Here is a 139,362-nt window from a genome sequence, read left to right as displayed (position 1 = left end):
AAACACACACACACACTCTTCCACACTCACTCACACACACATACACACACACACACACACACACACACACACACCATCCTTCCTGTCCCCCATGACACTGGCCATCTTCTCCAGCTCGGTGACAATGATGAATGCAGAACATGAAACACATTAATGCAGCGGTTTCTGGTCAATGTCAGGCCTTTCTTCACTGTGTCAAGTTAAACAAACAAGATCAAGCAAAAGCGAATGGTAATTGACCCTCAGGAGATAAGGCCTGTGCGGCTGAAGGAGGAGGTCATCGGAATCTCAAACCATTCTTAAACCTGAAACGGACATAGGCAGTGATCACGCCTTCATAGAACACAACGAGGATTTCTCTTCTCTTCTCTTCTCTCTGCCTTATAGCGCTGAATTATTATGAGCAGCCTGCTGTGTGATATACCTTTTCTTACAACCCTTCATCAGAAATAAGCTGTCTTTGTAATAAGTGGATTCTACGTGTACGAGACGTGGAAAGCCATGGTGGAATGTGTGAAGGCTTCTGACATTTTGATGACACATTCTGTTGAAATCTAACTAATTAAGAGACTCTTTGATTTTGAACTTCTACTTTCAATGATAAACCTTGTATATGTACTGTATGTCCTTTGATTCAGTCTAACAAAGTATCATGCTGATGCTGTATAATTGGGAGAATGTACCACAGGACTGCAGGAGGTTCTACTATGTTCTGACAGCAGAGGATTTAAGGCCAAATATCAGGAGAACACTTATTAAGCTTTGTTTCCTAAGCTAGCTGTGGACCCTGTAGAAATGTGGAGCTTCAATAGATTCATTCTTATTATTGTTATCCTCGTTATAAAAGCAATATATGTGCACATGGCTGCAGAGACAGACGGTGTAGATAAATAGACAGGTAGTTGCATGGATGGTTGTTTGCGTGGGAATATAATTGTGTAGATAGATGGACAAATGTGGAGGTAGATAGTGTCCTCGCTGGTTCTGAAGATTGTATTGCCCATTGAACTGTTCACCAGGCTGTCCTCCGTCCTATTTCCTCTGTCCTCTGTCCTCATAGCAGGCAGGACACCAGCCTACATGCACACTGAAATCCTGTTCCATAGTATGAATGCCAAGCTAGATAGATAGATAGATGGATGGATAGATAGATAGATAGATAGACAGATAGATAGATAGATAGATAGATGAGTAGAACAATAGTTGCGTAGAAAGACAGATACAGTGTAAGTGTAAATACTTTAGTAACATTGCCAGGTGGATAGAAATGCAGTTGAGTAAATCAATACACAGATTATATTTCTTAAAATATTGCTTTGTTTTTATTCCATTTGATGGAATTCAGTGTAAGACAAGTTATTGATTCTTGCTGTTTACTGTGTGTTACAGTGGTGCTTTCTTCTTCTTCTCAGCGAATGTGACGGATGTGAGACACAAATGGAAGTTAATGGTAGGAACATTACAGCATAAGAACCATGATGTTCTGTCACGTTTGACGACGACTGTGGTATTACCGGCACTTAACACAAACGTCTAGATGTTATTTTTACTGTGTATAGTGACTTCTGTGCACAAGGAGTAATGATAAAATTGTTGCCTTCCTCACTCACTCACTCACTCACTCCCGCATTCACTCTTACACACATACACACACACAAATACACACATACACATACACGTACACACACACATACACATACACACACGCATTCACTCACTCATCTCAATATGACTCCAACCCCCAGATATTTATTAGATTAATTTAGTCAAAGTCAAATGAGATACAAATCAACATTAAATGTGTTTAAATATCCTGCAGTAGGTGCGATGTGATTGGCTCAGAGAGACCTTATTGTCTTGCATTTTATTAAGCTGAATGACGTGTTGTATTTGATGCTGGCTTTTAATTTCTGTATCTGTCTCTGCACTTGGTGTTTTTATTACTATTAATTTATTACTTGGGTTTTGTCTGCTTGGCCACTTGCATTTATAGAGTAATAAGGGAGTGTATTTAATGCGCCTTGCTTTCGCTCGCAGTGTGAATTGTAAGCATGAATCAAGGAGGGTTGATTAAACTACACTGTACAAGGATTTTAAGTGTGCTTAATTTTACACTATCTATAAATAAAGCAATTATTCCCCTATGCTCTCATAGTGAGGATTTCATATGTTTGGCTTGGCTGACAGTTGTATATGAAGGCTGTCTCTAAGACTTATTGTACCTCCCCAGTGCTCCTCTGGTTAATCCATTTCTAATGTTGACTATGGGCGCTTTCATCAGGAAACGTTTGTCGTGGTTTTGTTTTTACAAAGCTCAAAGTATGAGGGAATTGTATTCCAAACGCACTTGTGAAACTGTTAGTCGTAAAGCCAGGGAGTTCCGATGCAGATTTTTGTTGGGCTTAATCTACAGATTGTTGTGGCGAGCCGTGTGGGGATTCTTCAGCGCAAACTCCTAAAGAACACAAACAGTGAAATTCTGGAGGCTGAGTATGTGGGAGGGCTTATCCGAGCGTCTGCTGCCAGCTGTAGCACTCGAGGACGCTTCGTGTTGAATAGAGAGAGAGAGACGCTTTTATTTCTAAGCTTCATTGTCTCTCCGCTGCAGTCGGGTAGAGTCTTGTCTTGATCCTGACCGATGCGATGCAAAATAAAGTCAGCTGCTGCCATCGTGTCTCAGCGCTGAAACAAGTCTTTGGGACTCGGCACATACCTCCACCATGGCCGAGCAAGCCTACACCAAAATTGGCTAATATTTACTGATCGCACACCTTCTTTCGAGATATTCCTCCACTGGTTTTGACTCTTTGTAGCTATGAGGAGCAGTGTGCAGCCATAGTGAAACCAAGGGACTACAGCCTATGGGCAAAGGCAGGACCATTAACTCAACACACACATTTTTGGTGATGGGGGTCGGTTAGCACTGGGCTTCAAACCCATGCTGCCCTTAAGAGAAAGAAGCAAATATACTAATTCTAATGATAATAGAATGTAATTGTTATATGTTATCATTTAGATTTATGCATCGCTAATTAAGAAATTAACAGAAATATCAAAAAGGCATTTTCTAGCAAGGAATCATTTTATAAGTTCCCTGTATTCAGATTGGTACCCACATTTAATGGGGTCATCCTTGGTCCACTGAGCTTCATCAAATTCGATTGAAGACTTGGTGCAGGTGATAAAGGATAATGAGCAGTAGTTTTATGAACTTTCTTCATAGTTTTGCAATTTAATTTTCCTTCGATTTTCTTTTGTGTTTGGCGGATAGTTAAGTAAAAGATGTTAAGATGCTATTCCCACAATGTCATTCTCCTTCATAACTCCTTCTACAACACCTTTATTGTGTACACATTCAAATGGCGTGGTGTATAATCATGCATGCCTATTGGAGGACCTAAATGCATTGTAATTAGAAAATAATGGGCCGGTGTTCATGGATGGGAGGTTTCTACTTAACATTTTCCCTGGAAGCAAATGGGCTAAAGTCAAAATCAACCTGGATCGGGGCCCGTCAGACCCCAATATAAGCGTTGATCTAGCCTGTTAAAGAGCGGGCCTGAGCACACAGAGGTGTAATGGCCATGCTGTCTCTATTAAGGCTAACAGCTCCCGTCTCCTTCAAGGTGGTCATTTAGTAGTGCTGCTCATTCAGCCTAATCAATGGTTGAAGCAGCAGCGAACCATTAAATAAAAAAAAAAGCTGGAGATGAGGTGCTTCTGATTGGGGTTAATTGGATGTAATTGGAATTTATACTGTACAGTGGACGACTCATTAAGAACACATTGAAAAATAATGTCGCTTGAGCTCAGGTCACTGAACCATTTTTACATTAAGAAAGTGCAGGGCAGGACATGGAAATATAGAATTTGGCATAACTGGTGCGTAATTCTCTCACTGTGACTGCTTACAGACTGCACATACAGCTAAATGTGAAAAGTCATTTATTGGTTGGTCGAATAGTTCACCTCACTGGCTTTGTTTTCAATTGCAAAAACGTTAACTTTTAGTTTAGCGTATTTGTGTGAGAGAATCTAGTTTAAATCGCTAATGTATAAATAAAAATTGGAGAATAAGTTTTGTCCGGCCTGTGTCATGAGACGATCTCAGACGGGTCGGATTTCTGCACTAATCCATTTGATGTAAGTGAATTTCGGGGTTTTAATTCATGGGCTTGTGCGCCGTGTAACAAGCCAGAATGGGCAACACACACTCCATAAATTCAAGAGGGGAGAGAGAGTGACAGAAGAGAGGGAGAGAGGGATGAAGGGGAAGGGGGTAGAAGAATATGGTGTTTAACTGGAAGGCAGTGTGTTTTATCAGTCACTGGCACCGTTTAGCTGACAAAAATGAGCAGGCCCAGCTCTGGGAATAGGGCCTAGGCACCGGGTGTTCACAAAATCCTCACAAGAAGAATATCAGCACTTCTCACATGCTGCTGCCTGATATCCACTGCTGTAGCTGAAAACTATCTCCATTGTCCAGTTTGATTGCCTGAATCAAACTGATTTACTGCAAATCCATCTGAGCTTTGATAAATCTATTACAGTTTCATTTCGCTGATTTCATTAACGTGAATAAAACCAGCCATGCTTTCTGCATAACTGCCTTTTAATGGCTTGGCCCTGTCACCTGCCTCAGTATTAATCCCTCTGACTTATTGCTCCACAGAGGGAATGAGTAATGGGTATTTGAATGTGATCAGCACAGTACAATGCAATTAAGGAACCAGTACTGTTCTGTGCCTTTAATCCTGAACTAATTTGAATTGCAGTTTGATAGCACTGTGAATCCTGCATAATTATGTAGGGTGCATATTAAACTCTGTGACAAACCGAAGAGGCCTTTAACTAGCCCTGCCATGAGGAGAGCAGCCAGGAGAGCCACAGCAAGGTAGCCAGCCACCGCACGCTGGAAGTCTCAATTAACACTGCCTGGGCTGACAGGTTGTAACTGGGGGGGCGGGGGGGGGGGGGGGGGCTTCATCTTAAAGTGGTTGACACGGACATCTCTCTCTTTTTTTACACTGCCAATCTCAACAATCATGTACAAGTGTCAGTTTAGCCTCAAAGAACAGATACATCCAGTGTGAATCAAAGAGGGTTTGACTTTTTGTGAAGGTGCACTTTTAACATCTGTGCACCGCTGCTACACAAAGGACTATTTTACCTCATTGTTTGTCATTTTTGCAATATATATACAGTCTGGAAGCTTACTTTTGCCAAATATCTTGCATATATTGTCAAACTTGTCATGTCTGAGTGGCTGCATGTTTTGCAATGTGATCTGTATCCAAATATGTTATACAGATAAAGAACAGAGAGATAAAATTCAGTCACAAATTGAAAATGTCAGCCGCCTCGTCTTCCCAGTCATTGTGATTAATAAAGTTATTTTGATTCTCAAATTATAACTTGCCACAAACATGTTCCTGCACCTGAACAGCAACAATCCAAACAAAAGAAAAGTAACTTATGTTGAAATGGAGGTATTCATGTAGTAAATAGAAAACAGGAGCCGGATCACAAATACAGGAAGTGTCAGGCAGGCTGTGTGTGTGTGTGCGTCACCACGTCATGTCATTAATCAGATAACATATCCGGGTACAGAGGTTTGCTTTTTTTTTTGCATTTTGTAAAAGAGGCCAAAAAAATTGTTCTTTTGTTTCCTCAGCTGATACTGACTGAGTACAATGAGTACAATTTCAAACAGGCAGTGAATGCTACTTATCAGCTGTCTCCCTCTGTCATGTACCACCAGGAGTTTTACTTGGACACATTTCACACATATTGTGCTTCACACAAGATTGAGCCGGAGAAGGAAGAATAGAGTGATAGAGTGAGGAGAGAGGAGAGAGGAGAGAGGGAGAGAGCAGGAGAGGAAGAGAGGGATGCTGTGGGGAGGAGAGGAAGAGGAGAGAGAGAGAGAGAGAGACAGAGAGGGGGCTGCTGGCTAAATTAAGCCATTGTGACTCAAAATCCTCCTTTAATAAGGTTCATGCTGTCTACAACTTCATCATTTTCTCCTGAATGATAATTACTTTATTCAATCATGTTCAAGGTTTTAGTGAAAGCTAGCATTGATTGATTAACTTCAATTACCATGCTTGCATTTGCATAGATAAAAACTGCTTTTCAATTTGTGAGTGGCACACGGGTGGAAACCCTGCCTTGATATTTGCATTTCAATGTGAACGGTGAAGGATAAAGGTGGGAGTGGGGTCTGATCACTGCTAAGCCCTTTCTGGTCGGCTGCGCCAGCATCTATTTTTCCATAAACACCCTTTGTTATGATGTTGGTTTGCTCCCGCCACGCAGCGAGAGCCAGCAGAGAGCTCTGTGAGCTCTGTTTGCAGGCTGGCTTGACGGCTCTGTTGGGGGATTAGGTTGCGTTGCACTCCAACTCAGTCAAGAGCTTAGGTGAGCTCGGGCTGAGGCGGCTCTGACAACAGCACCCAGCAGATGAATAGGAGGACTGTTGGGAAAATTTCACACTCCAAGGAATTACATATGGGCTCTGCATATCTATAGGCTGAGTGAGCTAATGAAGATGCACATGTGTACAGACCAAGAGGCAGCGGGGACATAATTACGATTATCACATGTCCATATCAATCATCATTAACCAGACTGAAAAACATATAAGAACCCTCCCAATTCCTCCCTCACTTCACTATCAATTAATCTGACTCCCCTCAGCCTTATCAGTCACCTACTACACCTTCTATAGTATTTCATATCATATAGCAGAATTCTCTCTTGACAAGCAGAAACAATAAAAATTTTTATCTCAGTGATAATGGGAAAGCCAGCAGATAGTAATCGTGTTACTATAATTGGAGGCCCGGGCACCTAGAATAAGTGTGAATGCAGTTTTTTTTCTTATTAAAGCCCGTAGCCAGTTAATCACAGTGAGGTAAAAGTGGTTGGAGAGGAGAGCTTCTTTATAACGTATAGAAGCTCCACTCTGCTGCAGCAGCAGCAGCAGCAGCAGCAGCAGCAGCAGCCCGTGCCGGTACTGTATACGTTTACACTGAGCCAAAAAAAATCACAGCTGTGCCATTTATGCAGTATTGGGATTAGTGTCACCTTTGTCTGCATATTTTCTTTGATTAATGTCACCCAAATGCTGTGTCTTCCAATTGAGAACCTGGTTCATTTGCATGATTTTTTATACACGGTGCAAATTTGGGGATAAATTAGTCCGTCTCCTATCTTTGTTGGCATGGCACTGAGTGATTTTTTTTTTTTTTACTTACCAAGTCTCAGAGCAATACTCAGAGAGAATTACACCTGTGAGATATGTTAATCATAAACACAACCATAATGACCTTATTTACCTTCATATAAAAGACAGAAATTAGCATTAGGTGCCCTAAATGAACGGGGAGTTAATAATCAAGGTGCTCACTTTCAACCCCCCTGTTTGTTGGCTGCAAAGGCTAAACAAGGACTTCAATATGTTTCCTTCCGGGCGACCATCAGCGGATGTCTTTAAAACATATTATAGCGCCATCTCCTATTGCTGCCTTGGAGGGGAATTCCCCAGATGGTGGGCTATGATTAGGTAGTTCACTTAGCTGTTTAGAAATGAGCATCTGGAAACACAGGTTGAATTAACATCAATGTGTCCCTCATTTTCCCTCAATGAGTGTCATTCAATTAATCTAATTATTAGGCGTGCAAAAACTGAAGGACTAATAGATTCCTATTATCCCGTCATTATCGTCTCTTAGTGATTACATTTCTGAGAGAGAGAGCGTGTTTGCCACCAAATGGAACAATCTCCTGCCTTTCTGTTATGAGTTCAGCTCGTTATTAACACAGCGAGGAGGTGGCGTATAGAGTCGGCCTGATGGTGGCGCTGTAACTGCCAGTTTTGAAATGTAAGTAAAGAAAACATTTGTATTTCCTTCTGTAATTTCCTGTCAAACGTCACAAACTTTACCTGAGGAATGTCTGAACCAAGCTGAACAAAAGATGTCACGGTCCAATCAGTGTGCTGCTCAATGACATCAGTGAGAGACAGAGTCATCATGGCAGGATTACTCTGCTTTGGTGGAGGTATGTGCTCTCTGAGTACCTTTCAGTGTTTTCAGTCCTGTAGTTTGAGTCCTTAGAACTTCTGAATTGAACTGATTTCTAAGTAAGACGTTTGGATTGTGTTCACCCTGATGAACAATCTGCCCCAGAGTTTGTTTGGTACCAGACTGAGACTCACCGAACAGTCGGTGTGTGTGTGTTTGTTCAGGTCCAAAGTGTGACAGCTGTGTTTAGACCTGCTCAATGACACTGTAGCAAAGGAGAGAAACAAACTGTCATCTGACTGATCCACACAAAGCGATGTAGGTGTGAAAACGCATCTTAGACAAGTTTTGAAACAGACAAATGACTCACGGTTAAATACATCCTATTTGCATGATGTCGTCTACTGTGCAGTGAGTTTCATTGTGATTGTTATTTGTCGTCCTCGGGATGCAAAGACCCGCTGGTTTCCATTTTTAGCCATGTAATCAAGGCCTGATTTAGACATAGGACACCGGCTGAATGAAATTAAATATCATGGTAGGACTGAAACCAAGCAGCAGAGCCTGAACTCATTTACGCCGTTGTTATCAGTGACAAATAGAATATACTTTAAATGCATCATTCGCAATACACACATATATAGAGAGAGAGACTAACTGAAATCCAAAGAAGCAACTCTGGAAGTGTTTAGAAGTGAGAAACCTGCCAATCAAATTAGATGAGACCTATTTCAGAACATCTCGCCCTCTCTGGGACTCCTGTGGCTGTTTCTGCTACATTGGTCGCAAACAAAAAGAGCTTCAACCACCAGATTTTGAAGACGTCTTCACGCTGTCACTTCACGCCATCAGACATAATGGACAGGCTGGATGGATGATCGGTGTCAGCTCCTCGCCGTTACACGCAAATCATGTGACACAAGGCTAAAGTGGACCGTGTCGTGTCTCTCTTGCCATGCCCCCCCCCCCTCTCACACACACACACGCGCACACACACCCCACACCCCTCCAGAGCCCCCGCTGGCCGGAAGGATCCTCTCCCCAAGCTGGAGTGGCTCCTGCTGAGACTGTAGAGCCGGCGGCGAGGGAAGGGAGGCGGGGGCGTTGGGGAGGGGGACGAGGGGGGGTCATACAGACCTGGAGAACATTGTCAACAGCCCCCATAACCATCCCACCACCCCCCCAGGTCCCCTCCAACCCCTCTCTCCTCTCCCCTGTCCATATGAACCCTCCCCCACATTGACAGTCAGTCTCCTGCTGTATGTGTGTGCGCACTCGTCATTTGTCTCCATATGAGGATCTATGGTGCCAGAGAGAAAGGCTGTGCATGTGTGTGTGTGTATGCATGAGTGTGTGTGCATGTGCAGTATAAGTGTGTATACATGTGCGTTATGCTTGTATGAATGTGAAAGTGAAGGATTGAGTGAGAGTAAAGAGTAAATACGTCTCAAGAGGAGCATCATTGTGACTGCTGAAGTAAACAATGTGGTCAAATATAATCATTTAAATTTCCACAGTCAAATGCAATAATTAACTTGTTAAAATAGACGTTATTTACATTTTAGCCTGTAATATAGGATGTGAAACTTCTTTATTTATTCCTGGTTTATTCTGCTCAGCTTGAGTGCGTTCTTTGCTCTTTTTTATTCTTCATCTTAAACCCATCGCAGCCTCTGAGCAGACCCGTCTATCTGCCACTCTCAAGTCTAGGTGAGTCTGTAATGCAAACACGCCGGGGCTACCTCATTGACAAAGAAGAGATACCAATTTCTCCTCGGCAAGAGATATATCAGGCACGTTAAACAAAGCAAACAGCGGCATGGAATTCTGATGGCGCAAACCCCTAAGCCTTCAATTTGAACCCCCCACCCCCCTTTTCTTCAGAAGAAAGCACAACTTAGCTTCAAATATATTCCTGCTCGAAAAAGAGAGCGTATTGTGTTATCATGAGAGTCTGTTTACCTAGGGAATCTACATATGGCTATCTAATATCTTTGTGCCATTGAGCAGGGTGGAGGCAGGAGTCCCAGGGGTTTGGAGGCTGGGATTATGCATGGCGGGGGTTGAACTATTGCCCCTGTGTGATTGAAAGACCTCCACCAGCTTAGGCCCTGTTTATTGTACATTTGCATTGCTCAGTTCCAGCAGACTGCGGGTAACTATCAGCGGCCCTGCAGCTCATATCTGGCCCGCCCGTAATTCGGTTTTCCCCCGGATTCCCCCTCGCGCCTTCTTGCCTGCAGGAGATGCTGAGGGCTTATGGGTAATCATTTAGTCTGATTGACCAGGATATGCCCTGATCAATATCTCTGTATCATGCTCCTCACGGCGAGCGTCGGCGTGTTTCATCTGGTATTTACACTGGATTTCCAGAGTCACCACCACACATCGGTCTTTAATTTGGATTCACGGAGGACAGTTTAGATGTGAGTGGAGTGTGTGAGTTTGCTCCGTCCTGATCCTTGTTGCATTCTGTATCATCATCCACCACTGAAGAAGAGATCTATTAACTAAGATAATTGCATTTGGATCCATGCCCTGAAGTGGTCAACTATGCAATTTCACTAATTCATCCTAGTGAAAGGTTGACCTTAAGAAATGTAATTACACACACCTGAGTTACACAAGAGCCCAAGAGGCCCGCAAAACGTTTACTGGTGAATAAGGTATAATTAGCAGAAAACAATTAGCCCATTGTCGTGGCAGTTGGCAAGAGACTTCTTCCCTGTAGCTGCTGGCTTTAAACAAACAAGCGATTATGATAACACTGTTTCTAAATCAGGGGCTGTCAATACTTAATAAAGCTGATCAGATTTCTTAATTTGCTTTTTAATGCGACTTAGAAGTCATTAAAATAAAATTGGGGCGAGTTGAGCCCAAACCCAGCAGCAACTCCTGTTTGGTTACACTGGGCTGAGCAGCATTAGTTCTACATGACCACATGGAATTAAGTGGTTTAGAGTAACCTGGTATAAAAACACAAATCATTTATGAATTTTAATATGCCCGCCCATGCCTCATAACTATGCATGACTTCATACTTTCATAATTGACAGGAAATATGAACTAGGCCAAGGGTCGCCTATTAGAATGACTTTTCATTTAATTTTTTGACAGCCCAATACACAAAGCTAGTCTAGATTTCTGGAGCATATTCATGTAGTACACAGGAACCTTTCTGGTGAAATCTAGCAGTAATCCCCTGAGGCCTGGACCACCTCTCTTATAATTACACAACACTACACTGTGCAGCACAGGAGATCTCCCACAATTTCGAAGAACGTCGGAGCTTTTCAAATGGGAATTTACTGTTCCCATTAAAGTAAAACACTGAAACACGGATTTAAAGGGGAAGGGGATGATCAGAGAGCAGGAAATCAACACGGCTCACATGTTCACAGGTCCACACTGTCGTCCACTCTCTGGGTTGGTATTTGTAGAAATATAGCTCAAATCTTTTTTTTTTCAGGTTGCTTTTGTAACCTGGGCAAAATTGTGAAGCACAGAAAAGAATCACACAAAAGTTTGCTGTGCATGGTGGCTTATAATCAGCGATGGGGGAAACGAGAGGATGCCAAACTGAGATAAATCAGTGAAATCTCTGCATATGTGAGACTCCTTTAATTTCCCTCCTTTGGGCTGCAGACATGCTTATTGTTTGGACCGGTGGATACTGGGTTTTTGTGCTTGCCTGCCCATGTGAAAATAGTTTAAAAAGGAAGAACAGTACAAAATTCAAATGTGTCTACTAAATATTATGAAACCCTGTTGTTAAGTTTTTTTCGATTTTAGTTTGACAGAATCAGAAATTCAATAACCTTTAGCTGCAACAGGAGCCAGTCTGCACATCTGTAATGCAAACGTATATGATTTCTACTGGTCGACGTCGATCATGCAGACAAATGAGGAGTGTTGCCTTTTTCTTTTTGCCTTTAGCTCAAGTTCAGCTGTAGGTCAGGATGATGACCCCCCCTCCCAAGTCCAGACACCTACCCTGACCAGGACTGTTCCGTGGCAGAGAGGTGTTGATATACAATAGAACAATAAGCCGTGGGAGGTGGAGGAATGTGGGCCCTGTCACCCCCCTTTTATCACAAGCTAAAACTCATTGTATCCCTAAGATGTAAATCTACACCTCTGGGCAATAAAAGTGCTACAAAGAAGCTTCTTGACTGAGTAAATTAACATTCATCCCACTCGCAATTAAGCGGACAGACCGACATTGTAGCTCCTACATGGAGGCAACACTGGGGGCTTTGTTGACATGGCGTCTGGACAGAGGAAAAACCAGAGGAAAATATTTTCAACTGAGTCATCGACTGGACGTTGGTATCTGGAGACTGGAGTCCAAGTACAAAACAAGATGCTTTAAAGCCTGGCTAACATTTCAGCTCATCCCTCCCCCATAGGAGACTGTTAGGCCGTTATTAAGATCAGAGAGCAGAAAGCGCCGACCGCAGTGTGTTAGTTTACTGTAGGCTGTGGAACAGTCACGGGTTTGTTTTTTAAGAATGCAATATTGACAGGAAAAGACAGATTTATATCCATGATATCCAGTAGCAGGCACACATGCGTCCACCTAGCAGCTGGTGCTGTCATTTATAGCTGGAGTTCACACCAGGCCGAGACACAATAGCTACACATCAAACCTATAAAACCCTACCAGGGCTCCACATATGAGAATTAAGACACAAGATAAAAATAAAAATGTTCCAGAGCAAATCCCATTAAAAACAACGCATAACTGGCACGTATTAAACTCACACATTGCTGAAAACACTTTAGTGAAAGCTGGAATACATTACCATCTGCAGCTTTTAATCCCAGACAGTTACAGTAGTGGCGTGTTTTGGTAAAAGGATATCATTAATCATGGGTATAATCAGATGACATCAGGTCATGGCCCACTAAGTGTGTTTTCCTCATTATGGTAATATGGAGAAGAGGGGTGTGTTTCCGCTCTTTCTTACTTTGACACTTCTGTTCATGACAACCCACTGCTGATGGAGGAGGGAGAGAAACGACCGAGAGAGGAAACGCGACAACGGCGTCTCAAATCTTAACTTTGTTCCGATATTTAAGAGGAAGTATCGGATTTTTAAATGCAACCTAGAAAAGAGGCGAATATTTGAATTTCTTTGGAGTTTGCGTGAAATGAAGTCAAAATGTGTCCCCCCCCCTCCTCCATGAATGTGTATGTGCCACCGGATCTTAATGCAAATCACCTAGACTTCAGTTTCTCAATATACCAAAAGCGTTTTTTGTGGTGGTAGAAAATAAACCCCGGGGCTATTTACTGTCTCCTTGATATATGAAGTTTGTGGTTTTGATTGTGTGTGATTATGTTCTGGGGGAATGACCTTTAGTGGCAAACGTATTGTAATATAATGAGGACATGTCAGTCGGCAGGAGTACAGTGATGAGACGAGGCCGGGCAAGCGGCGCATCAGAGCATCGATCCGCCCGCCCGCCCGACCGACCGCCGGTACAGAGGAGAATGTGAAATGTTTCAACAGCTTCTCCCAATATGCAGTTGGATAGGAGTTATCATCGAGCTGCTCGGAGGCACGCAGGCAGGCTGAGTCTTCTGGTGGAATGAGAAACACGACAGGAGCGCGGTGAGCCTCTTGTGCGTGATTAACACTGCATCAGCCTGTTTTTGCATCGTGTTAATTGCAATGACATCATGAACTCCCTCCGACAATTATTCATCTCTTCCCTTCAGCGTTGGGTCCGCGTGTGCCGATCTGTCCGTCTAACCGGGAATATGACAATGTTGTAACAGTCCTAACGATGATCGATGTGGAGAAGATAAAAAGAGTGAGAGCGGAGGTGAAAGGAGAGGTGGTGCAGATTGATATGGTGATGGATTCTCTTACCTCCACCTTCTCATTAACTCTGGCCTGGGTAATATGACCTGGGAGAGATTTTCCCCACCCACTTCAGCCCTAACACCCAGTCTCTAAGCTCCGCTCGCTAAGCCCCCCGTCTCATAAAGCACAATTAAGTGGGCCAATCAGACGGCCTTAAAGTCACTCCTCTAGTGCCTTAACGCCATAATTAACCAAAATACATCATCAGCAATGAATCAGCCACATGGATTTCAATCAGAATCATAATGTGTTTTCTTGGAGGAGTACACACTGTGAATTAGGCGTGGAGTGGAGGGGGGAAAAAGAACCCCAACAATTTTCAGCCTAGTTTGGTTTTGGCGAAATGAGTTACGACTACACAAATAAGGAACCGGATCCGGAGTCGAACGAGAAAGTGTGTGTTGGTTGAACGTGATTTGAGTGTGTAGTGAATAGTTTATCTCTGGGGTCTGAGCCCTAACTACGGAAGCAGAGCACCAGTGAAACATTAATCACCAAAGTATTATGGCTCATATCCTTGGACAGCACATTAATTCAGGTGGCTATTAGACTGCCGCTCGCAGCCAACCTTCGAAAAAAGCTCCACATTGAAATTCAGTTGACAGTGTGCAGAAAGCTAACTACGGTGCTACTGCGTCCCAACAATACGCAAAAACAAATCGCCATTATGAAGATAACAACAAACATGTAAACGTTTTAGTGCCAAAGGCAATGCAGGAATGAGTACAGTGAACTTCAGCGGACAGTAGGAATAATCATTCTGGACCGGCACGACCGTCCTCCCTGTCTCCCTTGTCAATAGAGACAGACGGTCTACCTGTAGATGGAAAATAAAAAATAAAAAAGCTGGAGAAACACCAATTAGAAAGGCTCTCCCTGCTGCACTCCCTCAGAACAGCCAGGCTCCGCTAAAGGTCAGCCTGAAATTTGAATGACAGGGCCAAAGTCTTTTACTCATAATTTTAGTGTTTGCAATAGATTTCTGAGCAATTCACAGCCTTAAAGGCCTTAAGTGGAACAGCAATTAATTGTAATGAATAATCTGACAAATCTGGTTGACATATGGCCGCTAATACTCCTCCTTTCTAGAGGGAGCAGTGGAGGGATTAGATTACCTCAAATGAAATCTGGGAGCGCTGTGCCATCTGCATGTACGGGGAGAGGCAGCGCACATAAAACAGGACGTGGGTGGAACCAGATCCTGCTCCCTGCCGCCCCAGTTCCCTCAACCTCGCAAAGCTACTGATTTGGGAATAGAGACGCATTTGTTTTTTTGTTTTTTTCCCCCTCCCCTCTCGTCTTATTGAACCAGCTGCCTCTCAAGAAGTAAAAAGCAATATAGCTGCGGCATTGGCAAAATCGAAGACACCAAGTAAAGTAAACAAACATGACAGAGGTGATAAGTGTTGTTCAAACATATAAACAACAGCGCCGTGTCCCGCCATCTGAGGACAGCAAAGCTACAGCTTTATTAAAAGCGTTTAAGAGTATTATGAATTATCACGCCGTCTACTGAGCTCCGTGTGTTCATCAATACACTTGTAAAGCTACAGAAGGATGTCTTGCATTAATGTGCAGGAAAACAAACACAAAATGATGAAAAGTGCTTTAGAATCAGAAACCGTACAAAAAATAAAGCCACCAAGGTTGAAATGTATTATTTCAGCTAATGTTACTGCATACAGTCTGTTAGTCTGTAAGTCTGAGTTTGTAGGTCAATAATATGCCTAAATGTCTTAAAATAGGCCTAATAAAGTAAGAATAGCCCGGTGCTCTGTGCTGTGGAACAATGCAGCTGTGGGAGTGTGCTGCAGTATCAACACAGCCAATGTGTGTAACGGCGTCATAATGTAAACCCCTGCTAAAAGCCTGATAAAGAGCAATGTTACGCACGTCTATTAACAGCCAGCTGACATAAGCAAACTGGATCAGCACATTCATTTAAAGAGGGGAAATCCTGCCCCCCCTACAATAAGAGCCAATGTTCTCTGTTCCTCCCCCTTGTGTGCTGTGTGGAGGCCACTCAGTTACTCATAATGCCTCTGATTAATGCTGCTGGACTGTAACTCTCTACCCACTGAGATGCAAATGAATGAATGACAGAAGAACAGCTGTCAAATGTGATGTTTTGATGAAGATGGTGGAGACACAAATCGGTCCAAAGCAGCCAGAGGTGTTCAACAGGGCAGAGATCTGGGTCCTCTTATAAAAACATCACGTTGAAACTGAGTAATAATGTAATAATTTATCAAACTTGCACACAATTCCCCCCTTTATAAAATCCCCACCAACATGAAAAGGTGCACACGCCAAAAACCGTCACATCCTGCCCACTACACTCCCACAATTTACTATAAATGATCAGTGCAACAGAATTCTTGCATAGTGAAATGAGCCAATGTGGCACTGGGACTCAGAATGCCGCCGTCTGAATCCAGGACCAAAAGCAACACTTTGCAGAGGCAGAAATGTACGTACACGCTTGTGCGAGGTGGAGATGAGAACAAATGTTTTGTCTTTGTGGGCCGTCGGCAGTGAAAGGTTGAGGGAAATTAGAAATGAGCTGAGTGGGAGAATGTTGCCGCCGCTGTTACTGAGTATTATCAAATAATAAACTCTATTGTTCTGTTGCCTCTTTAAGCAGAACTCCTCCCTGGATTTGTGTGTCATGTGGACGATGCTGCAGATCTCTTTAGGCTTTTGGAATGACTGTGTTAGAGGAAATCTGTCTTCATTCACTGTCTACCCATAGGTGTCGCCAGATCCTCTCCAAAAATCTGTAAACACAGAACCAGAGTTGCCGTAGAGACTGGTGTGCGCAACTTTCAAGCCCCCGTTTTGTGCACATGCTACGGTTATAAATGAGGCCCCTGGTGACTGCAAAGGTCATAGCGAAGAGATTTACATCATTTTCACCCTCATCGACCATCCGGTGACCCCATGCAACTTGTGGATCATCGGAATAGAAATGTTGCATGTTAAGATAAAGCTGATCTGAAGTGACGCATTCTGTTATGCTTCTTCACCTGCACTCTCGTGGGGGTTCTGGTTTATCCTTTCATAAACATCTGTATTTCCACTGGGGGGCAGCATCAAATTTAGTAAACCACAATGTGCAGAAATCTGGAAATGTAAGCAGAGCAGATTTTTGCGTATGCAAATCAGATGCGAAAGGAATTGGAACATATTTTTTCCCGGAATTCATCAGCTCAATCTTGTATTTCTTTGTTTTCCTATGTGTTGTCTGTGTTCTTTGCCTCACAACACGGCATCAGGCAATTCTACCAAACAGTTTGTTGAGATTTGGGTGCATCTGATTGGCTGCATATTCCCATAACACTCTGCACTGCATCAGTCTGCAGAAATATACAGTATCTGTGCAGGAGTATAAATCCAGCGTTAAGGGACAAACATGCCAGCAAAGACTCCAATACCTCAGTGAGACGCTCCTCGGTGGTTCTTCCTTTAATTTGTAACCCGTCTGTATCTCCTTTGAGATCACAGAGGACAACTTTTCCAAAGGTTTTACCTCTAGTCTGAGAAAAGAGCCAAATTAAAAGCACATCTAAATACATCCGGCACAGACGTGTTAGTGGCGGCGAGCAGAGGTGGAGATCTAAAACATGCATCTGCTCAGCTCCGCCCGAGCAGCATTAACGTGACAAACCCTCACCTAGAAAGCAGCGACTAATCAGCCCCACCAAAGACAGCAGGTGTCAGCTTAGATATCAGTCAGCGCTGACTGCTTTATGATCATCGCTTTAACCGCATTATAACTCCTGATACACAACACCGGATTGCCTCCATTTACTCCACCTGACAGAGGGGAAAATGAGCAAAAAAAAAAAAAACCCCAAGAGCAACACATAATCACCCGTTCCCTCTTATAAAATGCATTCTGAACGGGAAGTTCATGAGCCAGGTCTCATTTTTAATTGCAGGAATTGAATAAAGAACGTTCTCCGTGAGGTGCTGGTGTGTGGCTAGCATAATTGCCAGGGAACAGGTCTTAATTTAAACCGGGGGGTAATTATCATGCAGAGCATACCCACCCAGAATGTTTGCATAACTATCACAAGCGTTTTCATAAATGATGCTTTAATTAGTCTTAATTAGAATTTGTTTAAGTCAGCAGGGAATGCAGGGCCCGTGAAATGATGTATGTAATAAGCATCAGGGCCCGCTCTGTTTTTTTCCTTACTTGGGGAATAGAGCTGACAAAATCACATCACATTAAATTGATTCAGTCAGAATTAAAATTCTTATGGTATTAATTAAATGGGGGAAGATCTCATTAGCAGGCTGTGTGGTGAGGGAGAGACCCTCTCTGCCAGCAGATGTGACGGTGTCAGAGCTGCTGTACATGCTCGCCATTAGGGCCCCCAGACAAGGAGGGAGCGAGGGAGGGAGGGAGGAGGAGAGGAGAGGAGGAAGGAGACGAAGGACAGACGAGCTGAGAATGACGGAGGAGAGAGGACGGCGGGAAAAGAGGGAGAGACGGATGGAGGGAAGGAGAAGAGAGCAGTAAAAGTGAGAATGAGAGAGAAAAGGAGAGTGTGAGAGTATCCTGAATCTGTGCAGAGGAGGAGGAGGAGGAGGAGGAGAGCGAGGTGGCGGCATATTAATGGGCTGTAGGCTCCTCGCCATCTATAGCTTTATTTAGCTTCATTTGGTCTATTTGGCTGGAGGAATTCAATAAGAAGAGAGCTAATGACTTGACCAGATACCCTGTTATCAGCACTGATGAGACACCCTCACTGCTTGACTCTTTATACAGCTACAGTAGACTAATAGGCCTGTGGGAGATTGCTGCCCAGCGTACAGTGCAGACCTTCCCTCTGGAAATACAGAACACGGCGGCGCCTCAAGGAGCTTCGCCGCACGCTCTCACCGCTCACCTGATCCGCTTGTTAGGGGTCTAATGGCTATTGACACACTTCTAAAGAAGGAAAGTGCAGAGGAACAATCTGATTCAAAAGAACACATTTCCTCTTTTAGCCTTTTGTCCGTTTCTTTGCCCGGTGTCGTCCCTCAGGTAGCATGTGGCCTGTGCGGGTCAAAACAGAGTCGCAAACAAACAAACCCCGCGGCCGCTGTCACTCTGAGTGAGCCGCAACCTTGGGTGGACAGAAGAAGAACACCTAGAGATCCAACTGGCGGCGCATCAGTGTTCCTCCGTCGGGGGCGTCGTTGGGTTTCCTGCGTCAGTGTCAGTAAATATGGGTCAGCGTGAAGCTGGTCACACCTCATGTGTCCTTCAGCTCATATTGAATGATACAACTATCGGAGCTGTTTATTGACAATAAAGCCAAAATTTCCTAAAGAAATCTCTCAGAATCCAAACCGGCTGTGTGAAGCACCTAAGGCCTACAGTATATGAGGCAGGCATAGTAAACACTGCTCTGTATGGAATCCAATGAAAATGATAATGGCAGAAACAATGGCCTCAGGCAGCAGCCCAGCACGGCGCTGTTACAAGGCATCACTTTCCCTTTACTAGAAGTAAGCATGACTGTTAGCCGGCCCTGCATAAATATTTAGGGTAAATACACAGTATATCATTTTTCTTCACACTTGAATTGCATTATGATTCCCATGCAGACTCAGGTGAACTGGGGTCAGGGGACTAAATTAAGTGGGTCTTGGAAGCAGCTGCAATGCTTTCTCTCTTTAACCATGCTTGGCTGGTTAAGCTATCAAAAGCCGCTTGTACATGCATCATAAAAAACATTGGGTGTGTGTTTAAAATGATATTAAAATGCTGTTGACCCTTAAAATTAGAAAGGGAAACGCGCGTGGCAATTATTTCATGTCCGTCTACAGCACGGAAGTAGAGGGATGGATGACCGAGGCCCCTTGAAAATTTATTGACAGGCAAGCAGAAAAGTGAGTTGGTTCATTTATGACAATGGGGCGTGATGACATCACTCCATAAAACCCCACCGCGGGGTCAGATGGTATGAGCCGCCGCACGAGTCGGAGGCTTTGTGTTTGTTATGCATGAATATATACGAGCTAAGGTGGGTCAATGGTTGACATTGCTTTCCTGTGATGTATTGTGACATCTACTGCTGTCCTGTTCTCTCCACACGGAGGCTGAGGCCTGATTTACACCTCGCAGTAAAACCCGATCTGTATCAAAATATGCCACGGAGAAATTAAAAATGCAGATTAATTTGAGGTTTAAATGCACAAAAACACTTTTTCCGCACATTTTCTCCCCGTTTCTCTCCTGCACTTGCCTCTCTTGTCACTGCTGGGCCTCCACTGTCTGCAGAGGGGCGGTATAGACGGCCACGTGCTGCCCCCCCGTAAAGCCCCCCGTGACACCACCCGCCTCTGTTCACGTACGGCAGTCTGGCTTCCCCGGAAGGTCACAACGTGTGGGAGGATCACGCCGACTCCCAGATCCTCCCGGCTCCCATGCAGATGCCTCAGTCCAGCAGCAGGACTCGCTGGTGCAGACTAGATAAGAGCTAGATCAAGCTGGAGCCGCCCCACGTGTCGACCCCACATGGAATCAGATCTCCATAGTCTCTGTCCCAGAAACGGGCTACTCTCTGTACTTGCACCTGGAATGTCTCTTTCCAAAAAAGTATTAATTATGTTAAAAATGGATGAAGATCTTCGGCATAGCAACGAGGAAGCTTAAAGTTTAGCAGCGTGACGGCTGGACTGAGATCCAATCACGACGGCGAGAGAACCAGATAAATCCAGATCAACGGTTTTACTGCCACATGTAAATGCAAGTGCTGACATCAGATTCCATTATCCAGATAATACATCCAGATGTGAGAAAGATTTCATTTTAACACAACATGGAAAAGGGGGCCAATGTGCACAACCGATGAGCCACGCTGGAGATCCTGATCCAGTGTGTGAAGGAGAATAGCGTACGTCCTAACAACAACAACAAGTTGATTTTTATTACATAAGGGCTTAGGAGATAAAACGTTTCTTCAAGTTGGCCTTCAAAGCTTTTTTTTAAAAGCATCTCCTGTTGAAGTGCTCTTATGAAACCACGCTATTACAAATGGACGCCCATCTCAAACACACACACACACACACACAGTCGGATGATGTTAGGGGAGAAGCATCAATGTGTTTATTGTGGTGGAGCTTTATAAACATAATAGCATATTCATTGATCTCTTATCCGACATCACTTAGTCAGTAATACGTGTGTGTGTTTGTGTGTGTGTGTGTGTGTGTGTTCCTATTCTGTCTATGTCCAAACTCGGTGCTGAAACAGTAAGCACATGCTATTATGATAATTTAGCTTATTTATAATAATTAGCTGTTGTATATTCATTAGCCTTTTAATTGGTTAACTCTGGGGACTGCCAGCAATCCCAGTCAGTCAAATACACTAATGATACAAGAACAAACATACACACCATGCAGACAGGAACACACACACACACATACATTTATAGGAAATTGTTCCCCACACAGAAAGCTAAAAGTACAACCTCCCCCTGAACTTTTCTCTCTTGCCGTCACTCCGGCATTCAATACAGCTGTCGGTTCCTGACAGACCAGGAAGCTTTAAGTTTGAATTTACAGCTTTGTCCTTAGTGAGAGGAAGTACCTGTGACATCTGCACTGACATGCTGGAGATAATCCTCCATGTGATTGTCAGACAAATTGGGGGTCAGCGGCTCTGCAGACAGGGGACCGTGGCGAGGGACACGGAGGAAATGTTCAATCACGGGCCAGCCCATTCGGGAGCCTCCCTTTCCAGCCTCTCCAGCCTATGGCTCATCTCTCTTTCACTCCCTCTGCCTCTCTTTCTCTGCCCACAGCTGCCGGGCCTCCACTGGGAGGGAGCTGTATTATGGCTGGGTTAATTTACTGATTAATATCCAGCCACTAGATCCAGCTTTCCCCAGATGGCCAATTAAAAACTACAACTGGCAGCGAGCATAGGCCTGGCAGCAGGTTGCCGTCGGGCCCAGGGCTGGAGGCTGTGACAGAAGGTGTGGGTCCTGTTTGGGCCTGAATAAGAGCCGTCGACTATCTTAGTCTTTGACTCTACAAACTAGAAGGACAAAGTAGACTAAAGCCATAATACTGAGCAGAACAGAGGAGAAAGTGGGGCTGCTGAGAGGACACTTTAGGACACAGGAACTGCTGCTCTGTGCAAACTTCAGCTCTCATGGAAACAAAGTTACATGTGTCTCCAGTCATTTGCATTATTTGGATTGTTACTTATTGTTTAATATCGTTTGTGTAAGTTTCATTAAAGGAAATGGCAAAGTAATAGGTGAACTTATTAATGCACAGATTTCAGGTAGTTATTGAAATATCTATTAAGGACATCCTTAGAAAATATAGATTATACACAAATAATGTAATTCCTTGTTTCATTACTATGATTTTCAGTTTTATGTTTTATGCTTAGAAATAAATACTAGGCCACTATCGTACCTTTTCTAATATTATTCTAATATTCACATTTGATGTATTTTGTACAAACAATCACTGCAAAGTTCCAATTCAACATTTGATATTTACTCAGTCGGCCGATATGCTGCTGTACATAAGTATGACTTAGTTCTGCAAATAATAATAATAAAACAACAAAGAAATAAGTTTATACTTTCCAGCACATTTAACTTAACAAATACTATTGTGTAGCAATAAATTAACTTAATTTTCACATTTTAAATGTTAAAAACTGCAAAAAAAAATGCTGTGCTACGGTAAAATATCTTTTGTCTTGATTAATACGCATATTTCTTATATAAAGACAGTCTAACAGTCTCACAGTCTGTTTTGTCAGTAACAGATTGGAGACTGGATGTGAGCAGCGTGTGATATCATCCTGCCCCGGCTGCAGCCCTGTTAATTTCACTATAATAACCTTCACATTATGAGACGTTGCTATATTTAGATGGAGGCTATTTGAATACAGGTCTTGTCTTAATGCTGACACAAACCTTATAAATGGGCTAGGGTCACCATGGTAACACTGTAAATACAATGGCCACTGCTGCTGTGAGAGCAAGGGTAATTAATAACTGAATTACAGAGTGGAGATAGAAAGCCAGACAGAGCCATGCAGCCTGTAAGGGTCCCTTGATAAAGGAGAGTTTAATACAAACAGTTGTACTTCTACTGGGTCAGCTAAACCAGGGATATCTGGGCCATCTCTGTTCAAAGAGAAAAAGGCCACGAACAGAATTGATGGCCCATTTCATTATGTAATTGCCTCTTTAACTTCCTTGTTCTGAGCAATCGCTCTTTAAACTCAAGCTCAAGGTAATATATGCAGAGATATGAGGGTAGTCTCACAGACAGATAATTCAGTAAATAGCTGTAATCTTTGCATCACCTTTAACCACCCTGAAGCTGGCTAATATGTCATCTTAAAACCGCGGACTGGTAGAAATGAAGTGTGGTACATAAAAAGAGGATCCTGCTGCAGAGAAGAGTTCTACATCAACACGGGAGCTGAGCTGAATCCTGCAGGAGGAAGACGAGCGGAGCTTCAGGCGCGCCGCTGCGGATATCAAAAGTGTAGTCCAGTGGTGGAACAAGGCTCCAGACAGCCTTTAAGCTGCCACCCTCAGTGTCGGGGTACAAGGAGCACAAAGCTGGATATGATTACCTACAAGAGAGTGATGCTTCCTGCCCTTCAACCCTTGAACTTCTGGCGTACCCTACATAGAATCAAAGCAAACACCAGACCCCTGTTCAGACCCTCTGAAGTGAGTAGATGTGAGAACACAACGAAAGCGACCCTCTTCCTTTTCATTTTCCTCTTCATAAAGATCCCACAAATGAAAAAATGTGACGCAACACACAAAGCAGTGGCGGGATGGCTGCGCTCTTATTAAAGGGTCAGTAGTAGGATCACTGGGAGAAGGTCACCAAAGAGCCCAAATTCACACCCCATAATTGAGTAACAGGGGTCGCTGATTACACAGCGAGCCGCACAGGAGAGCACAGGACAGCGTGGGAGCTCGGAGCGCCACCGGCACCACGGAAAAACAAGGACAAGACAAAGAGTTGAAGAGTGCTTTGGAAAGACAGAATATTGGATGGTGTTCCCAGGTCCACCACTGTGATAAAGAATGAAGACTTAATTAACTGAACAGCCGAATCTAACAGGAGCCAATATATCATGGGGGGAGAGAGAGAGTGTGTGAGAGAGAGAGTGAGAGAGGGGGAGAGAGAGAGAATTCCCTTTATGTAATTAGATCAATTGGGCATGAAGTGAAGTGGCTTCATCCAGGAACCCTGTGTGGATCTGAGTGCGACTGAGATTTGATTACCTTTTGATTGTTAATGCGAAATTGGATTGGACCACGCGCTTTATTTTCTAATTAACGATTTGGGGGCCGAGTGTTTGTATTTATTTCCGACAGACGGCGAGCGCGTGTGAAATCTCAATTTTAAGAAAAATCTTGACCTTAATGTGCGTCATAAATAGTTTTTATAGCAAATGTGCTCGTCGTGTTGAAATCATTAGAGGTAATTAATGGCCTCTCTGATAATTCACCTGAGTGCTTTATGTCCACTTACTGTGCCCATCAATTACCTTTAGCGGGGATTCGCTCCCTCGTCATTTCCAAACAGGGCGTTTTTCAGCGGAGCCTCTAATGAGGTGCGTTCCCACAAATCCACAATTCACACCACATCACTTGGAAAAGTATTTGCAATTGGAAAAACAAGCAAAGTGAATCATAGTGGAAGTATTAACAAAGTGAGACTGGGAGGAGAGGATGCTTGTGCTTGAGAGGGGGTGAGGGGGCGGAGGGGGGGACTTCCTCTCTTCCATAAGGTTCCCAGAGTCAGAGGTTGGTCCCAACATGAGGGTCCCTGGGGAGGGGATAGTTGTGTGGCCCAGTGGAGCAGTAGAGTGCCTCTGTCTGTGTCTGTCTCCACACCTCCAGCCGCAGACAGAGGACGCGTGTGAGGGATGGGCCCCATCGTCCGGGGGAAACGGCTTGTGTCGGCCGCCCACACTGCGCCTCCTCTGTGTGAAATTGGCTGAGAGGATGTAGACATATTCCACGCACTGATCCATGGCTGAGTATAAACAAGAGAGGATCTCGCTTTCACTCCTAGAAGGTCAGGAAGCTTCCCCGTGAAACAGTAAGTGACACTGCCTCTTCCACACTCGCTAACAGTGTGACCGCTGGAACTTGACCCGCCCCCTCCCTACTCCCTATCCCCCTCCCACCCCGGCTGTGCCCGTCCTGTGTACAGCCCCCGATCCCTCCGCTCTCGGTGGGGTGCACTGATATTTAGTGGCTGGCTATGCCATCTTCATCAACAATACCAGGGGAAGATACTCAAATTCACATCGAAGGACCGAGCGGCAGACAAAAGCGTGCAGACCGTGACCGGCTTGAAAACACCTGTAATGTCTGGCGGCTAAACACATAAATCACCAGTTTGGATGGACAGAACAGTCTCCAAAAAAGCACGCCGGATGCTCGTCTCACCTCTAATAGCAGCCAAATGGTTAAGAAAGAGGCAGGAGATGTGTGCATGCAACCTGATTGCGGCTGCAGTAAAATGGACTGGGGAAGGCATGAATGTAATTAAAGCGGCTGACACTTTTATACTAGGTAATGGGAGTCCAGGGCCCAGCTATTCCCTGACGAGCTCCCCTCACAGTATGGAGTACATTTTAATACCAGCCCGCACAATGACTTAAATGCAACTCTCAAGGCCTTCATGGAGACGTAATATTGATGTGTAAATAGGATAAATGCCAACATCCTGGGGTTTAAGAGACATAGTAAATAAACATTGCCTAATACACAAAAGATATAAAACCACTCAAGCATCTGGCAATAGCAGAGTAGGATGAGAGTGAAGGGAAAAGGAAAGGCATTAGATGTATGATTATGATTTCAACAATAAATGTCTACCTACCTACACTAAAGCCTCACAGAGGAAGCACATGAACGCCGTGGGTTATTGTATTGAAAACTCACGATTGAAGAAATCCCCCTGAAGACATATTCTGAAACTTGTTTCTGCACAGTCGTTAGCTAATAAGCTGGAAAAACGAGGTGGAAAACACAGGAAGTGAACTTCTTTTCATTTCAAATTAGGCTTGATGAAACGCGCAGTCTGCCCTAAATAGTGGAAACGGATGAGCTGCGGTGCGCGCCGACACTAATGTTAGGAAACAAATGCAGAAAATGGAAAAACAGTTAGGTGTTGCCCAATCAGTAATGTATTTGTTAACACAGGTAGGAAGGAGGCTGCGTTTAGATCACAGTGGGGCAGATAATGAAGAAGTTAATAAGAGGAATGGTACTTTGAAATGTTCCTCAACCGCCCAGGTCCCACAATTTAATCTGTAATAAATAATCTGGCATCATTGCAAGATGGCATCTCATAATGGCAAATGAAATATGCTGGTATGATAGGTACAATAAATCTGGATTTTCCTATGGTTCCCTCAGGCTAGGACAATATGCAACTATAGTGCTCTCTGTCAGGAAGAGCAGATCTCAGAGCCGTCATAAAATCTAAATGGGCACTAATTAGGCAAGCCTTCCCTCTCACACTTACTATTTCTATTGACATTTGCGGCGCGCCCTCCCCCCCTCCCCCCACGCTACCATAAGTCACTGAGAGAAGAACTCCCAGGATTGCAGAGCACAGGGCTGTTAAAGGGAAGTTCAACTTAGTGGTAATGAATAAATTTGCCCTCCCGTGCAGCTCTGTGTCTTTTGTCTCAGACCAAAGCAGATTCATACAACTAAATGGTCATTTGCCTTATAAGAGCCAGCGCCGCAATGGTGGAGACCAAATTTGGCATTTTATTATGTATAAAATGGTTCTAAAGGTTTGAAGAAAAAAAAGTTTAATTAATTTGGATTTCTCTGACTCAATAATTAGCAAAACAAAAATTAGATCTACAATTCTGCAAACTACTCCTGTCATTATGTTTGTGTTGTTTTTAACCATAAACTAAGAACAATAATCACATATTTCCCTCCTGCCAAAACCAATCAAGTCCATTCTCCATAACTTGTCCACTGGGGTTTGTGTGGTGGCGTGGAAGGTTGGAGCAGGTAAATATAGACGTACGCATTCCTGGCAGCTTCAAATTAATAAAAACCTAATGCATGCTTGGCACAGGATTGCTTGTTGAACATATGCTGCAAGCATGGCTAAGCCATCTGGCTCAGAGTCAAGTATTCCCACCAACTGTAGTCTTATGCTACCTGACAGTAGAAAAGCTTTATTCCCCTGGCATCGGGGGCACAAATGGAGAAATATTATTGAAATGATTATCTGCATCAAGACTCAGATTTGGGCTGACATTTCACTGGCTCTGTGTAATCCGAGGGGTTGTCTAGGAGAGGGTGGAGAGGGGGTTTGCCAGTAAGCCTTGGCGGGATGATTAATGAAGCCAGGATACTGGGTGGACCCAGCCCACCTCCACTCAGACCCAGGGGCCGAGCCCCGCATATGAAATTGGCCTATACTGCTCATCTCCCTGGGAGAGAGCCACGGCTGATCCTCCCCATACCGCGCTGCCTCCAGTCACCAAACAGCTCTCCAAAGCCCAGCCAGATCCCAGCTTATGTGTGGCTGATGTGTGGCTGGTCGATGAGGAGCAGCTTCCATACGCCCGCCTGTCCGTCCAGCATTTCAATCACAAAGTAAAGTCCTTGTTGTCTTTTCACATTTGTGCATTTCATTTACAGGAGTTTTATGTTTTAAGTTTTGTTGTTTCAAATCTGAGAACTTGCTTTATATTTTGTCTTGGAGGGAGAAGTATGTTCAGTTCAAATCTTATTAGTTTGGCAGAAATTGACAAACATCTCTCCTTTCTGGAGTTATGAGCGAGGGCGTCAGATAGCGCCACAGTGCATCGCGTGTTTTTCTATATTAAAGGCAAACAAGCCGGCTGTTTAATAAGCATGTAAGGGTCCTTCGGTGCTTTACATCACTGTAGCTGGCTTGTCGAGGCTCTCCCTCAACCCCTTAGCCTTGATGGATGGGGCCCGTGAAAGCCTCTCAGGACGCTGGTAATCGGATAACAACAAGCCGACTTCTTGACCGAGAGGAAAAAAGCCGCAGCGTGTAGCTCATGAATGAACACAGACGAGGGGGAAGCAAGTAATTCAAAAAAGCAAGGAGCGTCTTTAATCATTCTGTGTCGATGATTAGTCATAGACAATGTCGCTTTGTTAAAAGTGTTCTGTAATTAATAACGGGAGCGGGACAGAACAATTGAGAGAGCGAGTGTCATGTGTTGTACAATACTAGAGAGGTGATTTCTAAATAGTGTAAATTAGGTGTTTACCTATTGTGATCCAGCTAGTGACACTGCAGCCGCCTTTTCCTTGAGAACAAGACCAAAGAGAATGATTAATTGCAAGCTCACGGGTTTTACAGCTTCAAGAGTAAATCAACTTCTAAGAAGTGCTAACTTGCTAAAATATAAACTAATTTTAGGCCCCAGATATTAAAATATAATCCATCTTCTTCCTCCACAGGGAAAGCTAATTAGAAAATGTGACTGGCATAAGAGAGGAGAGGTGGAGGAATGGTGGGATTAGGCTCAGGAGCTGAAAATCACACCCTCCTGCTAAATCTTGGGATTTCTATACACTTCAAATCATCTGCTCCCTGCTGCGCCGCACTGTTTGTCACATTGTCAGAGAAAAGGTTCAAATATTTAAGGACATTATTCAACAATTAAATAGCAAATAGCACAGGGTAGTTTGAAATATGTTGCAATTAAAGACTTAAGGAAGCTCCAGGAAAGATAAGCATGTTTGTATTTGTGCTCCTGTCTGAGGTTCTTCATACGGTGTGGCAGTAAAACATCTGCAGCCCAATTGTTGAAATCAATTTGTGCACTTAAGAGACAAAGAGGTTCTAAACTAGATGCCATTAAACAGCCTTTTTAGAAAAGAGGGCAAAACCAGAAATGTCATAATAAATAGAGCTGCGTAAAAGCTTAATGAACTAATTCTAACACTGACACGTCTCTCAGAGATATTTGGAATATCAGAGAAGCCGTTTTGTGTGCAAATCAGTGTGAATAAGCACGACTGTATGTGAGCACAGCGCGTAAAACATGACACAGTAGCACAGTGCAACAGAGCTGAGTAGTGCCGGCCAGCCGAGCGCTCTCCAGTCCCCCAAGACAATCCCACGAGAGACGCTGCGCTCTGAGTGGTGACAGCTTAAAGGCAATAAGCCAATAATAAAGAGCAGCAAAGTAGCCGTGGGAGAGGGGTTCTATTCCTGCTTCTTTCAAAACAACAGAACAAACAAGTGTCCCTCAAGAGTCTGCCACCAGGTGTGCAAAGTTAAAGCCACGCCATTTCCCTGCACTCTCCTCAACTGCCGCTTTCAAATAATTCATGAAAACCTTCAGTTTACGCGCCTTTTTTTCCCCTAAATCATCCTCAGCGAGCAACTAAGGATGTAATTTGGCCCACAGTGGAAAATTGACAATTAATTTCCAGCAGACTGGTTCTGTTAGCCCTTTCATGAAAACTCCATAATCCATTTGGAAAGGTGCATTTACAAGTATTTCAGTCTCAAAATAGCTGCCCGAGTGCCGGCCTGCTGTGTCTGGCTGCACCGAATGCTTCCCACCGTCTGTAAGTACTCAGCCAGAACCACAGACTAACTTACAATAAGACTTGTGTGAAACATAGTAACACAAGGTGATGGCTAATTTCTTGTAAATGCTGAGGCAAATAACAGAAGTGTCACTGTTGCTCCTGCGGGACAGAACATTTCTTATTAAATATTCCTTTCTGATACAATACGGAAGGTGGAAACAGTTTGTAATTCTAATCAAATCTGCACTGAGCGACAAAGCACTAATTGGACACTAAACATCTTTATGACAGAACAAAGCATTGATGCGTCGTGGCCCAGTTCCCTCAGCCTATCACACACAGCCGCGTCTTCTCATTCGTCCTCTATGTATGTAATCAACTTTTTTTACGGTTGAAACTTTGGTGCTTGACTCTTAACGTTATTCTTACACTTCTTGCACAGTGAGGATGACAGATTCCCCGGGCTTGGGGTTTTTTTGGGGGGGGGGGGAGGAGATGTGTGCTGTTGCTGCGGGAGACGGCAGTGGCCGGGGCTGCAGCGGAGGGTCAAGCAGCAGAGAGAAACTCATTTGGAATTCAGCATTGCAACATTGCCATCTTTTGGCCAGAGAGTATATACTCTAAATACTCCCAACCCAGCTCCTGAGGCTGCTCTCCACAGGGACACACAGGTACCACACACATTTGTTCGAAATTATATTCTGCCTGATAATACAATAATTATTTTATCATCAATAATACCTCATAATTGCTCCTTATATGTGTTTTATAGACATTTCCTATATGTTCCCTACGTAACTTCTAATTTAATACTGCACATTCTGTCACAACTACAATAATGCTGATCAAGGTTATGATCAATCATGGTGATTCATTTAAAGATGCACATTTATTCCCTTATTTCCAAACAACACACACTGCGCTGTGTAACATCTAGTATGTACATAGTATTCAGTATGTAAAAGAACAATTGGTCATATAATTTTTCTATATATATATAGAGAGATACATATATAAATATCTAGTAAATAACTTCCTTCCCCATGATGTTCAGTTGTGTTTTCTGCCACATTTGATTGCCCGTAAAGACAAACAGGGAGCTCCTTTACTCTCCACGCTTCATCTACTCTTCTTCTAAGAACACATTCAAACATGGAGTGAACACAGAGATTGGAGTGGGTATACTTGTCCTCTATCTGAATAAATATTTGTCCGATCTGCCGGCGCCGTCCCCGTTTTCCCACGGTGGTGTATGGGACATCACGGATAAGCCAGAGGATGGGCTGTGACAGAGAGTGACAATTCATCCCTTCATCCCTCTAACTGACATGTCACATTCTCTGATGACTTTATTGTGCTCCCTGTCACCACACTTAATCTGTGTGTCAGTCAAGCCGGAGCAGCCCACCCCAGCACCTCCAGACAGCCCGGCTAATACACACCCTTTTAATGACATTAGATTTGGAGTAATGCCATTCACTATAGCACTGATATTATCTTCTATTTGCATCATTCAGCCGGCGACGCAGCCCGAGCTCGGGCCGATAGAGAGCTGGTCATTTCCCCATCCATTTCCACCACGATGACAGATGTCAAGATGGAAACTGGCTATTATTTACTGTAGCCATGTTTTTATCGCAGACAGACATGATGTCTCACTCTGCAGGCGGTGGGACACTGCATCACAACCTGTCTCTCTCTGCACACACTTGCAATAGGTTTATTATCTATTGTGTTATTGTATTTTTTGGGAGTCTGTTTCCATGCCAGGATGCAAATTCACGGCTACAACATCAGAAATAAGACTGAATAATTATCCTGGAGGACACACAGCTTTGCTCTCTGTGTCCTTATAGAGTCTAATACATGCAGGGAACTTTCTGAGCTGCAACCGTCTGTATTATCCAGGCAAGAAAGAAGCTAAAACTAACAAATCGTCATCATCATCACCCACTTATTACACCTCAAACACAACACACCGACTCCTTTACTCAGCTTTATCTTCTGGCACAAAGTCTCAACGTGGAGCAATTTATAATATCATAGTAGGACCAACTAATGTGTAGGAAATGAGAGAGAGAACCTGAACCGCCGTCCTCTCCGGGTGCCATGTTGACACCGTAATGAACACGCCACAAACACTCAGAGTGATTCAGATTCCCTCTGCAATGTGTTTGGTCCTCCTGTCATTAGTTGTGTTTTTACTGACAGTGCATTTTCTCTCCTATCACAGCTCCAGTGCCTAATTAAATGTATTTAGCATCATAAATATTCCAGGGGGACAAGTTGACACAGTGAATTAATGTCTCGCCTCAATACTACAGCCTCTCTATTGGCTGTGGAGAGAAGGTTGCCCATTTGCCAGATAGTAGCAACTGCTTCCATTCTGGGTTAGGGATCAGTTGTGCATTTGGTTTTTTCAAATGCTGTGGAAGTGAGAACACAAAGACACTGACTGGTAGGTGACTAGAACAGGCAAAAACTCCATGCCAGTAGGTGCAGAGTTAGGAAAGAGGCCAATCACTGACTGATAGAGGATTTGGCAGCAGCTGTTTAGGGATAAAAGTGATGCAAAGATGGAGAAAATGTATGTTTATCCTCTAATCATAGCAGGAAGGGGAAGGAGAAGGACACTCCTCTGTCCTGGTGGGCTGCTGCGTCCATGTGCACCAAGTCTAAGCTGATCCCCGACTTGGAGCTGGTGTGTGTGTCTGTGGTACAGCCCCATCCACCTCAGCAGCATTCCCCAGCATCCTCCGCTCAACAATGCATTCCACCCACAAGCCCCTGAGGGAGACGGCTGAGAATGTTGGACGCTTTCCTGCAGGGGTTGGAAGCCCTTCCCGAGTCTTCACCCTTGAAGACGGAGAAGTTTCACAGCTTATTTGCTGCGCATTTCTCCTCGCATGAGAAGCAAAAGAAAAGCTTTGTAGTCTGTTACTCCGCCACCATAACAAATCAGTACAGCTGCCAAACGGGGCTGAGGGGGCTGGAGAGGATAGAATTATATGTTATTACCTTCATTTTAAATCTAGATATTTTTCCTAATTTTCGCACATTTTCGCTTGCCGGTAAAAACGCTCAGCCATCACTTTCCTTTCCTCAACACATGTAATTGCAATTTGCGAGAGCTAAACTAATTTTACGACACAAGAACACCTGTATTCATCTCCATATTAATAGAAAACAGGAAGTATAAATCCCAATTTTCCAGCAGCCGGTGTCACTGGAGATGTTCCTTGAGGGAGAAGGCTGTCTCCTCACCGTTAAAATATTGGTGCTCTCCCCTCTCTCTCTCTCTCTCTCGGATGCCCCTTCTGAGCTGAAATCAGATATCACAATTATGAATGGCACCCGAGCTACATCACAGAGCTTGACACATCTAATATCCAGACATGCCCGCGCACATTTAAGTTTCCTCGGTAAAGGGGGTTGAATTATAGCATTATGTGGCACAACTCTAGACCACAGAGCCCTGGGAGTCTCATTTAAGCGAGAGGAAAAGGGGGATTTGATTGATGGGCTCATTTGGATTAAGCACAAAGCGAAACTGCCCTCAAATATCCCTTAGAAAAGAAAAGGAGAAACTTTAATGCAACTCTCCAAGCCACTTTAAATCAGTTCTTCACCACAGCCGACCTCGGGTATTAACACACACCAGGTCTGCATGGTAAATCAACGACATCATACCATCATGACATCATCCCGTACAGGTGTTGTCCTCTTTCACATCACCATTGACCATGAACAACTCATTTTTAAATATTAACCATTAACAAGCAGGAGTTGCAGTCTGTGTGAGTGTGTGTGTGTGTGTGTGTGTGTGTGTGTGTGTGTCAATACTCTGCACAGGAGCCGTTGTCAGGTCAGGCTCCACAAAGCTGCTGCTGTTGTAGGTGCTCTACGTGGCCTCATTAGTAACAACGCGAGCGGTGGTCTAATGAACTTAAGACAATGCTAATTAATGGAGGCGAACAAAGGCTGAACATTTTTTTTTTCTTTTTTTAAAGCCTGAATCACACAGTCTGCTTGTACGACAGCGTTTAAACCTCCTTAATCCCGCTCGCTGTGCGGTGCGTGGCGCCTGGACCTGCACAGAGCCGGGGCGGAGGGGGGGAGGGGACGGGGGGGGGTTGGCAGGTCAGCGGGAGCAGCTCCATACCTCCGCTGATATAGTCACCTGTGACAATCCTTTATGGGCTGATAAAGTAAAGGAAGTCTCTCAAGGAGCAGTGCACAGACTTGGCGGAGGGTTTCCCTGGGGAGCAGGTGTCAGGGTTGTCTATCAGAAGCCTGAAAGGAGAAAAGGGACGTGTTACTGGGCTCTATTGTGTCCCGGTTGTCATTGACTGATCGGGTCCATTTAGCTGGCTTTCACAGTGAATGAAACCACCTGAATAGATGAAAGCGAGACAGCCTTCCCGACAAACAAGGAGCCCTGGAATATTCATGGAGGATCTGTGAGGAAAAGATTAATGTATTAGAAATTAAAATGGGGCCCGGACGTATGATCTTGCTCTAACACTTGGCCAGACCTGTGTCACCCACCGCTAGCGCCTGAAGTCGGCACATGCCGCTGCCAAGGCGGAGAGGAATCATTAAGCACCCTGCCATTGTGTGAGCGGAATAATCAAACTTCACCCCCCTTTTCTTTCCCACACCACTGACAATGAATAATTCTGAAGCCATTTGCAATGTTAACGGAACCTATCTGGGCCATCCATGCCTTTATGATAAGAGCTCCAAATATGCATTTCAACAGTCTGAACAGAAGCTGCTTCAGCGGCATTTCAAAGGACACCTGTCAGTCATCTGAAAGAGCTGTCAGTCTCTGTCACGCTACGGTGCCGCTGAAATGGCCCAAAAGATAATCTTTACTCTCTCTCTTTCTCTCTCTCCACCTCTCTCTTTCAGATCGGAACAGTTACATTTGCAATAGAGTGACAAGTGATTTACACTGGAAAATAGATTGTGTTTAAACTGAAAAAAAAGGGGGTTTATTCTTTTAGGCTGGGTTATTCTTTGCCGGCTTACAACTGTATCAAATATGCTATCATAAATGTGATCTGGGCCACACTGAATGTCATTATGTGTGATACCATGAGCACTAGACAGGCTACTGAGCTCAAAGGTGACTTTGATAATTCCTTTTTCCTCTAAGCCCTGTGTGTGTGTTTTTGTGTGTGTGTGGGAGCTAAGAGGCGTAATACTGCGTGAGCTGAGATGAGATCAAACCACGCTGGGCTTCCAAAAAGTTTAACCGCCTATTGTTTTTCGTAGTAATATGTCATCAAATAGAGATCTGGACGGCTCATTTCCACTACCGTGCCATGCGACCTCTCTATGACTTTTGCTTTTTTATCACACAGGAAATATCCCGTACACTCCAGAGATGTGTATCCTACATCTGCCCATCAAATTTTTTGCTAAACTCCATAAAGCAGATGGTTTTTTGAATGTATTTGTAAGGCCACGTGGTTTGCAAGTTAGGCAAGCGAAGCCCCACTGCTCCTCCACGTGTAAGCCAGTAATTTGTTAAGCACGACTAACTCGCGCGCCACAAGCTGTTGGTGATATTCACAGTCGAGTGCAGAGGATGTGTTTGGACCGAGGTCTGCAGTGGCCCGAGCCCACTTCCCTTATGGCCACTCTACAGGCTTGGATGGCCCGAACTCACAGCACAGCCCACATTAACATGGAATAACACAGAGGTGCACAGGCTGCTACAGAGTGGGTCATGCACAAAAACTACATCCTACCAACCCTTGGACAGTTTGCTGGCTCAGCAGGCTGAGGCTCGTGGCTCTTGTGCTCCTGACACTGTGAGTTTGATTCTGGTGCGTGACCTTTATGACACGTCGTCCCCTCCAATGTCTCCTTTGCCATTACCTGATATGTGCTATCCAATAAAGCAGAGAAGACGTTAAGTAGATGGCACCGTTCCCTCAATCATGAGCAGATCGCACTTATGGAACATGCACAGCCAGACATCAGTAACGTATGTCAAGCACTGAACTCCAGCCTTGACTGCCTGAAACAGTTTCTCAATGTGCTCCTGGGAAGTCTGCCAAAAGCCAGTGTCACTTTAGTTCATCCAGCACAGCTCAGTGGAAAGCCTTATGCTTACCCATCCAAAATTCTTTGTTGTTTTCCAGCGATTCAGCCCATTTTCGAGCAGAACAAACAGCAATTTGATGATCAATTTGAATTTTGGGCACTCCTCTTTGTCACATAGTTTCCACAGCATGTCTGTTCCACTAACAATCTCCTCATTGTGGCGCAGGGAGGACATGGATCAAGAAGTGACTCAGTCTATGAATGTTCACTTTCATTTCAGAGCCCAGTAGGCCGGCATAATCCCTAACACTGAACCCTGACTCACCGGGACTTCTTTTCTTTTTTTTTTAATAGAGTGAAATGTCTCCCGTCCATGGAAAAGGACTTGCACTCGCACTTTTGACACGACACTGAAGAAAGCGCAGATTCCTACATGCGTCAGAATGACAACAAGTCTGTTGTGAGCAAAAACATTATGAAGAAACACGACAAAGACAAATGAGCACATGTTGAAAAGGATTCCTGAGCGGTTGAACTGTTATGGGTTAATCAAATGCAGTGAAGACAGAAACAAAAGCCAGTCGTTATCTTGTCTGCAGGGTTTTTTTCTTTTTTCTCCCATTTTGAAATCCACACACAAATGAATGTCAATAGATGTGCTTGTACAACAGCTTTCTTACAAATTATTCAGTGACTACAATTTTGCAGTTGAAAAAGTCACCAGAAAGCCATTTACCTGAGTCACAAATGAGTATGTAATTGAGTCCTTAGGGAAAATAACTCAGCTTAACTACTGGAAATAATGTGTAAATTCAATACATTTCCTAATGAGCTCATTTGAGTTTGCCGCAATTATATTTGCCAGTCTAGGTGCGGATAGAATTCTGCAGCTGAGTTGAGGTGAATAAAACCACAGCTCCCTTGTATTCATTAAAATTAGCATATGGACCTGTCAACACTTCTCAGAGGCACGTTGTAACAATGCCATTTAGCCCTGCATCAAGTCATGCCGATGAATGAATGCATGCGGCGGGTAAACGGCTCCCCGCCCCTGTAGCGACGGGCGGGCGGAACAGGTTCCCTGGCCAAAGCTGGCTCTGACGCACAGAAGACGCTGCGCTTTAACAGCCCGGGCTCTGGCCTCTGACTGGGGGCCGTCCACATCAACACTGCTTAGACTCCAGCGTACCTCGCAGCTACGGGCCCCGGCCGAGCGGCTCCGTACACACAGCCGAACAGACAGGGGAGGAGAGCGAGGCCAGAGAGATGAGGAGTGTGAATCTGTGTGTGTGTGGAGCAACATAGGAAGGATAAATACAAATCAGTCCCTGCGAGTGAATCTATATCTTCCTTTTAACTGTTTATTATTGATTCAATTGCCAAACTTTATTCAAATATAACACCAAAGCCTTCAGAATGAACACACTATCAAAATATTCTTATCAAAAGGTGGCAGGAATGTGGAGCCAGTGACAGAGAGCTCCTTCATTGTTGTTTGTCATCGTTACGTTGATGCTGCCAGTGAGAGAAGGCATTGTTGCTCAGTGGAGCACAGAAGGCCCGAGTTGCATTGTTGTGCCAGGATTTTAAAACAGGCGCGAGTTATCAATAGACCGCAGACTATTCGACTCACTCAGCTGTGCCTCTCGATACACTTCAGGACCTCACGCGCTGAACAGCCAGCCATGATCTCACACAATTGGGCGGTTTTTACTGACAAATATTTGCTTTCCAGATGGATTTCAGGTTTCCTCCTCCGTCGATGTGTAATGGATGAACTACGCCGTCGTTCCAACGCGCCACAAAAGCTGCAGCAGTTCATGAAATCTCAATAGAACTTGTAGTTTTTCGGTTATGATTGTTTAGACTGTCTTAGGGTTTTTATTAACCTTGTGATAGACTTGAGACAGCAGAGTTCCAGCCATGTGAGGGAGGACAAGGGAATAAAAGACAAGAGAGGACAAGGCCTCAGCCGGGCTCTGCACTGATCTGCACACTGCGATTACCTGGAGCGCCAAACCAACGTAAAGGCCTTGGGCTGGCTTTGATATTTCCATCCTTCGTTTGTCTGCGGTAACCTGGACTACATCTAACAGACCTAGACTGGAGGTCAGTAGGAATCAAGGCAAAGGAGGGGAGGAGGAGGAGGAGCAGGAGGAGGAGAGGAGAGGAGAGGAGAAGAGAGGAGAGGAGGATACCACAAAGACACACACACACAAATTCTTTCCTCCCACACACACACAAGCGCATTTGTACACTGCTCCCCTCATTATAGCCACCTTTGTCCAGAGTTTGTGTGTGTGTGTGTGCCATTACCACTCCCCCCCCCCCCCCCCCCCCCCCCCCCCCCATCACTAAAAGACTGGGGCCACCTTCATTCTGTCACTGCACTTATTAAAATATTACATATTCACACTTCTGTGGAACAGACTCTTAATGAGGACGAGCAGAGACTAATAGAGTTCTTCATTAATCCTCTTATATGACAAACTATAGGTGATGTCTATGGTACAATGATACGCTATAGTCTCAGTAAAACTATAACAGGGGAATAAAGGAATGAATGGTCAAGAAGAAACTTAGCCTCTTTGTTTACGTCTATTGATTTTACTGTATGTTTTTCAAGTTTGACTGTTTATTATTGTGTAAACTCCGTGTTCTGGTAACAAATGTTCAAACTTTTGTCCATTTAAAAGCAGCAACTGTAAATGTGTGAATATTTGCAATTTTGTCATTTTTTTAAATATTTGAAAAGAGTAGTTGAGAATCATTTAGTTGTTTGTAGAAGACTCTACTCATAATTGATTATTATCCATTAGCCGTTTTCAGCACAAAATGGTCACCATGGCGCTGAAACAGGGACACACCGATTGTGCCAAATGCCAAATACTTTGTTCCTGTTCATTATTCCAGTTAAAGTTATTTCTGTCTCTTTAGTCTTGTGTATTATTAGAAAATGACAAACTGTGCTGTACCAGGCTGCAGCTCATTAACAATCATCTTTTACCTTCATTTTAAAGTTTGCTAAAGAGGAGTTTGGTGACTTGCTGTTGGTTTCGCTACATTTGTCACTCAAGTTGATATCCTATAGTCTGGATTTCTATATTTCTAATTCAAATGCCACTGATGTCATCATGCTTACTTACTGCACACTCCCACAGGTAAGACATGATATTTATCTTTCACTTTTTACTGTGATTTATTTAGTTAGTTGAGAAAAATATTGTTTTTCTGGTAGTTCTCTTCTGACAGGAGTGTATTCTGCTGTTTGTGTGTAGGTGGATCATCTCCTCATCTTGGTCGGTGAGAGCTTGCAGGATAGAAGGTTTGAATCCCTTTTCTGACTAGTGGTGAGTTTTTAAAATCCAAATTAATGAGTTTTTTGTATCCAAATCTCTCCCAACTGAAGCATTATTGTATTGTATTGTATTATTGATTCATATTACATCTATTTTAACCTATTTTGAAAAAGCTAAATGTGTGTTTCAAATCTGTCTGTAGTGTGAATTTAAATGCGTGTCCAGTCCTCTATAGCTTCTCCTGACAGCCCACAACCGTTTCCCCAAACATGTTTCCTTCTGTGTGTAGAGTAATACAGCAGCAGAGCTTAAATCTCTCTCGTCCCTTCAAGCACAAAATACAAAAGGCCCAGGCTGCCACTACCTGATTCAATCAAGTGTGTTACATTGTATACCCATGGGCAACAAGGCGACTTGTATTTTAATTAATAATGTAATACCCCAGTCTCAAAGGCCTGCCCCTTGGCATTCTGCTGTTTTTTTGTAAATACTCTCAAGAACCCAGCAAAGATGCTGGGAGCATTTCTCTACACACTCTTACTCATGCAACTGAATTTGATCCATAATGCTTAGAACTCATTTTGAAATGCTTGGTGAGTAAATGGAACCATGTTTTAGCAATTTATGATAACTTATGAAGCAAAAAATACACTACACTGCTACATGTCATCATTTACTGTAGTTAAAGATGATTAAGGGGCAGAAACAGGTTTATGAGGAGGAATAGAGGAGACGAAGAAGCAAACACGGCACAAAAGAGGGCGATCCTATATGTAAATGTAATGTGTGGTGTAAATCTAAGTTCATGTTAGGCGTCACACAGACGGAGACATGACCGTGGGTGTGATGTTGTGAGGAATAACAAGCACAGTGAAGGGTGAAAGCACGCTTCTATGGAGATCCCAGGCCGGAAGCAACCCTGAGGGAGCTCAGGGGCTTATGGGATACAGGCTGTGTTCAACCTTTCTCTGCCGCCACACACACCAGCACAGCAGCTAATCATGGCACTTTTTAGCGTGCGCCGTGAGAAGCACTGACTCATTTGTTTCTCCTCTGAACATATGGAACATGCGATTGATGTGTGGGCCGCTTCTGTAATGCACACACAGCCTATAGAGAAATGTCTGCTAAACACACAGCATGAGGGGAAACTAACTACTGGCTGCACAACATGAGGGGGTGACTGATCACTTTAAAGCTGATATCTAAACATCAAACCTGAATGTTGAATAATCTTCTTAAACCACACATTTCAACTTTTAGAGAAACAACCTCTTTAATTAGCTAACATGAGCACAGCCACAAGTAAATCTAAAGTGATTATTCCTGCCCTCAGAGAAAGGCTGTCTCCCTGCGCTCTGTCAAAAGGTCAATTATGGCCCCAAACCAGCATGCAGTGACAGTGACCTGGAAGCGCTACTGATGACCCCACATCCAGGGGCCCAAAAGAGTTGATCATCTAACATGCAGGCCGCCTGCAGCCATGGAAATTTGACATTTGTCCTTATTCAAATGAACACAAACAATATGCATCTCATGCCTCTCGCTGACCTGTGCCAAATATAAGGCACAGGGACCAGCAGTCTTTACGCATTGTCCTCCGGTCCAAGTCCCCTGCCTGAAAAGGGGGGACACACACACACACACACACACAGCAGTGAGGTGAGGTGAGGTGCCAGCATGCCACTCTGTACACATCTGAGCCCATATAAAGACACTACAAAGGTAACTGCTAATGTGCGTGATCAGTTTAGCAAAAGTGTATTTATTCTTTAAATGTCTTGTTTAGGCTGTCTGAGCATCAATCTTAACATATCTAAATAATTCATATGCAACAAAAGCCTAAATGTATTTCAAATCAGGTAAGTGAGGTAAAATAATGCACCGATCTCTCATGCTGAGCTGGACGTGGGCGCATTTACTGCACAGGAGTAAAAAACCTTTGCAAAAACACCTCTATAAGAAGGTTATTGCCGTAACACCGGCGTACACACAGTAAATTCCCCCTGAATAGCACTTGCCTGAAGCAACACCTACCACAGTAAATGTTTATCCATGTAGACTTCCCATCTCATGCTGTTTGCCGTGTGTGTGCAGAAAGGTAGAGGCCTGGCCTGGAACTGTGTGACACAGAGCAAAGGCTTTCATGTCTCGGGGGTGTTCCACAGAGCATGATCATGAAACGCAGAAACATGAGGAAAACTGCAAAAGGTTGGGCCGTGGAAACGTCTTTCTTCTGCACGTCAGTTAATTTCCTCTTTCCTCCCCTTTGGTTCCACATCACTTTTCTATTATGTTTTCAACACAGTGAAAACATAATACAAATCATGCTGCTGGAAAAAAAAAATCTAATCATTACACCCTCAAATGAAAAAGCGGATAACAGTGAAAAATGTGAGGGAATTGTTATTTTTCACATTCTAATTCACATCACAAGGAAGCGAAAAGGAACACATGCTGTATATCAGATTGGTTTGGTGCCTTTTGCCCGGAGCCATGCAGCACACACTGATATTAGTTTTAAATACAGATTGCTGGCAATAATAGAACAGAGGAGTCCATGCCTGCCACATAGGCCCGAGCCCGGAGTGCCTGGCGTTGGTCGGCTCGCCAAGACAGCTTCAATCAAAAAGCTCAAATAAATGTAGTTCTTTGGGCTCTGTCAACTGTAAACTGTTATTGATCCCGGCAAATGAAATTTGTTCACGTTGATCGATCAAACACATTATCTGTGTTTTCCAGTCTATTACCAGCAAGTGGAAACTCAGGAGGCATCAATAAATAGAGTTGGGTCACCCCGGGTAGATTCCCTCCAAGCTAGAGGGGCTGTAAAAACAGGCGAGCAAACATAAGCACTTGTGCTTAAAGGTAATGGACCTGCATCATGACTAAACGCTTAGTGCCTGGGGTGTCTACATGGGGAAAGCACTTCTGTAGCACCTTGTGTATGTATACTTGCCTTCCTCTCCTCTGCCCCTGCTGACACCCGTCCACCCCCCTCTCACACACACATGAAAGCCTTCCAGCTGGCAACCAACCCCTGTGTTTGGCAGGTCTGGGGAACGTGAGAATTAAACCTATATGGCCCCAGCTACCATGTCTCAAATATCAGCGGAGTCCAGCACTTCACCAGGGACCTGTGAGGGGAAAGCATGTCAATGGTACAAACAGCTCCTCCTTGGCTCTGCTCCATCCAACTGTGCTGCTAACAGCTGCAGCAGGAGGGAAGTTGTTTTTGGAGGAAAGGATGAAGAAGGGAGCCGACTGAACGCAGCGATGTAGTGGAGCTTTACAGTCTGATTTGTTGTTTCGGGGTCAACAGAGTATACAAAGCAGAGTAGAGAGACGGTGATGGTTGATGGAAAGAGGAGGCGTCTGTGTCTCGCCTGTACAACAATATAATTCTCAGATTAAACATTACTTTATTCATATGTTGTAGCCAAGGTTGGTTCCCTTCTATACCTGATTGTTGTATAGGATGTTAACATTGTGTTTGATATTAAAGGTCCTTCACATTCACACACTTACTACAGTTATTTTGGCTGATGAGACCTCTGCTCATCTGAAAGTGTGTGCAGGTGTGTAATCAACCAATCAGAAGAGTTGATCAATCATGCGTTCAGGAACTACACATGCACACATAACAGAGGTGGAATCATCACAATAAGAGACAACACTTTGGCCACGACATCACAAATCCATACATCTACCAACCGCACCATCTCTCGCCCTCAAATCCAGTTCAATGCTTCCTCGATGCTTCTCCCATAAGAAGAAGGAAGACACTCTTAACACTCTTACCCTATAGGAGAACCTGGAAAGGCAACATTTTCGCATCATCCCTGAGATAGAGGAACCACAGGCCTCACCTTACACACTGTATCTTTAGGTGGGTGTAGTGCTGAAGTGTAAAGGCTTTTGTAAGAGTTTGTATTCTTCCTCTCTGTGCAATCAGGAGTACACGTCAGGGGCTCACACTAGGACCATGAAGGCTTTTGATAAACACAGTGTTTAGCCCTGATTTGTATTGGATAAGTGCGGTGCTATACGACTGCAACTCTCACACGCTCACACACATAATAAGCAAAGAAAGAAAAGCGATTACAGCATAATTCTGCATTGTGAGTCAGATTTCAGGTAGAATTCTCTTGGTGCTGCTCTTGGTTTCTCCCCTGTGTGAGGCTCAGCATCCTCAGCTGAACCTCACTCCAACTCTCATCCTGTGTCCTTTAGCATTTCTTCACACCAACAGGAGACTGACAGCTTGTCCACAAACTAAAGGCAGGCTTACTGGAAATAGGATATCCGCCCCTCTACAGTGATAGAGCAGCTCTGATAGCTCCTTTATTATGGAAAATTATTTTAAACAGCGTAAAACGGCACAGGCTCATTTTTTCCATGTTTCTGCCACTATCACTCCGGCTATTGATAAGATGTCTAAATTTATTGCAGAATAATTCTGCAGGAAAAGAGATAAAAGGTTGCTGAATAAAATATGAGGCGAAGGCTGTAAATTGTAGCAATGCATATCATTTCATTCAAATGTAGGACGCAATTACCATCTGCTACACTCATCAGTCCCCTCCTTTATGACTTAATTATATGTTTAATGCTATCAGATCAAGGAAAGGGCAAAACAGATGAATGAGAGAGAAAGAGAAAAGATTCCGCAACAAGACAAAAGGCAGATGAAAAGTAACATAAAAGGATGGAATTGATTTCATTCTCCAGGAAATAGAAAATGTTAATTTAGATACAATGTTCCCTCATCTCCTGTGCCTGTGTAAGATAATAAACGCAGCGTGTTGCCAAAGGGTTTCGCAGCAGAACAACAATAGGAGTCAAGTTCCTCCCGACTGCAAGTCTTCCTGCATTCATCCTGAGATGATGGCAAATAGTTTGAATAGTTCAAAGAGCCGTATGATCGCAGCCGTGAGTTTAGTTTGTTTCAATCTGTCTGTCATCAATAGCGTCATCGGCATGTTTGCACAGTTTGCACCTAGACTGCATTATAGAAGTGTGTGTGAAACTGACTGATGGACCAGAACTTCTCAGTGCCACGTCACCATGGAGCCCACCACTCAACAATCACAACACATTTACAGATCGTCCAACATGCAACCGCCTCTGACCTCTGCAAAAGCACAGAATGGACGTACACCAAGGACGATAATGATTACCCGTTACCACAGTTTGAGAACCACTGCTTTAATCTAAACCCCATAATAAACCCTGCAGTCATGTGGCTGATAATGTTGTATTTCTGTCAGCTCAGCTCGAGACATCGTTGTATTCATCTACTTTACATTGAAAATCTATTATATCTGATCACTCCTCCACTCCCGTGTACATGTATGATGCAAAGAAAACACAAATTATACAGTAATCTAATGACCATCACCAAATACATCCTCAAAACTGGCTATGGAGTTGATTCAACATCTCTCTGAGGTGATAATCAGCTTTACAAAGGATTTATTGCAGCACTACTGGATTGGATTGCATCAGTTTGTGCGGGTGTACCTAATAAACTGGTAACTCAATGTGGGGTTTTTTTTATATCCCAGTTTAACTTATTCTAGTCCATCAGTCTCTATTCCCAAGGTTAAAAAAGATGAAACTTCACAATACTGAAACTTTTTGTTTGGATGCAAATGGTGTAAGGCAGTGTTCACAAACAAATGTGGGGTTGTCCAAATGGCTGTGGGGTAAAAGGCTCGCCAGTGGGCATCCCAGGTGCCAGCGGGCACTGTCCTAACTGTGTACCTTTGGCCAGAACTCATTATAGGGTGACATTTAGGACTGCTGCTGTCCATGCCAAGTCAGCCCTCTGGATTGAGACAAATTATGTAGTTATTTTTTATGTCAGACATTAAGTCATGTCCACTGGGAGCCAAATCTGTATCACCTTCATGTCACCTGGAGAGAAAAAAATGACAAAGGCTTCTTGAACAGGGGCGATATATATCCAACTTGTTTGGGAAGACGCGCTGTTTTTTTCTGATTTTCTCAAAGTGACATGGAATTAATTAAAGACCAAGATCCACAGGGCAACATGTTCAATTATTAACAAAAAAGTTTGATTATAAAATGTGTCTCGTCAACTAGATTAGTTTGAAATGAATTATTATCCCGATTTATATAAATTATATATTTACTAATTGTAACCCCAAACATGAAGTCACTGCAGCAAAATATCTTTATGTCCTTTCTTGTTTTTCTTTTGTTTATTATCTCTAGCTTTTTTCTGTAGAAGGTCTGAAATTGTCTTTTTGTATTCGCTGATCGGGTGAATTGAATAAAGGAAAAAGAAAAAATTATGAGAATCTGCTGTAAAACCAATATCAAATGAATTCTTAAGGTGTATTGGAGAAAATATTAAATTATGAGGCTGTGATATAAAATACTTCCCCATATGTCATATCATTAATCAATGACTGTGGCAGTTACTCATCACTACAGACAGCAAAGAAAATCCCCTTTTCTATTTATTTATAAATCTATTTTGCTTCAAACTAATATTACTTGACCATTTTAATTGTAAAGATGTGTTACTCTTATAATGCAGAGGGATGCGTCGTGTCTGACTGCATGATTCCTTACTTCAAAAATGTTCCTTAGAACCAAAACACCACAAAAATTGCACAATATTGGCAGAACTAAAGCGCCATCTTGTGGATTAAAAAGAGTACAACCGCACAGCGTGACAATAGCTTCCATTCTGAAGAGCTCAATGCAGACAAACAAGCCTGTGGGAGAATCAGAGAACAGGCCAGCAAACACTAACCAGAGAATTAATGAATCATGTGAACACAAAGAGTTTCATCTGTGTTTGAGCGAAAACTTAAAGCTGAAGTAAATCAAATTAATCATTTTGTTATTCATGTTTGTTGGGCGGATCTGAGACACTCGTGGTGTAATCAAGGAGAGCACGTAAGAAGCTAAACACAACAATTAACACACACACCAGGTATCTCACAAAGCATGACATGAATCATGGTTATTTATTTATTTTGTACTATTGGTCAAATTATAGATAAGGGCTCATTTGATGCATTCAGAGGAAAGCTTGCATCAGACGCATATGCCACTGCTATTTTCCCCACACACACACACACATTTACACACACATATACACACACACACCAAGATGGAACAAACAGGAAAAATAGAATGTAATTGATTATAAGTTAATTGTGCAAAGGTCTCCCTGATGGGTACCATCTGTCAAAACAAGCTGTACATTCACTAATTCTAATCATAATTAATTAAATGGCTAACAAATTACATACATCATAGTTAGTACAGGGGGGAAACTACCGCAGGAAGTGTTATGAAACAAATTAGCTTTAACAATGAAAGAAAATTACATCACATAACTAAATATTATACTCATTTCCGCAAGCCATATTTCTTAATGAATTCTCTAATTAATTTAATTCACACAATGTGCATAATTTGGAGCTGGAAATGTCAGTGGGTCAGACTTAACCATATTGTTGCTGGCTGTCTCTTTCAACGAGTGCCACATTAACACAACATGACCTCTATGCAAATGACACACACCAACTGTTGTAATTTTAATTCCAGGGTCTAATTAACATGTTCTAAAGATATCATACCAGTGCATTTAGTTGGTTTTACACATGCCGGTGTCAATGTGAGCTTTCCGTGTCACTCTGTTGCCTGTAATCCGTTTGACTGGAGACGTCACGTTGCCTATATGGTGTGTGTGTGTGTGTCGTTATCATCAGGCTTAGTTCTCTATGCAGTTTGTTAAGTCGTGGAACTTTTAATGTCATGCAGCCAAAAGTCAAGAGCTGTAAGCACGGCCAAGGCACAGCAGGCACTTACATGAAATCACACGGTGCTCCTAAGGGTGGGGGGGCGGGGTCACCTTTAGGGGCCCCTTAGGTTTTCTTACAATCCGTCCTATTGCTCACTTTACTATATGGAAGTTAATCATGGGCATTAAGTGCAATCATAGTAAGCATGTGTGGTTCATTACGAAACCATTGAGAGTCAAAGGACAATTAGAGACCAGAAAGGGCCTCTCATTAGAGCTCATACCACCTCCAAGGCTGAGCAAGCATAGATAGATTCAGTCTTGTTCTAACAATATACTGATTGAAAAAGACAACAAAAATGTTAAGGAATCGTTTTTTCATTTTTAATTCCTGTATCGAGACCAACTCGTTCATCTAAATTGGTTATTTTATTCCCCTTTTTAGTTTACCTAAATTGTCCAATAACTGCTTTAATAATCTTCCTAATAAAGACACACATAAAACTGATCAGTGTGATATGGCAACCGTTAATTATTCGTCTAGCAGTTAAGAACTGTGTAGATTATTTGTCCTATAAAGCACAGGGAAAACTGTGAAAGACCATATGCTGCAGTTACCGCAGAGCACTTGTCAAATTAAATCAAATTTAACACACTATAAACAATTGATTGCATTTAAAATTTACAAGTGGGAACCGAACTACAGTACATAGTGTATGGGAGACCAGTATAGGCACCTGTGTGTGTGTGTGTGTGTGTGTACGTCTATGTGTGTACACGTGTGTGTGTGTGTGTGTGTGTACATGTCACTTTGTCACAATGAATGACGTCTTCACTGGTGATTGACTTGGACCATCTCCTCTGGCTCACCACTGTTTTCACTCAGCTTGTGCTCGTTTCAGCTTCGAGAAAATACATCCAAATTTACCAAATGATGCCACACCAGCGTGAATACAAAAAACGGTTGAATAAATGAATAAATTGCCCAGTGGATGGAACATATAAGTGAACACATGCATTGCAGGGCTCGGGGGCTATCCTGAGGCCAATCATTTAGCTAACACATTAATGAAAGCCTGTGTAGTGTGGCTAAGGGCAGACACCATGGGAGGTACAACTCTCCTCCCTCCTCATGTTGGGGACTGTTAATAGGCTGGACGGAGCCAATGGCATTCCCAGGAGACGCCTGCTGATGAAGAGGAAAACCTGTCGGTGCCTTCAATAATCACTGCCTAATGGCTGCAGTAACATGGGTTGTTACGAATGGGGCTGTGTGTGTGTGAGTGTGAGTGTGGATATATATGTGGAAGTGTGTTTATGTTTATGTGTGTGCATGTGGATACAGTTAATCCCTCAAAACTGCACTGAATCCTGTCGGAACTGCACCTATAAGATCACCGTACGAGTTACATTGTCATTTGAACCTCAAGGGTCACATCATCATGTCATGTCATAACTAGGCTACTTTGTTTCCATTTTCACCTCATTCACATCTGTATCACATATCTGTGTCCTCATTATTAGGTTTTTCTGTTTTGTTTTCTTTGTCTTTTTTCTTCCCCTCTCTGTATAAGACACTCTACAAAACGTCTCATAACCACATGTTCATTACTGTGTCAGATGCTTTCTTCAATTAAAAGATTCAGTCAATAAAGCATGTATGTATTCAAATGTTGTATTTCTATAATGTAATACATTTTTGTTCCAGGATCCACAAATCATTCAGCCTATAGCAGCTTTACATACTGGGCCAACTATTCATGTATATCACATTTTTGCTTCTTTGGACAGCAAATTATTGGGACTTTGGCCAGACGCTGGTGCAACACACCAAACTAGCAACAGCAACTTTATTACTTCATAAGATAATTACTGTGCTGCTGATAACAACATCTGAACTTTGAAGCTTTCAGTACAGGTCTTTAGATTAAAAAAAAGACAAAGTCCTCCAACAACACGATCCTTTACTTATCTAAAAATCACACGACTGTCAGAATTAGTTGAATTCTAGAGAATGAATTGGGAATTTTATATTTAGTTACAAAATGTGTATATTGTATATATATACTATGTATTTATAATATAAATTATTTTATATTATTTTTAGGCTGAACCTTCATATATTTTGAGTAGTCAATGATGACGTAGACTTAAACTGGTTCTTACCTTGGTATTTGAAATATGCGAAGCAGGTTACACTTGAAGGTGAATTTTTTACGGTAAATCGTGGTTTAGTGCGTATTAACGGAATAAAAGAAGTCGCTTCTATTAGCAGTGGCATATTTATTACCTAAACAAATCAAACAATAAAAAGTGTATAAAAACACATTGTACTTTCAACGTAGTTTGGTACCCACATGTTGTCATCAAGTGTCAAAAATAATTCGTAAAGCACTTCCGGTGAAATGAAGTGGCGGGGCAAATCCTTCAATGAAGAAACAAACGACACATGAATGCTACTTCGGCGGGACGGTGGCTTTACTTTGAAGCTAAAACACTAAACTTCCGGAGGTGTTGTAACTATCTCTGGCTAGCTTGACGTCACCTGCCTCTGCGCCCAATCACAGCGCGCGGCGGAAGGGAAGTCGTGTCGCTTACGTGCTCTTACGAAAAAGTTTGTGTCCAAAAACTTGTGGCGTGGACGTCCAGGAACATCGCTTTGTCCCCGCGGAGGACACTCGATTGAACTCCTCAAACTTCCCAACACGGGTCTCGGCAGCTGGAGGACATGAGGGTGGCGGCAGTGGACGGTATGGAAAGATAATGTTAGTGTACGCCGGTGCTGGGCCATGGCTGTCAGATCCTGCTGCGTGTCTGACTGACTGCTGCTCCTGCTCTGTGGAATGCGTCTTGAATGCCACGCAGGCGGTTACACATCACCAAAGATAACATCATGATACTTTAATACTCTCCGTGTTTATGTGTTAGGTTCACTTCGTAGGAATCATGATGAAAATCAGGAGGTACTTAAGGGGCAGCGGGAGGGTGCTGGCGTTTGTTTTCATCGCTTCTGTCATCTGGCTTCTGTTTGACATGGCCGCACTTCGCATATCCCTAAACGACGTGAACAGTCAGCTGATAAAGGAGCGGGTGAGGAAGGACAAGGAGGTGATCAGACAGCAGGCGACCCGGGGGGCACTGCATGTGTCGAGGGGGTTTAAACACCCGGTGCAGAGGCTGGACTTGGCTGGCACCCCGGCGGGTAAAGAGCCACTCAATGCGGGGAGCAAACTGGCTCAAGTGTACAGAAACGGAGGAAAGAGACATGAACGAGTGGTTGAGGAGAGAAAACCGCAAGGAGGCTCGATTATCAAGCTTGAGCCTATTGGATCTGTTGAGAAGAATAAAGCAGCAGCTCCCACATCTAAGAGTTCTGCCAAATATGCAGTCAAGTTTGAACCAAATGAGACTAAATCAGCCTCTGTGAAAGCTGAGAAGGTAACTGCTCCTGTCAAAGTGCCCTCACCTGTACTGGTGTCTAATCAATCCAAAGTGTCCCCTATTGTTGGGGAAACAAAACTGGCTTCTTTACCTACCTCAAACAGGAGTGCTGATAAACATGAAGATATGGTGCAAGGAGCTGGAGATCATATAGATTCAGAGGTAAAAGAAAAGGTTAAGAATGAGCTGGAGGCAAAGGAAACAAAGGAGAGCCAGTCCACAGCCGAGGTGGCACACCCTGTGGAGACGACTCCTAAAGCTGTGGACCAGGATGTGAAAGGGAAGGAGGTAAACATCATAAAGCAGGTGGAAACGCTCGCTCAGGCTGATCTGAAACCAGTGGGCGAGCCGGTGAAACCTACAATCAAGCCAAAGCTTCAAACGGGAGAGAACTCTAAGGATAAGCCCGTTGTTCCCAAAGACGCAGGTGTGCATAAAGTGCTTTCCCTGGATGTGACTCTCGCTCCTAGGAATTCCAAATCAATGGGCCAGTTTGGTCAAGCAGGCATCATTTCAAGTGACAAAGAGCAGGAGGTGAAGAAGAGATGGGACGAAGGACATTTCAACGTCTTTCTGAGCGACCAGATCCCATTGGACCGTGCCATCCCGGACAGCAGGCCTCAGATGTGAGTTTGATGCTGAATGTCTCTCTGCTCTGCGCCCTTTAACTCTCCAATGTCTGCGCCTGTCACTAAAAGTTCTTCCTCTGGTTCTTTTCCAGCTGTGCACAGTGTGAAGTCCACAACGACTTGCCCTCCACCAGTGTGATCTTCTGCTTCGTGGACGAGGTCTGGTCCACGCTCCTGCGATCGGTGCACAGCGTCCTCAACAGATCTCCACCGCATCTCCTCGAGGAGATCCTCCTGGTGGATGATTGCAGCACCAAAGGTATTAGTTTCCCTTATGTTAACAGGTAGAGGCCATGAAGGCTCCACGAAACCTTCCAATTATGGCCAAAGAGAGCAAGCAGCAGCAGCAGCAGCGGTTATGAGCTGATTATTATGCACACTTTTATTCATATTCAAAATGAGGTTGTAATTTTAATGTTACTTTAATGTGCAGTCAGTATTGAAAATCTGATGAATAAGTCGTTTTAGGTGTCGTTGGGTTTTTTAACGACTCTCTTCTGCTTCACACACACACAGACTATCTGGGGGAGCAGCTGGATGTCTACATGTCCAAGTTACCCAAAGTGCGGATCATTCGCCTGAAGGAGCGCCAGGGCCTGATCAGGGCGCGACTCGCCGGAGCCGCCGCAGCCAAAGGTGAGGGGGGGACTGAGAAGACTCTGAATACACACGGGGTTCACCGTGTCACATTGTGTGGCAACACTGTGACACAGACTCGGTTGTGGATCTGACTGTCTGTGTCTATTATTGGTTTCTGTGGTGGTGGGTTAATTGGAAGAATAAGTCAACGTTGAAGCTTCTAAAACACACGCTGCACTGACTATTATGAAATCAGATGTGTGTGTGCAATTTCCTGTCGTCATTCAAAGAGCAGCAAAGGTTTAAGATGGAGGACGTTGTGTTTATCCAAGTAGACGATATCCTTAGGTTTCCTGTGGGTCAATCATGACACATGTTCAAGTTAAAGTCCTGTAGTAAAGCGATTTCCTTGCTTTCTTCTCAGGGGAGGTTCTCACCTTCCTGGACTCTCACATTGAATGTAACGTGGGCTGGCTGGAGCCGCTGCTGGAGCGAGTCTACCTGGATCGTAAGAAGGTGCCCTGCCCCGTCATTGACGTCATCAGCGACAAGGACTTGAGGTGACTCGACTGAACGGTATCTGAGCTGAGCAAAACTCTTAATGAGTCACGTCCAGTCTCACCATAACGCGTTTTGTTTTTCAGTTACGCGCAGGTTGACAGTTTCCAAAGAGGGGTTTTCAAATGGCCGCTGGAGTTTGGCTGGAGGCCGCTGCCAGAGGATTACATCAAGAAGAACAACATCACCGCCTCAGATCCATTCAGGTACACTTTGATCTCCAGGCGAGAAAGTTACTACATGAGGAAAGACTGAAAGTTGCGCATTATCACAGTTATTTGTCGTTCTTTTATATTCCAGATGTCCAGTTATGGCCGGGGGGCTTTTCTCCATAGATAAGAAATACTTCTATGAGCTGGGCACCTATGACTCTGGGCTGGACATCTGGGGAGGAGAGAACATGGAGATTTCCTTTAAGGTGCCTCACGCATGAATATCAGTCCTGTTTATTCAGAAACAACATCTGCTCAACATCATTGACACGCTCTGTTGTCCTCCCCTTTGCGTTTGAACAGATCTGGATGTGCGGAGGGCAGATAGAGATCGTCCCCTGCTCCAGAGTGGGACACATCTTCCGGGGCAAGAACCCGTACAAGTTCCCCAAGGACATGCACAAGACGGTGAAGCGCAACCTGGCGCGGGTGGCGGAGGTTTGGCTGGACGAGTACAAGTACATTTTCTACGGCCACGGCTACCAACGCACGCTGGACACGAGCCGCAGCGACGTGGGAAACCTCACGGAGCAGATCGAGCTGAGGAAGAAGCTGCAATGCAAGAGCTTCAAGTGGTACCTGGACAACGTGTATCCAGATCTACACGCTCCCTTAGTGAAAGCAGACGGCCTGGTATGTTGACTCGTCTGCCTTGGTTTGTGCTGAGGTTATTTACATTTTCTAAAAACTTTCCTTGAGGAATCGGTTAAGGTGTTTATTCCATGATTCTGCTGCCTCTGCTGTCCATCAAAGCTTGTGTCAACACAGTGTCAGGAGGGAGGATGTGAGCCTAAGCCTGTCCTCTACCCGTCTGTCTGTGTGTCTGTCTGATGTGCATTTTGTGTGTCCTTGTAGATATTCAATCGTGGCCTGAGGAAATGCCTCGCTCAGCAGAAAGGCTCTCTGTCCTTTGAGACATGCGATCTCAGCGAGCAGGTAAGCGTGTCCACCTTTCTCTTTCACTACTTATATAGACTGTAATTGCACAGTATGTAGCATATGTGTTTATGTCACAGTAGCTCATCCTGCCAACTGTATGGTTAAATAAAGAACTTCAATTCACACATTGCAGTCACGTGAAATGAATTCATTTCTAATTACAACTCTCCACTGAGAAGAATAGTCTCTAGGTAGTCTTTCTTTAGGTGCAGACTTATTGGTGGTAAGCGAACCATCAGGCCCTACAAAGGCTCTGGAGGATCAGTGACCACGCCCCTGCATTTCAAGTTATCACACTGTTGAATGAAGCAGGGCGTGGTGTTAAAAGCCAAATTTAAATCCGGCATTAAAGGAGAAACACCCAGAGAACACAACCCGTGTTTCATAGTATGCGAAGTGAGCACCGTTTGGCAATATTCACACACTTATTGGCGTTGGCCTGAGGGTGACAGTGAGGTCACAACACACAAATATAAACCAGGACAGATGCAGTTTGGTAACGGAGGCAAAGCCAAGATAAACATGGGTGGAATCCAAAGCCACAGCGTTCTAAATGTGTCTCTAAAACCTTGTAATTGTTGGATTGTAAACGTCCTTGAAGAACCTCTAACCCTGTGGTTTCCCCCGGAGTGTAACCATAAGCCTCTCCCTCCTCTCTCTCTCTCCTTCTGTGATACCCAGAGTCAGCACTTTAATTACACCTGGATGAGACGCGTTCGCCACCACGATCTCTGCTTCGTCCCCCAAGGCAAGGAGGCCGTCTTGTCCTTACAGTCGTGTGACATTAAACCGGAGCTGCGCTGGTTCCACGATGCCTCCAACCCCGAGCTGGTACGTTGACTTTGGGCGCGGCCTTTGGTTTGTCAGCAATATTTGTTTTCTTTTGTTTTTACCGCTCTCTCTAATGGAGACTTCCCCGGGTCCGGGTTATACAAACAATAGAATCAGTCGGAGTCGGAGCTGGAGGATCTATTGTCTCCCGTGACGCTCGAGTACCAAATGTCTATTAGTATTCTTCCTTTGTGGACGATGTAGCGACACACAGCACATGTAGTTCACCTGTGCTGTGGGAGTGTTTTGTCCGTCTGTCTGTTATGAAATAAATAATACTGATAACTGAACTATTATTTCTCAGCAGCTTGACAGCACAATGTAGCTTTTCCAGCGAGGGGGAGTCAAGAACGAGCACTGTTAGAAATGTTCGCTATGTTCTTAGAATCATACTGTAACTGTTAATGGAACACATTGCTCCTTTTAAGTAGCTTCAATGCGTTTTATACTTTATTGACTTCATCAACCAACTACTTTAAATCACAATCATCAGTAGCTTGTAGCTGGAGACGCTATCATTTCAAAGTAGCTTCCCCCCGACACCAGTCACATGTTTCTCCCAGCGTGAATCTGTGTTCATTAATTTTGCGTTCTGTTTCGTGTGTTGGACAAAGGGGGAGCACTTCCTGGCAGAGTTCCTCCCCGGCCGCATGTGCCTGGAAGCGGGACTCCAGGGGGAGGAGACGATTCGCCTCAACGCGTGCTCGGACAGCGCCTTCCAAAAGTGGCAGTTCAGTCACTACTACAGCCTGTGATGAGGACAGCACGGGGTTAAAGCTGTTAAACATGCACTAGAGACGCTCAGTGGCTTCACACTACAGTCCAGTCTGGGGTCCAGGCCCAGGGCCAAAGAACTGTCCAGAGGAAAGAGGAAGTCAGTTTGATGGTGTGTGTGTGTGTGTGTGTGTGTGTGTGTGTGTGTGTGTGTGTGTGTGTGTGTGTGTGTGTGTGTGTGTGTGTGTGTGTGTGTGTGTGTGTGTGTGTGTGTGTGTGTGTGTGTGTGTGTGTGTGTGTGTGTGTGTGTGTGTGTGTGTGTGTGTGTGTGTGTGTGTGTGTGTTTATATGCGTGTGTGTTGCGTTAATGCAGATGGTATGGGGGGATTGTGCAACATTTCTGTTGCCCTTTTATCTGTCTGAGCTGGAGTTTGACACTAGAACTATAAAAAACACAAAATTGTAACTTTGCTCTCCTAATTTTAGAAACAAGTCTTCTACACTAGCAATTGGTAACGGAACTTGAGATGTAAAAAAAAAAGTGATGTGCATGGAAGAAGAAGAATCTGTTTGTTGACTGCAGCTTGTAATTCAGCCAAAGACACAAGGAGGAGAAAAAGGTGGCTCAGATTTGAAATGGAAACTGTTTGTATTTGTGTTGTATTCTGGGGTTCACACTTGCATGAAATGTGTTTATGAAACGTTTTTACAAGGAGACATCTGTTTTTGTAGATGTCTTCTACTTTATGTTGCTCATTTTGATGACACTTGGGTTGATTTCTCTGGTTTCTGTTCCTCCTGTATTTACTTTTTTGTTAAGTTTGTCTTTTGTATTTGTTGTCTTCTGTATGCTTCCTGCCACTAGAGGGGAGTGTTGCTCCAATACACTCAATCCGTCTGCTGTGATTGTGTCAAACTCCAAAAAAAAGGAAGTACAAATAAAAACGGAATTTAGATAACACTGTTTATTAATACTGTTTGGCTCTGTTATAGATGTTTAATCCACTTATAACCAGTTTATGTATCATATAGTATGTTTGGTTTCCACGTCACAAAAGAGTTAACTGCCTACACAAAGGACTGTTATGCAGAGGTTCTAATATACTGAAGTACTTATGCCAACCAATATCCCAACGATACAATCTGGTTGGATTATAAAGTCTCAAGCCTCTTATTATACTAAGCTGCTGTTCTAATACCTGCTTTACATAAGATGGTTGCTGAGGATATTAGGTACAGTAGTTAGGCATTTCCAGTTACTTGGCAACAGATATAAATAATGTTCTTCAGGTTCCCAATCTACTGGCACATCAAAGTACTTCAGTGTAGATAAACTATCGGGAAGTGCGCAAACTAAATTGAGCACTAAATCACACAGATGGGCTTCAATCTTTCATTTTCCTGCGATGCTCAGTCTTTATGTTGCACATCACACACGGAAGTCGTCTCCTCACAAATTCATGAACAGGCCCTCGAATTCCTCGATCTTCTGCCGAGTGTTTCCTCTGCGGATCTTGCGGTAGGACACCGTGCCGTACTTGGAGGTGGAGAGGTGGTTGAAGGATTTCTGCCACTTGTCGCCGCGGCTGGGTTTATTTGGCAGAGTGGAGTAGCCTGAGTGGAGGTCCTGATGGAGCGCCATGGGAACGTGGGAGTCTTGGTCTGGCTCTGGCTCCTGGTCCACACTGTTACCAGATATCTGGAGTTCATCCCTGGATGTCTGCTCCTGCTCTTCTATCTCCACATTTAGTCGTGTACCCTCCTTGTCATTGGATACAACAAAGGATTTGATGTTTGGCGTCTGTGTTTCTATCTGCTCTTCAGCTGACAGCACCTCCACCTCCTCATCTTCCTCCTCCTTACCTAGTAGATTCACTAAAATGACAAGGACATATACTTTGTTGCTGACTCTCAAACCAAAGCAAATTAGTTTCAATAATCTGACAAGCCTTTACATTGTTCTTACCTGTCCCTGATGATGTCATCTGCTCTGGTTGGGTTGTGGGTTCTTCACAGGAGGTCACTGACAGTTCTGTTGCTTCAGATTCTGCAGGATCTGACTGATGTGTAGATCCAGATCTTGCTGTCGAGACTTCTTGGCATCTCTCCTCTTGGTCAGTCACTTTTCCCTCCATGTCTGAAGTGTCTTTGTAGAGAACACCATCTTCTCCTGAATCAACTGGATCTGCTGCGTTGACAGCATCCCTGCTGACAAGACACACATCCCTGCACGCGTTATCACCTAAATCACAAGCTTTTACATCCTGAGCTGCTTGCTCTTCGTCACTGTAGAACACAGAGTCATCTCCTTCCTCCACTGAGAAGGTATCTTTGTCCTCAGACTCCTCTAGGTTGCGGGTGACCCACACATCGGCCCCACTGATGAGCCCCACTAACCGGGATGCCAGCGCATCTTCATCCAGTGCGAGTTTCCGGGCCTGTTGAGGAGTTGCGCTGTTCTGGATCTCCATCTGTGACCGTTTCTCTCTCTCTCTTTTATTCCTGCTCTGTTGAAGATAACCACACTGCTCCAATTCCCTCAGCGGCTCTCAGAGATTAAACGTCCTGCTGCATCATCTGCTCAGAGCGTTCCAAGTGCGTTGGTCAACACAGAAGAAAGAATCCATCGTCTACTTTAACAAATGGTGCAAGGTCGAGCTCTCTTTTTGTGCTGGTACGATGTCATTCTGTGTGTGTGTGTGTGTGTTGACTAAGTGAAGAACAGGGGTTTTGTTGTGGCTTAACAAAGGTTCTTTGTGAGTTTGCCTCCACAAATGGCCTGATTGTTCTGATTCTTTAATCTCTCCTGGGTGACCACCTTCCCTCTGTAACAGTGTGAGTCTGGATTAACATTTTCTTTTTCTTATTTTACAGCAACCTTAAATTAATGAGCCAGAAGTATTTTTTGTGCACGCCACGTGTCCCAAAGCAAAGCCCTGTTATGTCTTGAGTTTAATGTGCATAAAGACCTTTAGATCTTAAGCAAGAGAGCTAAAAATGCTGATATTACAAAACTTCCGATATGCCCGATTTGTTACAAATGGTACTTTTTAATGTTGAATCTTTAGGGGGAAATGTCAGCGACGTTATTGATGAAGAAAAATAAAAACGGAAAACAGTAGACGTGGTATTGAATTATAATACATATAGAGTAGGAAAACGAGAAAAAAGACGTGAAGCAAGAACGATAGAACAAGAAAATGAGAATAAAGAGGTTGTATCATTCTTCTTTGCCCTGTATAATTTTCTTCTTTCTCTCTTTTTTCTAGTTCAGTCGTACTTTTTTGCCCTCTTTTCTCTTATTTTGTCTGTCTGAGGTACTTTTTCTTCCTCATCCTGTCCTTCTCTTTTACCTTCTATTTTGCGGGGCATTCCACTTGGTAGGTATTAGTTTTGGTTTCTTAACATAATTTCTCGTAATTATATCTCTATTTATTCCTAAACATAAGCAAACCCAACCCCAATGTGATTAGAATGTAAGTTACTTTTAATAAAACATAAGTTGAAAAATGAAAATGGCTCTATTTCCTTTTCTTTACACACTCTATTCCTCCTACGTTACCTCACATTTATCAGTTTCAGAAGTGAATGTGTTGTTTATGTCTCATAGGTGTGTGTGATGGGTGAAGCTCAGTGGTGCTGCAGTGAGCTCACACCGTTTGTTTCTCACACACCTTTGCAGCCGCAGGCAAAAAAAAAACCTTCCCTGGAAATATATGTCTTATGACCAGAAGTCTGATTTTTTTTCCCCTTTTCTTTTCACTTTTGAAGCATGTGTGCCATCAAAGAAAACACTTTTTTTTCCCATTCACATATATATATAAAACTACACACACTTTTATTTACAAAATAACATTCTTGTGTACAGTGAATTTTTATGTAACGGTGCAACATTGAGCAAATTGTAACAAAATACAGTTGAGAGGTTTCATTTCATCCTTTGGGCTCTGAGACTGTTCATACATTCATCATTTACAGGAAACAGTTTTTGTGGTTAAAGCTGAAAGTACGTTGCAGGTTGACTGAAAATAATGTTTGAAATGAAAATAGTCAACTAGCACCTTAGGTACCCACATCCTGTTTTGAGACAAGCAGCGGTTTGAAGCTCCACAGACGCTGTTCATGTGTTAAAATGGCAGAGAAAACTGTCAAGTCTAAGCGTATCTGGGTTACAGTAATCTCACTTTGGAGGATGGGTGATAATGCTTATCACTCTGAGGAAATCATTTTTAGTTTACATTGATTCCGGATAGTAGGATAAATAATTATAAGCACAGGAACTGAAATGTCTGTACAAAGATACACGCCTCTTCTTCATAATGCTTTTTTGTTACATGAAGTCTTCAAAGCTCAGGAAACACTTGGGTCCTGTTAACATGTTTATCTTCTATGGTGCATATAGAGGCAAAAACAGACAATTAATGTCTTTTGTGGAAAACATTTCAGCATGTTCTTCTTCAATGGTTTTATCTGCTTTTGCCTGCAAACTAGTCCTACACCACAGAGACCGTGGTTGTGTCTAGTCATGGAGTATTTGGTGCCACATCCTCTTCCTCAACTGATCTCTGGAGTCCGGGAATCAACTTGAAGATGTGTTTGCGGACGCTGTGTCGCCGGCTTTTCCTGGGCAGCGTGCCGAACAAGGAGGAGATCCTGTTTTCCTCCCAGGTGGGGGAGAGGGAGCTGCTGCTTCCCGCCAAACTGGAGCTGCTGCTGCGGGCCAGGACGTGCCGATGGTTGGATTTGGACAAAATGTCCTGAGAGGGGAAATCTCTGGAGAAGAAGCAGACGTCGTCCGGGTTGCTGCTGAGCGCACTGCAGGGGCTGGGAGAGCTCAGGTCGCCAAACACGCTGGCCAGGTCGCTGTCCTCCGTCATCACGCTCCGGTAGCTGCTGTCGCTAGAAAAACGCCGACCCCCGCGGCTTTTGGGGGACATTACTAGAGAGTCTATTGAGAGATGGAGGCTGCTGTCATCTAAGGGACCTGAAAGAACAAGAGGAGAGTCTCTGTTAGATTACAAAACATGATAGATAAGCACTGTGGCTAATCAAACCAGTTACAAGTTTCCCTCGCACATTATCGTCATCAAGGCCTTAGTGAGAAATTTCATCCCAACCACAGGAAATCAGTCAACAGTTTTCAGTTCACCCAAGCCCTTTAGTCAGCTTTTCCTGCTAAGTAAGTAGACAGCAACTCAATCTAAATCATCATAGTTCTGTGGTGTTGTGGTACAGTAGATAACTCAACTGGGCTTGATTTACATTATTTTACGTTTGTGTTAATCAGTAAATGATAAGTGAACAAAAGCCTGGGGTTCCCTGCAATGAGGTTTGACTGAAAAAACAAGCAGACTTTAGGACTGAACCTCTTAAGGCCCTAGACCCATTGACCCTGAAAGAATCTCCTGGTTTGGAGCCGATTTTAAGTGTTTGAGCTTGGGTCGGTTTCAGGTTCAGGTAAAAAAAATGACATATTGCTGCGGACCCTCGGTTAAGAATTTACATTTCAATTTCTTATCAGCAACAGCCTCGTTTAAGAAAGACGAAGTGCGAGAAAGGAAGTGCTGTGGTCTGACAGCTGGGCAAACCCTCTCACCTCCAGTGAGGCGTCTTTCCTGTAACGTCAGTGCTTGCAGCTCAGCCCTTTTGTCACGTAGTGTTTGCTGTGTGGACAAAAAAAACATTATGGCACACACAGTAAGATTCTTTTGGTTTTAACAATATCTCTGCTCAATGCTGTTAGTGTTCCTCTGTCCTACTTTGTGCAGGATTAGTTATTGTTTCTAAGCTGCTCTGTACAATCACATGGCTGTTGTCAAGAACCAGCATGGATGGACACACACCTTAAGCACGTTCATCTTCTTCTCCAGCTCGATCCTCTTCACCACACTCCCGCAAACTGTCTCCATCCTGTAACCACACACAGGTTACCAGGTTACATCACACCCACATTTTGCTGGAATGCAATTTGAATCTGCACAGACTTCATTCCTCATCTGTAGTACAAGCACCAGTGTGATCGTGTCACTTACTTCAGACAGTTGGTGGATTCTCGAATGAGGTCGACTATGTGCTGATGCGATGACCTTTCAATGCTCATCCCATTAATGGTGACAATGACATCACCTATGAAGGAAAGGAAAGGATCCAGATAAGTCAACACACAGGTATATCAACATGTGTATACCAGAGGGATACGATAAGTTTCTCTGGGTGTGTGTATAGAACTGAAACTCTGCATGTGTGTGAGGTTCACCTGCGGTCAGACCAGCACTCTCAGCTGCACTGTTGTCCTGCACCCTGCACACAAACGTGCACAGCTCCACTGCTGAGCCGTTCTTCTGCTGCACACCATAAGTCTACAACAAGAGACAACTCTGTTACAAGACATGCCAAAAGAATACCCAAACACTAGCAATGAGATTACAGGTGAAGTAACATTTCAGATGAGATGGGATGTTCCTTACCTGGATTTCAAAGCCAAATGTTTCATTATCTTGCTTTTCCAGGAGAACTGTGGACCTGTGCATAAGATAAATGCAGTTATCACACTGTGCAGAATTATATGTGTGGTAAAACTGTCTGCAGAAGTTTCTACTTCATGGTGAATCGCAAATCTGTGTTTACCTCTGCGGGTCGGAGTAATCAACCAGCGAATTGGAACGGGTTTGTTTGGTCTGCAAAAGGAGAAATGCAGAGTTCCTCTTTAAAACAATAAAATGCATATTTTATAAATGTCAAGGTAATAATAGGAATGTGCCAGTATGTACTGTTTTATGTTGATCCTATAGATTGTTACATAACAGAGAGGATTAAAGTTTCCAGGCTTGAATCTTAATTGTAGAGCAGTGCCATGTTGTGGTAAAGTCTCTGTATTTATCAGTATTTTGCAAAAGAATAACAAAAATCTCAACTCTCATCTGGTTTTTACCTCAGTGCAACACATGAAATCATTTGACAAACAGATTGTTTGTGTCTGTGTGGGTCTGTCTCACCTTGCAGCCTCTGGGCAGTGAGCCTGTGTGTTGTCGGTGTTTGTCACCGTTTCCCCTCAGTGAACGACGGTACCACAGGCTGCTTTTCTTCCTCATAGAATTATCCAGAATGCAAGTCTCCTCCTGGCTGCTTTGGCGCTGGAGTCCAATGGAATTTCTTGTGGACTGCATGGTCGAGTGGTCCTCAATGCACCATCATGCCCTGCTGCAGAAGTTCTTCTGTGAGTGTGTGGCCCTGCCCTGCTGTGCAGCCTAAAGGAAAAAGTGTCAGAGCGGAAATCCACATCATGTGACGTTGGTGGTGGACCTGCATCTGCAGAGCACAGCCTCACGTAGCATACCTTGTTTTCCTGTTCACCTCTTGTAACCCTTTTCTTCTGCATCTTTCTTTTGAAACTCCATGGTGTGCCTCATTGAAAAGAAATGGAATTTGTTTCACTTTTTTTACTCCTCTACAAAAGTCCCTTTTCTTCTTGCAGTCTCTGCAATTCGATTTATGCTCTGTCAGATATCAGTAATGCATGAGAAACCTCTGTGGTCCACGGCTGCACCAGCACCTGTTTCCAGCCTCTCTGCTCTCGGTTTCTCAATAGGCAAAGCTTCGGTCTGAGCCCTGTGTTCTGCCAAGCAAGAAGACTCGTCTGATGGGGGACAGACAAAAGGCTGATTTAGCTCGGGGGCAGTGACACGCTGTCCAAACAGACAGCATGGCTCATTGGACCAAAGGCATCAGACATGGTCGGATCAAAAGGGAAATCACCCAGACAGGCCAGCAGTCTGAGACACAATGGCTGATGGGTTAAAGAAAACTCGACCACAGCACACAAAACCTTCACCTACCACCACACCCACACCTTCAAAAAGCTCTGATATCAGGTTTCATGTTAGAGTGACCTGATCTCTTGAAGCTAAACGTATGTGGACACCTGGTCATCACTGAAGCTGAGAGAAGAAGAGTAATGTCTTTTTGTAATTGAACTCGGTCACTGATGTTTTTGTGAAGTTGAAGCTTTCAGGAGATATTCTGCCTTTGCCAGCCACATAAAAGCTGGACGTATCCTTTAGATTCTCTGTGCTGTGTTTTGGAAAATCAATTCTTCTTGGTTACTGTCACTCCTTACAACATCCTGCATGTGTATCTCTGCTATATTCTCTCAAGAACTATAATATAATACATACATAGAATATGTGAAAAATACACACGGTTCCAGGGTCAAATATCTTAAGAAAGCAACAGTGAACATGTTCTTCTTCAGGTTCTATCTAGCTTGTGGGTGTGTTTAGCACAGGAAGCCATTCAGTCCTTGAGCCTTGAACATCAGCACCTGACCACCATTCTCCTGCATCTACCAAACCCAGATTTATCGGTCTGAGTATGAGATAGAGAAGTTTGAGTCATCACTCTCAGGAAGGTTTCCACTGTTCCAGAGAACTGAGGCTGCGTGCTTGGTACCACTCCACACACTGTGGGGATCTTAGACTCTGCCTGAATCTAACTGAATCTAAAACAGCAAAAGATCCTAAAACTCGGACGGTTTCCATCCAACTGTAAAACTAAATTGTGTTTGTATTTTGGATGCTTGGGTTCCTCCTGATACCTCTCACATTACAAGCATCACCAGCGTCACGCATGCTGGAGTGTTCACTTCTGCTTACACTATAAGTAAAGTCATCACAAAACTATCTTATCTCTTCATACTTGTCTAGAACACCATGTAAAAATGTGTCAGTGCCGGTTGTCCCATTTAATATGATTGAAGATAGAACCAGACTCTTAGCTAAGCATTTAGGGAAAGTTTTGTATGTGGAAATGGACCATGTAACCCTGTAACCTCTATTCTCTGTAGAAAACCCTGCGGCATATAAACATTGTGACTCATCTGCGTAGTGTGAATGGTCACAGCATCACGGCTTTGTTTCCTCTAACGGACTTATCCCACAGCGTACCTATACACTAAGTGAGCAGCAGAACAGAAACCAGAGTTGAGTCACGTCTGATAAGATAAGATGTGATTATAATACGAGGCTTTATTACGGTAACTTCCCTCCTACGTGCTGCAAAATGCACAGATCTGCACATTCACTGCCATTATCATAACTGCACCTGTTATATGTGCCTGACAGTGAAATCTGCTATAATTCCTATCATGAAAAACAGCAAAACAGCATTCATAAAAATAATTTATTGACCCACTGATATCACTTTTTTTCTATATAGAATAAATAGTGCAAGAGATACAATGCAGCAGCAGGAGATCCACACATGAGAAACATCAAAACAATCTTATTTTAGAGTTCATACGCAAAAATCCCACTTCATAATATTTTCATTTTATTGTGTAGTCCAGGTAATTCACTTTTCAATGAATGATGTAGGCCTCATATTGTGAAAGTAGTCTAGCATTATGGTAGAATATCTGCATAATACACAATATACAACAAGACACCAGTCAGAAATTGCACATCTCTCTTTGGAATGACTGAAACGTCTCAAGTATTTCCACTTTCAGGGCTCGATTTTCCTGATGGCGGAAGCTGCAGTCTCCTTTTTTTGTGCACCTGCGTCAAGTTGGCACTATTTTGGTGACTCGCCCGGTGTCGCAGTGGGAGAAGAGGCACACTAGGGGGACAAAGCACTGCCAATCCAGCAGCGCTCTAGGATTTTGAGGACAGAAATGGGGTTTTGGCGCACCCACATTATCTCTTTAACCACACAACCCTGCTTAGTTCATGACTTTTTACATTCCAGCACAAAGGTCTGAATACAGAGGAGGAATACAATCTATTCTGAATGTGTCATTACGGAACGAAGACAGTAAAGATAAGTATGTGTACATATGTATACACACCCCTCTTATTCTGATCATCAATACAGTCAGACGCTCCACTATTCCCTGACACTTTATCTGCTAGGACCAGAGCATTAGTTCAACCATTTCCAGCTATTTCTTCCCAAGCTGATGTAATGTCATTTGGCTTCGGTATTTTATTTATAGTAACATATATTCACTCTCAACCATTTTGGAGTGAAGCTCACCCAGCAGTGCTCTACTGTGCTGTACTTGAAGGATAAAAGGATAAAAGCTTGATTGCAAGTTTCAATTCCTGCCCCCACTGATAATGTAGGATAATATATTCATCCTAAACACACATCACACTCCCTCTCACAGAAATGTGTCGCCTGTCTTAGGGTCCTATGAAAATCGAGCCCATCAACTCACTGTGCCACTCATCTGAGTCCCTGTGACTCATGCTGCCTGCCTGCTCAGTACAGTCTGCCATGTGCCATCTGCCATAAACATTTGAACATAAGCACACTTGACACCACAGGACAGCATATTGTATTTGTACCCTTTGCAACTCAGTGTTGACTGCACATATGAGGTGAATTCTCATTTCACAAAAGACAGTTAGAATGACCAGAATGTCCCCATCCCGAAAAAGAGCAGAGACAAACTGCTGCTTACATGATATCAGTCCCCCAGTATTTCCACAAAGCAGATATATTTCCATACTGACGATACTGTTTCAGTGATACATGTGAACATTCATCACCTTGTGCAGATCACTTGCATTTGCAGCAACAAAACAACTATCAGCTGAAGAAAAGTTTGACATGAACTACAATCCACTTTGTGTGTGAAAACATGGACAGCTTTTCTCCACAAAACAAACAGTGTCTGCCACTTCACACATACGTGTGCACACTCACGTGGATGCACACAAGCACACACACGCAGAGATTTACCACTGAAGCCTTCTCTAATCCTGTTATGACAAAGATTTACACTCTGTGTTTGACAACAATGTTGGAGCGCAGGTTTGGATTAAACTGAAGCTGGTGCACACATGGGCACTATGAGTGAAAAGGCTATTCTGACAGCAGAATTATGATTTATTATGATGTTATGTACTTGCGGCTTCTGCAAGGGTTATGTTTTATTCCCTATTGTTCTATTTCTATATTTGACATGACACTGAGTCTGATTCATGTATTGTAATGAGGGCCTGGAGTCTTTCCCAGCATTGTGTGAGTGAGAGGCAGGTTACACCCTGGATAGCTCAACAGTCTATCTCAGGGCTGACACACACACACACACAAACCCATTCACTGTCATGTACCCATTCACCTCAAACTCACTGTTCACATCTACCTCAAAGTCAATACATCAGCATTAGTATTATACTAACACTGTGTTTTGTATAACAGTGTATAAACAAAAGACAGATTTGTACATTCATAAATAGTCTGTGAGCATTCAGTGGTCAATCATAGAGCAGCACTTCTTTTAAATCTGCAACATCAATCGTATGAGCTCATAGCTTTGCTTCAGTTTACAGAAAGGAATTAAATAATGTGGATTAAATCACAGCATAAACACACTTTGATGATAAATCATATCTTTCTCTGTGTCCCAGTTAAATTTGGAGTAAACTCTCCCCAGAGTTTACATCCCACAATTCTGTCTCATAATAGTAGTGATTACATCATCAGAAGCACTTAGTGGTTCTTAGGGCCACTGCATGTGTGTGTGAGAGCAGTTTCTTTTGTGATTGTCAGCACACTACCTGCTTGGATCTACATGCTAGAAGAGTTGGCACAAAAACATCTCAATATGCAAGTTCACGCTTTGGGCACTTTAATGCGATGAGGTAGTAAAAAAAATATGGATAGAGTTAGAACATATTCTTCTTCATATGGCTCGTCCTACCAACAGTTCAGCTATTGGTTTGAGTCAGGAGCATTGGGTTTGTTTGTGCAAAGCTGCTACAGACACCTCCTACAGAACTTTGGCACCAACAACCTTCTCTGAGGGTGAACAGTGTGCGTGTGCCCTGCAGAGGGCAGCATCAGGCCGCTAGAGAGACAGACAGTTTTCTCCCAGAAACGCTCAGTCCCTTTATTGGCACCGGTGCCTGCACCAGTGCTGATCCTCAGGGGAAACTAATCAGACTAATCTTTAACGTCCTTGATGGCAGACAGCTGAGACACCGTTTTCTTGACTCGCAGAGCGGTGAGTCGAGCAGCAGCATTGGCGTACCAGCACTCTCTCATCAGTTTGCCCATCACACGCAGAGCCTGGTGGGAGAAAACAACGTCATTTATCCAAAAGACAAAATGTTACTTTATAGAGTGTTTGCACGCTGAAATGGGCAAGACAGCCCATTAACCTTCATCAAAAGGAGTCTGCAGTCACTTTGTAATCACATTCATCTAACCGCTACTCTTGATAACATCTACAAAGTCCTGAGGATGATGTCACAATCGATCGGCAGGCACCACTTGAGAGGAGAAATGAAAGAGTCTGGACCCGACCTGACCTTCAGGGCAGGAGAGAGGAAGAGAACCATCCTGCATTTGTGTGCATCCATCCACACACAGACACACACACACACACACACACACAGTGAAACCTGTCTCACCTCACAGCTCTGCCACTGGTTAGGAATGTTGGGTCTCAGCTTCTGCTCACACACCACCTTTCTCATGTCCTCAATGGACGGATCTGAAGGCACCAGGTCATAATAAGGCAGCTGGAAGTCCTCATGAATTCCTGCCACAATGATAAGAACACACTTATATGGAGGAATATCAGGTTTGTGATACATGGAGGAAGTGTTTATGTGTGTGTTTGTGCCTTGTTTGTACCATTAGTGGCGTTTGACTGGTTAAATGGCCGCGTATGAGTGTGTGTCTGTGTGTGTTGCTCTCATTTGAGTTACCCCTAACAGAACATCTACGGGCCAATTCCCAGAACACCAGACCGAGGGAGTAGATATCCGCCCGCTTGAATGACTCAAAGCTCTTCATGTTGATCGTCTCATCCAGGATTTCAGGGGCCATGTACCTGCAGAGGACAAAACCATTAAGGCTTAATGAAATCAAACCACCGGGGCCTTTGCGTCATTGTTAACAGGAATATTGTTGTCACTGTGGCTGTGGCATCGTTGTACCTCTTGGTTCCCACTCTGTGGTTGGACGGTATGTCCACAGTGTTGGTGTTGGAGTCGTGTTTCACAGCCAATCCCAAATCTGCAATGGCCGCCGTGCCGTTCTTCTTCACCAGGACATTTTTAGATTTGAGGTCTCTGTGAGCAATGGCAGGCTTCCCTAGAGTCAAATAGTGCATAGGACTATAAACCACTAGGGTTATCAAATGTTGATATTTTGGTGTAATTAATGTTACAGCAAGAGCAACAATAAAGAAATCTATTTAATTTGTTGTATTTAATTTTGAGGTGATAATCATTTTAAGCAGGAGAGGAACCAGGACAGATTGGTTTGCCATTACTATTACAAATGTTTTCAAAGATACATATTTGCATTTGTGGGTTCAAACAAAGCTTCCATTATGTCTATTATTCTTCTTCTCCCCCTCCAATATGAATCCCCTGCCCCACATTTCCAGTTCTCCATTCATAACACAACCGTACCCTGTGTGCCAATGATTTCCATGTGGAGATGTGCCAGGCCGCTGGCTATTGACAAAGCCAGTACGACCATTCCTTCCACTGAGACTGTGTGCCTGGTCAGGTAGTCAAACAGGGAGCCGTGTTCATGGTACTCTGACACCAACCACAGCTGAGTCCACGAGCCGTTATCTGCAGCACACAGTCACATGTTGGCACAGATGTCATCATCGTGACCTGAGGTAGATTGGTTTCATTTGACTATGATATCTCTTCTTCTGTCTTACCTTTGTTGTCAGCAGCAATGAAGCCTAAGATGTTCTCATGTCGAAGCATGATCGTCTGATAAATCTCTGCTTCACGAAACCACGAGCCCTCGTCTCTGGAGGAAAAGATCTTCACCGCCACATCCTCTCCCCGCCATTTCCCTCGCCATACCTCCCCGAATCGGCCTTTCCCTATGGTCTCCTGCAGGACGATGGTCCGTGCTATGGTCCTCTGGACCAGCAGTGGCAGCCCTGCAAGTTACAAAGCAAAAGCAGGGCTGTAAACAAAGAGAACATGGTTACATGTAGCTGAGATCTGCTTGGTAACCTAATCTATCCAATTACTTTCATCATCTCATCGTCATCATCTCGATTCTCACTGAACTGTATGGAGACGGGAAGCTTTGGGTCATCACATCAGCTGAAGACGTCTCTCTCACCTGAGCCGGAGCCTGAGGTGCTCATGTCGTAGATGAGATCTTTGAGGCATTTGTCGGGTGACATGAGCATCTGGTCGTCCAGAGGCTCCTCAGCGTCCTGCTTGTGGGCTCTGTTATAGGCACATCGGTGGCTCTGCACAGCAAACACACCCAACAGGACGCCCACACACAGCAGGCAGCAGGGCACCAGGATCAGCACAGTGAGCTCCAGCCGGCCCCAGCCCGGCTCCTCCAAAGGCCTCTCTGAAGAACATACACACAAAAGAATTATGGAACACGTTTCACCATGTCTGAATGTAAAGGACTGTTTATGACCTGAGACTTGTGAAAGCAACTTAGACTTCTCTACTAGTTCATTAATCCTTCAAGTCCCAATCCTCAATATTTCACTGTACATGTTTCATTGAAGAGTTTGCATTAGAGATTAAATGTATTATCATTTTAATTAATAGTATTAGTTTATCTAGCCGTTGTCTGCTGTGAAAAGTGGATAATTGTTGAGTGTGTGTAGATTAAGACTTAGAGACACAGGGCTTGAAAGGAAAAACAATCGGTTGATTAAGTCCCTGAGTGATCAATAGTAACCCAGACAGCCCCGTGCAGGCCTTGTGCTGAGTATAATTAGCAACTGGATCATTAGCAGAGTGGTTGGAGCTTGGTTAGATTATTAATTAAGTTCCTCGCCATAGTTTCTATCTCAGCAGTTATATGACATTTGACATGTTTCTGCTTTAAGTCAGTAACATCCCGTCCTGATGTTTGTACAATAAACATCCACTGACCGTGTTTGACTACAGAAGAAAGCTTTGTTAAACCACAACAGTCACCACAGTGTAACAATGAAAAGACAATGAGACTCATTTGTCTTTCAAGACTTGAGAGACACACTTGGGTTTGCCCTGAATGTCTCCAATAAACTCAAATGAGTGAGGGCCCTGTGATTGCAGCGCCCTCTGGTGGTCAATTCCTGATCTTGTCTCCTTCAGGCTGCACTTGTCTCAACGGCTTTTACTCTCTATTTGTTTTAATCTAATATTACTGTTGTTGCTGTTTTGATTGTTTTTTTAGTTTGTGAGGCAAATGCTCCTCCAAAAGAATATAAGTTTCAGCCAAGTTTTGAAAGATGTATAAATAATATTTGATGGTTATTGATTTGACATGTTAGCAGTTATTGTACAAAGTAAAGCAGGTAAGATAATAAAGATAATAAGCAACAAACAATCTGTAATTGCAATTCATTTCTCTGTTGGAAATAAACCTTGAAATAAGCTGAGGCGTTACCAGTGAAAATGAACCTTAGTCATAATGATTTGTACGTAAGGTGCTGACAATAACAAAGCCCGAGACCTGTTATAACCTCATGTGTCCTTGATTCTCTTTGTGGGTGGATAGATGAGACACACACTTGACACCACGGCTGCTCGTGGGTGACTGAACAGTACATCATTATGTCCACATGACACACGTTGATCAAATCAAAATTCACGGTGCAATAGATAATTGTCTAATTTTGCAGCATTGATCTGAGGTTTGACTGAATATTATGTAGTGCAGAACGTTAAATTATGCTCAGTATCCCATAGCATGAAATGTGATCATAAGAAGAGGCTGCAGATGGACAAATGTGTCAAAAAAATGTGAATTAGATCGCAGTTTAAGACGCCTTTCCAGTTTTACCTCACAGTATCACCGATCCAACTGGAGCAAAGAACATAAGGTGCAAACCAACCCGCCTACGTGTAAGACAGTTATCCTGTTACTGTTTTTATGCATAAAAAGTGTGTGAACCAGAAAGTGGCACACATTGAGCTCTGGTCACCATTACCGGCCAATAAATCACAGCCTCAGGGTGCTGCTGTCCCATCCATCCCATTAACAGTCTGCAGCTCTACACCACCACATGCCCAAATCTACAACCTCTGTTTTATAATGCCACTCTACGTGTCTGTCTTCCTCTCTGCATTTCATAAAAGCCATCTGCACAGCTGATTTGAGCTCCGTGTGTTAGCTGAGATAACTGAGCCCGTTCATCAGCAGCAACTCCAGTTTGAAGGCAGTCCTGCAGCTTAAGCCTGCACAATCAATGTGGTATCCAGGGAAACAGCCAATATGACCCTGGACAGCAACATTAATGACACAAACACTGTTGTTAACACCATTTCTTTAACATTCTGAGAAACTTGTCATGAATGGCACTCGGAAGAGGATCAGGACAGATTCCACAGTCACTGACGTCAAGGACAAGAAAGTACACAAAAACACACACGCGCACACACACACACACACACACACACAGACACACACAGCTCAACAAATATGTGGATATGTTATTGTAACATTGTTAGGGCAGACCAACTTTTTCTTTTTTGGTGTGCTACTTTACAATACCATTCCTTGTCCGGTAGCACATTCCCGATTTAAGACAGAGAACAGATGGGTTTGTGATTTACAGTGAGCGGCCACATGCTCCTTAATACAGCGTGCTATTGTTACAGTGCAGCGCTATTTATTACAACCACCAGTTGTTCTATTCTGGTCTCATCAGAGGGAATGAAGAAGCACCGAAGTGGCTGCAGACGGCTGTGCAGAAAGGAGATCTGTGTTTAATGAAAGCCATTACATCTCTCATCTGCTTACTGTCATCATGCACACTGTGTCACCACTGCAAGTCATCAAAACAAATTCTATTTATCATTGCATTAAACGGAAGCTCACTGTTGCAGGATTGGTTCATGTAGATTTATTCTGTGAAAATGAAGATGGGAGTCTAAAGGCTCATTCTGAAACTCCTCCTACACTCCTGATATCTGATAGTTTGATGTGCAGAGAGGTACAGATGCGTGCAGGGTACAGTACTTATTTTTCATTATGCTTTGGAAACCTGCAGCACTCAAATTAGATTGTGCACACACACAGAAGCAGGCAGACACACACACACACACACATACATACACATTCTTGCTACTGTCTGATGGCTACAGGGATTTAATCAACTCAACAAAGGCCCTCACACACTCCATATTGAGATGTGAATCATATTGGAAGTAATGACATGAACCCAGACTGTCTTAATTGCATTAGTTTAGATTCTGCGGTGCGTTAACGAAGCGTAAGAGGATGAACCTAATATACATGTTGGGATGTTTTATGTGACGTTACGTGTATGTGTGTGTCTGTGCCAGCTGAAGCCATCAAACCCACTCGGTAAAACCTCCATTTGTACCGGGGCTCAGCAGGTAGAAACACAGGCACAATTTCACACAAGAAAGGGCAACAAGATTGACTGCAGTGGCACATCTGCATTAATGCCCCCTGCTGTGCCTGTCATCCATCTCTGCACAGGCAGACACGATATCATCCCACTGTCCCTCTGCTGGGTTTTTAGGATTTTGCTTTTACTCCGCTGATACAAAACCAAATCCTTTAATGCCTTTAATCTGGAACGCATCAGGGCCACGACTGAGAAACATCACAGGGCAGAAGTCCAAATACATAACTGATCTTATTTTATTTTCACATTGATCCAGCAAAACCTGGAATGCTTCAGAACATAATTGTAATGATTCTAAGCAGTAAACAATCACTGAAATAAGTTTATATCTCACAGCTTATGGAATAATGTCATTTTTAGACAGCATTGAAACAGATATTAATATAAAATGACATTGCAGCAGGATGATACTGAAGTGGCTCTCAAAATGTGGCACCAGCAGACGACTCTGCATGGCACCAGAGAATCAAACAATTGAAATCTATATCTATAATCTGTCATTTATACATAAAATGGGCTTGATTAGGAAGTTGAGACAGGCAAATGTTATTATTCAACAATTATTCAGTTAGAACTTTTGTTTCTGTCACTTTCCGTCCTAACTTTTACATTAAATTGCAACGTTTCCGTTCTCATGCCTGATACTCAACATTCATTCATAAAATCACTGATATTTAAACCATAAACTCCAGTATGGCCACAATGCACTGCTATGCTAAGTATGAGCTCACTGTGTACTGCAGGTATTAGTGAAACCCGTTACATTCCTCATGATCAGCCTGACTGAATGGCGTGAAAAGCTCCTTTCAGCCCAGTGGGTGGATGTGAAATGACTGCGCCTCCTTCCTCCTCCTGTCTGTGTTCACTCAGGAGCTGCACTCATCTCTTTCGGTTTGGCAGCAGCAGAGGTGATGTTATTCCAAAGAGGAGATGAGAGAAGAGCAACCCGAAGCGTTGATTCATCTCTGACACAGCTGCTATTCAACACACACACACCAGGAAATACCACTACAGTTACATAGTCATATTGACATTTTCACCTTGTCCTTACCTTCAAATTGAAGGCCTTCTGTAACTCAGCAGACAAAACATTTAGGAGGCAGTGGAGGATGAGGAGGATGGCTGGCCTCCCGTAGCCTCTGCCACCTTTGTTATGTCACAGGATCTGAAAGGATCAGCGTTCACCTCGTCTGGAGAGGCCACGGTTCAGAATAAGTGGGAAATGCCACACAGATCGTCTAACTGCACTTGTGTTCAAAACACAGCCAGACAGGGCCGGCTGTGGCATTTAGAAGGCCCCGGGTAGATTTTAGAACTATGCCCCCACCGCCAATTTCCAAACACGGACCCTTTATATTGTTCTTTACATTGTTCCTCCTCTTCCTTTTCATTTTTCTCCTTCTGTCAGTTCATTTGCATGTGCTGGGATTAATGCAAACTTTGATTTGTGTGATTTGATTTGAGTGGCTTTCAGAAAATCGTTTTTTTTAGTATAATCTAATTTTCAAGGTGCTTATAAACCGGCACATGAACACATTTGGCGATTCCCATTGCACACACCTGTATGTAAGTGCAGAGTCTCGTTGTTGCAGAAGTCGGTGAAGCAGCAGTTCCTCTTGGAGACGTTACGGGAGCTGTAGCAGAACACCTGAGCCTTCATCTCCGAGGGCGACATGCAGGATTTGACCGTCTCCTCCTTCCCGTCGATCAGCATCACGGAGTTCCAGCAGGCTCCGTCCGCGGCCGTCTCGCACGTGTGGTTGGCGCACAGCTGACACACACATTTCAGCCCTGAAACAACAGGTCGAGTTACTCAATCTGGGAAATTAATTTCTCCGCAGTCAATTTCCACTTATCTACTTAAGTTCGTCGGCGAGGGCTCTAGATAACAAACACCGTGAAAGGCTTGAGGCGCGGGCCTGAGCCGGAGCATCTTGTTATGTAAGGAGGTCCATGCTGAAGTAATGCCTCTTACATTAACACCCAGATAATCTTGTGTTTTTCTTGGAGTTGCTGTCCTGCTTTATTTGATGAGACTGTGAGTGACAAATAAGCTCGGCTTCACCACCCACTCACTGGAAAATCCTAAAAATAAACTGTTATGTTCTACTGATCGCTCTGAATCACTGAATCAAAGCATCTTTAATACCCAGCAGGTGAGTCTCTAAATCTAACCTGAGGTAACGACATACAGCAGAGCTTTTCAGCCTTTCTCACAGTCTGGAGTGGACAACTCTCTGTGCTGTTGTCGTCCTCGTCACTGCTTGGCGCCCACTGTGTGCTGAGCCGGGGTGCAGACAGCCACATGCTGCCTGGGTGACACATGACACCCACAGGAGACTCACGCTATCCACCCTAGACCAACCAGTAGGAATCACTGGTTCCGTGACAAGAACTAGATCCCTCTGCCTGCCTGCCTCCCACCCCTGCACACAACCAACCAAGTGTCGGGATAAATGTACAGTATGTACCACCACACATCACTGCATAATAGATAATGTGTCACTCAGCCTGGGTTAATGCATAAGTTACTGTCACACATCCACGTTGTGTCCAATCAGTGCACAGCACATGGTGAGAGGAGGGGAGAGGAGGGGAGAGGACGTGTCCAAGACGTCGCGGTGTGGCAGCACTTTGCATTACCCACTTACACAAAGCACAACAACTCAATCAGCGACACATGTGTTACCTGCTAAGGCTGGCTGACTGAACACAAGCTATCCGTGTATCCACTACATGTTATCTACCTGGCAGAATGTTTTGGTACCTAATTGTTTTAAACACTTCAGAAAAACTAAAAATCCTAAAAGCCTCAAAGAGGTACTCTGGGCTGCACCTACTACTCTAAACTAAAATGACAAGCATTGCATAAGGGTACTTCAAAATACATCAACCAGGGCTGGTTCAAATACTTTGAATTGTATTCCCTGCAGCAGTAATTCTTGCTCGGTCATACTGTTCCAGCACAGCTGTGTTTGTGTGTGTGGGGATACAGTCGAACGCTCTGCTGGTTAATCAGTACACCTGTTGAAGGGGGCAAGCTTTGGGAAAGGACAGTGTGAACGCCATGTGTTAGGGAGGAGACCAGAACCTTCCCAGGACTGCAAGGGTGGACAAGTGTTAAAATTTTGAAAACATACAAATATACATTAGGCACTGACATAGAGAATATAAATGAGCAATCCAAGACTTCTTTACATTAATCTTCTACACTTATCTGCCTGAATCTAAATCTATAACTTTTCCATAATTTGAAATAAATAAAGAAATCAACATTATATATTTTCATAACGTTGCATAATAGGGAAACACATTCCTAACTTGTGTGACGTGTTTTCAGTTGCGTCACACAGTAAATAGAGGCGTGCAACCCTGTCATTAGTGGTGTGTGACATGTGAAATATGTCTGTTGATTCTGCGTACAAGTTGGGTTTAGTGATGTAGGTCACGGACAAAGAACCTTCCGGACTGTTGTCCCTTATAAATGAATTAAGACACCTACCCACTTGGAAACACACAATAACACCTCCCACACAACTTGCCGCTGAGCATGTATAATTATTCATCAACATGTTTTGCTTTATTTTTAGCTGCTGTCTCTGACGAAAACATCTGCATTCAGAGGTGTTTGTGTTTCCAGCATAGATTTTCTACATGGAAGCACTTGATGGAGTTAAAAGTGGCATTATAACGACTGGGAGCACTTGATAGTACCAGCCGAGTCTGAGAGAGAGACGCTGCCACTGCACATCTAAAGGTGACTAATGAAACAAAGAGTGATGTCCTTCAGCGGGAAATATCTAAAATCTGAGGATAAATGAAATGTATGACGTAAAGAAGCAGAACCAGTCTGCTAAAGCCTCCTACATGAGTATGTGGGGAACAGAAAGCTTGCCAATGGGCTTCTGACTGTAAGGAGGTTCAGTGGAATGACTTTGATTCTTTGATACCATCGTGGCGTGACGTGGGAAACAGGCTGTATAGGATATACAGTAGCTTCATTCAACAGCAGAAAACAGATTCCTAATGGAAAAGGTTTAACTCAATGGAATATGTTTTTAAAATATTGATCTAAATGTTCACTCGTGTAAAATCTGGACAACATATAGGCTTTTTTCCCCAGTCACACACAGACAAGCACATATCAAATGTCCAATGCAGTTACAATCATTCATATTGATGTTGGGTTAAAATAATAAGTAAAAAAAAAAAAATAATAATAATAATAATAATAATAATAATAATAATAATAATAGAAATTAAGTTTGATATAACCGGGAATTTACAGTATATAATTTCCAAAAGTGACTAAAAACTTCATCTTTATATTCATTTGTAAAAATTCAAATATTTCTCAACTTTTTTTTAACTTCATTACACACATTTTATTGAAATAACAATAAGAATATTAAAATGACATTTTACAATAATCTGCTAAGTGTTTACCATTATTACCATTATTATATCATTATTATTTCTCCTTAATCTAAAGCAAACACACACAGGTAAACAGTGTAGATTGCTGAGTTTACCTGCAGTCAGCTGAGTGACGCACAGGACGATCAGCGCCGCGTGGAGGCTCCGCTTCCCGGGACGAATCATGGCCGGAGCCGCATCTGCTCGAGTCCCCGGACCTTCACCCAAAACACAACATCACAGCGGTACACACGGCGGCAAACTGCAGCTCTTAGCTCGGCATCGCTACAAGACACGTGTGCGCGCCCAGTAGCGACAGACAGACACGCAGACTCAGAGGGAGGGGGAGAGGGAGGGAGGGAGGGGGAGAGAGAGAAAGGGAGAGAGAGATTGAGTCTGGTGGGAGATTTGCTCCGCCTCTGTGGGGTTAGAGAGGATTAACGGTCTAGAGCGCAGATACAGATTAATGTGACTGTGAGGAAAGTGTGGCGGACATCCATTTAACTGCTCCAAATCCATTGAACACACACACACACACACACACCTGCAGTTTGCATCTGGTCACCTATTCACACTCCACTGGCATCATTCATTTCACATCAGGCAAAATTTTACTACAGCGATTCTCAAACTGTAGGACCAGGACTTTCATGGCCCAATGTGACTCCACAGAAAACCTAAATAATTGCAATTTAAAAATAAATAAATGCAAATTCTTTTACAGCAAACTCAAACCCTCCATAGTTAACTCAATGCTGCTGGAGGTGTGTACGAGTCTGTTTGAAACTATAGTCACTTGCATCATCAATCCTTTCAATGAGGCACTGAGTCATGTTGTGCTGTGACTCAGTAGAGCCACCAAAGGGCAGTGTTGCTGTTACAGGTGAATCGCACAACAATGTGAAGCTTAAACTGCAGCTGTTGTCCGTGTTCCCTGTGGAGTGGATCGCTCCCGCAAGTGCAAAGATTTGGGTTTGTATAAAACAGCACCACTACAAGGGAGACTCATGGGAGGGCTTCATCCATTTATGTTTCTAGCCTTGCCTGCAAAGAACACCTGTCCTTTATGAGGAATGTTCCAAACACCTCAATGGAATCATTTGTGTGAGAACTATATGGATCACTTGTTAAATCTGATCTGACAAAACAAAATATAAGATTTTTGTGTAATTTGACATGTTCACTTCTCACACAAACGTCTCCCAACTTGGTGACAAAAAGCACTAGATAATTAAAGTCTAGGTTCTCTTGAACACACCATCAAACCATGTGTTTAATGTTTGAAAGACAGAATGAGATCAGTTTAACACAATTTTCACAGGTTGAGTCTAAGCATGAAGGGACTGTAAATGTACCTTGAATTATGTGAAGGTGAGTGATACATCTACACACATCTACACACATTAACAGGCTCTAGTGGAACGTAAATAGACTTTGTCGTACATTGACCCTTCGGACTCTCTGTACAGTAACCAAATGGATTATTGATAACGATGGAGGACGTGTTTCTCCAAAGGAAAGGAGGACATTTTATACCAATGTGGCCTCTGGAATTCTCCTGCCTTGACCTCCGCACTAACCAGGTCAGCCAAATGGAGAAGTTAACCTCGAGTTTCAATTCATATTGAAGGAGTAAGTATTCCTAACAGGCAGAGTTTCTCACCTGCATGTAGTTTGAGAGCTGTCCAGCAGGCAACAGGCGTCCACAATGTCTCTGCTGCTCAGGCGCCATGGTAACGCCAGGAGCTAACTTCACAAGGAAGTGGAAATAAATGAAGTGGCCTTAATCCCACAAGGACTTATTACTGCACAAAACAAGCTGCAAAAGTAATTTGCAACTGCATTCATTCAGAAGCCAAGGCTGCCCTGCCCGTCTGTTCTTCACCCAGAGATCAGCAGAGGGAGGAAGGTTGTTGATGCTGTTCAGCCCAGGAACTTTGACTCTTTTATGGGTTCATAAACACCACCTTTGATGTTACAGATTATACCGCATAAACATGTCCCAGTGGTGCGATAACAGCCTTCACAGGGGCCTAATAAAGTAATACAAGATCACACGATCCACACTGGAGGAACAGAGGTGAACATGGTCTCTTTTTAGATGTTTCAGTGCTGCACCTCCTTTTGAATTCAGTTATCTCTTCAAAACGAATGAGCTTAGTCACTTCTGTGGCGTTTGTGTAGCAGATGTTGACACAGTATTCAAGGGAAGACATTATTAAACGCACTGACAATGCGCCTCATCTTTATTCATTATCTATTCAGAGTCTTAGATTAGGTGGTGTGGTACGCCGAGCGACCCCTTATGGTTTGTGACATTACTGGAACTTTCTCCATATTACCGGAACAAATAAAAGTTTAAAAAACGATGTTATTGTGGCAAAAGTTTTACTTCAGTGACTTTTTTTTTTTACTTTCATGCATACTCAACAGAATTCAACAGGGCTGGATCAAATGACACTGAATGGGAGAAAGACATTTTAAATGGAGTCAACCAGCTGTTACCACATGACAGAGGCTGCCTCAGCACACTCAGACAGCAGACATCCATCGCCGTGTTTATATCATGTGGCCCCGTCTCTCTTCCAGCATATTAATGAGTCTGGGATGTATCACAAGCCGAGCCCGCGCCGTTTGTTTGACATCTGCCAAGATATCCGCTATACGGGGAGTTTCAGTTTACAGCCAGCTGGGAAAATGTCAAAGGCAAAGACCTGTGACATTTCCAAATTAATACAATTTGTTGCATTATCACTGCAGATGTCGAGTGAGCTGCATCAGGGCAAATAGCACCAATGTGTGACTATGGTTTGATCTCACTTTGGATTTTTGGGTACATTGTGGGTTTATATGGACAGTATGAACAGCAGTTTCCTTATAGACTTGTGAGTTACAAAGGATTGGAGATTAGAAGGGTGGGGTTGGATTGGAAACCACACGTTACAGACACGCAAGCATTTCTGAATTCACAACTACGTTTATCAGCAGTTACTGGTTGGGTATTGTACATGTATTGTATAATAAACAGATTCACCATTCATGACAACTGTATTAGTGCTGTATTATCACCACTTCAAAGTCCTGGAAGAACAACGTTAAAATGAGAAATGACAGTAAAAAAAAATCTACTGATACAGCATCAAAACAAACAAGGCAGATAAATTACATTTTTTTCTTCTATTGAATTAATAGAAATCACTAATTGATATAAAATATTAAAAGAAATAAAAAAAGGCTGAAGTTTGACTTCAATTGTTTGACAATGCACGCATTAAGACACCAACACACTGGTTAAGACAGTATACAGGCTTTACAGGCTGGTGTTCGGCCCACGGCGGAATAGAGTTCGGCGTCAAATAGATATTCAGTTTGTTCTTTTAGCGTTTGTCTCTGTAATGCTGAAGAAACATAGAACAGGTAGATAATTTAACATAAAAAGTCTGGTGATATACAAACAGAGTACATTCTAGAAGAGTGACAGTAGCTGCAGATGTACAACTAAATATACTGATAGCTGTTTAAGAACAAATACACGGCAAACTGGCAAGGTGACGCGTTTCCCAGGTGCATCAGCTGCACTGCTAATGAAAGCGATGCAATTTAAGATATAAGTTGAAACTGCTAAACAATACGTTGACATTTACCCAACTAAAAATGGTTGTAAATGTAGACAAATCTGCTGTTCTAACAAACTTGAGCCTACTCAAACACCCAGGGAAATGTTTCTTCCTTGAAGAAAATTGCTTGCAGTCCAGATCCTACGTCATAAAACGAATATAGTTTCCTATTATCCAAGACAGTCCTAGTCTTAGAAATGCCATGTAAGCCTTCTTTGGATGCCAAAATGTGTCCCGTCAAGTGTTTTAAAATAAATACAGTGTGCCACTATAAGAGCACTGCGTCCATCAACCTCTTGTCCTCTGAGATTCCTCTACATGGTCCTCCCTGGACGTCTTCAAAGACCTTACAGTATGTCCGCCCACCGTGACCAGAAAGGCTCAAATGTCCGTTTTGATTTTGTCCAGGGAGTTGTCGATTTTTGTTAGAGTCTTTTTAATGCGCAACGCCGTCAGCCTGGCCGAGGGATTCTGGTACCAGCACTCCTTCATAAGTTTAGCCATGGAGGTTAAAGTCTGAAAATAAAATGAGGGAAAACCAACATGTCAACATTAGAATACAGAATGATAATAAAATGACTTGTATTTTAATGAATCTATTTAGCTTTAAGGTTACAAAAAAAGCAACTTTATGTATTTTTACTCACCGGGTCTGAGAACCATCTATTTGGGATGTTGGGTCTCTGCTGGTCCACACACACCACTTTCTTCATATCCTCGAAACTGGGATCGCTGGGGACCGCGTCGTGAAACGGTGGCTTGTAGTCTTCCACAATGCCTGAAGAGCAGAGCAGAGCAGAGTGTCCAACATGAAGATCATAGACTTTGGAGCATGGTGACGTGCTATGAACTCAAGAGAATAATCAGGATCGGTTGTTTTAAAGCGTACTGACCATTGCTGACTGTCCTCCTTGCGATCTCCCAGAGGACGAGGCCGAGTGCCCATATGTCCACCCTCTTGTAGGACTCGAAGCAGTCCATCTGAATGGTGTCGTCCAGCACCTCGGGGGCCATGTAGCGCTTCGTTCCCACTTTAGGGTTATTCCCAACGTCTAACTCATTGGTGTCTTGAAAATGCATGACAGCAAGACCTGGAAATGAAAACACAGGGGGGGGATTCAGACTTCCTGTCTGAAATAAGTGTGGAAATGGACAAGACAGTGGGGCCCGCTCCATCATCGGGACCATTTAAGTGGTGACACAGCGTATAGGTGGTAAACAAACATGTTCCCTGACACAGGATGTTCCGAAAATAAGTACAATTTTCGAGGGGGGAACAAACAACAGTTTGGATGTTCGTCAGGAAAGTACATCACCTAGAACAAATTTAATACAGCCTGTAAACAAATCAGCCTGCAGCCAGGTTTGGGCTCCTACCTGAGCGAGGCTATATTTACCCAGCGGATGAAGGCACTTTTGGTTAAGGGCCGGTGCTGTGTGCAAGCAGTGGTTGTTCTGTCTCTAAATTAACAACAAATGTGGCTAAAAGGAACAATCAGAGACGGATGTGGCGTATTATGTCTGTGTTGTTATCATTATTAGTCGCTACATCTATTACGCTATAGCCAAGCAATATACCTCATTCAATACTAACGTGAAAGATAAGCCAGATCACGATTGTATAAGTGTTCTCACCCAGGTCAGCGATGCAGCACTGGCCGTTCTTTTGAACCAGAATGTTTTTGCTCTTCAGGTCTCGGTGGGCGATGGCCGGTTTGCCCTGGGTGCCGAAGATCTCCACGTGGAGATGTGCCAGGCCGCTGGCGATGGACAGGGCCATGCGGAGGCAGTTGGACGCGTCGAGCGTGCTGAGCTGCAGGTAGTCGTACAGGGAGCCCATCTCGTGGAAGTGAGTGATGAGCCACAGCTGAGTGCTGGAGTTCCTGGAGGTCATGTCCGACGCGATGAAGCCTGTGAAGTAATGGACGCCGCTAGTTAATGTAATGCAGGTTTGAACTATCACAGCAGCAGTGTGTGGAATCATGAAGAAGCATATGAATAGCTCCTCGCCCCTTTCTATCGCCACAACTGCTTCCAAATTCTATATCATAAAGGTTTGAGGAGAAGCTAAATCTTTCAAGTTCTCCTCTAAACCTTCTGATGCCTGTGCCAAACCTATTGTACGATGAACAAAATGAAGTTTCCCTGCAGTGTGAGCCGCCGCAGCCTGCTGAGCCTGATGGTGTGAGACGACAGCCACGTACCTAGAATGTTCTCGTGCCTCAGCAGCACTGTGTTGTAGATCTCCGTCTCCCTGAACCAGGACTTCTCGTCTCTGGAGGAGAAGATTTTCACAGCCACGCTCTCTCCCTGCCACTGACCCCTCCACACTTCACCGTATCGGCCCTTACCTGTCGGGCACAAAGATGGGAGAGTGAATGACAACGACTGGTAAAAAATACAAAATACAATAGATAAAATAAAGTAAACACAACAAAATACAAAAAGTGCTGACTCAGATAAAGGAATGAGTCCCATCTGATGTTGCCTGTGAATTCCAACAGTGACAAGCTGCCATCACTGCGGATATGAAGTCAAAATTAATAACGTCTATAAGAATCTCTCATAATGTTCTTACAGCACAACACGTCCATGTTTCCAGCCTCCCTCCATATGCTCTAACGCTAACCCTAACCCAGAAAGTTACAAACTCGCATTGAGACTTTTGACAATTGGCAGATAAACATGCTGCCTCCATTTATTAAGCAGATGCTACAACGCAATCTAGCTGTGGGTGGTTTTGATTGACTGGAGCTGACAGAAGTTTGAAGATTAGATTAATTAGTTCTTGCATAAACTACAGAGTGTTCAAGAAGTGTTGTTTTCCCTCACTGCAGAAACCTGTACTCTGCTCTGTTTGGCTTTCTGGCAGTTCAGCCGGTAAATAGCCCGTGTGACCTTTAAATAATGATGCAATGTTAATGTTGCTGTGTCCGTATTCAAAAGGCTTCCAGACTACGTGACACGATATTTCATCTCAGCTGCCTTAGTTGAAAACGAAAGTGCAGGCGAAGATACTAATGGACGTATTTCTTTGCTTTTAAGTGTTTTTATTAGACATCTGAGGTGAAGTTTGCTAGGTTTCTCTATTCCTGTTTATTCTTAGGTGTTTTCATAAGACAGGTAATAGCTGAGTGCATCTACCTACTCTAGCTCTAGATTTGTAGGTTGATCTTTCAGGTGGTTATACAATACTATACTATATACAGTAACACACTATTGATGTTGCTTGTGTATGGCTGACCAGACTAGTTTTCCCTTAGTTAAGTAATTAATCAAAGTTTCGTAATTCAACTCAATTAATCTGATCTTCATGTTTGCAACGGCTGTCATGTTATTTAGATTCCCCACATGAATAGAATCATTTTGGGAGATTTAGTCAGTAGTTTGGAAGAAAATGGTGTTTTCCATTTCCACTGATACTTTAAATACCAGCCAATATCCCACTAATAAAAGTTGTGTAATCTTGTCTTTGGGAACTTGCTGAAACTGTTTGTACTCTGGCATGTTTCCAGAATGTCCTCCTATTATTGGCCTGTTTCGCAATCCAAATATTTGTTTTCAAATGGAGGTTTCAGCTGGATGGATGACTTGTGGCGCATGTATTGGCTGCTCGGCGTTGATTAATCTGTCGATATGAAGAGCAGCACACTTACCCACGCACTCATTCAGCGTGATTTGTCGCGCGACAGTGCGCTGGACGAGGAACGGGAGTCCAGAGCCGCTTCCTGAGGTACAGGAATGGTCCAGCAGATCCTGGGAAAGAGGAAAAGGGCATGGATATTTACACAAGTGTGTTAGATGAATAACCCCTCAAAGGAATTCTGTGTCTACGGCTTTAAAAAACGATGGAATAAGGAGCATCTGGGCCTCACATGGAGGCTAACACAAGCAGGCTGCCTTTGATGTCGCACCCACAAGGAATGGCGGGGGACAATCTGTGGAAGAATTTCACAGTGCCAGGATATGGGTATGGGTGTGTGTGTGTGTGTGTGTGTGTGTGTGTGTGTGTGTGTGTGTGCATGTTGGAGGAGCAGAGTGCCCCCTGCTGAGTAAACAACAGCAGTGCCGCCCCCTCGCCTGTGACTGGTGTGTGGGCTGGAGATATTTTATAATCCAAAGGCCAGACTCCAAACAGGCGCAATGCTGCTAAGCCCTTTATTTTTATCTCAGCCACAAGACATGCAGTGCAGTTTGGCTGCCACAAGGGGGCAGTGCACAGCAACACTGTTAGAGCAATGTGGAGCTGGAAGGGGAGGAGGAAGAGGAGGAGGAGGAGGAGGTTTGATATCAACAAAAACAACAACAGGAAAAAAGGATGGCATGAACAAACGGATGACTAATGAAGCAGCTGACTGACAGAATCTGGCATTAAAAACCAGACAGGGGCCTTTCACTGAAAAACGGGCTATTCTGCAGAGAGTTCGGGGGATCTGTTGGGAAGCGGCGGAACACAACCAGAACATTATCAGAGCCAGCGTCTGGGCCGCAAACTGCAGAGAGACGAGCACATCTGCTTCTGTCCAATTTGCTGCTCAGAGCCGTGCCAATGTTCCCTAATAAGCTTTCTGGAGGAGCTGCTGAGTTCTTTTTAATTACGCACGCAGGGAAACCTTCCGTGGGTTTAGCTCGAAACAGACACAAAATCAGCTATTGTCCACACACACACAAACCCACACAATGTTTCTAAACTGCACAGACCTTTTTAGAGGAGTAGAGAAACGCTAAGGGATTCTGTTAGGGCACCAGTCAGACTGTATGCAGTTTGTGCTCAGCTTGATTATATAGTGTGGGAGCCAATGAATGTGCTTGGATGTCATTCAGACAAACCACAGGACTCCACCTAAACTCTGGATCAGCTTAGTGGGACTCAAAACAGAAAGCCACAGAAACTCACAGTGTACGGCTGAGAGGGGAGGAGATGAAGAAAACAGCTTTAGACTGAACTGGGACTGGAGAAGAAGAAGAAGGACTCCTCATCATACACATATGGAGCATATGGTGCCAATTTTGTGCTCCTCTGCATTGGATATTAAATGTACTGGATATTATATGTATTGAAAAATGAAGACCCCTGGGGAAACTTTGTTCAACCAATTAAATAAGTTCCACATTGCAGACATCTGCCAGAAAACGTCAGATTTGTTGGTTCACACGCCTCGCATGGTTACACCGACTCACCGCCAGAGTGCTCTCGCCCACATTGGAGGCTATGAGTCCGTCGATGGTTCCGTACTCTGCGTCCCGTGACGTCAGCCTCTCCATTTGGTTGTTGTGGATGCGTCTGAAGACAAGGATGGCGATGGTGGACAGGACGACGAGGACGATGATGGGGGCCACGATGACGACGGCCAGCGTGGCCACGCTGTAGCTCCTCGCCTCGGCAGCTGTGACCAGAGGGAAGGTTGAACAATGTGAGTTTCCTGTAGAGAGTGAATCGAGCTGTTCCTTTGGTAACCGGCTCAGCCCACCAACACATCCACATAAAGCTTGATGAGTCAAACCAACATGGGAGAAGAACCGCTGTAAGGGCAAAAAGATGCTTCAGATGATTCAGGAGGCGCTGTGGGTGCTGTTTGTGCATGTGACTCCCCCAACCCGTCCAAACTCTACATTCATCTAATTAACAGAGAGGAGTCCCCTTGGAAGGACTCATTTCATGACCGCTGTTCGACCAGCCTCGCCCATTTCCAAGGACCCTTGAAAATGTGGCATTGGGAGGGCAACCAGTGTCGCCTTCCTGTCCCAGTATTTCCCAGAAACCCATTGTGTTCCAAACTAATAATTCTTGTTCTACTGCTATTTGCATGTATGCGTTCTTCTCCTACGGCCTGAAGTGTAAATGCCTGAACTAACCACAGTCTCTGTGGCGACTTAGCCATTATTCCAGAGGAGTGTAATTAACTATGCAGGGGGTAAAGCTTTTCCTTGTTGCTTCTTCTGGCCCACACATGCCGGGGCTCAACCACACGGCTCTCACGGAGGAGGAAGCCAATCAGAGGCGGAGGTTGTACGCGGAATACACATGTGCGCAAGTATTCACATAAACACGCAGTGGAAGACAGCACAGCACAGCACAGCCTGAGGAGCAAACCGCCACACACACTTTCCAAACATTCCAAGGGAAAGACTGAGCTGCTCCGCCTGCAGCACAGACAATGCTCCCCTTTTCTCCCCTCGCATACTGAACTCTTTCTCCACACGACTGGCAACACATTTCGAGGAGGTCGCCAACGCCGAGCCAAACACGCAGATACTGTAGGGGGCGGATGTGTGTGTGCCGTATAACTTCATCACCACAGCTGATTCAGGCCAGATGGTCAATATCTTAGCTGGGAGTTAAAGGGTTAAAAAGCTGAGGTTTACATTTCTTAAGATGTTACAGTCCCACAAAGTATGTTTACCACTGAAATCTCAAAAAAAACAATTCAACACCCGCCTTCTGAGATAGGAAAATATCCCTGCAATGCATTCTGGGTAGCATACTGCCATGCATGCACTGTACCTTGGACGGGCAGCTCCACGGTGCTGTTCTTGTTGCACAGGTGGCCGTGGCAGCACTCCACCACCTGGTCTCTGGAGGGGGGCGTCTTGCAGGTCAGCGTGCTCTGCTCGTACACCTTGAAGCAGCCTTTCTGGTACACCGGCGAGCCCGCGTTCACCGCCACCGACGAGAAACACTGGTGGCCCATGCAGCGATCGCCCGTCGCGCACGAGCTCCCCTCGCACACGCACTCGTGCTCCTCTCTGACCTGCGGCTTCACCTCCGCCTCTGCTGAACAAACAGGGGAGGGAGACGAGGCTGGTGAGGAGGCAGATCTTGAGACAGTAAACGATGAAGATATTTCTGGATCAGTCAGTATGTTTACACGCACTTTATAAATGTAGATCACGCTGCCATTAAGGCAATAATCAATCAGGCATATAAACACGCCGCCTCCGTGTGCATTTCCTCACTGGGCAGACTTGCCTCATACTGCGATTACGCAACGCCTCGTGTTTACACGCGAGCGGCTGACTCCTGTTGAGTCTGTGTACAAATACGACTTAATCACCAAGTTGCCTACAATTCAGAACAATATTCGGTACAGAGTGACAGGTAAACATACTGACTGATCAATCAAAATACAAGTCAAATATTATTCTATATTAGAATAATGATGTAATTCGAAACATGCTGCAGCGTATGAAAGTGATTTTCATGAACCCTAAATAAAGATCTGTGGTTTCCTCTCGGTTTTCCTTTTGGTTGAAACCAGGAGCTCAGTGTTGAAAGGAAGCGGTACGAGCCAATCACCTCTCCCTGACGTGTGCACGGTGACGTTCATGTTACACAGATGGCCCTGGCAGCACTTCACAGCGTGGCCCGGCGACGGCGGCGTGGCACAGGTGGCTCTGCCCTGCTCGTCGTCCCTCAGGCAGCCCTTCTGTTGGACGGCGACACCGTCCGTCACCTTCATGGAGGAGAAACACTGCTGGCCCGTGCAGCGATCGCCGCGCTCGCACACGCCCCCCTCGCAGGCGCACTCCTGCTCCCTCAGGACCGGCCTGCCAGGAGGCGGCTCTCCGTCTGATAAAAGGAGAGCGAGACAGGAAAATCCATTAGGGCAATAACATTAAATTAAACGGCATTCACTCAGAATGGTAACAGTTGAGTATGTGTCTGTGATGGCTGGAGAATGAAGCGATGGAAGAGATTTTGATTCAGCACTTATTTTCAATATATCTAATACATTATCCTGGCACAAACAAACAGAAGTGTTCTGAAATGCAGCTGGAATTGCTGACAGCATGAACAGTCTCTGGAATGGCTCCTGTTCAAGCGTACGGACATGAGGAATGACTTCATACTGCTCAGTCGCTCATGAATGTCACGCTGTTTCTCATTTAACACAGAATATTGGAGCTTCCCACATGAGTAAGACCCTCCAGCGTGGGTCAACTACTTCTGAAACAACACATTATGTTTGTTTGCGGTGTAGTACAAAGTCCTTTTCAAGCAGGAATCGTTTACGCCCGTCTCACCTCTGACTGGGAACTGCAAGGAGACGTTCACGTTGCACAAATGGCTGAGGCAGCACTCCGTCACCTTCTCGGGCGTCGGTGGGGCCGCGCAGCTTAAGGAGACGCCGCTGTTATCCAGGACGCAGCCCCTCTGTAGGGCCGCGGTCCCGTTCAGCGTGGAGAGGGAGGTGAAGCACTGCCGGCCGTAGCAACGCTCCCCGTTACTGCAAGACGATCCGCTGCATACGCACTCGTAGCGTTTCGAGCTGACCTCATCTGCAAAGAAGAACGTGGAAGGAGCGAGAATTGATCCTCTGCCAGAGTGAAAACTGCATTAAAAGAGTTTAACTCGCACCAAATCTAATCAAGCAAATGTGTATTTACTTTATGTATTTACTGACAATGCATATTTGGAGTCCAGATGTCTATTACAAGCATGGGGAGGCTCATTTGTGTCAATGCACAGAACATTTGCTTCTCACTGAATACGCCACTGCAGTTGATTAAGAAACATCGAGGGACAGAACATGAGAGGGAAGCAAAGCGAGGACGGAAGGGGAGAGAACGTGTGTGTGTGTGTGTGTGTGTGTGTGTGTGTGTGTGTGTGTGTGTGTGTGTGTGTGTGTGTGTGCGCGCACATGAAAGACATCTGAGGGGACGGAGACACAAAGGCTGAGAGAATGTGTGTGTGTGCATGTGTCAACAACAAGAGAGAGAGAGAGTGAAAGAGTTCAGGCTCACCACCGACACACACACTCAGATCAACTTTACACATTTTCACTTATGTACTTGGCAGAGGCGGTCACTGTAATCTGGTTGGTTTGTAGTAGATACAGGGTTAGCTCCAGCCGTGTCTGTCTGCACCCCCCCTCCTCCATCTGTCTACAGTCTCGTACCTTGACGCGTAGTAATCTGGCTTTTGAGGAGACGCAGCGAGGAGCAGCTTACCTTCCATGCAAGAGGCGGAGAGGAGGAGGGCGACGAAAACCAAAAGGAACACGTGACCCTTCATCGCTGTAGATCTGCAGGGGAGGAGGAGGGGGGAGGGGGGGGGGGAGAGAAAGAGAGAGAACATTAGCCATTCAATGAAGTCATTACAGGAAGTGACAGTACAGCGACAGACTCAGTGAGATAAGTACACAACTGTTTCCAAAAAGAGGATAATGACATTGATGGATTCGAGTAATTTGGCGATATAGAACATTCTTGAGAATAGCTCTGGGTTTGTGTGTGTGTGTGTGTGTGTGTGTGTGTGTGTGTGTGTGTGTGTGTGTGTGTGTGTGAGGGGGGGTGATATAGTGCAAATGTATCAGAGGGAGCCATTTCTTCTTTAGCAGTGGGAGACCTTTACTTGTGTTAAAAAAAAAGAGTCAACGCCAAGTTTATAATGCTGAAGAAGTGAAAAGTGGGTCTCGTGCCTCTCTGTTGCCCTGGCAACAAGGTATTGAGTGGCAAGCAATGGGGAGGCTGGTGCTCTCCTATTGGTTGACTGTGTGTGTGTGTGTGTGTGTGTGTGTGAGTGAGAGAGAGAGAGAGAGAGAGAGAGAGAGAGAGAGAGAGAGGGGTGGGGGGTGCTTGGCAGTGAGGGAGAAGAACAGACAGACATGAGAGGAGGAGGAGGAGGAGGAAGACGAGTGTGGGTGCCCGAATATTACGGTTTACAGACGTGGAGACGGGCTACTGCTTCAATCTCTCAAGAGTGAAGAGGAACGTCCACACACACACACACACACCCAGTGCATTTATGTTCACGTTTTGCACAGCGATTGATTCTGTCAGGCCGCTGGTTCTACCCCCCGCTGCAGTACGTTTGTTTCAAGCTGATATGAAAGTTTGGAGGAGCCTAAATAGCCTGCAGCATGCCCCGGTTAGGCCACACTAAGCACCGCAGCGCTTATCTTAGCAGCGTGTGTGTGTGTGTGTGTGTGTGTGTGTGTGTGTGTGTGTGTGTGTGTGTGTGTGTGTGTGTGTGTGTGTGTGTGTGTGTGTGTGTGTGTGTCTGAGTGCTTCTGTGCTGTGCCACTGATAAATACCCCAGCATGCCACCCCCACCCCCCACCAAAGCCTTTGTGCCCGTCTCCCAGACATAAATGATTAAGCACGTAGTGTTAGTATTAGCCCGACGGCGGCGTCTGTGCGGCCCTGCTTGCGCGGCGGACCACATGCTGCTCCGTTAATCAGAGCACAAAACAGAGCCTGCCGCATGGAGATAATCGGGGGGGGGGGGGGGGGGGGGGGGGGGGGGGGGGGGGCTCTGTCTGTCTGTCTGTCTGCCGCCCCCACACCCCCTCTGCTTCATCCCTGGGTGGAGAAAGAGAGAGACGAGCACCCAGGGAGGCCGGGAACAGGGGGATGAAGGGGTAAACAGGGGCGTTACGGGGGGCAAGTGAGGTGTAGCCAGGGGGGCAACTAGGGGGCAGTGGGTCAGAGATGGTGGGGGGGCAGGGGGGTTTCAAGCTCAGGTTACACTTCCAGACCTCGGAAAATTAATAAATGAAGTGACAATAAACTGAGCCTAAGTGGGATGACACGGGAGACAAGTGGGCCAGGGGAGGTTGCACCAGTGACGGAAGCTGTAAGGAGGGTAGTGGGACGGGGAGGGATCGGGTGTCCGCGCCCGTGGGGACGGTAAGGAAGGAAGGAGGGCACCACGCTGGCTGGGGCCGCGGATGGAGGAATACGGAACACAGGAAGAAGGGATTAGTGGAGAATATAATACGGCGGGTCAGGTGCTCAAACTTTGTCCATCACGCCTGTTAGGACACAAAACACACACACATACACACACACACACACACACACACACACACACACGCCTGCTGACAGATCAATAACGCACTTCATTTACACACACACCAGGTTCTATTTAACGTTTCCAAACGTGCTGCTGCGTTCCGTCTTACAAACACACTGACGGACCCTGGACGGGATGTTGGGAATGAACCGTCTCTATTTTCTTGTCGCACACACATAAAGCGAGCAATTACAGCCATCAGCCACAGCGAGGAGAGTTTTAGTCGTATAGATTATGCGCCACTACAGTGCAAGTAGACTCCTTGTTGATAAATATGTGAACCATCAGATTCCTGCTGAGCTTATACAAAAGGAAAGCTTTCTTTTTTAAAACAGATAAACAGGCTATTTTCACAACAGTTCACTATAATAGTCGCATAAAAACCCGACTGGGTGTAAAAGCCAAAAGCCGGTAACATGAATCATCACGCCAGCCGACAGCTCAGCTTGATGAATACGCAGCCGCGACCGGGCCTGATATAAGAAACCTCTGATAGGATTCACAGGAGGGAGACGGGCTGGACGAGCATCTGCAGAAGAGATTGCGATCTGAGCAGACAACTTTATGGTGCCGTGTGTGTGTCGCAGCCCTCTATCCCTGCGTATTGAATTCTCTGGCAGTGTTCTGCAGTGTGTTCACAGAGCGCTGACATCCTGCCAAGGGTGTGCTCTCATTTTCCCCCCTCAATCTGCCTCAGCCCCCCCGTCTTCCAGCCTTTCATTCCCTCCCTGCTATATCCAATCGTGACGACGTTGGTAAAACACGAATACGCAACGGTGATTACAAGTACAAGGCAAACAATAGATCAATCAGCAGTACGCCACGTGGAAACCGTCCTTCCATCTTCGAAAAGCTGAAGCTGTTTGTTTTGGCCGTCATTGCCGTTATGCGAGTGTCTCGAGTAGAGTGCTGCTCAACGTCGCCGCCGCCGTGATATACGAGCACGAAGCTTGTTTATGGAATTATTATGAGTGTGACATTGAGCTCAACACAAAGTGGACAAAGTACTGAGCGAGGGTGGATCGACTTGAAGGTGATCCCGTATCAGCGCTGCCGATTTACTTGTAGACGTAAGGTAATTGCTCCATATACAGGTGGTGGTAGTCTGGGATTGTATTGCCATGGAAATCAACGTGTGTCTGTGCTTCTCTCGTAACAATCTTGGAGAAAATTCTGTGTTGAAATATCAATGATTTTCCCACAATCTCACTGGTCCAACGATTCAAATCTGCTTTAAACTCTGATGAATGAGTGCAAAGCATCGTTTTTGCATAAATCGGTTATCTAAGGCTTTGAGGATGGACCCTTCTTGTAAATATCTGCTTCAGAGCTACTGAGTGATATTTACTTAGATGCTTCACTTGTTTCATGATCAGTCAAGAGCCGTGCCTGAGAGATATGCAAGGAAAACTGCCAATACGGGTCGGCAGACATCGAGCGGAACGTGAAAAAAACGGCATTCAACATCGAGTAAAAGTGCATTCGTCTGTAGGGCCACTTCATCCCGCCTGTCTGCTCTGTATTCAGGTCAGAATGGAGGAGAGAATGACAACAAGCGTGGCGTATCACCGAGGTTGGGGAGAGTGGAGGCTGGGAGCCCTGCAGGAGCTGCTGAGTCATCACACTGAAAAGGAGGGAGACGGGATGTGAATTCTGTGTCTGAGCTGGCAGGGTGGCACAGTTGCCATGGCACAAATAGCTCAGGCACCGAGGAAACTGCAGTGAGCTGCAGGACGGCGGGGGAAGAAACAGCAGAGACAGGGCGGCGTGGAGACAGTGCTGTTTTTGCGTCCCCATCCCAGACCCGCGCCCAGACAGACGGCCAAAGAGCCAGCGTGCCGTCAGGATAGCACAGATGGTTTGCTCCTAGGTGGATGTAGGTGTGATGCAGACCTGAGGGTGAAAGTTGTCCTCTTTACAAGAGCCCACATTCATATTCACACTGCAGCTCAGCAAAACAACACACTCACCTCAGTCTAAAAACACCTCTCTGCCTACAGTCAAACACAACACTTGGGAGGAACAAAAAGTGAGAGAAAAGGGAAACAACAATAAACTTATACAGTAGGTGGGTTATGAGGGATGATGATGATGCAGTTACATCCAAACGACCCTTAGAGAAAGTTGCGGACTCGAGCGTCGGTGTTGCGTTCAAGAAAAACCCACAAAGCTTTTTCCTTCTGGTTTGGCTCTGATTGCTTTCATGCTTAAACTGAACCAAATCGTACCAAACTTTGGGGTCAAATGCACCAAAAAGGTTAGTGAGAAAGCGCCATTAGAGGTGCATCATGCGAGGAGGAGCGTGGTTCTTAGTCACCCATTGCTTCATCGAACGTAACTTTCCTGCCATTCATTGTATTCTGAAGGCTTGTTGTGAATATCTCTACATATGTCATTAAAACCTCACGGCCATTTGTTGTGAAATTACAAGCTCGGTAACTCCACCTTAAAGATGTCCATGTGTTGCTAACAATGCTAGTTTTGGTAGACTAGCAAGGGGGTTGATCCAACAGAAGAGGAAGTACTGAATGAACCAAACACAAGTTGACCTGCTGACCTTCACTGGAGACACAAACAGCCACGAGAGTTGGACGAGTTACAGCTGGAGGGTATCAGACATTTACAAGACTATAGTTTGACTTGGGATCCAGAAACACAACGATCACATGTGGAGCCATGAAAGAAGAGTTTGAGGAAAGTTCTACTTAATTTGAATGAATGCTGAGGTCTTTGCTATATTAAACCCATTTACTAAACTCAGTGCCTCATAATTGTACTATGGTAGACAATGGCAGTGACTTCTAACCCTCTAAATTGTGATTCTGTTTATCTCAGAGGCAAATACAGACACTTGAACTAGATACATTATTGTGTTCAAGCAAAGACGTAAGAAGCCATTACTACTACTATCCAAACACTTGACTGTGTTTCGGGCAAAAGACTGTTTATGTTACAACACAAGTGAGGTTGAAATGTTTCGGGATCTGAGTCTTGTTTTGTTGCGGTTCTCAATTTAGCAGCATTTTCATTCAGTTACACCCACAGAAACGGTACTTACCTGTGACCAATAATCTGGTCCTGTTTGAATGCCTGCTTGATATCCTGTGTCACACATAGGGGGTGTGTGTGAAATGGTCATGACTGAGCTCGTTTGAAGCAAAGAAAAGCTTTATTTACTTATGTAAATAAAAGCCCCCCCACCCCTCTTTCCCATCAAGCAGGAGATTAAAGAAACACCTCTGTGGCCCCTGGTCAGGTTTTGTGGAATGTGTGGTGCCCCATCAGGTCTGGCCAAAGTGGATTTCTCAGAGCCTTCTTCTCTGCCTCCTTTCACATCGTGAGGAATGTAATGAAATGCAAATACCCACTGTGATCAAGCTTCACTCACATCCTCACTGTACCAGGCAACAGCACAGCAGCTTTTTATACCTTGGCTACAATACAACTCTGGATCATTTTGTACATACACACACACACACACACGAAAACAAACACACCGAGATCAATCAAAGGCGATAAGCATCTTTTGTTCCGTCAAAGGCCCACCCTATCCCTCCATGTCTGTACACACTGGACTGCTGCCAGATCTCCTCACAAAGCATTCTTGAAATCGAATTAGATTTCATTAGGTCATGCAAAGTTTGGATTTGCCTTCAAACGAGGCGCAGCACCCCTGGGAAACACGGTGTGGGCAACAAAAGACAACCTACAAAGATTCTCGCGTGTGGACAACGTGCGATATGTTGGTTGGAATTCTACACTAGAAGAAAATAAACCACAGAACACACCACAGAAAGAAAACCTCGCCAGCCAATGGAAGTTGAGTTTTCCTTCTTACCAGGTGTCAGTGTGGCCTTTGTTACAAGTCTTGTGAGACTCCACTGACAGGAATTGGAACTTATGCATCACTATCAAGACAGGTGTTATGAAACCTACGGAGTCTGTCACCATAGCATTTAGACATTCATCGTCAAACAACCATCAAAATACCTGAAACACCCCATTCAAACACTGTCTTTATGGCCTTTGGTCGTGTTTGCCGACAAAGGAATGCACAAACAGTCTCCCTCCAAACGACCATTTCACAAAGTTCACCACACTGGAACGACACCATTCTCAAAAGGACACATTGATTTGTATCACAGGAGCTGCTTTTAACACAGACTCAGCCAGCAGGGGACAGGTTGAAAATGTTAAAACTCTTTTCATACTCTGATGAGGTAGTACATTGCTTCCTTCAAACATCACGCATACAATAATGCACGATGGTAAGCAGCTTAAATATGAGTGTGTGTTCAAAAGGAAGAGACCCGGATGCGATTGTGAAACATTTATTAATGCACCTAAAAAAATACGTGATTTAACAGAACAGGTTTGAACATTGGACGGAGTCACGGTCTGTTTAGAAGACGCACCATAGAGGTGATCAAAGGTGCGCAACAACAATGCGGGGGGTAACTACAGAGTGTTCAAACCAGTCTGTAGGTGCCCTGGCGTGGTAGTATGCAGAGTATGAGCAAAGCAAACTCTCCTCATGCATACTCACGCAGCATGGAAGTGCAGTAATTGCGTGTACATTCAAACCGCCGCTCTGTCCGGGGTGTGCGTCTCACTAAACGCTGTGCCTGTGCAAACATCGACCGCAAAACCATTCCCCGCCGAGCTGAGAATTACTCAGCCACTAACGCGAGACAATTAATGTGTTAAAGCCACAAAGCCCCTTAGCACCGCTGACCTGAGTCATTACATCCTGGCACCACTGTGGGCTTTATGAGCGGGAACTTCCTGGCCTTCCTGGGAAGAAAGACTTCTAAAGAATAGAAGCAGTAGTAAACAGTTTCCAATTACATGTAGTACTATTGTCAGAAAGAAGAAATTACGATACTTAAGTGTGTAAACAAAAAAGAGTTATTACAAGACTGATTCAAGAATGCTCCATCAGTGTGACTGAGAGGTTCATCACAGCAAAATTACTTCAGTTTACTACAAGCCCATGATCCAAGAGATGAACAATAGATTTCCAATCTGTGGACAAAGTACCCAGACTGAATGAAAGCCCTGGCCTGAGACGGTGAGGGAGGGAGGGCAGGCACGGAGGCAGAAACTGAAACAAAGCCATAACTTCTCTTCCAACAGCTGAGCGATAAGACAAGAGCAGTGAAGCGAGTGAAGGGCTCATAAAACCTGTATCGCAGACTGTCTCCTGTGCAGTCTGGGGTCTGCGTGGAGAGGAGAGGAGCCACACGCACTGCAGAGCTACAGTATGTGTGCGTGCGTGTGTGTGTGCAGATGGCGGAGTCTCGTCTCTTCTCTCTGTCTCCACTCGCCCTAATCAACGTCTGAACGTAGAATGGGGGTGGGGGGAATCAATAAGCCCGTAAAGAGCCACTAGAGGAGCAGAGAAACAAGAACCATGGCCGTCCAAACAGCAAACAGTGAAACAAGACCAACCGGACGACATTCAAGATCCTCTCATTCATCCCCCTCCCCTCTTAACTCCTCTGCTGAGACTGCAGTACCCGCCGGTCCAAGGCAGCTCCTCTCATCCAGATATGTTTGGGCTACGGGAGGATTATATTTATTAAAAGGCTGGAGGATTTTTCCTTTGACTAAAAATAACACTGCAGACTGAGGCCTCCATTCTGAAAAGCTGGACACGAGCAACCAGCAGAAGAAAACTCAACCCACATGCTGCGTTCCTCCGCAGCCTGCTGCCTCGTCGGATGCCAGGTCTGCTGCTCGCCCAAATGGAGAGAGAGAGGCAAACTTTCTGGCCAAGTCAGCATCTATACGTGCACACGTAGGCGCGGGCGCGCACACACACTCGCATACACAAGCTGCAGCGTCACAGCTGATGGATTCACATAGAGGTTGGTACTCTACTTTCAGGACTTTCAGCCAAGTCCTGCCCCCTTTCTATCCCTCAAACCTCCCATCTGCCTTCACACACACACACACTCTGGCAGGCACATCTCCTCCTCCACACCTCACTCCCTCCCTAACTAGAGAGGCACCTACACGGTCGAGCAATGAGTCGCAGACTCTTGCTCAGACTTGAAGTAGCCTAATGTTGGTCTCATAGCTGCAGTTCTCTTGTTAATGACAGAGTGTGTAATCCGACTCCACACACACACACACATATGTATATACCCTCACCACACAACCCCCCACCCTCCTGCAGGGCTTTTCAGAGGTAGGCACTTCCCTCTCTCTCCTCCCCTCACATTGTTCCAACCCAAACTGGCAGCTGGTTCTGACAGCCAAATTACTGCGCACAGAGAAATGATTGCTGTCGGAGGTCTAGTTCCCCCTCGCTCGCTCTCTCCATTTCTCTCTCCCTCTCTCTCTTTGACAAATTACACACTTTATAGCCATCGAAAAGAGCAGCTTGAGGGGTTCGGATGCTCAGCAAAGATATTTGGGAAGCCTACAGAAAAACTTTAGAGATAAGAAGAAGAGAGACAGGCTGTAAAAATCAAGCTGACATCAAAGAGCTGTTTGTGTGGAGCAGGATATTAAGAGCTCAGATATGTGGTGACAGCGAGATAAAGTTGTAGGAGAAGAAAAATGGCAACAAACTAACATTACTTAATGTGGGCTCTTGACATGAAGAAAAGGGTGTTTTAAGTATTTTCAAAGTGATTTGTGTTGTGTTGAAAGAGAGTAACAGCACAACCTGATCCCATTGTTGGAAATGCATTGCCGGTCTGAGAGGGACTGATAGCTCTTCACTCTGGGGACCATGTTACCTCAGATAGGCCGCCTTAAACAAAGGCACGGCCCCAAAGCCTAACAATAACATTATAAAAGACCAAGAGGCTGGGAGAAAGAGAAGAGGGCTAATCACACCAGGAGGTAGATGGGACACAATCAGACCGGTGCCTTTTTCCCCTCGACTCAATAGAAAAGGATCAGTGGGAGCCCCTGGAGCTGAACGGCATCCCAGCCCAGACTGACTGACGTCCCTTTATCTGACCGCTATCAGCCAGACTCCACCAACGCAGGACTCCACCACGCATAGCAGAGCCCACAAAGAGGCCAGAGCCCAGTGAGTGTTCAGCTGCAGGGCCACTGAGTCACTCTGCAGATCCACATCCACACAAACAGGCAATTAACAGTGACTAATTATAACAGACAGACAAGCTGAACGACTTAAGTGTCTTTGCAGCCTTACTCCGTACAAATTAAAATCTGAATCATCTTACCTGTCAGGTGATTGAGCATATAGAAGTATGAATCACAACGTTCAAAAGTTCAATTCTCAGTGAAAGCGATAATTTAAGAGAATTACAGTTATCCAGACATTCATAAGCTTTGGTGAAGGAAATTGGTCTTCTTCTGTTAGGTTGTGGTTGTGAGTGAGGATCTGGAGTTACATGTGAGGAAGTACCGTACACATTGGTGTGAGACAGCCCTGCTCTCTCTCACGCACACACACACACCTTCTAATCAGCATAATCATCTGTGAAAGTCTTCACAGGAGCATTGACACCCTTCTAATGAAGTTTGTAGATCCTCATTAGCAAGTCTGCGAGGCTTTTCCAACCAGATCTCATCACACTTAAAACCAGTTTCTTCAATCATTCAGCAGATTTGTGAGTAAGTGAGCAAATCGTTCAGATGCGAGTTTTGCTCATACTTGTTTTTCTCTCTAGTGGGGTTCGTGATTAAATATGGACCCCCCTTTCTCCTCCTCCTCCTCTCCTCGGGCTGCAGAGGTGATTGTCGTGTTAAAGACGCACAGCAGGGGATGATGGAGACACACGATCAAACAGTAACGACCCTCCCAACCGCGCTTTGCATGACCAACAAAAAAACTCAAAAGTCTAAGTCACAACTAGTTGCGATGTTGCACCTTCGATTCCGACAGAGAATCGAGAGAGAAAACACAAGCAGCTATGGAAGCGAACCTGTGAGCAAATATGAAGCGACTGCGCGAATGTTACGCATTTTCTGTCTCCTTCGCGTTTACGTTACACATTTTAGCGCAAAGTACAAATGTCAAATCGGGACAAATAAATAAGTTATGCCTTTAATGACACACAGGTCGGTATTTATATGAAGGGAAGCCCGGCGACTTTGTGAGAGAACATTACGACATATTTTGCAGCATTACTACAAACTCCATAAACATGTTTGTACCCAGATCGGATGACTGAGGCGTAACGTTTCTACTGTAATGGTTAAGCAAACTTACCGTGCGGGTAATATTCCAAAGTGCTTCACTGAGCGGGTCGGTTCACTGGTGCAAATCGAACTATTCTGCCATCTCCCGAGAATTCACCGACAAAACCCAAAGTCTGAAAAGAAGAGCCTGCGCGCCGCCAACATTATCATCAGCCGTTCCTCAAACGCAACTTGAGATATTTACGTGTCGTGCATATTCCGGAAAGAAAAGTGATGCTACATGTCGTAACTTTGTCCTTCATACATTCGAACACTGTTAAGGTTCCGCCGTACCGGAGCTTCGGCGGCTGAGCTACGAAGGCACAACGCTGGGATTGGAGGAGGAAGTTACCTTGCAACCACTCACTATAATTAACGAACACCCAGCGATAAACAAAGGCGTTTCCGCTTAGGCTTTTCAAAATAAACTGACACATTAGTTTTCTTTCGCCGAAGGAAAATATTCAATCTTTATTTCGTCATGTCCTCTTTATAGAAACTATTTCAGACAATTGTCCAATTTTGGCATTTAGAAAAATATATCAGGTTTAATTAACGAATTCAAAACAAGAAATACCCTTACTGAAACGATGTGATAAATTTATTTTTTTGTAAATAGCTTCATGTTCTCAAAATTAAATAAATACCAGTTAATTCTATTGCTATATGGCTGTATTTGTGTTAGCTGTGTGCAACCAGACTCACTCATACAAATCTACATTTTTAATAATTTGGGTGTTCATCTGTAGTAGACGTAGTATGTCTGCTTTTATACTGGAGAAAGAAATCAAGCCACTTCCGGTACCTATTATCACTATGGTATTGACTATGATCGATAATTAAAGGACCATAACGTTAAATTTCCTCTGCTTATGTTCCAACGGTGACCCGGGGAATGGAAACATACAATCATCTGTATATTTAATAACAGCTATGGCCAAGAAAAAGGAAATATTGATATTACTGTGCGTCTTCAAAGACATTTTCAACTTGGAATAATCTGTAATCACATTACATTACATTACATTACATTACGATCATTTGGCAGACGCTTTTATCCAAAGCGACTTACATTACATTTCATTACCACCCTTCGCAGAGGGGGGAGCAATTAAGGTTTCGGTGCACATGAATCGGTTCTTGATCATAACATCAATAAACTACGTGTTTAAATTAATTAAAATACATTTCTGCACAAATGCTGGTATTAATTTGATTCAATTATTATGACTCCAAATGGCATTCATACTATACTCTCATGATGAGTCTGATTAATATGAGGGTATCAAAGCCGATTATGATTAGTATTACTAATAGTTGTAACAGTCCGGAAGTAGGATGACGTCCGAAAGTCCTAAGTCACATAAATTGAACTATACTAATTCAGTTCATCTTATTCAACTTCATACACTTCCCTGGTCGCGTCGACGAATTAAATGAGATCCGTTCTACTTTCTTTGGTTCTATGTTTCCCATGCTGCGTTCCCGTCCAAGCCGTTTCCACGGGAACGCGGTCACGTTTCTAAACAGTTCACCTGCACATACACACACACACACACATACGCACAGCACATCCACACTCTGTTCTCCAAAATGCGTTCATAGTGAGTCAAATAGTTGTCGTACTTGTAACTTTGTTCTGGAGAGTAGTTAAGTGTCGAAATCTTCAGTAAAACAAGTCAACAAGTCAACATGGATAACGAGCTTCAACCGACAGCAGCAGGCGAGTACAACCCAACCGAGCTTCCATCCGCTCTAACCTGCCGCTAACTAGCTGTCCGGTGTCGTGGCGACGCTGCAAAGCTGCTAAAGAAAGATATAAACTTTATTTGTACTTATTTTCTGTCTTCACAACATTTTGCAATTTTAGAGGGATAGTATATCAGATGACTGCAGGCCCTAGTAACCACCCCCACGTCTCTTTATGCATGAGTGTCCGTGTACTAACTCAGTGGTTCTCAATTTGTGGGACGCGTTCCACCAGTGGTACTCCCTGTCAAAACCGCTGAAATCATTGGAAAAGATGTTATGGTGGCAGACTGTTCATAAATACAAAGAGCTTCATTAAAAAACCTTTTAAAAACTAATTATTGATTTTTTGGGAAAGGAAAATGTGTTTTTTATTTCATTATAGTTTTCCTTTAATTAAACAGTGCATGTGCTCAGAGGCCTTCCTCTGTCTTGATGACTTGCTGCCAGGTGGTACGTGTTTGGGTTTGCTCAGAGGTATTAAGACCACAGTTCTAACACTACTTTACATGTGTGATAACAGGGAACGATGGTGTGAGTGCTCCCATCTCCCAGATCCCTGGACTGAGCTCAGGGGTGAGTGAGCTCCCAGAGGAGAAGGTCCGTGGCCGCAGGACCGGAGTCCTGGATGATGACTCTGATTATATCAAACTTGCCAAACAAGGAGGACACAAAGGTAAAGACGTCCTCCTGCCTCACCGCCACGTCGCTCTGGATGATTAATAGACATTTTCTTGACATGTCTTCTTTCATTTCATCCTTCTTTATCAGGACTTTTATGGCATGAAGAAACTGTTGCTTCTCAAACTAATGCATATAAACCACCAGAGTGGTTCTGTCCTGCACCCGAGGAAAACACTGAGCCCAGGTATGACTGTAATATGCATCATGTTATCAGAATTTATCCTAACAAATTCTTATCATCCCTAATTTCGCTTTCCTTGAGTGTGTTTCCAGTCACCTATTTGTTGTATTTACTATCTATTCTCATTACATATAAGCTGCATTAGCTTTCATTTATTTGTTTAATGTTTTTAACTCTTCTAAATATATATATATATATTACTATCCCTTGTAGATTTTTTTTAGATGTTTTATTTCAGTTATTCTTGCATTTATTCATCTTGACTCATATGTTTGATGTTTTTATTAGTTTTAATGACTTTTATTAGTCAATTAGATAAATTAATAGTCGTTTAACCAAAAGCTTGCAAAGTTCTGTACAATACATCAGTTTATCAAAATCGACCACTATCACAATATTCAAGGATAGATTTCATATTCATATGTATGTATATGTATCATATGTATTTTCCACCGTCCCATTAAACAGTGAGGAGGAGAAAAGCCCAGGAGTCTTTCGTCAGCTCGAAGCCCCATTTGGGAACGACAACATGTCAGCTTGGGAGCGGGTTGATAGCCGCAATGGCAACGAGAAGGTAAGTAGAGACACACAGCAGCTGTACGTGCCAAAGCCTGTCTGTGTTCAATATCTAATGGGGACACATTGAAAGGAAACGTTTGGGAAGATAAAGAAGTTTGTGGATCTCTATGCTCCGCCTGTGTGTCTTTGTTTACATGCTGATTAGTTCTTACAGAGCTACTTTATTTAGCACTACTTTACTAACAATATTCACTTTTAAGCTGTCATGTAATGTCCAATCAGTGGTTCATTGTTTACCAAAGTGGCTGAAATAATGAGGGAAATATATAGTTTATATAGAACAAATACAACATAGTGTTATTTCTGCCTTTTGCTCAACAGCAGAACAATCAGATGGAGGATCTGTCACCCAACCAATATCAGCACATTGGCAAGTTCAAGAGGATGTAAGTTTCTGTGGTCACTGGGTGGCGCTGTTGTTCTGTATTATAGTCAGTGTTGGAGTCTTTGAGAAAACCAGATTCTTCATATGATAAGATTATACTCTATATGTCATTCATAACATTTCAAATAATATCAAGTTTTTTGGTGAATTAATCTTTTTTTTATTAAAGTATTTCAGATTTCTAGTATGCTTTCTTTTGTATTTTCTCAGAAATAACCTAACAATTTATCTATAGGACTTTTTGCTGTTAGTGTAGTTATTAATATTAATTAGTTATTAATTTAGTTATTTATTGATTTAGTTATTAAATTGTATGGGGGGTTTTCTAGAATTAAGAATTTCCCAGAAAGTTTCAAGCTTGACAGAAATAAATCACTGAAGCTGGTCAATAACCATTTTAATCAATAAACAAAGTTCTTATCAATCATTACTTCAGTAAGCAGGCCATTTGCGTGCTGTTGTGCTATAATGATTATGAGCTGTGTCATAATTTGCAGAGCTTATGTCAAAACAGTCATTCTAACATTACCACACATTAGCTAAATTGCGTCTAAGCGTTTGACCTTCTGTATATTTAAGTATGTTTTGAACGTAGATCACAGCCCACATGTTTCCAGTTGCAGTAACACAGCAGAAGTGCTTGTGGGCACAGTGAGGTCAATGTGACAGCACACAGGACAGAGTCAAAATAGCGGGATGTACATTTGAGTATTTGCTTTGGCTCACTGTCACTCTGTGGACATCCACACCGTGCAAAATCTCAATGACCTAGAATGAACACACACACACACTCAATGCAACAGGGACAGGAACACAAAGGCTTCATTCATTCTACCACGTAAACCAGATGTTGAAATGTTGTTTTGTTTGCTATCGTGCAGTACTTTTTAGATGTCGAAATCTGAATCTGAGGTTGAATGACCATAAAATCGGCGATTTCACTGAGAAAACAATTAAATATGATAATTGTAGCTGAAAAAAAACAGGACTGGCTTACAGATTTGGCTAAATTCAATGCTTAAACTTTTATTACAGCGATACACAAGTCTGTTGTCTTTCCTTTCAGGTTACATTCTCCTAATTTAGTCTCTGTCACATTTGGACTTTGAATCTTTGTTTTTTTCGCACAGAATGTTTGACAAGAAGGCAGCCCCTGTGGACATGTCCAGGCTGCTGAGCTTTGGATACGCTGGAGATGACACATCTACAGCCAACACAGATGTGTCCAGTAAGCAGCAGCTCTGAATCCACTTTGAGTTACAGGCCCCCTGTCAGAAAATCACATCAAGTCTAATGAAAGGAAATAAAGCAAAGCTGCTAAGTTTATGAGCCTCAGTATATGGGCCGGTATAATGACGGTCACAAAGTCTGAGATATGAAATTAGGACTTTAATAGCTTTGATCTGATTTTGGGAAACTTCATTTCTTTCCGGTTGAGTTGCATTATAAAGCTTGTCTTGTGAGTCCAGGTGATCTCATATGCATGTCTGTCTCTCACCAGGTTAGAGGACTGGCGGTGGAGACGAGGGTGCGCAGTCTTTCAACATACTTGGCATTGTCTCGTCTGTCTTCACCCGGTGACTCTGAGCCGCATCAGGCATAGTTTCAGTTGTGTAATTCATTGTGAAAACACTGAAGTCAAGCAAGACCTTGTTGTTTGAGCCTGTGTGGTGCCTCATGAACCTCAACGCAGGGATGTTGTAGTTATCTCTGGCATGTGTGTTTGTTTGGTTGTGCTGCTGTGTCTGTAATTGTTTTAAAGATTTTTTAAAAGAGAGTTTTGAATAAATTCAGTGATTGCAATCCTTGCATTATCTTCCTCACTTCTATCCTATATTTAGTTTGTAGACATTTTGTTGTTGAATTTTTCGTGATGCTATATAATAACTTGCAGAAATTGAAAGATGATCATAATCATGCATGAGGAAGCAGAGAAATGCATTGAACGCAGAGTAGACTGGCTCCTGAAGCCCATTCAGCTCATCAAGTCACTGCAAGTCACCTACACAAGCTGTATTACTGTATGTACTATTAACTGCATTAAAGTCTAAACTAAATTAACGTGGACATTGCGATTTGTAAAGTTGATTGCAACGTAAAACAGGAGAAATCGTGTTGAAGTTCAGTTTCATTTCACTGCTTTTAAAAGTTGGTAGTATAAATATTTGTCTAAACAATGAATAAGAAACATGATAAAGGCAATTCTGTGCAAAATAATAGAAGTTAAGATTTATTTTGTCTTTGTTTCTTTATTTTTTATATTACATACCAGGAGAGTGAAGTGGAAAGCAGCAGCATCATTAGTGCTGCGTGTGAAGGGCGTATAAACTGATTATTATGATGGACTGGAATGCTTAAATCCAGCTGCATGTCTCCATCAACCTAAACAATGCGTTTATTACTCCTTGACTGGACTTTTCTCTGGCCTGAGCTCAATACTACAGCTCATTGAAAACACTGCAACACGACTCCAAACTGAAACAACATATAGCTTCCCGTCAATGCCAGGGCCAATATCAAAGTCTTACTTTTAACTTACAAAATATTGCATAGCCTCCTTCTGTTATGTCTATCTAATCCTATAACCGCTGAAGTTCCTGCGCTCTAAGATCTCAGCTGGCAGGTTTAATAATAGATAGTGACTTGAGCTGTACTTTACTATTCTCTCCTTCTGGACTGTCCCACTGTCTTATATGATGCATGCATTGTACTTACTCTCTCCTGTGCTCCTACTAACCATCCTTCACTTTGAGAATCAGGGTCCTGGGCTGTTTTCCAGATCCAGTTGTCTTGGCTGCTGTGCTGTGTCCATGCCAGAAGGCTCCCCACCCCGGCAGGTCATTGAGTGGGTCAAACTAAATCCATCCACTATCCTGCTACACTGTCAGGATCCCTCTGCTGTTGCGGGCCTGTAAAGCCCTTTAAGACATTGTTTGTGATATGAGGCTTTACAAATAGATTTCACTTGATAACTATTCTAATGCAGTCATAATTCTCACTTTTACTTAAAGTGCTGAATAAATACATATAACCAGAAGCCCGACGTTTCAAATCCTTTCAAATTCAAATTGTCATCTCTGCTCAAAGGAGACGTTTCCAACAGTGCTTTGGTGATTTTGACACCACCAACAACAGCTGATGTTGATTACCTCATAGCTACTACATCCATGCAATGAAATAATTATGAAGGTCTGGACCTCAGTGACCTCATAGATGGCTGCGGCCATACAATGACATAAGAAGGAGATCCGGACCTTAATGACCTCATAGCTGGCAAGTCTGCTATTAAATACTTACCAAGAACTGGACATCAGTAACCTCATAGCTGCTACAGCTTTGCTATAAAATCATTACCCGGGTCCTACATTTGGACTTGGTTGACCTCATTGCAGCTATGGCCATGACAACACATTCACAATCTTTCTTCCATAATGCAGCCACGGTAAGTCAAATACATGTTGCGCTAGTAACTTTGTTTTAGAGAGTAGTAAGTGTCGAGACCTTTAGCTGTACAACCAACAATGAACATGAATAACAATTTTCCAACAACAGCAGGCCAGTACAACCCAAGCATTTCAGTTTGTCTACAGGGGAGGTGAAGGTGCTGCTAACAAGCTGGGAAGGGTTGGGGTCATGCTGATTAAGCTGTTAAAGGATAGAAACATTCTTTCTTTCACTCGTGCTTCCCAACTTTTTGCTGTACTAGAAGAATGGTATTTCAGATGACTAGTGTCTATGTGCCAACTCAGTGGTTCTCACTCTGTGTGTATGTGTACCACCAGTGGCATTTGCAGCGTCTCCTGTTGGAATACCAAATGACATCTGCAGATAATGGTTGAAATCTATGGAAATTCTGTACCAGTGGCAGACTAGTCACAAATAGAACTTTCATTAAGAAGAGCTTCATTAAGAAATAGATTTATGACAAATGACTTTCGATATACAGTGCATCTCAATAAGTTAGAAATTTGTGGAAAAGTTAATTTATTTCAGTAATTCAATTCAAAAAGTGAAATCATAGATTCATTACACACAAAGTGAAATATTTCAAGCCTTTCTTTGTTTTAATTTTGATGATTATGGCTTACAGCTCATGAAAACCCCAGATTCAGTATCTCAGAAAATTAGAATATTGTGACTTATGTATTTATTTTGGTTAAACAGTGCATGTGTGTAGAGGCTTTTCTCGGACTTGTTGCAGTTGCTGCCAGGTGGTACGTGTTTGGGTTTGCTCAGAGGACTGAGGACCACAGTTCTAACACTATTTTACATGTATGATAACAGGGAGCGATGGCATGAGTATTCCCATCTCCCAGATCCCTGGACTGAGCCCAGCGCTGAGGGAGCTCCCAGAGGAGAAGGTGCGTGGGCGCAGGTCAGGAGTCCTGGATGGTGACTCTAATTATACTAAACTTGCCAAACAAGGGGGACACAAAGGTAAAGACGTCCTCCTGCCTCACCGCCACGTCGCTCTGGAGGATTAATAAATGTTTTCTTTACATTTGTCTTCTTCATTTCATCCTTTATCAGGACTTTTAGGACAAGAACAACCCTTTACTTCTAAAGCTAATTGGTATAAACCACCAGACTGGTTTTGTCCTGCACCAGAAGAAAACAGTAAATCCAAGTATGACTAATCGTACTTACTAATGTATCAACTTATTAGAACAAATTCTAATTCTCTCTAGTTTCTTTTTGTTTTCAGTCATGGTTTCAAGAGGTTTAATTCTATTTTTCTCATCTTCCTTTGCACTCATATATAACACATTTATCATCGTCCCATTAAACAGTGAAGGGAGGGGAAGCCCAGGAGTCTATCCTCAGCTCCAAGCCCCATTTGGGAACGACAACATGTCAGCTTGGGAGCGGGTTGACACCAATGATGGCAATGAGAAGGATAGTAGAGACCCAAGAGCTGTAAGTGCCAAAGCCTGTCTGTGTTCAATATCTAATGGGGCCACCTTTCAAGGAAATGTCACTATAAAATGTAATAAACCAAGCATAGTTACTAACAATATTCACTTTTAAACTGTTGTGTAATTTCCAACAGCGCAACAACCAGACGGATGACCAAAATCCACACATCAGCAAATTCAAGAAGTTGTAAGTATCTGTGGTCACTGGGTGGCGCTGTTGTTCTCAGAGGTTTTTTTTGTAAATGTTTTTTTCTTTAAAAATAATATAATAATAATAGTACGTCTACTTCTTAGAATAAGTTAAGGTTTTTTCAAATTCTAGAATAACTCAGGACCTAGGACCTTTTCTGTGAATTATAGATTTATTTATTGAATTTCCTTGCAGTTGTATCGGATTTTTTGTAGAATCAAGAATTTTCAGAGCAAGTTTTAAAATAACGTTGCAATGAAGAAGATTCAGTGCTTAAACTTCATTACACTGTTAAAGTCTGTTGTCTTTCCTTCCAGGTTACACTCTCATAATTATAAATTTTCGTCACATTTGGACTTTGAATCTTTGGTTTTCTCACAGAAGGTTTGACAAGACGCCAGCTCCTGTCGACATGTCTAAGCTGCTGAGCTTTGGATACGCTGGAGATGACACAACTCCAGCCAAGGGGCTAAGAAGGCAGCGATTCTGACTCCACTTTGACTTCCACATTCAATCACAAAAGTCACATCAAGCGCATTGAATGTAACTAGAGCAAAGCTGCTAAGTTAATGAGCCTTAGCATATGGGCCTACATGATGAAATCATTGTCACAAAGCCTGAAATCTGAAACTATTACTCTTAATAGTAATGGTCTGATTTTTGGAATCTTATCTTTTCCTGCTGAGTTGCATTTTGAGTCCAAGTGATCTCATCAGATGTGCTGGTGGTGCCAAGGGTGCACAGTCTTTTTTACATACTTGGCATTGTCTCATGATTATCTCTCTGCATTGCATCAGACATTTACATAGTTTCAGATGAGTCAAAACACGGAATTCCAGCAAGACCTTATTTGTTGGGCCTGTGCGATGCCTCATTAACCTAATTAACAAGCAGGAAGGTTACAGTTAGTCTGTCTGTAATTCTATCATTTTATCCTGTTTGTTTGTGTTGCTGTGTCTGTAATTCTTTTTTTGAAACAAGTTTTGAATAAAATTCAGTGATTCAAATCCTTGCGTTATCCTTCTCACTTCTATCCCACAACTGGCAGGTGTTCCTAATAAAATGGCACCAGGTGTTTCAAATAAAATGGAGCCAGGTGTTCCTAATAAAATAGCAACTGGTGTTCCTAATATTATGACACGTCTGAAGTGCAATGTTACTGTCAAAGTAAATGATGGCAGTGACAGTGAACCTTTCTGTTACATATTGATTTGTGTTTCCTGTCATTATTGGAGGTTAGAGATGTCACATACTATCTCCCTGAGGCAAACAGCTGTATGTCATAACATGTATGTTGCTTCACATGTGTACAGATAAGTCATCAGACGCTGCAGACTCATAACAGACGTTTACGTCACACAGGTTGTTTTCAATACCGACGTGTTTTGCTGTATAGAGGCATATTGACAGATCATTTACCATGTGTTTGATCCTCGCTCTGTTTGTTTGGGGTTAGTGAATGTTTCTTTTTGGAAGGGACATGAGGATGAGACTCCTCTCTCTGGAGCCAATCAGAGAAAAAGGTCAGAGGTCAACACTATATCAACCCTGCAGCGAGACACAACTCCTATTGGAAAACAACAGAGACGTCTTTGTGGACATTTTACGGCAGAATATTTTAAGACATTTCTAACTTCAGCCTCTGCAGTCATGGCACCGATTCTTCTGAACTGTATGGGGAATGACCACAGCGAGTACATCCAGTGAGTACTTTGACAGATTGTTTGGGCTTAAAATGGCTTTGTAAGTGTATGTCCATTTATTGTTCAGTTCAGATAAAGTTTAGTAATGTGCTGTACTGTTGTGCCTTTAGAGAACAGGTCCAGGTGAAGAATCCCTACCTGGACACCATGGAGGAGGACATTCTCTATCACTTCAGCTTAGGCACCAAGACTCACAACCTTCCAGAAATGTTTGGAGATATTAAGGTTTGTGGGATTTTGGAGAGAAAACAGGTTTTGTGTTCAAAATTCCAAAATCTAGTTAACAAAGAGGTCACATCAGTCTGTCTATCTGTTTGCTATAGTTTGTGTGCGTTGGTGGCAGTGCAAACCGAATGAAGGCTTTTGCACAGTTCATGCACCAGGAGCTGAAACTGACTGGAAACCCAAAGGATCTCCAGGACATCTGTGAGGGAACTGACCGCTACTGCATGTATAAAGTGGGACCGGTGCTCTCCATAAGCGTAGGTGTTCCAATGCAAAATACTGGTGAAAAATATCATGTTTTTGAAGTAATGATAGTTAACTCTGACATCATCTCATCCTGACTGCAGCATGGCATGGGTGTCCCTTCAATCTCCATCATGCTACACGAGCTCATCAAACTGCTGCACCACGCCCAATGTCGCGACGTGGTCCTGTTTCGCCTCGGAACATCTGGTGGAGTTGGTAAGAACAAATCTTTGAAGATCGTAGAAACCATCCAGCTTTCGCTTATGGGTAATTTCGTTGAAAATGGAATGTTCCTGATGTAAAATGTCCTCCACAGGTCTGGCACCAGGGACAGTGGTGATCACAGACAAAGCGGTGGACTACTCCTTCCAGCCCAGGTACGAGCAGGTGGTCCTGGGTAAAGTTATCACCCGGAGCACTGAGCTGGATAAGGGAGTGGCCAAGGAGCTCCTGCAGCGCTCCTCTGAGCTCCCAAACCTTCCCACAGTGATTGGGAACACCATGTGCACCCATGATTTCTATGAAGGTACAAACAGCTGCTCATACTGGTGATCTTATTCATTATTCACTTTGTCCTTTTTGTCCCTGCACTTACAAATCCTTTTCCGTTCTTCTAGGTCAAGGCCGACTTGATGGAGCTCTGTGTTCCTTCTCACATGAGGAAAAACTGGAGTATCTGAGGAAAGCTCATGAGGCTGGAGTGAGGAATATTGAAATGGAGTCCACCGTTTTTGCTGCTATGAGCCGCGTCTGTGGCCTCAGAGGTATTCTTACCCTGATGTATTCTATTCTATAGTTCCAGTGTCAGTTTGACACTTGATGCTGCAGCTAAAGGTGTCCAGATTTGTGGATAAAAATACATTTCCCCAAGCCTACTATGGTGCTGGACAGTAAAGAAATAACTCCAAACGAAGGCACATACACATTTAAGTTAAACCCTGATTCAAAATAAGAGAGTCTTTTCTGAGGATGTGCAACCAGACAACCAGTCTATTTATCATATTTAGTAAGTAATTTACCGTCTCGTCTCCTTTCCCCTCTTTCAGCGGCTGTGATATGTGTTGCATTGCTGGATCGCTTTGAAGGAGACCAGATCACAGCTCCTCATGACGTCCTGGTTGAGTACCAGCAGAGACCTCAGGTCCTGGTGTCCCACTTTATCAAGAAACGCCTGGCGCAAGCCATCTGAGACCCTGCACCAGTCTCAGGCCCCCACCGAAGTGTGAAGTGTGTGTAGCTGTAAATGATGTGTCAATATGTGTATAAATTCAATATGTTAATATGTGCAGTAGACAGTTTATTTAAAAGGTTAGGAGAACTGTGTGATTTCTTACAATTATGTATAGTACTTATATAACATATTTAATACTTTGTTACATGTGTATGACGACACTAAAAGTGATTGGAATGAGCTTTTTGGATGTAGCAGCACTTTTATGATTTCTTCTGGTGCATTTTTGTGATTCCAGTGTATTTTAGGGTTAAACTGCTTTTACTTTAATGTAAACCTGTATGACGGGAGGCACATATGGATCGTTTTATATTGACAATATTGACAAATGTACAAAGAGGTCATTTTTATTTGTGCAGCCCGGGCAAAATGTTTGCATTGACTCAGACAGATTGTGTAATAATCTCAGACAGCTCTGTGCATGATTATGGTAATACTGGATGTGGTGATTGTACTGTAAAATGAGACTTTGAGTCACTTTTGTCAACTGTATCTCTGTAAATATGAGTTTTGATCGTTCATCTCAATAAAAGAGTGTTTCTTTGACCTGATAATGTGGCTCGGGGTCAGAATTTGAGCACAGACTTGGTGTCCCGTCGTGGCGGCTTGGGGGGTTTGATGCGAGACAGGGCCTCTTTGGCGTACTGAGTGCGGTGCAAGCCGGCCTCTCGGAGAGCTCGCTCTATCCGAAATCTGGGGTCAGACACAATCTGGAGAATAAATAAGCAGTAAATAACACATTAACACACAGCCGCATATCCCGTCAGTTCACAATCATCATTGTTTGCCCTTGATGGTTTTACTGCACATTCCAGGACTCCTTTCTCATGAGAAAATGGATTTTGGATAATAAGTCACTGGCTATCTTCTTACATCTTACATAATAAACTGTTTGCCGAACTCTTCTGACACATTGATTGCCTGGGCGGCCTTGAGGCCAAGGCTGTGTAAAGGTCTCTGAGAGGACATTGAAACATTGATTGGCAAACATCTTGCTTCATCTCCCCACAGGGCTATTTAGAAGCTAAAATAAACATTAGTAGCTAAACATCATAAAGTGATTCCAAGTGAGGACACTGTGGGAAAGACGGCTGGCAGGTTGAAGTTCAAGAGCATTGATAAGGGAATGATGGCAAAAGGCTGTGTGGCTTCTTCCAAGGTTATATGAGGGTACACTTTATGGCACCTCACCTGTGTGTCTGTGTATGTGTTTACAACATAGAGCGGCTTTTGGAGCTCAGACTCCTCTAAGTTCAACTGCCGACTCCTCCAAGCCTCAGTATCTGCCATCATCCTGCCTGGATCCGCTTCTGCCACCACTGCAACCTACAATAAAAAAAAAGGAGACAGTGGTTGTATTCTTATATACTGCCATAGGGGGGCAGTGATGCTTTTACTCAGAAGAGTCCTGCCTAATGAGTCATTTTAACAAGCAGAGCAAATCAGTACGGTTGATACGGTTGCGAGTACACAATGATCCACCTGATTTCGGAGCGCTTCCAAACGGTTCCGCTTCTCCTCCTCTTCTCTCTGCCGTTCCAGCTCCTGCACCTCTCTCTCCTCCCTACGCCGCAGCAACATATCCGCCCGAAACCGCACCCTACGGGGGAGCAGAGAGGGTGAGGAGGAGATCATATCTAGCAGTCCCTCTCTTCCTCTACCACAATCAACATTACCCATCACCTCTGACACAGATGGACCCTGGGCAGCCACAGAGCGGCTCCATCTTCCATTATCGGATTTTATATCTCACTCAGACCCTCCTGATGTTTGCATATAGCACCTACCAGAGTTCAACTGCACCATTATCTGATCCCTCTGAATCCCAAAACATCACGTGTGTGTCTGTTAAACACTAAGTAAATAATACAAAACAGGCTTCAAAGGCTGGATCTTCATCTCAAAGTCCATGTTTTTCACCTCAGCTACAGAGGTGAAAGGGTGAAACTCACACTTTGACTCACTCTCATATATCCTCAGCAAGTGATTAAGTTCAGTGCATCCCTGGGGTTCGTATATGAGCTGAGGTGCAGTCTTGTGTCAATGTCACACCCAGACTAGTTTAGTTCTTGTTACTGTTGTTGATCTAATTGAACACTAAAAGAGCCTGACATCAAGACATGTTTAAGCACTGAAAGTTCTACTTCTACACAGTATACAGAAGTTTGTGCAATCATAAACTTCTTACAGTGCCAGAATACAAAGCAAATAACTCTTCTGAATGTCTTGTGTTACCCTTGATATGTCCATCATTACAGTGGAACACAATAAGATCAAAAGAGAAAGAATCACTTGTATTTTAAAATGTCTATTATTTATCAGTAAGCAAACTGTTAAATAAATGGAAGTTCTGTCTTGATAAACATGTGTTTCCAGGAGTTTAGACTTTCTTTGATGCACCAAGCAGCAGTGAGAACTCAGCATCCCACAGGGCAACACTCACCTCGCCTTATCTCGCCTGGCCTGATCTTCCAAGATGCTCCTCAGATGTGCCAGTCTGTCCTGATCCTTCCTCTCCTGCTCCTCCCTCCTCCTCCGCTGATCCCGATAAAACCGTCTCACCTGAGGAACCAGACAAGCACGGAAAAGTTGACAGAAAACAACAACAGTAGCCACACTCCCACTAATTTGAACGGCCACGGGGTCTTTACATCCTATCGATCAGGACCAGGCGGGAATCAGATACGCGTAAATAAGGAGAATGAGATGATATTTCACTGTCTGCCAGTCCATTGTGCCAAATTATATGGAATCCAATGCAGCCCTAAATACTCTCATTAATCAGAGATTGTCTCTTGTTGCACATGTTCTCCTAGTAGACCCCTGAGGAGGAAGTTAATTAAACAGACACACAGACACACACGCACAGACACACTCTTGTGTTGACGCACCTGTGAGGACGGTAAATTAAGCTAATCAAAAATACCAGGATAATCGTAACATCATAGGCTTTCAATTTGCTCCCCCATGTGCACCTACAATTAAAAGTCTTCACACAGCGTAACAGTCACGTTTTTGAAATCCTTAATAAACTCTGTTATCTTTCAAGTGTAGAAAGATAAGACAGGTAATACAGAAATAAATGGCTGAGTGGAGAGCTCTCTTAACACACACACGCAGACACACACACGCACACACAGCAGACTGCATGTACACTTTTACATCCGTTCTTGGTTTCTGGATATTAAGATCACTGTTATGAGTTCTCAATCAAATCCCGACAGTGGGATAAATACCAAAACACTGCAACTCAATCTTCGTCTTCTTCTGTCATGAACTTCCAAGTTTGGCTCGAGGCTCGATCAGACTTCTTGAATTCGGTTTATAATTGCTCTACTATGTTCCTGCTGTATTTTCTTCTTTGTTTGTCTTTTCTTTGTCTTATTGTTTGACCTTCTTGCCTTTATAAACCAAAATCCGTTTTTTATTTTCCCAAATGGAAACACTGAAAATGAAACTATACGTAAGTAAGTTAGTGCACATTATAAGTATGCTTTGTCATTAGAATGCTTGCATGCAAAGTGCCAGGGGAGCCTGAATAGAACACTGATTTATTTGTGAATTGTAAAAAAAGATGTTTCCAGTTTATATGTCTGTTGTTCTCTCTTAAAAATTGGAAAAGTGGGAGTAGGATCATCCAGGTGGGTGTGGGAGGATATTAGAGGTATTGTGTATCCACCAACGATCAAATAATGAGTTTAATTATTCTGCTGTGTTGTTGTGAGTCACTACACAGCTCACACACACTGGTGACACAGTCAGGTTGTACTTGCAGGTTAAAACTTTGACTCTAATCCAAATGAAGGAAATCAATGCATTTGAAAAATCATCTATACACTATAATGCAATTCAAATGAGTATAAATCAAAGTAGATTTAATCAGGTATGTAAATATAATTGAAGCTTGACCTACACCTACACATGTGATTCCTCAATGGACCGACTCCCCTCAATACGATTACACAACACGTCATAAAAATTCTGAGAACAGCCGATTCCTGTTAATTCCATCTGTGCATAAGTCTTGTTAACAGTTACATAATAGGATGATAGGAAGTGCGTGTAAATGTAGAGTCAATACATTTACACGCATGTACAAACTTAGATTCTAATACATTATAAAAACCATAATTACGTTGAAATAGTCATAAACTGACATTGATGTTATCCAAGTAACAAAGGTTGTTTATTTGATTAACTCAAGCATGTAAACACTTCTCCTCTCCTTCACTTCTCTCCTTGACATTCTCTGCATGCATTTTCTCACCTGGCATACTTCGCCTCAAGCATTGACTCAAGTATATTGAACAAAAGATTGAATCCCATTAATTCCACATTTATTGTCTTACTTCACATTCTTGCCTTCAGCGTGTTGAAGCCAAAAATGTGAGCGTGTGCATGTAAACACTCTGAGTGATGAGTGACGGTTGCATTTACTTGATCTTTTTGCTGCGATCTGACGGCCGCCTCCTTCTCCTGCCTCCGTTTTAGCCTCTCCTCCTCTTCCTCTTGTCGCCTGGCAGCTATAGCGGCCTCCAGCTTGGCCACCTCCTCCTGCTGGGCACGCCACTGCTGCAGCTGGAGACAAAAACACACACACTTATGCAAATACACATAGAGGGGCAACCAAGAGCAAGTTACTGTCCATCAGCTGCCATCTTGAGAAATACAGGGAGACAACCAGCTGAGGCCCAGTGCCAGAGTTCTGAAGGCGGAGTATGTTGTTGTCAGAGCACCTCAGGAGGCGCAAAAGCATTGAATAATAAAGAAAGCCTGACAAAACTGTACTTATTGAAGCTGGAAAGATGTGAATTTAGACTGCGTATAGGCTATTGATTATGCAGACAATTCCAAAAGGGCAGGCTTTCTAAATAGAGAGAACAGACTGGTTTCACCTTGATACACATCCAGCAAAGCTCCAGAGAGTGTAATGTAAACTGTGGGAGGAAACCTTGCAGCTCCACACTATCAACATCTCAGGAGCTGGGAAACACAGCAGCCTTGTTTAGCTGGATTGTAAAAAAAAAAGTTCTATGCTTTCAAGGTAAAATGCAACGGATTTCTTAGCATCTCTAGGGTCTTTGAGTAACCACAACAACACATTTAAATCTGAAAGAAGTCAGCAGACTACAAAGTTTAATCATTATGGAGCTCTCCCAAATAGTTGCAATGCTTTCCCTCCACATAAAAGTGAGATATGTAGAACCCTACAAATGACTTTTTAAGTGACACAGTTACGATACCCATTAATAGTAACACTGCAAACACAATGCTCAGAGTAGCTCCCCTCTCTCATGGCGCACCAACAATAGCTTTTAGTGTCAAATACGTCTCCTTTAAGAAGGACAGGTCATATTAAATCATGTTTAAACCACAGCCTGGAATGATGTGGCCCTCTGCCATAAAATGCTTTAGTGTCCATCTTTAAGTTTTAAGAGAAAAAGTCATTTAGTAAGTTATTGTAATTCAACTGAAAGCATCTCACAAATGGTGAAAAACTAAACTGATAGTGAACTGAACTGATCATCAGGGAGTAAGAAGAAAACCTTTTTATTTTATTGACACTTTGTTAAATTAGTTTTAGCACTATTAGCAGAACAGTTAATAACTTCAATTTAATTAATCTTCCAGAGGAAATTTGGGTTGAGCAGGCGTTAAAAAAGGGCACACAGACCCAATCAGTGTACTGCACACTCGTCAGTGGAGTGGTATGGCTGGCTGAGTATGCTTGAGTGAGCCACAATCAAATGTTCACAAAATGGAACTCAATTTGTGCTCCTTTCACTAAAAGGACAGAAATAGTATAACCTGCGACAACTTTTATATCCCACAGCCGAAAATAATTTGAAAGTAAAATTGCATTTCTGGACATCTTTTTTTGGGGAGGAGTGCTGTCTTCACTCAGTCAGGTAGACATCTGGAAACCGACAGTATAATAACATTTAGCACACACACACGCACACACACACACACACACGCACGCACGCGCACACGCGCACACACACAGACACACAGTTTGCAGGGGAGTGAGTGACTGACAGGTTTGTTATGCAGCAGGCTCTCTGTGGCATGCTGGGTATTAAAGTTGCATTCTGACCAGACAGACAGTTTCACAAATCCATTAGTCGAGAGCTTGAAAATCCCCAAAGGAGTGAGCTACAAATTAACATGGTGGAACACACATTAGCACCAGCTGCATCATCCAGTCAATCATATGCCTGTAGCAGATGAAGCAGCTGAACAATCCCTATCTTAATTCCAGTTCCATTTGAAATCAAACCAGTTGCAAACACACAAACCCTGTGCAGACATTCAGGGCTCTAATATCCTGAAAGGGGGCACAAGCACAATCAAAGAGGAAACTTGTGTTGGGGTAAACAATCAATCTTTGCAAATTTGGCAACTAAAGGATCCTTGTAACCACCACATGGGGTCTGAATGGACTGGGTGCACCTGGCACTGGGATGATGCTCACTAGATGATCACTTTGTAAAGCAACAGTCTGTCAGATTGTGTAAGATTAATAATAAGATTGTGCAGTGAGAAAACCAGGATGACTCCCTTTGACACACTCCAGTCCTGCCCCCACAACTCGTCCCAACCGAGCACATGAGACACGATCGACATCTCAATCAATTTCAGCAAATTCTACAAAGCTTTAGTTTTCAGTCGCCTCTCAAATTGTTTCCAATTGTTATGTCAAGTTATTTTCAAAGACAAATATATCTGTGCAATTATGCTTCAACTAAAGTAACACATGGTACAATACAATATCCTGGCTTTGCTGCCGTCTGTACTAAAAAGCTGCTCTCATTTAAGTCATATTTGTCATATATTTCAAAAAGCAATTCCACAAATGCTCCCACTGTGTGAAAAGCAGAGGTTCCATTTGTATGATGGCATGAAGTGAAATGAGATTTGACTGTAATAATGCCATTTACAAGGCGCCACACATTTAACGAGGCCACAGAAACTGTTAACAGGTTTGTTTAAAGTAAAACTCTGCTGAGATCTGAGAGTAACAACTATTTGTTTGAGATCTTACATTGTTCTCACTCGATTTCTAGTGTCTATTTACATTTTTTGTGTTGAAGTAAGTGTAGCCACATAATTGAACCGAACACAGTATCATTCATATTGCTGTATGATGCTGCACCTGAATGGTTGAGGCCTTTACACACATCCCACAAGCCGTTAACCTTTTTTTAACAATAATTAATAATAATCCAGTATGCCATCCCAGTGTTGATATTGCTTTATCTGTTGTGGGAAGATTCCATTTCCCCAGTTGTTTTCTTCTTAGCGAGTCCCTGTTTCCTTTTTGCTGTTCATTAGCATTATTGCTTTTAGTAAGTATCAGTATTATCTCCTTATTAGAAAGTCACAGCAATGATTCATATGACTTTTGCGACACACCAAGATGCAATGAAAACCTCAACGGCACCATTGAAAATCCCTCAAATGCCATAAACTTTTTTTTTAGGTTTTTTTATTTAATTAGATAAGATAACCTCGGGAAGATAGTGCTCAGATGTTGGTTTATGTTTCAATAAGACATTATTGCTGCAGACTGTACGCTGTTCTACAAAGAGAACAAAATATAGGCTGATAATATTCTTATTACAGCAACAGCATGGACTGTACTAGCTTCTTTGTGCCACTGACACCATGTTGAACTTTAGTTCTGCCATCTCCTGGCAAGAGGGTGTTACTGCAATGGAATTCACAAGCCAATGGAATCTGAACTCTGGCCCTGAAATGATTAAATAAGTTTGGTTGTTGATTTTATTACTGTCCTCAAAGTTGAAATGTGAAGCAGTAATGTGTACCTATAACCTCTTTTGTGTTTGTGTCAATCATTGCAGGGGTCGTAGGCATCGTTGTCATTTGCTTTTGCTCTGTTTGAACTCTGTTTTACTCTGGCATTGCAAGAGTTACAAAGCTACTGTATTATATAGAAGGTCCCCAAATTGAGCATTGCATACAAGCGATTTTGTTTAGGCGTTTTTCACACAATAATGCCCCAAAAAGGGTGAATATTTGAGTTAGTGTGTGTTAATGCTGGTAAATGTACTGTGTGATTCTGAAATTAAAGAATTAAATGATGACTGACATACAAACATATAATACTTAAACATACATTTGTCACTGTGCTCTGATGTGTGTTTGTTGGGTGGTAATGATTTTTCATTCATTTGCATTTGTATCCTGAAAGTATTGAAAAAGTGTGAGAAAAGCAATAATCAGCAGGCAAAAGACAAATGGGGAAATGGATGAGTTCGTTTTGCTGCACTGCCACATGAGTAATAGGTTTGTTTTCCAATTAGCAACAGGCTTCAAAGTATACACAGATAGAGATGAGGAGGAAAACACTGCTGCCGAGGAAGCTGAGCAAGAAAGCAGAGTTGATTTGTGTCGATATGAGTTCGTTTGATTTCAAATAAATAGCATAAAATGAAATTCTACACATTGTCCACACAGCACATGGGGGTCTGATAATGATCCATGTTTCATAGATGACAGGATGCAAATCTGTAATTGAATCAGACTTATTCTAATCTTCACAGTTTTGACTTCTTAGATTGTGTTTTCACTTGTATCATTGTTTCCACAACTTTTCCAAAAACGGATATTTAACCCTGGAAAAACACATTTACAGTCAAATTCAATGACTGACAGGATTTTCACGACTGTAGAAACCCTGATTCCATCGTCCACAGATCATACTGCACAAGCTTTATTGTTTGTGGAAACCAGAATGAGAAGCAGAGACTGCAGTTACATCTACTGCAACATCAAGCTGAGTTCAGGTCTCAAGATGATATCAGCGTGGTTGCTGCCAAGAACCTGGAGAGCAGAATGTACAGTATAAACAATCTGCCTGCCTGTGTGTGTGTGTGTGTGTGTGTGTGTGTGTGTGTGTGTGTGTGTGTGTGTGTGTGTGTGTGTGTCAGCATTGTATTAGTTACTTTTTCCATAACCATGTGAAATAAATGAATGATGAGGTGCAGCACAGGTGCGGTCCACATCACAGGAGAGACACATTACGGCCACAGCAGATTGCAGAATTGATTTTTTTTTTTTCCTTCCTGTTTACGCAGAGATGAAAAAGCATTTCACAGAGCCCAAAGCAGATGAAACGCTCATTATGTGTAGTCGACATTTATTTTGACACTGGAATCTCATTTTCTCTGAATTTGATTGAAACTGGGGCGGCCTCCTTCCTCATGGTGTCACAGAAGCCACTGCGGAAACATCAGAAATACAATCGAATGGAAACCTTTTCATCTACACAGTCCAGTCTGCTCAACGCCACATTGGATAAATGTGCACAGCTAACATTGTCTTCAGTCAAGGAGCGCTGCAGAAGCTATCATCAACATTCCATCTGAGGCCATTTAAAGGCAGCATTTGGATGTGTAACGAATGAGTGAACACATTCATGTGAATTCATGCGAAAAAAAAAAAATTCCCCAACCAGTAAAATTACCTTTTCTGTATCTGAGCTAAGTATTCCATCCCTCCGTGTGTGGAGCCACTACTAATGATGCAAGACTTAAAACGCTTCAAGGATATCAACTAATATTCTTAAAAATAAACCCGGTAATCGCAGGTTCATTTCTTCTTGGTGAGAGATATTATTCAGATATGAGCAATTAACCCAATAGAGGGTTGTCACTGAAACACTGTGAGGCCCACGCACAGCTTCCATGTCCGTGTTGCCATGTCCAGCAGGCCAGCAGGGGGATGAAGTGCCACACTCATCATCCCACACAGTGCCACTGTCACTCAGTGTCATGGGGGAACCTGCTAACACACAGAGCTCAGAGCGATGCTGCGTTCACTTGCACACTGTGGACATACGTTGATCTGTCACGGTGCTCAGCTTATGGTTATTAATACTTAATGGTGCTCCCTATATCTCCCCCGTTTTACCATTTTGATTGCGTTGCCTCTTTTCCTGTTGGCTGCCTCATCCCTTGCCCGTCTGAGCACATTTACACATTCTACTGTCCCATCAGGCTTTATTTACTCCTGGAAAACACAATATGTTCATCAGCATATTGACGATTATGGCAGCTATTTGTCAGAAAACTGTAGCGCAAACAGCTGAGTCGGAAAAGAAGAGTCTGTCTAATGTTTGTGAGCAGGAGTGCTCCAAAAGTGAAGTTACAACATAAATGTCATAAATAACAACACAGGGCAGGTAAAGTACAAAATATGAGGCACATATACAAACATAAAGAAAGGATGACAACAACAATAAAGTAGAGAAGATGATGTCCTAAAAAGGGTAGAGGGCTATTGGGAGTGATTTACGCATTTGTGTGTCTGTGTGTGGTTGCGTGTTGGGCTATGAAAGCTATACTGTGTAGTGAAAAGACAAAGAGGAGAAAATGAAGGAGGAGAAGGAAGAGAGGAGCTGTTGTGATGTAATGGTGATGTCGTAAGTCTTGCGGAGAGCAGTGGGGGGTATGGAGTGAGACGACTTTCAGGGCAGTGGCTCCAAACTCCAAACTCCTTAAGTTTAGGTGCAAATCTGGATCCAGGAGCCACTCCAGCATTTGTAAAATGATTCTTATAGATAGGTTCCTACAAAATAATCAATCATCTACCAATTTGCGAAATGTAATGGTTTATTTATCCCATTATTTACCGCACATCTGCACATCTAGATGAATTTAAAGCTACTGCACCTGGAGTCAAATGTAGGATTTATTTGCCTTTGTGGATTTACCCCAAGTACCCCTGTTTCCCACAGAATCTTAAATGTGTGGTAGGTTTATGCTCCTGCCCTTGCCCTTGAGCCTGTAGACCTGGAGTTGGTCCCTGGATGCTGTACTGTGGCAGCCCACTGAACATTAAGAAAAGGTTAAATGCAGTGGGCGAGTTTCCCCTCACTGACAACAATATGTACTTAATCCTAGGATATTAATGCCTCACTTCTTTCCCTTTGAGGGCAGCACGGTGGCACAGTGGCAACACTTGTTTCCTCACAGGACAAAGCCCTTGTGTTAACTGTGTGGGGAGGGTCCTAGGTTTATGCTCCTGCCATTGCCCTTGACCAAGGCACCAAGCTGTAGACGTAGGAGTTGGTCCCTATGTAACTCGCTCTGGCTGCCCTCCATTTTAGTTAAAAACAATGGGTCAAATTCAGCAGATATATATGGGACCAATTAAAAAAATACATACCCTGCCAGTTTAATTATCCTCATAATCCAGTGAGTGTAGCTATTCAACGTGCTGTAATGTGCTGCATCTGTGGAACTTTCTCTGAACAACTGCAGAATGGATGTGTCTAGACAGGTGGATCCAGACACAGCCATATTTGCATGTTGCTATGGTCTGTGTGACGACTTTGCCCTTCACAAAATAGAGGTGTTCAGTCTAACTCTGGCATCAATTACCCTGGATTTCTTCCCACTGCACATCCCTCAGAAGAGAGCTGAATGGGCTGCATGAGCTGCTAATGAGGTCAACACCAGACCGGCGGTGGCCAAAAAATCTCCCTTTACATTCATCAATAATCCCTCACACCTGAACCCATAGAGGCACAGAGAAGATGGAGTTTGGAGGGAGGCTATTTGTACAGTAGATATGATTGAAAATATACCTGGTGAGGAATTTATACCGATGCATATGTGTCCATCAGACCAAAGATAAAAAAATACAACCCTAAGAAAAGGAGTCATATGAGTATGTGGAATAGCTGTGCTCTAATTAACTACAGGTCCTTTTATCTATGCATATTTAATCCAAAATACCTCTTAAAATTACAATATCAGATTTATTTGCATCTTTGTTCCACCATCTCCATTGACACATAGTCACATATTCAAGGATGGCATGGTTTTGCTATCAGTTTGGCCCCAAATTATTGAATTAGTTGGGTTGTTGTCAGTTTTTCTAGTGCACAAAGCTGAAATCTGAAAGCGTATCGATAAAATATAATGGCCAAAAGCGAAATTCTGTGATTCCCTGCTAGTGTGTAGGAGTGGGGTGGTGAAAGAGTATTAGCCTTAAAAAATGCTATTGCTTAAACTAAGAAATGGTGAAAACTGTGGTAGGGTCGGAGATTGGTTAAATGTCATTCAGTGAATACACTTCGTTTGTGCCAGATGCATTTGCTGAAAAGCAATGCAACGCTGGAAATGTGAGCCTCTAATAGTTATACCTGCCAGCTATATTGGGAATCGTTATCTTCCACTGAAACATAACTTGGAAAATCAGAAGCAAAACAAAAGTGGAATAAAATGCAGTGTGGAGAAGAGGAGCTGATCTCAGGAGGGGTTCATAAGCAGACGCAGTGGAGGGAGAATCTATCTAGTGTCTCCAATGTGTCCCTGTGCTGGGATAACAAAGGCAGTGAGGGAGAGATTGGACATGAACAGGCGCCCATCTGTGCACCACAAACTCACACTTATACCTCTCACTCAAAAAAAAAAAAAATCGGAATCTAACAAAGTGTGTGAAATGAGAATGAAAGTGCCTGGTTTACATAAATGCTGTGTTTGTGGTTTGATTTGCTGACATAAAAGAGTCAGGGAAAGTAGACGCATCTCCATTATGTTCCAATGAAGATTTACCCCAGGAATTAATGATATGTTGCTTTTAAAGTACTTTAGAAAAAGGCATGCACGCACGCACACGCACACACACACACCTGACTTAAATAATAATGATGATAAAAACAAGACACAAACACAACAGTGCTGCACCTGTTCAACATTATGGATAACGTGACAAAGAAGCAGAAAAATGTGACAGTGCTCATGACTGAGAGTGACTAGAACTCCTGAGCTGTTAGATTCATACATGATACTCCCCATTGTCTAAACGTGCAGTAGTGCAGTAGTGTTTCACATCCTAATGCACATGACAACTGCTCTAATATGTATCAGCACATTACTTAATGGCTAATGTAATAGCTTGACCTAAAGTGGCCCTAGAAGTATGTATAAGTTATAAGTATGATGTAAATTAGCATTGACTCATGCATAAGTTACAGTCACAAATCCAGAATGAGTGCAAGGCACAAGGTGGGAGGACATGAGACCAGTGGACACTAAAGCAGAAAGACGATACGCTAAGTCCAAGAAATCCGCAGTGTGCCTGCACTTTGCACAGACGGATGATAAGAAAATAGTACAATATGAAGGAACAGCTTAACAACAGAATGCCCTAGAGTGCATATGCATTAACCCAAACACACACATTTTACAGATACGGCTACTCTACCGTTTCACCCTGAGTAAATCTGTCTCATAGTCTCTAATCACATGACCTACATGTGCAAGGACGATGGAAGGAAAGAAGTGGAACACCATGAAGAAACTTGTGAATAAATGAAGAACATGCAAACTCCATATGATTGCATGGAATCAAACCAAGGACCTTTTCAGCGGGAGGCAACTGTACAAAACACTAAACTATCATGCAATCCCAGCCATGCTGAAAAGTAACCTGTCGAAAACATTGACCACTGCTGGTGATCTCTGTCACTCAGAGTCTTGTCATCTAATCAGCCACAGGTCTCTGATCCATAGAAAACACTGAGCGGCCACAGGACGTACACACCACGTATTTCACCACAAGCAGGCAGACAAATCTAAGTTAATTCACACAGTGCTGCCACAGTAACGCGCAGAATTGATCACAGGAGAGTTGTGATTTGTTGTGCGAATGTGACTAAACACCCCTCAGGAACAGCTGCATCATGATTACCAGCTTGATTGCGGCCATAACACATCCTAAGTGACAGGTAAAGCAATATGCCGTCAGAAAGGTGGGATGGTGTTAACATTCAGCTTCAGCAGCGGATATGTTGCTTTTGAAGAGGCAGTTAGGCCCAGCTGTTCATCTGTGCCTTCCCCCTTTTCTCATAACAAATAACAAATATATGCAACTGCTGATCAGCACTCTAAATATTCTGGAAAGCAATTCTATAATGTCAACTCTACTTACTTAAAAGTGTAGGTGTACACAACAAATAGGCTGTCCTAATGTGTAGAACAATGAGCAGTGACATGAATGTTACAGATGTACAGTTCCTGATGGAATTGCGTGGGCGGCAGAAACACTGTAGCATAATTGCTGCCATTATCAGAACGACACGGTTCCATACTGTGTCTAAAGCTTTCAGCCGTTTCACAAGCATGTGGGCACTGCGGATGTCAGGGTGAACCTGCCAGACAGGGTTCTGGGAAGAAAAGCCAAAGAAAGAGATTGAACTAACCTTTTGTCTGAGATGTGCGCAGATGTTGTGTTGGAGCTGTCGGTCTCTGTGGAACTCCAGCTCCTCCTGGTGGGCATGCCTCGCCTCCTGCAGGGTAACGAGGGCTCTGGACAGCAGCTCCCCGTGGTCCCGCTGCCACTGCTGGGTCACGGCTCTTAGCTGCGCCTGGGTGAAGCGTTGCCAGTCCCACATACGCTCATGCTCTGTCTGGAAGAATGGCATTGACAGGAGAAGACCTTGTTTGTACCTCATGGTAGAACACAAAGGAGTTCACTCAAAAGAAATCTTAATCATCTTTGGCGTCAAAAACTCAAAGAGCGCGTGACTACGGTTCATAACTGTGCCAAAAACTCTTCTTCTACTAAATAATTAATTAATTTAGCAGCAGAAAGGACTATCGTGATCAATAATCAATAATACCTGATTTGTGTCATTGAGATTGGTGCAGAATCTTACAAAAAAATGGAAAAACACCTCACAATCTTTGCTGTATTCAGGTTGGCACCAAAGGTTTGAAGGTGCTTCCCAGGGCCATGCCCCACATGTGCAATAAAAATCAGTTGTGGACTTTTTGTGTAATCCTGCGAACAAAAAACCAAACGGATCAGACAGAAACAATGACCTCCTTGCTGAAGGTAACAACACAGCGTGCAAAGTAGAGGCATTGTGGGCTGAATGCAAAATCCTGCTGCAGTGTTGTACATCGCTTTGTGTCCAATTCCCAAAACGCTACCATAAATCCTTAAACATATACATGCATTGTCTCTAAGATGCAGGACCGAAAGCCAGAGAGAAACTGTAGAATATGGGTCCTCTCTGATGACTGTAAAATGTCCTGAAGGAAAACAGGTCCTTTCTGTGTGAGGGCTGCCTGTAGCGATTCATCATTGTGTCAGCATTCACAGAGGCACCATCACTTGGCTGCTTCATTGGAACAGAGGGAATGATATTCATCTACGGGCTAATCGCGGCTAACTGACGGTGGGAAGGCATTAGACGGCTGACTGGTTTTATTGAAAATGAACGAGCTGACAGACCTGCCAACGAAACAGAAGTGCCAGAGGCAGTCAAGCAAATCCTGTTTATTAATGCACAACTTTAAAACTTCACCACCTTTGTTCCTCACATAACCCAATACCCTTGTCTTTCTCACTTTTTTAGAGGTGAGTAAGCCTGAGCATGAAATTGTGTTCATGAATGCTTGTCTGATATGTGCATGTTTTCACACAGGCATGAATGCTCATATTACATATTGTGGACGCATGGACTGCACTGAAGTGCTACTGCATCCACATTCCCCCGTGGAGTGAGAGAAGAAAAGATGAAAATGCTCCCCGTAGAGAGCCGGGAAAAGGTAAGCGCTATGAATTATTTCCACTGCTGCCTTGGAACATTATGAAAGCATTATGGGAAAATCCATGCGGCAACCTCCTGCATCTTGATATGATGAGCTCATCTTAACACCATCAAAGGATCATCAGTGACAATAAGGAGTCCGATCCAGCAGAGGGAGTTCTCCACTCTGATTAGCAGGGGTGCACATAATGTTTTTATTCAGGTACTAAAATGGGAAGTACATTTATCCTTGGGGTGCCACAGACTCCAACCAATTATTCCTCTATGCTTTGAATTCAATTGGATGCTAGCGATACCAAACTAACCCACAGTACCTAAATAAACAGGAACCTACCTTCTGTACTGCCGCGATTAAAGCACTATAAGGTATACCCACGTTACATACCGAATACACAAGGTGGCGGCGGTGAGTTTCCCATTTCAGGTTTATCGCATCAGAATTCCACTCCATACTCCCAAGGATCATTTGATATTGTCCAGTTTGATTCAATATACTCAATGTTGTATTCAACAGTGGCGTAGTCCATAGGGGACTGCCACCCTCCGAACCAGAGGGTGGCCGGTTCGAGTCCCCCGTGGGCCAAAAGTGTGGATTGGCAGCTGGCAGCCAAAGAGTTGCCAGTTTGTCTCCAGGCCACTGCCGAGGTTCCCTTAAGCAAGGCACCGAACCACAACCTGCTCCACTGGCGCCAGCTGCTGGCTGCCTGCGGTGCCCCCTCTGGTGCATGTGTGTAGGAGGAGGGCGCCAACTTTCGAATGTGTGTGTAGCATTTGTGTGGAACATGTATGCAATAGCATGTATGTTCTCAAGCTTGAGACTATTGAAGGCATTCTTCTTAATATTCTCATGAATCATTTCCTGAACAGCATGCATCCATTAAATAGAAACTACATAAATATATATAATTTCACAGCAAACTCAATTCCTTAATTAAACAGACAGACAGAACAGGCCGAGGGAGACAGAGACAAAAGATGAAGGAAGACACAGACTCTTCCATTTGAGGGCATGCATGTGTGACCTGCACATAAGCTAGCTAGAGTATCGCACCATCTGACAGTGATCATCCACATACACAAGTAGCTGTATTTCTCAGAGACAGTGATATCTACTTGAAATGTGAGTGGAGGTCTCTGCTGGACTATCTAATGCAGGAAATCCACTTCGAAAATCTTGGAGTTCAGAGAATTACATAATGGCAAAAAAGCAAGGTCGGCTAAATAAATCTTTACGGCAATTTCACAAGTACTATATTTAAACCAAGCACACTGTCGAAGTGTTAAAAGGGTATCGCTGACCAACTATTCTGAGTCTCAAACCTTTAAAATGTTGATTTAAAAGTTTCCAGAATCAGATCAATCTTTTAGACACACAAAAATGGGAAAATGTGGCTACTATTAGCAATTGTAGAGGAGACAGACGGAGATTGATCACCAAGGCTTTAAGCTGTTACTCTGCAAAAACCCATTAACTGTGGCAATATGTCATCTCTGCTATCTTGCTATGAAACAGTGCGGGTGTATATTGTATTAAAATTTAAAGGAAACTGACAAAACTGAAAATGATGCCATCATCCTCAAATGATTGAATTGGGACGTCAGTACAGTGAAATATTTCTCATTCAATCTCACTTTGTCAGAATCAGACAGTAGCAGTAGTGTGCAACAAAAGAAGAATTAAGACCTTCTTCATAAAGATGATGCCCTAATTATATGTTCTAACTAGATCATGTTCATTCTCATTCTGTACACAGTTAATATCTATGCAAAGCACACGGCTGCCAAACAGCAATCGGAGGCATTTCTGACTCAATATCTAATGGAGTCATGAACATCATTCGCAGACACACAGCTCACTTTCAGTTTATCCTCACTTGATGCCATCTGTGTCAGATTTGTTGACGTACTGTGTGCCAAAAATGTCTTTAGGATATTTAGACTTGTGCTGTACACAAACATTCACTTCATAAATGGGCTTTCAGCAGTCCAATTTGCAGCTCACATTGATTATCTACCGAATCCCAGCTATCTTAATTATGACTAATAGCTGAATTAGGAGCAGTTAGCACTAAATCGGCCCTGGGACTGTTTATGAGAAAGTGAATGTAGATAAAGAGTGTTTCCACAGCCCCCCTAAGGCTGAACGATCACAGCCCTAAATACAGCACCAAGCTAGAACTGACATGAGGACAGGTCTCTTGGTGAGGGAGGGGCTGGCGGTTGTCATGGCAATTCTAGGTGGTGGCTTGAGCAAGTTGTCCATGGTGGGTGACACCGCACATCCTGCACCGTGCTGAGCGGATCATTGTCCAGGCTTATCAATCTGTCTGCTCGGTTCAAGGAACTCAGATACATTGACCAGGGAGTCTGAGACTCACACAGCATGGGTGCTACAAACTGACAAAGGGAGTTACATTTATAGACGAGGATGTGTTTCTGTGCTTGTTCGTCTTAATGTGAAATAACCTCAGGATATTATAGGGAGGCAGTGGCTCAGTGGGTAGTGCTTCCGCTTGGGAACCGGAGGGTTGCCGGTTCGAGCCCCTGCCGAGGTGCCCCTGAGCAAGGCACCGAACCCTCAATTGCTCCCCTCTGCGTAGGGTGGTAATGTAATGTAAGTCGCTTTGGATAACAGCGTCTGCCAAATGCTCGTAATGTAATGTAATGTAATGTAATATAGCGAGAATTCTGGTGTTCACGAATTTACATCATTCTCTTTTGTACGTCTCACATATTTCATCAAACTACTGACCAGTTCTTGTCTAGTTTTGTCCGGGAAGTGTCTTTGCAGCATGTCCATGTAGAGGACTCTACGGTTGGGCGTGTCATAGGGGTACTGAGCTACCGTGACCTGGAAGCGGAGGTGGTCATCTGCACACCAGCCACAGAACCTGAAACAGACCCAGACCCAGAAATAAAACAAAGCAAACTGAAATGAATACCATGACTGTGAATTCATCCAGAAACATGACCTTGGGAGCGCAATCATAAATCCCACATTATTGACAGAAGCTGTTTGCGTTTTATAGAACCATATGAAAATAAACATGTAGGTGTAACTCATCTATGAATCACTGATATAATGAAACTCTTACTGACTTGACTTGTTCTGCAGAGAGAAATGACTGTGCTGCTACGGTGTCAGTGTCACGCTGAGTTTTCCATCTTTCATCTTAATCTGCCCTGCTCTCGCTTGGCTAAATGGATGACTGGACATGCGATTAAAACCCACTTTTTTTCAGAGATGGATAAGATATTGAGGGAACTGTCAGCTGGAGAAATCACCACATTTTTCTCTTGATGTATAATCACTTTGAAGTTGTAATACATTTTTAAACATGAGTACTCCTCGAGGCCTACCTGCATATTCCTTTCAGCAGTTGTTGAAGATCCTGGAGCTTGTTCTGGTACCTCTCTGACAGCGAGTGGAAGGCTTGGACCAGTGATTCCTTGAGGTCGGGGTAAGGGCAATCTGAATCCAAAACCTCCTCTGGAATTTTCTCCATCTTCTCAAGATTATCTGAAGTACTAGTAAGATAGTCCTGCACAGGGAAATACAGCCATCAAGAAGAAATACTTACAACTTCAGCATGAGACAAATGTACATTCATTGCATGCCATGTTTGTGCAAGATGGGTATCCGTCAGCTAAGTTTGATGAATGTCTGTTGAACCATAGCACTATGACAGACAGGGGAAAACGATGGAGCTCATTATCCATCTGTGCCGGTTCATAGATGTGACTCATAGCAGCAGTCAAACAGCGAGAATTTGGCCCTAAATTTCTGTCAGGATTTCGGCAGCTGCTGACTTTGTTCACAAGACCACTAAATTGGCCATTGGCAGAGGTGATTATACTGTGATGAAGCACATCAACCAAATATTTCTTCATAATTCTCTCATGATTGCCAAAAATTGCAGTCTCCAAAAGTGTGGAGGTGGAAGGAAATTTGATCAACTCGCTCTTTTAACTTCTTACCTGCTGCAGCGCATTCCCGCCTCCACAACTCCTCCTGCCTGCCATCATGAGAAATTATGATTGCAAATTGAGGCAGCGAGGCCCCTTGTGGTAAATGATGGTATTTTTTGGGCTTAAAGGATTTTCCCAGAATCTGATCCGATCAGGAGGAGGCAAATTCTTCAAAACGTATTAATGAAAGGTAAAATACTGTAGCTTTACATCTCTGACACAGAATGTTTTTGGAGTCTGTCTTTGGGCATTGAATTGGTCATTGGTGGATGTGTCTCGTTCTGTGATCTAGGACAATCATTTTGGATTGACAACAAGATATTTCATCACAATTCGAACACGATTCTTATCTTTCAACTATGGCAGGCCAAAAATCTGTAAGAGCCAAAAACACATCTGATGAGTAGCTAATGCAGAGATCCAGTTAAGTTTAAATAATTATTTTCCTTGTGTATGATATTTGTCACGATTCACGGAACAGACCATGTCTAAAACCACTTATGAGAAACATACCTCCAATTCAAGGTCCATGATCTCTTTGTCCAGGGCCTGGTACTCTGCATTAAGTTTTGCAATGATGTCATCCTGCTGGTCTTTCACAAACTTTACCTGGTGATTTAAGTGTGAACAAAATATTTTAAGTTATTGAATATAGAAATGTTATGTTAAATCTAGAAACAGACTTGGCAGAAGAAAATCAAATCAGCAGCCAATAGCTGTCAGATTGTCCTTGACTTTGTGAACAAATATTGCTAATATGAACCAAATTATTCTGGGGAAACAGAGAAGCACATCCTGCTCTGACTATCAAGGAATCGCTGTAACACTCTGATTTCCATAATGCTTTGGGAAAGGCTTTCTGTTTGAATTCACAGAGCTTAAGGATGTGGGGCTGTGTAAGAACACACAAAGGAGTCTGGAGAGATTGTAGCTATGTGCTGCAACACCCCCTCCCCCCTCCGCCCCCCCTGTAACGCTCTGTCTCCTCAAATCAGCTGAATGATCACAGTGAATGGTTGAACTCCCTGTTCTCTCAGTCGTCTGGATTCTGAAACATTTATCATAAGAATGAATCACTAATAGCAAGTAATTGTGCCCTGCTTATTTCCCTGGATGTTTAGTAGGAGAAAAACAGCTTGTTAGAAATGGAGACGGGATGCTTAAATAATTAGCGCTCTTTCTCTGTGGTATTTAGAACAAAAATAGTGGAATCGTTTATGGCAGCAGCTATTCCAATCCATAAAAATTAAACAGAAGTAGTCACATTGAGATTTTGTTGTACAGGATAAATGAAATCTGGGGTTCAATGGATCTAAATGATGCCAAAAGTTCACCATAGCTAATTTGTTCAATATGACACTTTCTGCTCAGATGACTTTATAGAATGCTTTGAATCGTCTTGAATCTTATAATATTTTGGACTAAGCCAGATTTGTTGCAAGGAATCCAAATTATCCTGCAGTGCTTCCCATTGGATACTGTAATGACCTTTCTCGATAGTCTTTTCTGTGATCCAAAATTGCACGTAGACACAGGATGAGCAAACTCCTGTTATGCTTTGGTAAATAACAATCTGTTCCATTGTTCGATAACCATAACAGATTTTGCACTGAGCCTCTAGAGTCTGAGGTTTACCCTTACTGTCTCTAGACTAAGCTAAAACATACAAAGACTTGTACTTATTTTTATCTAAATGCTTTGCAAGTGTCTGACTTATTTATTGAATGTTTGTGTGATATTCATTCAAAGAGTGAAATATGGAGAATCAGATGGCAGTGAATATGTTTCCTTTATGGCTTAATTTATTCTGTTCAACCATGGCACTAAATGCATCAGAGTCACTTTTCCATCACCTTGTACACTCAAATGGAAGTAATATAATGTGTGTACTTTATACTTAAGCATTTCAAAACTGTTGGTGGAAACTGAAGCTGTGATAGTAGGTATGAGGCTGCTTAGCAGGCTGGTGGAGCTCACCCTCAAGCTGGGACTAAGTTGCCTAGAGACAAGTCAAAAGCATTCATATGTAGAAAGGGAAAATGAAGAAACCATCTCTCCCAGCTACCCAGAAACCATCTTGAAATCTCTTGATCTGCTGCTAATCCATTTTGTAGAAAATGTAATCATTTCAACAGATATATCTGATGTAAAACTCTAGTAAAACACTAAACTGTAGAACTCATACAAGAAATGCTGCAAGTGAAGTTTCAAACTACCAAGGTAAATGTTCTATTATTGCTTACTTTTTGATTTGCCCGTTCCCCTATAAGCTACCGTACTGCACAGAACACAGATTTGAATTTGAAGGCAAAATGGTAAAAATTCCTTTTTAAACTAATTACAACAGAATTGTTATTATAACCCCAGACCAGAAAAGCGTTTCTGTGATTTGCTTCGGGTAAAAATGAGAGAGCAAAACAAGGCAGTAAAATTAGAAACAGAAGACCAAAAGACAAGAAGAAAAAGACAAGCAGGATGGTGGAGGGAGGTTGCTCTGTTGTGGCCAAGCAATCAGGTGGGCAGTGGCTGTGGGCCAGAAGCAGCAGAGGGGATCATGGGAAAAAGACAGGATGAATGAGCCACAAAGGGAAGACAAAATGGCTGGCAGACAGTGTTAATTCCAAATATGATCTGCTTTCAAAAGCCTCCCTGCTCCTTAATCTCACCATTCATATCTAGAGCCGGCAGAAAGCCTTCAGGAGTCAAAGCACAATTAAGAGTGGTGACTTGGGGACTGAGGATATCTGACATAATAAAAGATATGTGAAGAGTGAATAAACCCCTTAAGCAAGCGGAGACCTTTATGTGAGCTAATAGCAGTGTGATTTATGTTCACTTCTATTACATGTGCAGAACAGGGTGTTACATTTTGCTACCTGTAGAGAGAATTCAGTTAAGATCCATTGTGAAAAGTGTTGATGGTTTTGATGGGTTCAAATACTGAATGTTAACCAGGAGTCAAGGTTAAAACTCTTTTAAAAAAACTTAATCAATGTATTTCTGTTTGTGTAGATGGAATACTGTGTGTATATATAAATACTGCTTCATCACATTAATGATGAGCACTTGGATACTAAAGCAGAAATCGACAGACAATAGTGTGATACACTGGAGGCTTGTATTTTTGAGACGCTCATTATTTGAAGGTGAGTCAACCGTCATAACTCTTGCATAGCCTCGCTTACGTTTATTTTGAATCTTGGATTGTGCAATAAATATGTTTGGACAACACAGGTGTCATTTATATATTTTCGAGTATGTAATCTCGCGCACACACAACACATGTAGTTCACTTGTGCCACTGGTGTGTACACTGACATTATTGATGAAGTGCTGCCACTTAATGGAGGAGATTTCAAATACTTGTTAGGAAAAACTAGCAAATAATCTAATCCTTAACATAGTACTCTGAGCCAGCCCTACGTCAAACACAGTAAATCCAATTTATTCAAAAGCTGCAGTGTTGACATCTCCTTGACACAGCATTAAAATCTTGATTAACTGTGGAAAATAAAGTCTCTGTTCAGTCCTTTGTCTGTTCCGCAGTAACTGTAGTCCCCCGCTTGGGACATAACTGACACTGATTCCTTTCTTATCACAAAGTTACCTGTTGTAATACTTGTTCCCAGTTTGATGGACGGGTAGTGAGCTGCTGCTGTACTTCACCCAGTCTGAAGAGCAGGTCATCTCTCAGCTCATGAACAGGCTCCACAGTGGCAATCCTGAATGACTCTCGCTCCCTTTCTAGGAATAGCTCTGCATACCAACACACACATATGCAGGCAAACATTCACCAAATCAATTGAAGACATGCACATTGTACTACAACAAAAATAATCTTAATAACAATATCATTATCAATAGTCATTGTTTTTGTCACCGTTAGAAAATAATTTTAGGAGGAGCAAAACAGGCTTTTATTCAATTAGATTCAGTAGCTCCCACACATTTGTTGGGCAATGGAACAGATATGCTTAATCATGCAGCTGTCTCCTCCAGCTGTGTAAGAGCTTCCACTTTATGCTCTTACATGATTGCATATTGGGCTGTGAGACTATGAGCGCACAGCAACAGCACTGAGCAGATCCAGTGCAGACACTGATGGAGGGCATCAGTGGGTGTAGACAAGGTACAAGTCAGGCTCTTCAATTATGTATGCGACTAAGTACATCTCAGATTTACATGGTCATATAACTTCAAAATTGAGGCTCACCATAATCTTGAAGGGAGAAGATGGCAGTGTCTGTTGTACCGTTTGGCCTTATCTGCGCTACAAAGTCACACAGGTCGTTCTCGGCCATCTCCCTGTGGCGTAGAAAAAGCACATTACATAGACAGATAGCACACACACACACAGAGCTACATTGGAGGGGATCATGGCAGGCGTGTCTATCCATCTGTCCAAAACATGCACATTCATAAAAGCACAAGCTAACTACACAGTACCAGCATAATTGAAGCTCATTCATACAGCTTCTGATGGATGGCACTGGTATACCATTAGAAACATGTTGTAAAGTGTGTCCCAAGGAAGAAAAGGAGGAAGGAGAGTCTACATGTTATTGAGTTGCTGCATATTTAAAGTTCTTCCTCTGTTGTCAAATCTGCAAAAAGCTTTTTAAGACAAGAGAATAAATTATAAAAAACAAGTCTTGATTCTTGCATGATGGTGTGATTTATGAATAGCAAATAAGGAAACGCTGTAAATAATGAAAAAATGTAGCAACACCTCCACTACAAAATGTTTGCAACCGTTTATTTATGAATGAGGGAACATCATAGCTGGCTGCCATTTGCCTTGAACAACTGTTGCTGTGTTGTAAGAAAGCTGAGGCCCCCCTGAGTGGGCATTGGCACCCTGACTCCGCTTACTACACATGGCTGCCCCTAACACTAAGCTACTCCTAATGCTGAGCAAGTTGAACACACAGGCCCTGACATGGAGAGCCAGGATATCCCATGTCTCTGCCCTGTCAAGTAGGGTGGTTAAGCCAAAAGATGTCAACTCGATATACAACAGAAAGCAAGATCTTTTATGACGTTTGCCCGAATGATACTGGAGTGTGTGGAGTTGGGACACCGTTGTCAGTTCAGGAGTCACTTTGCTTTATGAATTGCGCCTATATATCATCTTCCATTACATAACTGCATACTTCTCACTGACTGGCCAAAGGAGAAATGCATGATTGAAGAAAGAGTAGCCATAAAGACATACTGGCCTATCTCCCATTTGACAGGGCGGTTATTGAATCCTGAGGCAGTTTAATTGGCTGCGCTGTATGTGTATATAGTTTTGGAAGCAGTGGAACATTTTATGACTAAGCTCATTATTGAAGCTCACACTTGTGTACACCATTAACCTTGGCTGGCTCAGACACCATCATTACACAGCCAACACGCTGCACCCCGGAGTTAGCACTGCCCTTCTCACTTCACAAGGCATGACACCGCTGGGGAGTCAGTTCCACTCTTCTGCCTCAGCACACAGAGGGAGAGCGTAACATTTTCTCCATTCAGCTTACTCTTTTGTCTTCACACAGCTCTAACACTACAACTTCTACCCTCTCTCTCTTCTATTTCTACCCTCATTCAATGTCATTACGAGAGACAACCAGCTTCAATCTTTGCACTCCGTTTTTCTCCCTGATACATATGCCAGTTTTGGCTTACATTTGTCCCTTTTTTTACCCTATGTTTCAAACAGTTCCCTGCTGCCTGGGCTGAATGGGACCTAAGTGGAACGGAATGTGTGTGGTGTTAGAGCAGATTCAGAAAACTGCAGCAGATAATGACAGGGAGTAATGGGAGCCACTTACTGGGTCTTTTGCAGCCTGGGGTATTCTCTGCTCCACACCTGTCTGTGCTGCCGTAGTGTGGCGCTCTCCTTGGTTGCCATGGCGGCACACAAAGTCTGATGGACCTTTAAGATAGCGTTTAGTGCATGACAAAGCTCATTAATGAATGTACAGTGTATATGGTGAGGTTAAGTCCCTGTGTGATGTTTGTTTAGTTAACTTTTGACAAGCCAGTTAATCTCCCACAACACATGATCAACTATCCAGACAAATAAGAATCTGGAGTATACTACACTAATCATTCATTAAATATGTAACAAAAGAATAACATCATCATCAAAATGAAAATAAACAATATGTGATGATGCAGATTTACATGGAGAGTAGTACATCTTTTAAAAATGAATTGGGTCCATCATAGGCCATTTATCCTCTATCTAAGATAAATCGTTCTTGCTTTCATTGCACATTTGAGCCTGCTTTTATTCAGGGATTTGGTCCAGTCAGACTATGCATTTGTTAGTTTTTTGGGACTTTTGTCTCTGAGAGGCTTATTATCAGGTAATTCAAATGAAACAATACCACCGTTCCAAAACAACAATCATCTGAAAATTAAAGCAATCAAGCAAAACGTGCATGACATGCATGAGGCATGTTGCTAAGAGGGGAGAACGCAAGTCTTAATCTAAACCAATTTGTTTGTCTTTCACATCATGAAAGAACCAGGTCCTGCTTTGCACCCTTCCCAGAGCAGAGCACTATTGTGTTCATCTGTTTTTCTCCACACAAGCCACTGACTCAGATAATTGTACAAAAGAAGATCTCACGTGAGTGTGTAGCGCTTGGTGAGAATAACCAATGGGATGCTGTTATTGTAGTATTTGACTTTCACATTAAAAGGCTGCCTTTAAGAAAACATGGGAACATGATGTGCTGGAGTCTAGAATAAAGAACCATCATCGATTTTACACATCAAATTCACTTTTTGGTGTTAGAAAGAATCATAAAACATTCACTATATAAGGGCTTTTGTGGCTGTATAGGGCAGCAAGTCAAGGAAACGGACCTCTGGCAACACAAATAACCATTTGAACAAGAAGTAACCCTTGTGATATCATTGCTCAGTTTCCCCGACTTAGGACAGGGTCATTTATAGCGCAATTTTCATATGCTGTATAGTGCCCTTACACTAATCTTACTCCAATCGTAACTTACCATTGAAGAAGGCGTGCGCATTTGTGTGTGTGTGTGTGTGTGTGTCCATCAACACAACAAGCTCCATTTGTAGCGCAGTTTGTGGTTTGTTTGGTGACGAGGACTACTAAACTGAATTTGATTAGGCAAATCAGTGGAGCCGCCCCTATGAATGTGATTATATTGTTTTAAAGCAACTACGACGATTTCAACAACAAATAAAATGTATAAAGGCTGTGCCTAATTTTTGCAGTGGTAGATGATATTATTTCGCTATGAAGTATCCACAACGATTCTTATCAAGAAGCAAATTTCAAAGGTTTTGATAAGTACGGCAGAAAATGCTGCCGGCCCTTTCCTAGAGAGCAAATCAGATCTCATGCTTCAGCAATTCATGGCCATTTATTTACCATCCATCACATCACTGCTGAGAGATGCGCAGAAAGCCTGCCTTTCAGCGGGGCGACTGGATGCGAGTGTCGCCCATCTTATCTAGTCCACGCAGAGAGCAAAGCTGCAACAAGCCACGGGCAATTGTAATAAGATACTAAAAACTCTTGCCACAGTTTAGCAATTAAAACACAACAGGGTTAACAGCCTGATCGCCATTGCTTAGATCGAGGTAGAACACTACAAACTTCAAACAGTTTTATAGTAAATCCCCAGGAAGCTTAATGAATATTCATTAGAGTGGCAATGCTATTGTGTGCGGCAGTGTCATTACTGCTCGGTTTGTCCCATGGGGTTTAGTCCCCTCACAGAATGCGGCATGTAAGAGAGAGACAAAGAAACAAAAAAGGGAAAAGGAGACATATTGTTTTATCATCTCACACTGATATCAGCTGCCACTATGAGTTCAAGCACAAAGAAAGGAGGATATTGGTAGCTGATGAAAACTGTTATTACTCTTTATAGTCATAGATTGAATCACGTCAAGTTATTAAGCATAAAAATAATTGCCTCATAATAATACCTAATAGTAACATTGTCTAAATGCAGTTGTTTTATTGATAATGACCAAACTTACCTTTTGCCCAATGAGATCAGATTCTTGCCGTTTTGCTTCAACCATAGCTTTTAAACGTTGATATTCAGCCTGTTTGTACTTTGAGCTGCCAAGGCCATTTTTCATTCTTGTTGTCAGTTTTGCTACATGAAAGCAAGCACATGATACAGCTGAATTAGGAACACGGAAACTGCTTAACATGTCCTCACATTCAACATCTCAGAGTAGGGAAAGTCTTTTCTGCTGACTTAAGCAACGAGAGAAACAAGAGGCTGAGACAAACAGATAGTACAAGTGTAACCATTGTGGATTGTAAGGGTTAAGGGTCATTTGGGACATTTCGGCATTGGTGAGTTTGAAGGGGGAGCTAAATATGGCAATTCAGCTGTGGAGCCCAAGGAGACAGGTGAATAAACACACACAATGCTGCCTGACAAAAGCTTCAAAGTCTTGACAGCATAAAAATTCCACATCTTAACACATGGGCCTGGGGTCAAACGTATTTAACAGACAAAGGGACCACTAAGTCAACAGTCAGCCATGTTTCAGACCTAAATATCACTGACTTACCTGCATCTTCTGCTCTGTAGTTGGTAATAAAAGCCCGTAGGTCCCTTCCGCTCATAACTGCACAGTTGCTGATGTGCTTGAGTACAAAGAACTTCACAGCACATGAAAGGCTGTGCAGAGTGTTCTCCTTAATCCTAGCTGAATATTTCCTATAATAGATTATAGGACAATAGATTATAGAACCTAAACATCAATACAGTCATCAAAGCCACTTTAACCCTCAAGTCCTGTTTGACACTGCAAGATTATCAGGCCATTT

At 43.3% G+C, this 139,362-nt stretch overlaps 8 protein-coding genes across 9 annotated transcripts; 4 read left to right on the top strand and 4 right to left on the bottom strand.

Moving 5' to 3' along the window:
• The first annotated feature begins 49,171 nt into the window (after positions 1 to 49,171).
• On the top strand, positions 49,172 to 55,480 carry galnt5 (polypeptide N-acetylgalactosaminyltransferase 5). Its single transcript, XM_076161991.1, has 10 exons — positions 49,172 to 50,672; positions 50,768 to 50,934; positions 51,192 to 51,311; positions 51,679 to 51,814; positions 51,899 to 52,018; positions 52,113 to 52,230; positions 52,328 to 52,657; positions 52,880 to 52,960; positions 53,645 to 53,794; positions 54,409 to 55,480. Exons 1-10 carry the CDS (start codon positions 49,552 to 49,554, stop codon positions 54,547 to 54,549), a joined length of 2,484 nt encoding a protein of 827 aa, XP_076018106.1. The 5' UTR covers positions 49,172 to 49,551; the 3' UTR covers positions 54,550 to 55,480.
• Positions 55,481 to 58,323: 2,843 nt separating this feature from the next.
• Positions 58,324 to 61,757, bottom strand: cytip (cytohesin 1 interacting protein). The gene is made up of 8 exons (XM_076161957.1): positions 61,504 to 61,757; positions 61,136 to 61,185; positions 60,976 to 61,030; positions 60,765 to 60,867; positions 60,541 to 60,634; positions 60,352 to 60,418; positions 60,105 to 60,171; positions 58,324 to 59,492 (listed from the first exon to the last, which is right to left on the bottom strand). The coding sequence occupies exons 1-8, from the start codon at positions 61,672 to 61,674 to the stop codon at positions 59,032 to 59,034; spliced, it is 1,068 nt and encodes a 355-aa protein (XP_076018072.1). The 5' UTR covers positions 61,675 to 61,757; the 3' UTR covers positions 58,324 to 59,031.
• Positions 61,758 to 63,670: 1,913 nt separating this feature from the next.
• Positions 63,671 to 76,630, bottom strand: acvr1c (activin A receptor type 1C). The gene is made up of 9 exons (XM_076161956.1): positions 76,424 to 76,630; positions 73,452 to 73,682; positions 68,621 to 68,863; positions 68,202 to 68,432; positions 67,939 to 68,106; positions 67,459 to 67,615; positions 67,228 to 67,352; positions 66,928 to 67,058; positions 63,671 to 66,583 (listed from the first exon to the last, which is right to left on the bottom strand). The coding sequence occupies exons 1-9, from the start codon at positions 76,491 to 76,493 to the stop codon at positions 66,458 to 66,460; spliced, it is 1,482 nt and encodes a 493-aa protein (XP_076018071.1). The 5' UTR covers positions 76,494 to 76,630; the 3' UTR covers positions 63,671 to 66,457.
• Positions 76,631 to 79,433: 2,803 nt separating this feature from the next.
• Positions 79,434 to 99,239, bottom strand: LOC143009880 (activin receptor type-1-like). Of its 2 annotated transcripts, none has more exons than XM_076161971.1 (12): positions 98,920 to 99,239; positions 88,877 to 88,950; positions 87,950 to 88,204; positions 87,222 to 87,494; positions 86,430 to 86,699; positions 85,106 to 85,311; positions 83,581 to 83,680; positions 82,129 to 82,275; positions 81,560 to 81,835; positions 80,818 to 81,015; positions 80,572 to 80,702; positions 79,434 to 80,440 (listed from the first exon to the last, which is right to left on the bottom strand). In XM_076161971.1, the coding sequence occupies exons 2-12, from the start codon at positions 88,938 to 88,940 to the stop codon at positions 80,306 to 80,308; spliced, it is 2,055 nt and encodes a 684-aa protein (XP_076018086.1). In that variant the 5' UTR covers positions 88,941 to 88,950; positions 98,920 to 99,239; the 3' UTR covers positions 79,434 to 80,305. The 2 variants fall into 2 exon arrangements, with proteins under 2 accessions (XP_076018086.1, XP_076018087.1); XM_076161972.1 differs by having other exon boundaries at positions 86,430 to 86,696.
• A 1,173-nt stretch (positions 99,240 to 100,412) lies between these two features.
• On the top strand, positions 100,413 to 104,499 carry LOC143009889 (uncharacterized protein C7orf57 homolog). Its single transcript, XM_076161985.1, has 7 exons — positions 100,413 to 100,611; positions 101,161 to 101,313; positions 101,409 to 101,505; positions 101,971 to 102,076; positions 102,403 to 102,467; positions 103,597 to 103,694; positions 103,968 to 104,499. Exons 1-7 carry the CDS (start codon positions 100,581 to 100,583, stop codon positions 103,970 to 103,972), a joined length of 555 nt encoding a protein of 184 aa, XP_076018100.1. The 5' UTR covers positions 100,413 to 100,580; the 3' UTR covers positions 103,973 to 104,499.
• A 2,074-nt stretch (positions 104,500 to 106,573) lies between these two features.
• On the top strand, positions 106,574 to 108,570 carry LOC143009903 (uncharacterized protein C7orf57 homolog). Its single transcript, XM_076162004.1, has 5 exons — positions 106,574 to 106,903; positions 106,997 to 107,093; positions 107,257 to 107,383; positions 107,517 to 107,569; positions 107,954 to 108,570. Exons 1-5 carry the CDS (start codon positions 106,741 to 106,743, stop codon positions 108,060 to 108,062), a joined length of 549 nt encoding a protein of 182 aa, XP_076018119.1. The 5' UTR covers positions 106,574 to 106,740; the 3' UTR covers positions 108,063 to 108,570.
• Positions 108,571 to 109,039: 469 nt separating this feature from the next.
• Positions 109,040 to 111,194, top strand: upp2 (uridine phosphorylase 2). The gene is made up of 7 exons (XM_076162032.1): positions 109,040 to 109,275; positions 109,386 to 109,500; positions 109,599 to 109,757; positions 109,848 to 109,962; positions 110,063 to 110,272; positions 110,364 to 110,510; positions 110,793 to 111,194. Exons 1-7 carry the CDS (start codon positions 109,223 to 109,225, stop codon positions 110,933 to 110,935), a joined length of 942 nt encoding a protein of 313 aa, XP_076018147.1. The 5' UTR covers positions 109,040 to 109,222; the 3' UTR covers positions 110,936 to 111,194.
• Positions 111,195 to 111,308: 114 nt separating this feature from the next.
• LOC143009929 (coiled-coil domain-containing protein 148-like) lies at positions 111,309 to 139,158 on the bottom strand. The gene is made up of 14 exons (XM_076162031.1): positions 139,104 to 139,158; positions 138,555 to 138,676; positions 136,355 to 136,458; positions 134,752 to 134,843; positions 134,146 to 134,294; positions 131,052 to 131,147; positions 129,930 to 130,111; positions 129,322 to 129,460; positions 125,214 to 125,420; positions 115,415 to 115,555; positions 113,421 to 113,539; positions 112,460 to 112,577; positions 112,169 to 112,303; positions 111,309 to 111,687 (listed from the first exon to the last, which is right to left on the bottom strand). Exons 1-14 carry the CDS (start codon positions 139,156 to 139,158, stop codon positions 111,544 to 111,546), a joined length of 1,803 nt encoding a protein of 600 aa, XP_076018146.1. The 3' UTR covers positions 111,309 to 111,543.
• Between the last annotated feature and the right edge of the window lie 204 nt (positions 139,159 to 139,362).

The sequence above is a fragment of the Genypterus blacodes genome, unplaced genomic scaffold, assembly GCF_046128005.1.
Source record: "Genypterus blacodes isolate CSIRO-AG114 ecotype Tasmania unplaced genomic scaffold, CSIRO-AGI_Gbla_v1 ptg000118l_1, whole genome shotgun sequence".
Classification (NCBI taxonomy): domain Eukaryota; kingdom Metazoa; phylum Chordata; class Actinopteri; order Ophidiiformes; family Ophidiidae; genus Genypterus; species Genypterus blacodes.
This window is presented reverse-complemented; position numbering and strand designations above follow the sequence as displayed.

Coding starts and splice junctions, on each gene's coding strand:
- LOC143009889 (XM_076161985.1), top strand. CDS start 100,581: ATGGATAACGAGCTTCAACCGACAGCAGCAG. Junction 100,612..101,160: donor GCTTCAACCGACAGCAGCAG/GCGAGTACAACC, acceptor GTGTGATAACAG/GGAACGATGGTGTGAGTGCT. Junction 102,077..102,402: donor GCCGCAATGGCAACGAGAAG/GTAAGTAGAGAC, acceptor TTTGCTCAACAG/CAGAACAATCAGATGGAGGA.
- LOC143009880 (XM_076161971.1), bottom strand. CDS start 88,940: ATGAAGGGTCACGTGTTCCTTTTGGTTTTCGTCGCCCTCCTCCTCTCC. Junction 83,681..85,105: donor TGGGCGAGAGCACTCTGGCG/GTGAGTCGGTGT, acceptor CCTCTTTCCCAG/GATCTGCTGGACCATTCCTG. Junction 81,836..82,128: donor GAGGCACGAGAACATTCTAG/GTACGTGGCTGT, acceptor ATTACTTCACAG/GCTTCATCGCGTCGGACATG.
- galnt5 (XM_076161991.1), top strand. CDS start 49,552: ATGATGAAAATCAGGAGGTACTTAAGGGGCAGCGGGAGGGTGCTGGCG. Junction 50,673..50,767: donor CCGGACAGCAGGCCTCAGAT/GTGAGTTTGATG, acceptor GTTCTTTTCCAG/CTGTGCACAGTGTGAAGTCC. Junction 53,795..54,408: donor ATGCCTCCAACCCCGAGCTG/GTACGTTGACTT, acceptor TGTTGGACAAAG/GGGGAGCACTTCCTGGCAGA.
- upp2 (XM_076162032.1), top strand. CDS start 109,223: ATGGCACCGATTCTTCTGAACTGTATGGGGAATGACCACAGCGAGTAC. Junction 109,758..109,847: donor GACCGGTGCTCTCCATAAGC/GTAGGTGTTCCA, acceptor TCCTGACTGCAG/CATGGCATGGGTGTCCCTTC. Junction 110,511..110,792: donor CCGCGTCTGTGGCCTCAGAG/GTATTCTTACCC, acceptor CCCCTCTTTCAG/CGGCTGTGATATGTGTTGCA.
- cytip (XM_076161957.1), bottom strand. CDS start 61,674: ATGCAGTCCACAAGAAATTCCATTGGACTCCAGCGCCAAAGCAGCCAG. Junction 61,186..61,503: donor CACTGCCCAGAGGCTGCAAG/GTGAGACAGACC, acceptor CTCCTTTTGCAG/ACCAAACAAACCCGTTCCAA. Junction 59,493..60,104: donor GGAAAGACGCCTCACTGGAG/GTGAGAGGGTTT, acceptor TTGTTCTTTCAG/GTCCCTTAGATGACAGCAGC.
- LOC143009903 (XM_076162004.1), top strand. CDS start 106,741: ATGATAACAGGGAGCGATGGCATGAGTATTCCCATCTCCCAGATCCCT. Junction 106,904..106,996: donor CAAACAAGGGGGACACAAAG/GTAAAGACGTCC, acceptor ATCCTTTATCAG/GACTTTTAGGACAAGAACAA. Junction 107,570..107,953: donor ATCAGCAAATTCAAGAAGTT/GTAAGTATCTGT, acceptor GTTTTCTCACAG/AAGGTTTGACAAGACGCCAG.
- LOC143009929 (XM_076162031.1), bottom strand. CDS start 139,158: ATGAGCGGAAGGGACCTACGGGCTTTTATTACCAACTACAGAGCAGAA. Junction 129,461..129,929: donor CTGCTGAAAGGAATATGCAG/GTAGGCCTCGAG, acceptor GGTCTGTTTCAG/GTTCTGTGGCTGGTGTGCAG. Junction 113,540..115,414: donor GATCGCAGCAAAAAGATCAA/GTAAATGCAACC, acceptor CTGGTTCCTCAG/GTGAGACGGTTTTATCGGGA.
- acvr1c (XM_076161956.1), bottom strand. CDS start 76,493: ATGATTCGTCCCGGGAAGCGGAGCCTCCACGCGGCGCTGATCGTCCTG. Junction 67,353..67,458: donor CACAGAGTGGGAACCAAGAG/GTACAACGATGC, acceptor TGTCCTCTGCAG/GTACATGGCCCCTGAAATCC. Junction 66,584..66,927: donor ACCAGTGGCAGAGCTGTGAG/GTGAGACAGGTT, acceptor TTCTCCCACCAG/GCTCTGCGTGTGATGGGCAA.